The 141,027-nt window shown below is 43.1% G+C and overlaps 7 protein-coding genes, 1 non-coding gene and 1 pseudogene across 14 annotated transcripts; 5 read left to right on the top strand and 4 right to left on the bottom strand.

Annotated features, from left to right (window-relative positions):
* Positions 1 to 3,753: 3,753 nt before the first annotated feature.
* On the top strand, positions 3,754 to 5,615 carry OVOL3 (ovo like zinc finger 3). The gene is made up of 4 exons (XM_049621641.1): positions 3,754 to 3,847; positions 3,924 to 3,988; positions 4,729 to 4,930; positions 5,386 to 5,615. Exons 1-4 carry the CDS (start codon positions 3,754 to 3,756, stop codon positions 5,613 to 5,615), a joined length of 591 nt encoding a protein of 196 aa, XP_049477598.1.
* Positions 5,616 to 5,636: 21 nt separating this feature from the next.
* POLR2I (RNA polymerase II subunit I) lies at positions 5,637 to 6,932 on the bottom strand. Of its 2 annotated transcripts, none has more exons than XM_049621640.1 (6): positions 6,878 to 6,932; positions 6,676 to 6,730; positions 6,275 to 6,348; positions 6,112 to 6,186; positions 5,958 to 6,009; positions 5,637 to 5,744 (listed from the first exon to the last, which is right to left on the bottom strand). In XM_049621640.1, the coding sequence occupies exons 2-6, from the start codon at positions 6,721 to 6,723 to the stop codon at positions 5,682 to 5,684; spliced, it is 312 nt and encodes a 103-aa protein (XP_049477597.1). In that variant the 5' UTR covers positions 6,724 to 6,730; positions 6,878 to 6,932; the 3' UTR covers positions 5,637 to 5,681. The 2 variants fall into 2 exon arrangements, with proteins under 2 accessions (XP_049477597.1, XP_049477596.1); XM_049621639.1 differs by having other exon boundaries at positions 6,809 to 6,927.
* Positions 6,933 to 7,488: 556 nt separating this feature from the next.
* On the top strand, positions 7,489 to 16,416 carry TBCB (tubulin folding cofactor B). Its single transcript, XM_049621637.1, has 6 exons — positions 7,489 to 7,641; positions 8,124 to 8,267; positions 11,640 to 11,736; positions 12,408 to 12,599; positions 15,900 to 15,972; positions 16,145 to 16,416. Exons 1-6 carry the CDS (start codon positions 7,528 to 7,530, stop codon positions 16,257 to 16,259), a joined length of 735 nt encoding a protein of 244 aa, XP_049477594.1. The 5' UTR covers positions 7,489 to 7,527; the 3' UTR covers positions 16,260 to 16,416.
* Positions 16,417 to 30,964: 14,548 nt separating this feature from the next.
* Positions 30,965 to 31,072, bottom strand: LOC125916247 (small nucleolar RNA U13). Its single transcript, XR_007455858.1, has one exon. It is a non-coding gene; the product is annotated as a small nucleolar RNA U13 (small nucleolar RNA).
* Positions 31,073 to 35,019: 3,947 nt separating this feature from the next.
* On the top strand, positions 35,020 to 43,819 carry CAPNS1 (calpain small subunit 1). Of its 2 annotated transcripts, XM_049621602.1 has the most exons (11): positions 35,020 to 35,121; positions 35,999 to 36,213; positions 37,201 to 37,234; positions 37,517 to 37,606; positions 37,760 to 37,817; positions 37,919 to 37,983; positions 39,998 to 40,066; positions 40,167 to 40,245; positions 40,388 to 40,504; positions 43,018 to 43,076; positions 43,258 to 43,819. In XM_049621602.1, the coding sequence occupies exons 2-11, from the start codon at positions 36,017 to 36,019 to the stop codon at positions 43,282 to 43,284; spliced, it is 795 nt and encodes a 264-aa protein (XP_049477559.1). In that variant the 5' UTR covers positions 35,020 to 35,121; positions 35,999 to 36,016; the 3' UTR covers positions 43,285 to 43,819. The 2 variants fall into 2 exon arrangements, with proteins under 2 accessions (XP_049477559.1, XP_049477561.1); XM_049621604.1 differs by lacking the exons at positions 35,020 to 35,121; positions 35,999 to 36,213 and adding an exon at positions 36,317 to 36,638.
* Positions 43,820 to 44,527: 708 nt separating this feature from the next.
* LOC125915667 (cytochrome c oxidase subunit 7A1, mitochondrial) lies at positions 44,528 to 46,254 on the bottom strand. Its single transcript, XM_049621605.1, has 4 exons — positions 46,175 to 46,254; positions 45,359 to 45,445; positions 45,138 to 45,222; positions 44,528 to 44,641 (listed from the first exon to the last, which is right to left on the bottom strand). Exons 1-4 carry the CDS (start codon positions 46,187 to 46,189, stop codon positions 44,586 to 44,588), a joined length of 243 nt encoding a protein of 80 aa, XP_049477562.1. The 5' UTR covers positions 46,190 to 46,254; the 3' UTR covers positions 44,528 to 44,585.
* Positions 46,255 to 68,181: 21,927 nt separating this feature from the next.
* Positions 68,182 to 100,433, bottom strand: ZNF565 (zinc finger protein 565). 4 transcript variants are annotated; one of them, XM_049622137.1, is made up of 8 exons: positions 100,344 to 100,433; positions 90,785 to 90,942; positions 88,435 to 88,521; positions 86,765 to 86,833; positions 84,366 to 84,439; positions 80,226 to 80,352; positions 79,436 to 79,531; positions 68,182 to 70,945 (listed from the first exon to the last, which is right to left on the bottom strand). In XM_049622137.1, exons 5-8 carry the CDS (start codon positions 84,372 to 84,374, stop codon positions 69,675 to 69,677), a joined length of 1,503 nt encoding a protein of 500 aa, XP_049478094.1. In that variant the 5' UTR covers positions 84,375 to 84,439; positions 86,765 to 86,833; positions 88,435 to 88,521; positions 90,785 to 90,942; positions 100,344 to 100,433; the 3' UTR covers positions 68,182 to 69,674. The 4 variants fall into 4 exon arrangements, with proteins under 4 accessions (XP_049478094.1, XP_049478095.1, XP_049478091.1 ...); XM_049622138.1 differs by lacking the exon at positions 86,765 to 86,833; XM_049622134.1 differs by lacking the exons at positions 86,765 to 86,833; positions 88,435 to 88,521.
* A 10,211-nt stretch (positions 100,434 to 110,644) lies between these two features.
* ZNF146 (zinc finger protein 146) lies at positions 110,645 to 125,490 on the top strand. Of its 2 annotated transcripts, XM_049622144.1 has the most exons (3): positions 110,645 to 110,668; positions 111,632 to 111,697; positions 122,464 to 125,490. In XM_049622144.1, exon 3 carries the CDS (start codon positions 123,224 to 123,226, stop codon positions 124,100 to 124,102), a length of 879 nt encoding a protein of 292 aa, XP_049478101.1. In that variant the 5' UTR covers positions 110,645 to 110,668; positions 111,632 to 111,697; positions 122,464 to 123,223; the 3' UTR covers positions 124,103 to 125,490. The 2 variants fall into 2 exon arrangements, with proteins under 2 accessions (XP_049478101.1, XP_049478102.1); XM_049622145.1 differs by lacking the exons at positions 110,645 to 110,668; positions 111,632 to 111,697 and adding an exon at positions 119,385 to 119,473.
* Positions 119,467 to 122,457, top strand: LOC125915999 (60S ribosomal protein L17-like; annotated as a pseudogene).
* Positions 125,491 to 141,027: the final 15,537 nt, after the last annotated feature.

Raw genomic sequence — 141,027 nt, 5'->3', positions numbered from 1 at the left:
GCACTGTCTCCATAAACAATTACACACATCAGAATCAACTGTGCAGTTCAAAAAAATCCTGCCGGGTACCTGTGTTGGTTCTGTGTGTGAGGGGTAGGGTGAGGAGCAAGACAAGATAAGCAAAGCATCTGCCCTCACGGCATTAGCCTTCTAGAGAGCAAAACCGGAATTAAGATGTCACTGTGCTGGCTTGGCTGTTGGGTCAGGGAAGGCCTTTCTGAGGTGACACTTGAGCTGAGGCTTCAGAGAAGGCACGGGTCATGTGGACATCTTGGGGAAGTATCCAGGCAGACAACAGTGGATGCAAATGCCCCATCGGGGGGATGAAATACATATGTAAGGAATGCAGTGAGCCAGGAGAGGAGATGGGAGGAAGAACAGGGCTCCAGGGGGCAGGGCCTTGTTTCACAACATTTAAATCCAAGAAATACAACACAATTTCCCCCCCCCAAATAAGATGCCTGGGCTTGGTATTTGAGATGTCAGGTGTTATTTCTCAAAGCTCCCTCTCCCTGCCCCAGGGAGCCCAGGAGGTCCAGGACTCAGGTGGGCTGGACCTCTGACGGGAGGTTCCCTGACCTGCCCAGCCCCACAGGTTACAGACCACTGGGGCCCACTGTCCTTGCCTCTGCCTAGCTTGGCCACGGTCACCTAAGATCCCTGATGCGAAGCTTGGCATCCAGGCCCCCGGACACCCAGAGGACCGTCTTGAGTCGTGCCCCTCCTGGAATGTACCCCTCCCACCCTGTATCATAATTAAGCCTTCAGCTCCCTAGTAGCAAATCACTGGCTTATGGGGTTCCAAGCTGTAGGGACATTTGCTACTCTTGACTATGTTCCTGCTCCATTAACCCCTGAGTCTTGAGTTCTGCCCTCCAGCTTAGTAGGCTCTCTCATAGCTGCAACATGGCTGCCGTACCAGCCCTCAGCAGTACACCTACCCAGCCAGGAACAAAGGCATGAAGGAAGGCAGCCACCAGCATAGTGAGAACAGTGCTAAGCCTCCCTAGACACCTCCCCTTTCAGAGTGATTGCAGGCAAGAGGAATGGAGATTGCTTTCCTTTTCTTGGACCAGCCGTCTCTCCTGTCCTGGGCATGTGGCTGCTCAAACAAAATTGGGTTCTCTCAGCACAATAGGAGGGTGGGCTGGTAGGGAGGACCCAGGGTGCCTGCCACTCTCCACTTCCCAATGCCAAGCTCTTCAGCCCCAGAAGGACCAGACTTTCTCGCCTCAACAAAACAGCTGGTTAAGAAACCACTGCTGATGAATGTGTGTGAGTGTGGTTTGTGGACTGACAGGGTCCCAGGAGGAAGAGGACAGCATGCTCACATGGGATATTTCAGAGAGTTTAGTAAAGGGATCATTTGCAAAGAAGTGGGCAGGGAACAGGGAAATCATAGGGCTGGTACAGTACCCTGAGCTGGCACCAGAGGTGAGCTGTTCCTCCCACCCTGGCCTTGAGGTGCAAGGGAGCCAAATGGAAACCAGAAGAGCCAATACTGGGGAGAGGGCTGTCCTGGGGAAGCTGTGTCCCTGGCAACTCCATAGGGGGAGAGTTGGAGGAATCCTTTCCCCCATCTTCTGTGGGGCTCCCCACTGTCAAAATCCTGGGAGCCAGGGGGCGCAGGAACCCAGATGATGCGGTCCACCCAGGTCGGTCTCCCAGGACACAGAGCAGGGAGGAAGGGGACAGAAAGGGCCTTAGGGAAAATAAAGACACCCAGCCCCGGATTTCTTCCCTAACGTGTTTTCAATGACACAGGAACCAGTTGCCCTGAAACATGCTGTTGGGCACGGAGAACTGGGCACCTGAAAGAGACAAAATGGCTCCACCTAACCATTTGCCAGCTCATTCTTCAGTGCAACTTGCACCCTGTACTCCACGCTGGACAGATCCCAGATACTGGGCTGCCAGACCTGTGCCGGACACACCAGTCATGGCTGCACGAAATCCAACAATTGTGAGATGGAGACACTGAAAATTCCGTTTTACAGATGGGCTGACTGAAACTCCGATGCTTGCCTAACCACCTCTCAAGACTTCCTAACAACCACCCTGTTTATATGCTGCATGCTAAGCATTCTCCCCACATGATCTACATAGGCCTCTGACACAAACCAGCCAAGGGAGACACATTAGTTCTATCTTCCAGATGAAGAAACCGAGGCTCAGCAAGAAGTGACTTGTCTGGGTCTTGCTGAGGTAAAGTGGAAAAACTCTGCCTCCCTTGCTGCCCCAAATGAATGAGCAGGACTGACTCTCAGGGAATGTGAAGAAATGAAATAATGCTCCTCTCACCACCAAGCCTTTATATAGACTGTTCCCTCTGCCTGGAACACCCTCCCTTTTACCTGAAACCTTATCTTCCTTCAGGGCTCACACCCAGACAGTCATCTCTGAACCTTTAAGCTGGATCGGGAGCCTCTTCTGGGCTCCCATGAGCTCCCTGAGTTTTCTCTATTACAGTTTGGATCACTTTGCCTGTGCATTCCCCATCATAGCCTTGGTCATTCTGGGTTGTCACTGGTGGGTCTGTCTCCTTCACGGACTAAGTTATGTGCTCATTTATAACATTGAGCTACACCTGGCCTATAGCTGGAGTTCAGGAAATTGCTGAGTGGATAAATGAGAGAAAGTAACTGCACAGAGAATATTCAAAATCCTTAACCAGTGGTTAAGGGGTCAGACGATGATCAGTCTAGAACACAGACAAGACAGAGTGTTAGGGTGGGGTTCTGGGAGCCCCTGGCTGTGTCACGTGACCCCCTTTGGTTCCTGGACTGTGGGAGAGTGGGGGAGTGGTGTCCCAGGCAATCACTAGGAGCTGGACTATTAACACACCAATATTTTAATTTTTTTTTTTTTTAACATTTATTCTCGAGACAGAGACAGAGCATGAACGGGGGAGGGGCAGAGAGAGAGGGAGACACAGAATCGGAAGCAGGCTCCAGGCTCTGAGCCATCAGCCCAGAGCCTGACTCGAGGCTCGAACTCACGGACCGCGAAATCGTGACCTGAGCCGAAGTCAGACGCTCAACCGACTGAGCCACCCAGGCGCCCCAACACACCAATATTTCACCAATACATCTGAACAGTGTTTCTGGCTGAACGTCAGTTCTTGGCATCTAATAATCAGAGGTGGAGCTTCCTGCTGGAAGATACACAGCCCGTGTCCTCACTTTGTCCTTACCTACTGGACCCTGCTGTTCCTCCACCCTCTGGAGCAAGCAATCACAGCCACCACCCCCCTCTCCTGCTTCTCAGACAGCTGCTGTGATTTGAATAACCAAGCAAGTTGTTGGATGTCCGGTGGTGACTGATTTGCCTGGCAAACAGACCCCTCAGGTCCTTGGCCCAGCTGCTACTTTGAGAAGACAGCCTTCCTGGAGTCTCTTTTTCTTTTCCCCACATGCAGCAGCTAGCTAGGCTCTAATCTTGCCCTTGCTTGACCTTCTGGCGGGGGGGGGGGGGGGGGTGTCCCAGCACTTGGCTGCCCCTGGTGGCTGGAGAGTGCCCTCAGGAACCTGGTGTAGGAGAAGGGGGAGGAATGGTAGGTCCCATCTGAGGCAGAGGTAACTGGAGCCAGCTAAGTCCCTGGGCTTGTCACAAAATTTGCATGGAGAGAATGCAGGTCCTCTGTGGCTCCCCCTTCCCTTCCCTCTTCCCTCCTAGTCATCCTGGGGCTGAGGTGTGACCACAGGTGGAGGAGGCAGTCGTGCGTGGAGTGCCATCTCACCATTCCGGGAGGTGATGCCCCGTGTCTTCCTGGTCAGGAGTCGGCGTCCACAGCCATCCAACTGGGGCCACTTGCCCGACCAGCTCCGGGGAGATGCCTATGTCCCAGGTGGGCCCCTCACTGGGCCTGGAGGCGAGGGGCAGGTAAGACACAAAGCATCACCGTGTCTGGCTTCTCTCCTCAGACTGCAGCAACCAGCGGGGCCCATCAGCACACCAGTCTTCTGGCCTTGGGGACTCTTGGGCAGCGGTGAGTCTGCAGCTGGACCACAAGACCCTGCTTCGTTTCATCCCTACCCACTCTCAGCCTGCCTCTCACTCCCTTGAGCCCATTTGCTCATGCCCCCTCCACCCCCCCAGCCTCAGGACCTTTCCACCTGTTGTTCTCACTGCTGGAAATGCCTTTGCTTTCTTGGCAGAGATGTTAGGCTTCATCCCAGGCACCCTTTCCCTAAGCTGGGCAGCCACATTTCCTATCCCCAGAGATCTCTCTGTCCAGTGGGAGCAGAACAAGATTCAAGCCAAGTGGATGGTGATTTCCTTTAGGTCAGGATCAGACAAGGTGACAGGAGCAAGGATGGGGGAAGACTAGGGACTCTCAGAAGGGATATTCAGCTGTGCATGCCCTGGAAGTAGGAAAACTCTAGCCAGAAGATAAAGGTGACAGATTATTTCAGTATTTATTGAAAGCCAGGAACTGTTTTAGGCAATTGCTATTTAGCAAGAATAAGACAAAAATTCCTTCCTGGAGCTTATAATCTGTTGGGGGCTTGACAAGAAAACTAGAAAAAGGTCACGTTGGGAGATGTATAAATGGAGAAATAAAGCAAGGTAAAGGCAATGGGGGTCAGGGAAGGCCTCGGAGACAGGGTGGCATTTGCACACACGAATAGCAGGCAGTCTCTGGCCTTCCCAGACCTCCTTGGTTCCTGGTTCTAGTTTTTCCATTTGCTCCAGCCAGGGGGTCTAACTCCCATGTCCCTCCCACAGCCTATGCAGGGCAGTCTGGCCTCCACTCCCAGGGGCCCTGGGACACTTGGCTGCCCACTCTGCCCCAAGGCCTTCCCTTTGCAGCGCATGCTGACACGGCACCTCAAGTGCCACAGCCCTGCACGCCGCCACGTGTGCCGCTGCTGTGGCAAGGGCTTTCACGATGCCTTCGACCTCAAGCGCCACATGAGGACTCACACTGGTGAGGAGTGGCAGGGACAGAGAAGGGCAGCTGGGTCCCGGGAGGGTCTGGGATGAAATGGAGAGAGGTGCCCAGGATATGGAGTTTCCAGTGTTTGTGTATATGGGGTGGAGACTCAGCCATCAGGAGACTGATCCCAGTCGGGTGGGTGTACGGTGACGCGAGGGTAGAGGCGTGAACAACGAAGACAGTAGTGGATACATGGATCTAGATTGAAGGTGCAAGGTAAAGCCTCCTCCTTCGCCCCTGGGGAAGGAATATCCTGATGAGGAGGGTGGGAACACAGGTATCTGGTCCTGTTTGTAGCAGGTGGAGGTAGAAGATGGTGGGACAGACCGAGGAGTCCGGACAACTTGGAGTAGGAATGGGGGAATGCTCATGGAGGTTAAGGTGGGGAGACTTAGCTTGGAGGCCATTGTCCTGTCTGTCCTCTCCCCCTCTGCCCACCTGTGCAGGGATCCGGCCATTCCGCTGTGGAGCTTGCGGGAAAGCATTTACTCAGCGCTGCTCACTTGAAGCTCATCTTGCTAAGGTGCACGGGCAGCCAGCCAGCTACGCTTATCGTGAGCGCCGGGAGAAGCTGCATGTGTGTGAGGACTGTGGCTTCACATGCTCGCGGCCTGACACCTATGTGCAGCATCGTGCCCTGCACTGTGTTGAGACTGTGCACCCACACAACACATGAGAGGCAAATAAATGCAGGAAATGCACGCACAGAACACAGTATTTATTACACGTGGGAAAGGATGATTCACTCGGTCCAGCGGTGGCCACAGTGTGGGGCCGTGCACACATAGTACAAGCGCATGGCGTCCTGGCAGAAAGGTTGCCCGGTTAGGAAGGGTACAACATGGAACCTCCATCCAGCAGAGCCTCACCCCAAGATAACAGGCCAAGGGGCTTTCCCCATTGGTAATGGTCCAGCTCAGTATGCCAGGAAGGGCAGGGTCCCCCCAAATGTCGGCATCCCCACCCCCGGTAAGGACCAAGCCTGGGATACCCAGAAAGCCTTCCTCCTGCCACTCACCTCGGCACGGGCACTATGTGACTGGAAGAACACCGCCTCCTTGTGGCCACACCTGAGAGGGCAGTCAGCCACTCAGCCTACCATCCCCTTCCCTCCTCCCTTCACCCAGTGAGGACGAGCCACTCTCCATCCCCAATATGAACGGCGCGCTCACTTTTGGCACGGGTGGTCCTCGGTCCGCGGCAACGTGGGGTCCTGGGACACGTCAGCGATGATCTGGGTCAGTTCGCTGAGGGAACAGAGAGCGAATAATTATGCCCAGACCAGGTCTCTCAAGCCAACAACCCCTTCCCCAGGCTCTGAGTCCTGCCACTCACTCCACTTCGTGCGTGATTTTGTTGACGTAGATGCAGCTGTTGTCGGCTTCCTGCTGGTAATCACAATTCCGGCACTACGAAAGGGCAAGGGTTGCGGGAAAGGGGTTGCGGGAAAGGGTTTACGGGGAGGTCTCGGAAGGGATTGGAAGGGAAGGCTGGGTCTTCCCCAGAGGGAATTACTATAGCATGGAGTTTCGAAGCTGGAATAATGGGGTATACCGAGAATCACCTCGGGGATGGACAAGACAGTGGGGGTTAACTCGTGGGACAGTCAGGAGGCAAGACCAAAACACGTAAGGGGCGTAAAAAGAAGTAAGGGTCATGTGGAGTAAGATGGGGCCACGCTGGGAACAGGTGGATCCCTCTGGAAAGACCCCAGCGCTCCGTGGGCTCGTGCTCACCGCGTAGAGCAGAATGCGGTTCTCCTTGTCCTCCTTGGGGTAAAGCATGTTGTTACTGTGGGGAGGGAGGAGACAGAGGTCAGTCCTGGGGCCACTACTTGCCCCCCTTACACACTCGCAGCCCCGGCCTCACCATTCCTGGCAGAATCGAATACCCACGAAACCCGGCTCATAGGTCCCGTCCGGTTCCATAGCTACGCACCGCCCGCCAAGCCTTCCGCGCTTGCTCCACCGCGCGACCGGTCGCGGGAAGGATCAAGCCTAGTTGCTTCGCCAAGAGAGGGGCGGAGCTGCGCACATGCTCTGGCTTCAAGCTGCTTTGTGCTTGTCTCTGTGCTCCGAGGTTCGATTAATAACTTGCTTCAGTTTTTTGATATTCTGCAGTAACTGCTTCCAATTTCTGGGCCTTACTTCCCCAGTTTGTAGAACAGTATGGTACGAGAGCCAGGAATACGATGCTTCACGTAATTTGCAAAGCGCCGACCATAAATGAAGCCACGGCTCTTTGCAGGCTGAAGGCCAGTGCACATGCGCGGATGGGGTACCTCCTGCCAGTCCTTCCCCTGGGCTTCACCCTTCTCCCGCCTGGGCCGTTTCCCGGGCTGCTATTGGAAGAACTGCGCACATGGAAGACCTCTCAGGATTGGCTGGGGCTACCCAAGAACACGGGAGATCCCTCTTCCTGGCGTGGAAAAGAGACGGCGGCGATTGGCGGGCCCTGCTTGGGGGAGAGCATGGATTGGCTAGGTCGTGAGCAGGGGGAGGGGCTGATATCCCAGAAGCGGCGGCGGCGGCTGCGGAGCCGGTGTGAGGCGACTAACCTGGCTGCGGACCCCGGCAGGAAGCGGCGAGATGGAGGTGACGGGCTTGTCGGCGCCCACAGTGACCGTTTTCATCAGCAGCTCTCTCAACAGCTTCCGTTCTGAGAAGCGGTACAGTCGCAGCCTCACCATAGCTGAGTTCAAGGTGTGGCCGTGGGGGCGGGGCCCGGGGGCGGGGCAAGGAAGAAACGGAGGGGCTTTCCGAACGCGGGGAGGGGCCAGAGATAAACAGAGGTTGGACAGATTGGGGACGGGACCCGGCTGGGTGGGCCCAGAGGGAGTCTGAGTATTCAGAAATTGGGGACGATGCCAGGAAAATCAGAGGTTGCATAGGGCATGACCAAAGATAACCAGGTGTGTCCTAAATTGTGTCTTAGAGGAGCAAGGATGGGATAATGGTTATTGTCACAACGGGTGGAGCCTCGGGGCTCCTGACTGGTTCAGTTGGTAGAGCCCGCGACTCTTGATCTCGGGTTCGTGAGTTCGAGCCCCGTGTTAGGCTTAGCGTTTACTTAAAAAAAAAAAATTTAATTTGCAAGTACGTACCTTAAAAAGGGGGGGGGGGGTGGAGCCCCAGGGCAGAGGGTGGGATCGCTGACAGCCTTTCACCGACTGCTCTCTGCGCAGTGTAAACTAGAGCTGGTGGTGGGCAGTCCTGCTTCTTGCATGGAACTGGAGCTGTATGGAGCTGATGACAAGTTCTACAGCAAGCTGGATCAGGAGGATGCACTGCTGGGCTCCTACCCCGTAGACGACGGCTGCCGCATCCACGTGAGGCCTCCCCGCCATTTATTTATTTGTTGAACAAATACTTGCTGTACGTTGCCCTGTGTGATAACCAAGATAGGCCCTACTTTCATTGAGCCCCCAGTCCTGCATGGAGAGAGACAGAGCCATCACGGGACAGTGACAGCCAGAGTGGTGTGGGCAAAGCCCAGGGGACTGGGGATGCCCAGCGAGGTGCCTGACTCCTGGAAGTATGAGAAGGGGCTTCTTGAAGGAAGGGACGCCTGAGCTGAGACCTGAAGGATGAGGAAAGGTGACTTAGGGTAAGGGGTGGGAGGGGTATGCCAGGTGGGGGGAACAGTGTACAGAGGTATAGAGTGTGAGGTGGGTCAGGGTGAGTGATGAGACTGGACATGTTGGGAGAAGTTGAGGACCTCTGCATTCATCAATTCACATCATCCTCTCTCCTCCCCTTATTCCTCAGACATCCCAGCATCCCAGGTGGGTTCCACCTCTGGGCCTTTGCAAGTGGTTCTTTTTTTTATGGCTTCACATGGCTCACTCCTCCCTTCCAGTCTTTACTTAAATGTCACCCTCCAAGTGTGAGGCCTTCATTGACCTCAGTATAAAATTTAAATCTCTTCTCTTTTCCATTTTATTTGATTTTTGTCTTTAGCTCCTAGCACCCTGTGACATACTGTGCATTTCCTCCAGCACCTGGAATAATGCCTAGTACTGAGAAGATGCCCAGTGAATCATTGTTGAATACTGAGCTGAGTCCATAAAATAAGACTTGGAAGATGGTGTAATTAACCCCATTTTGCAGAAGACAAAACAGCTTCAGGATGGAATTTACTTTCCTGAGGATGAACTATAGTTAGAATTTTCACCTCAGTCTGCATGACTCTGCAAGTCAGTGTGCTCAGAGAACTGGTCCATAACTCTGTGTTATGCCAGGGGTATAGCTGTGAGCCAAGTCTGAAGAGGCCTCTGTTTTAGTTCTGTACAGTGTGTGAGGTAGATGTTAGCTAAATATTCATAGGAACAAATATGAAATGTCAGAGACATGAAGGCCATATAGGAAGAGATCACAGAGCTGGGAGAGCCGGTACTGGGAGGACTTCCTGGAGAGGGTGATGCCTGAGCAGAGTCCTGAAGAATAGGAAGAATTAACTGAAAAAGGGAAAAGAGCACTCCAGCAAAAGAGCACACCATGTGCAAACACTGAGGTGGAAGGGAGCACAGTTAGGTACAGGCACTGAGGAGTGGCCTCTCCTTTGGCAGGAGGAAGTGAGAGCCAGGGGAGGGCTTTGAGCCAGGAGGGTCCTGGTCTGACCCAGGTGCTCACAGGCTCCCTTTGACTGTGTGTGGGAAGACAGGAAGAGTAGGGAGACCAGGGAGGAGGCTGCTTCCACAGTCCAGGTGGTGTGGTAGGTACTGGATCATAGTGGGAACTGGTCAGGGTAGTGCTGGGCCCACAGGACTGAGACTTTGGGCTGACGCAGGCAGCCTCAGCCTCCAGATGCTAGTGGGTCAGGCATAGGATGGCATAGGGCTATCCTCAAACAGGAGGTTTTCACACATGGGTTCAGGTGTAGACAGGCCTCTAACTTCTGAGGTCATTTAAGAAAGGTTTCCCAGGGGCGCCTGGGTGGCTCAGCTGGTTGAGCATCCGACTTCGGCTCAGGTCATGATCTTGCAGTTTGTGAGTTCGGGCCCCGCGTTGGGCTCTGTGCTGACAGCTCGGAGCCTGCAGCCTGCAGCCTGCTTAGAATTCTGTGTCTCCCTCTCTCTCTGTGCCCCTCCCCTGCTCATACTCTGCCTCTCTCTGTCTCTCAAAAATAAGTAAATGTTTAAAAAAAATTTTTTTTTAAAAGAAAGGTTTCCCACAAGTGGAGCCTCTAGAGAATTTATTTTACACTATTTTCCTCTTTATGAATATTACCTGTATTTGAAATGCCTGGCTGGCTCGGTCGGTAGAGCATATGATTCTTGATTTCAGGGTTGTAAGTTCAAGCCCCACATTGGGCATAAAGTTTACTTAGAAAAAAATTATATGTTTAACATATATGTGTTGTTTAAAATAATAGTAACCTCAAACTTACAAAATCCTTAATACACAAAGTAGAAATTCATAGTGATCCTGACCAGAGATAAGGGCCATTTCTATTTTGCTATGTTAGGCCAATGGCTCAGGCCAAACTACCTTAGAGTCTTTGCTGACCCCTCTGTTTACCTCACACCCACATCCCATCCAACAGCAAATCCTGTGGACTCCACCTACAAAATCTGTCTAGAGTCTACACTCGTCTCCCCCACAACCCCTGCCCTGACCCAGCCTCCATCCTCCCTCTCCTGGACACCACAGCAGCCTGTCCCTGGCCCCGCTCAGTCTGCTACCCACCTGCAGCCAGAGGGAGCCTGTGATGCCCTGAATCAGGTCAGGCCCTCCTGGCCCAGAGCCTCCCCTGGGTAAAATGCCCCATGGCTTTTTCTCATTACTCAAAGCCAGATGCCCCTGGCTTTTACTTATTCTGGGTAAAAGCCAAAGTCTGTAGTGATCTGTTGTGTCTCCACTGTTCCCTGTCTGTCTCCGCTTCAGCCGTGATGGCTTCCATGAAGCCATCCTTCCTGAAAAGGGTTAAGGACATTTCTGCACCCGAGACTTGGTGCCATATGTTCCTTCTTAGCCTTTAGGCCTTGGCTCAGACATCCCCTCCTTTCAGAAGCCTTCTCTGACCACCCTCTCATGCTCCTTAAACCTCTTTGTGGTATTTATCTACATAGGACCTTGTCGTCATCTGGTGTAATGCATGCACGTGTTTGTTTATGGTTGGTGTCCCAGCAGAATGAGCACTCCTTGAGGGCAAGTGTTTATCTGTTTTTGCACTGTGTCCCTAGCACCCAGCACAGAGCCCAGCTGGGTGCTGTGGAAGAGCTTAGCAAGCAATGAGTGCATGAATATTGGGGGTGGTACAGGAAGAGATGCTTCAGAGTCTGGAGGTTGGGGCCAGCTTAGGAGGGTCCCAGAGGCCCAGAGAGGACAGATGTGCTGCCTAAAAGTCTTGTGAGGAAGACCTGAGCTCTGCCCTTCAGTTCCAGTGACTTAGAGATCATCACTGATGGTGGTGGCACCATGTGGGGATTGTCTGGGGGAAGATCCAGCCTCTAAGGAGGGGTGGGGGTGAAGAACGGGAGATGGCCAGTGTGGACACTTGTTCTCATCCTTTCTGCTAGGCTCAGGAGAGGGGAGAAGGTCTGGGTAAAGGTGAGGGTAAAGGAGTAAAGGAATGTGGTTTTTCCAAGACAGAGAGACTTAAATCTAGGGAATACTCCAATGTACAGCCCCCTGCCCCCAGCATCCCAAGCCTCCCAGTCCAGACCTTATCCCCACTGACCTCCCTCCCCTCACTATAGGTCATTGACCACAGTGGTGCCCGCCTTGGGGAGTATGAGGATGTGTCCAAGGTGGAGAAATACCAGATCTCACAAGAAGCCTATGACCAGAGGCAAGGTACAGGCACATAACGATGGATGAGGGCATACGGGGGTCAGAGGGAGTGTGTGCGGGTGGGCAGAGGTTGGGGGGCAGACAGGGACACTGGGAGATGGTCGGTGGTGTGATCAGTGCAGGCACACAGACCTGGGCGAGTAGAGGGCATGGATAAGGTTGGTGTGTGGACAGATGGGGTTTGGGGAACAGCTGTAGGGACACAAGTGTGGGGTATGAATAGGTGCTGGGAGATGTGAGGGAATGTAGGCAGGCAGACGGCCTGAGAGGGAAGTCTGGGAGGGAGGGTTAATGTGGGGGGAGGTAGTGAGTTATCACATGGGGGCATGAGCTGAACAGATCAGAATGTGTAGACACTGGTAAGAATGGTAAGACAAGGAGAGGCTGGGCGGAGGGAATGTAATACTGAAGGGACATGGGAAGAAGGGGTGATACCATGACTGGAAGCAGGCATCTTCCTTTTAGGTTCTGGATTATGGGGAGGCCCCAGGGGTTCTGGGGAGAAGCCAGGGCTATAGTGGGAGATTTGGGGGCTTGGGCAGTAGCCCTCCAACACTCAGAGCAGAAGAGTTTCTCTCTGAATGTTGGTTCTGTGTGGGTGGAAGGTTATCTCATCAGGCCAGGGGCCACACCAGGAAAACCGTGTCTAACCCTGTCCCCCACCCCGCTCTCAGACTCCGTCCGCTCCTTCCTGAAGCGCAGCAAGCTAGGCCGATACAATGAAGAGGAGCGGGCACAGCAAGAGGCGGAGGCCACCCAGCGCCTGAACGAGGAGAAGACCCAGGCCAGTGCCATCTCTGTGGGCAGCCGCTGTGAAGTGCGGGCGCCTGGGCAGCCCCCTCGCCGGGGCACCGTCATGTATGTAGGTACGTGGCCCACTGAGGCCTTCTGCCCTGGCCTGGGATGGACAGTGCTGGGGACCCAGCCCTCGAGGAGATCCCAGTGCAGTGGGGGAGACTGACCCAGCAATGACAGTGACAGCCCAGAGTGTTCATGGCAGGGAAGTGGGAAGCAGAGGCAGAACAATGTGGGTTGTGATGGCGGAGGCAGAGGCCAGAGGGATTAGTTCTGAGGTGAAAGCACGGGGCACAGTGTCAGGGCTGAGATGGGGAAGGCACGGGCCAAAGTGATGAGGGCAGGGATGTGGGAAGCTTGGGGGGGCTGTGTGAGCTGAGAGGCAGTACCAGAACCTTCCTCGAGAGTGATCCAGCAGGCTTCCTAGGGGAAGGATTGTCTGAAGGAAAGGGTGAAAGGGGGAAGAGTGTTCCAGCCAGAGGGCATGGTGAGTGCAAAGGGCATGAGCAAGAATAGGCTGGGCCTGTCTGAGGCAGCATGGCTAGTGGGGAGGAAATGAGGTGAGACGTAATAAGTGAGGTCTGGACATGGGCAAGGCCGGACCATGCAGGGCCTTGAAGACAGTGGAGAGCAGTGTGGGGTTTTTTTTTTTAGAACAGCTTTATTGAGATATAATTCATATACCATAAAACTTATCCCCTTAAAGTACACAATTCATTGGTTTTAAGTGTGTTCACAGACTTGTTCAGCCATCATCCCAGAAAGAAACTCCATAACCATTATTAGCCACTCCCCATTTCTGAAACTCCGATGCCCGCCCCCCCCCCCCCCCCCGCCCAGTCCTAGGCAGATCTTGTCTCTATAGATCTGCCTATTTCGGATGTTTCATATAAATGGAATCATATAATATGTGTAATCCATATAAATGGAATCATGTAAACCATGTAATCCATGGTCTTTTGTGACTGGCTTGTTTCACTTGGCATAATGTTCTCAAAATTCATCTGTGTTGTAGCATGTATCAATGCTTCACTTCTTTTTATAGTCAAATACTACCACATTGATTGGCTATACCACATCTTACATACTTGTTCTTCAGTGGATGGATGTTTGGGTCCTTTCCACTTTTTGTCTATTATGAAAAATACTGCTGTGGACTTTCTTGTATAAGTTTTTGTGTGGACACATATTTTCATGTTTCTACACAAAGGAATGGAATTGTTGGTCCCATGGTAACTCTGTTTAACCTTTTGAGGAACTACCGCATTGTTTTCCACAGCAGCTACACCATGTGTATTCCCACCAGCAGTGTGTGAGGGCTCCAGTTTCTCAAATCCTCACCAACACTTACTGTTTGTCTTTTTAATTATAGCCATTTTAGTGGCTATGACATGGGACAGCATTATGGGCTTGATTTGCATTTCTTTGATGGCTAATGATATTAACCATATTTCTTTTATTTTGAGAACTGTCCAGATCCTTTGCCCATTTTTTAATTGGGTTGTTTGTTTTTAGTTTTTTTTAATAATATTTATTTATTTTTGAGAGAGAGAGGGAGAGAGAGACAGAATGTGAGTGAGTGAGGAACAGAGAGACAGGGAGACACAGAATCCAAAGCAGGTTCCAGGCTCTGAGCTGTCAGCACAGAGCCCGACGCGGGGCTCAAACTCATGAACCCTGAGTTCATGACCTGAGCCAAAATCAGACGCTTAACCTACTGAGCCACCCAGGCGCCCCAAGGATTGTTTAGTTTTTGTTGTTAAGTTGTGTATTAGTTTTCTGGGGCTGCCATAACAAAGTAACCACACACCGGGTGGCTTAAACAACAAAAATTTATGTCTCTCATTTCTGGAGGCTGAAGTCCCAATATCAAGGCGTTGGGAGGTTTGGTTTCTTCCGAGGCCTCTCTGCTTGGCTTGCAGATGGCTGCCTTCTTGCCGTGGCTTCACATAGTCTTCCCTCTGGGTGCGGGCATATCCCTGGTGTCTCTTTGTGTGTCCAAATGTTTCCTCCTCTTACAAAGACACCAATCAGATCAGATTCACTTAATCTTTTTTTTTTTTTTTTTTTAATTTTTTTTTTTTTTAACGTTTATTTATTTTTGAGACAGAGAGAGACAGAGCATGAACAGGGGAGGAGCAGAGAGAGAGGGAGACACAGAATCTGAAACAGGCTCCAGGCTCTGAGCTGTCAGCACAGAGCCCGACGCGGGGCTCGAACTCACGGACTGTGAGATCATGACCTGAGCCGAAGTCAGACGCTTAACCGACCGAGCCACCCAGGCGCCCCAAGATTCACTTAATCTTAATTAACACCTTTTTAAAGGCCCAGTCTCCAAATACAGTCACATTCTGAGGTACTGAAGGTTAGGGTGCCAACAGTGAATTTTGGCACAGTTCAGCCCATAAGTTCTAAGAGTTCTTTACGTATTCTACATACAATTCCCTTATCAAATACATGATTTGCAAATATTTTCTCGCATTCTGGGGGTCTGTTGCCTTTTTACTTTTCTTGATAGTGTCCTTTGAAGCATAACATTTTTTAATTTTTTTGAAGTCCAATTTATTTTTTCTTTTGTCGCTTATGCTTTTGGTATTGTATCTAAGAAACCAGTGCCTAATGTAAGGTCACAAAGGTTTACTCCTGTATTTTCTTCTAGGAGTTTTATAGTGTTATGTTTTACATATAGGTGTTAGGCCCATTTTGAGTTAATTGTATGTAATGTGAGGAGTCCAACTTCCTTCTCTTGCGTGTGGATATCTAGTTGTCCCAGAACTACTTGTTGAAAAGCCTATTCTTTCCTCATTGAATAGTCTTGGCACCCTTGTCAAAAATCATTTGTGGGGCGCCAGAGTGGTTCAGCCAGTTAAGTGTCTGACTTTTGATTTCGGCTCAGGTCATGATCTCATGATTTGTGAGTTTGATCCCCACATCTGGCTCTGTGCTGACAGTCCAGAGCCTCCTTGGGATTCTCTAACTCCCCTCTCTCTCTGTCCCTACCCCTCTTGTTCTCTAAGTTAAATAAATAACTTAAAAAAAAAAAACTTAAAAAAATAGTTTGTTCATAAGCAGTGTGGATTTTATGCTGAGTGGGATGGGCAGCCTTTGAGGAATTTAGGGCAAGATAGCAGTGCTGTTTACTTTAGATTTTTAGAAAGACTCCTCTGACTGGGGGTATTGAGTAAATAGGGGATCCGGGCTAGGAACAGCAAGACCAGTGAAGGGGGCTGCTGTATTAGTTTGGGCAGGAGATGGAGATGGTCCTGGGTGGTAGCAAGGAGTGGTTTTTGCCAGGACAGGTTTTATACTCAGTAGGTAGGCATGCATCTGGAGTGATTCAGAGGTTTTGTTGGAATTTCCTCCCTGGGCAGGACTCACAGATTTCAAGCGTGGCTACTGGATTGGCGTCCGCTATGATGAGCCACTAGGGAAAAACGATGGCAGGTAATGAGTGGTCTGGTTCAGCCATCTGTGTGTGTGTCTGTGCCCGTGTCTGTACATGCGTATGTGTGCTTCTGTGTCTAAGTGCATGTGGTGAGCCTGTCCATCTTAGCATCTGGGGTGGGAGCCGTGTTGGGGCCCCTCTGACAACTGCCTCCCTCATCATGCCCTGCAGCGTGAATGGAAAACGCTACTTCGAATGCCAGGCCAAGTACGGTGCCTTCGTCAAGCCATCGGTTGTGACAGTGGGGGACTTTCCCGAGGAAGACTACGGGTTGGATGAGATGTGACACCCAAGGAAAGACATCCCCCTGCTCCAACTAACTAGACTTCTTATTGCCCTTCCCTGTGTGTGCCCATGGCCCTATTTCCTGAGCCCATTTTTATTTTATTCACCTTGTCATTGACTTTTGAGACTCATGCATTAAATTTGCTGGAAACCGGGAAGTGTTGGAGGACTTGATGATAATAGGAGGGATTGGAGGTGGCTGTCTAGGTGAGGGTGAAATAGGAGGTGGGTAAAGTAGAGGTTGGGCAGGATGAAGCTTTATCCCTTAGCTAGTAGCTGGGGGCCCATGAGACTATTTTTCGTCCTAATAAGTTACTATAATGTTTTGTTGCTATAACAAGGGGGCCCAAAATATAATAGTAGCTTAAACAAGGTAGTTTTGGGTTTTTTTTTTAAATAGGCTCCACACCCATTGAGGTGCTTTAACTCATGACCCTGAGATTAAGACCTGAGCTGAGATCAAGAGTTGGACACTTAACCAACTGAGCCACCCAGGTACTTCTTATTCAAGGTAGTTTATTTCTCCTGTAAAGTCTCATGTAATCACCAGCACTGGTATGGTGATCCTTCTGTGTCAGAGGCCAGTCTCCATCTATATATCTTGTTGCTGTCCCATCTCCTTCTCATGATTCCCACATCATCTGCTATAGGCACCAGGGAGAGGGGAAGGGGAAGGAAGGATACCTCTTGCCTTTAAGGACTACGTGCGACTCAGGGTGCCTGGATGGCTCAGTCAGTTAAGCACCCAATTCTTCATTTCAGCTCAGGTCATGATCTTGTCATTGGTGGGATCGAGCCCCACATTAGGCTTTGTGCTGGTAGTGTAGAGCCTGTTTGGGATTCTCTCTCCCTTTGTCTCTGCCGCTCTGCCTGCTTGTGCACATGCACTTGCTCACTCTCTAAATACACATTAAAAAAAAAAAAAAGGAATATGTGCAACTCAAAACTTGTTTCTATTTCCAGGGCGCTTGGGTGGTTCAATTGGTTAAGCATCTGACTCTGATTTCAGCTCAGGTCCTGATCTCACAGTTGTGAGATTGAGCCCCACATCAGGTTCCACACTGAGTGTGGAGTCTGCTTGAGAGTCTCTCTCAAAATAAATAAATAAATAAATAAATAAATAAATAAATAAATAAATCCAAAAAACTAAAAAGAAAACAAATAACTTGTTTCTATTTCATTGGCCAGAATTTTGTCTAATGGCCACTTGTAGTTGCAAAGGTGACTGGGAAATGTAGTTTTTATTCTGGGCAGCATGTTCCTAGCCAAGTATCAGAAGTTCCTATATTACAGAAGATGGGGAGAAGGGATATTGGGGTCAATAAGTAGTTCTACCACAGTTTGTGGGTGGGAGATCCTAATTACTCACTTAATAATACTTTTATTGTACATGCAGAAGCCCCTTGTTAGCTCCTTGAAGTAATTCCTGGTGGGGTGCCTATCTGGGGGATTCTACTTAATTGTTGCAATTACTTAATTATAGCTTCTAGAGAAAGAGTTGGCAGCAGCAGGCACAACCACAGTGAGAAGAATGAGGTTGAACTGTTTAAGAGTTGAGGGGATCCTCAGAGGAAACTGTTGACATCCACAAACAGCTTGTTATATACATACTTTGATGCCCACCATAATGGACACAGACACTTACATACACAGAACACACACACCTGGACTCACAAACACTGGAGACCTACTCAAAACAGAGACTCACACTCAAACATGAGCGGTTGTAGTGCACACAGATTCTCTCACACGCGGGGAAGCCACACAGGAAACATTGAGACTCACATCAGACACCCACCAGTTATAGATCTGCACCTATACATACACACACATCACTGAAATTGTCAACGTACAAAAAAAAGAACCAAAAAAACAGAAAAAGATCCCAAGGCTTAGGCCCCTATGGTGTCAGGGAATTGTCAGAGTGAGGAGCCTTAGAGGGGGTGTCCCCCAACTTCCCAACCAGTACCTACCAGCTTGAGCTCAGCGAGTCTGTGAACCTTGGTTTCATAAGACCTCAGTTCATTGCAAATGAAAGACAGTAAATATCCAATATTCTACACTTTTTGAGCCTCCACTGTATGTCAGGCCTGATATGGAGAACATATTCATTAATTGGACACAGTCCTTGCTTGGGAGTTAAAGACAGACAGATAATTACAAAGCATTGTCTCTTTTTTTAAACTGTGATACTTAACAATGAATGAGGTTGAAAAAAATAATAATGAATAAGGTTGCTGGCAGTGGGGGAAGGAGAACAAAATCACTAAATCCCCCAGGTGGTGCTGGTATGAGAGAAAGAATGGGGTAGGACATTTGAATAGAAATCACCTGAACAAAAAGGGATTGGGCTTTGTAGGCCTGATATAACCCCTTTGGTGATTCATGCCCATCAGGAACCTGATCACTGTGCTCAACACAAACTTAGGCTGAATGCAACCTTTGTCCTGGAGCTGAGCTACATCAGTAACTGAACATGCCTAATGGCCTGCGGGAGTTGATTCATGTACCAGTTACAAATTTGGATTATTCAGTAGGTTAAGAGAGGTGGTATAACCTTACTGAGGAAGAGCACAGGCTCTGAAGCCAGGAAGCCTGGATTCAAACCCCAGCTCTTTCACGCAGCCACTGGGTGACTGAACAAGTATTCCTCTGTGGGTTTGAGCTTCATTCCTATAAAGTGGGTCTGAATACATTACTTGCCCGAAACGATTGTTGTGAGCATTAAATGAGCTAATATATATTAAGCGCTTAAATCAACTCCAGCCATATAGGTAAATGCTTAGTATTAGCTGTAGATATTATAATAACTACATGCATCCAACATTAGTAATGCTGACTTTATTTAATCCTCAAAGCGGGACCTGCCACTAATTTCTTCACCTTAATTTCCTACCTCACCCCAGCTTTCCACGTCTGGCGTCATCCTCTCTGGAAGGGATTCCCAGAGGTTCCCAGACCCACACTAGCTTCCCAAGTCCCTGCAACCTCAGGCGTCCCTAGCTTCGGCACCATCCCAGACACGGGCAATAACCACTCAGCCGCCACGTGGGGGCAGCAGTGCACCGCTCAGCGAACTTCATTTCCCAGAAAACCATGCGACAACCTTAGCCTCATTTTGCTCCTGTCTGGAAGCGCAAGTCTTGCTCCCTCCCAGCTGCGCGAGGAATTGAGGGGCGAAGGGATTTGGGCTTTTCCGTGGAGGACGATGTTGCGCAGGCGTGGAGGGCTGCAGAGCCCGTCTGAGTTTAATCGCAGAATGGGAACCGATGTCCCGGTGGGGGCGCCAGAGCTGACTTTCTGGCTTCTTGGAAGAACCGAGAACAGGTCACTTTGAGGCTGGGAGTTGGCTGGGCCATCTTCCCTCCTTCCTGCTTTCCTGCATCTCGACCGGTTGGTCATTCACTCTCCAGGCTTGTGGTCGGCAATCAAGCCAGGTGAAGGCGCTCATATCTTAAATGAAACAATATCCCCTTTACCTTCTTTTCTCTCTCCCAAACAGTTAAATCTTTTTCCCCAACATATTAAGGGATTTTAAATTAGAATAGTTAAGGATTTCTCAAGTACCCATCACCCAGCTGTATGTTTGTCAAACATATGGCCGAGTTTTATTTACTCGGCTTTCTCTTCTCCTCTCCCATTATTTTAAAGCAAATCTCACGCAATATATCATCTCATTTGGAAGTGTTTCTGTATGTATCTCTCTAAAAGATAGTTTCAATTACACCAAAATTATCTAATATAATTATTTAATATTGTGTAATATAAATAATTATTTAATATCTAATATAGGTCAGTATTCAGAAGTCCCTGGTTGTTTCATAAATCTTTTTTTTTTAATGTTTATTTATTTTTTATTTTTATTTTTTTTTTTAATTTTTTTTTTCAACGTTTTTTATTTATTTTTGGGACAGAGAGAGACAGAGCATGAACGGGGGAGGGGCAGAGAGAGAGGGAGACACAGAATCTGAAGCAGGCTCCAGGCTCCGAGCCGTCAGCCCAGAGCCTGACGCGGGGCTCGAACTCACGGACCGCGAGATCGTGACCTGGCTGAAGTCGGACGCTTAACCGACTGCGCCACCCAGGCACCCCATTGTTTATTTATTTTTGAGAGAGAGAGAGAGAGAGAGAGAGAGAGACAGGGCATGAGTGGGGGAGGGGCAGAGAGAGGGAGCCACAGAATCCAAAGCAGGCTCCAGGCTCTGAGCTGTCAGTACAGAGACCATCCTGGGGCTAGAACCCATGAAAGGTAAGATTGTGACCTGAGCCAAAGTCCCATGCTTAACCGGCTGAGCCACCTGGTTGCCCCATTCATAAATGTCTTTTTACTGTTGGTTTGTTCAAATCAGAATCCAGACAAGGTTCACACACAGCATTTGATTGACATCTAAGTCTCTTGTTCTATAACATTTCCTCCTCCCTCTCAATCTTCTTGTGGGATTTCTTACAGTCTGATTTGGCTGGTTGTACCTCTTGGTATCCTTCAATATGTTCTTCTATTCCGGTGTGTTCTATAAACTGCTTGGTTTGAAAACTGGGTTAGATGCAGGTTCAATTTTCCAGGTAAATACACTTTCTGGATGGTGTTTGAGTTCTTCCATCAGGAGGTACCTACGTGCCTCTTGAGTTTGCAACTCCTGTTGTGTTGGTCCTAAAATATGTTTACAGGGGTGTCTGGGTGGCTCAGATGGTTAAGCGTCCTACTCTTGATTGCAGCTCAGGTCACAACCTCATGGTTTGTGAGTTTTGGCCCGGCCTCTGGCTCTGCGCTGACATCACAGAGCCTTCTTGGGATTCGCTCTCTCCCTCTCTGTCTGCCTCTCCCCTGTTCACACTCTCTCTCTCTCAAAATAACTAAAGTTTTTTTAAAAAGTTTTTAAAAATCTTAAAGTAAAATATGTTCATAAGTTCTTTGGCACTTCTCTTTTTTTTAATTTTTTTTTAACATTTTTATTTTTTTGTGAGAGACAGAGAGCAGGAGTGGGGTAGGGGCAAAGAGAGAGAGACACACAAAATCCAAAGCAGGTCCAGGCTCTGAGCTGTCAGCACAGGGCCCCACACGGGGCTCAAACTCACAAACAGATCATGACCTGAGCTGAAGTCGGATGCTCAAACGACTGAGCCACCCAGGCGCCCCTTGACACTTCTCTTTTTTTTTTTTTTTTTTTATTTTTTTTTTTCAAATTTTTTTTTTTTTTGGGAAAGAGAGAGACAGAGCATGAACGGGGGAGGGGCAGAGAGAGAGGGAGACACAGAATCGGAAACAGGCTCCAGGCTCCGAGCCATCAGCCCAGAGCCTGACGCGGGGCTCGAACTCACGGACCGCGAGATCGTGACCTGGCTGAAGTCAGACGCCCAACCGACTGCGCCACCAGGCGCCCCGACACTTCTCTTTTTAAGAGCCCTCCCCTTGAGTGTGGATTGGACTTAGTGCCCCACTTCTAAGGAGGAGAGCATGGCAGAAGTAATGGTGTATGACTTTCATGTTTTTTTGGTTTTTGTTTCTTGTTTTTTGAGAGCTAGAGAACAAGCAGGGGAGGGGCAAAGAGAGAGGGAGACAGAGAATCCCAAACAGGTCCCACGCCTGTCAGCGCAGAGCCTGACACCGGGCTTAAACCCAGCAACCAGGAGATCACAACCTGAGCCAAAATCAAGAGTCAGATGCCTAACCTACTGAGCCACCCAGGCATCCCAGTGCATGACTTCTAAGACCAGGTCATAAAAGCCATTGTATCAGGATCACTTGCTTGGGGAGAAGCCAGCTGCCCATAATTGTGATGACACTCATGCAGCCCTATAGGGAAGTCCATGTGGCAAGGAACCGAGGTCTGTGAAGGGTCTGCGAGGAATTGAGGCCCCGTCTTGGAAGCTGATCCTCCACACTAGTCAAGCCAAGAGGTAACTGCAGTGCTGACCAACAACCCAACTGCATCCCATGAGAGATCCCAAGCCAGAATCACCCAGTTATGCCACTCCTGAATTTGTGACCCAAAGAAAATGAGATCATAGGTTGTTTTAAGCTGTTAAATTTTCAGGGTGCCTGGATGACTCAGTTGGAAGAGCCTGCAGCTCTGGATCTCAGGGTTGTGAGTTCAAGCCCCATATTGGGTGAAGAGATTACATATATACATAAGCTTTAAGCCTTTAAATTTTGGTTTTAATTTGTTAGCAGCAATAGGTACTTAATGCACCTGTGTTCTAATTACCTATTGTTGGATTAAGTATTACCTAAACCTCAGCAACTTAAAACAGACATTATGTTTTTCCTACATTTTTGCAGATGACGAATTTAGGAAGGGGGTGCCTTGGTGGCTCAGGAGGTTAAGCATCTTGCTATCGATTTCAGCTCAGGTCATGATCTCGTGACTGGTAGGATTGACCCCCACATCAGGCCCTGCACTGATAGTGCAGAGCCTGCTTGGGATTCTCTCTCTCACTCTCTCTCTCTCTCTCTCTGCCCTTCCCCCATGCACACACGTGCATGCATGCATGCCATGCCTGCATGCTCTCTCTCTCAAAATACATAACATCTAAAAATAAAGAATTGGGGCGCCTGGGTGGCTCAGTCGGTTAAGCGGCTGACTTCAGCTCAGGTCATGATCTCGTGGTCCGTGAGTTCGAGCCCCGCGTCGGGCTCTGTTCTGACTGCTCAGAGCCTGGAGCCTGTTTCAGATTCTGTGTCTCCCTCTCTCTCTGACCCTCCCCCGTTCATGCTCTGTCTCTCTCTGTCTCAAAAATAAAATTAAAAAAACGTTAAAAAAATTTTTTTTTAAATAAAGAATTTATGAGGCACCTGGGTGGCTCAGTCGGTTAGGCATCCAACTTCGGCTTAGGTCATGATCTCACAGTTTGTGGGTTCAAGCCCCGCTTCAGGCTCTGTGCTGACAGCTCGTAGCCTGGAGCCTGTTTCAGATTCTGTGTCTCCTTCTCTCTCTGCCCCTCCCCCACTTGTGCTCTGTCTCTCTCACTCTCAAAAATAAATAAACATTAAAAATTAAAAAAAAAAGAATTTAGGAGGGGCTTGACTTAAGATCTCTCATGTGTTTGAGTCAGAAGTTGGCTGGGATTGAAGTCATCTCAAGGCTTGACTAGGCTGGATGTCCAAAGTGACTCAGCAACTTGACCGACAGTGACACTGGCTGTTGGCAGGGAGCTCAGCAGGAACTAAAAACAGAGCACCTCTATACCAAAGCACCTCTACATGGCCTTCCAGCACTGCAGTCTCAGGGTAGCTGGATTTTTACATGGTAGCTGGCTTTCTTCAGAGTGTTCTAAGAGAACCAGGCAAAGCTGCACGGTCTTTTCTGACCTTAGAAGTCACATAGTGTCACTCTGCTGCTATCTCTTGATCTAAGTGAACACAAACCCACCCAGATTCAAGAGGAAGCCACATAGTTTCCAATTCTTGATGCAAGGAATGTGAAGGCTTTGGCGGTCAAGTTTTTAAAACAGTTTCACCTTGCTATACAGAACTTTTTTTTTTTGGTAATGTCTATACCCAACACGGGGCTGGAACTCACAACCCTGAGATCAAGAGTCACATCCTCTTCTGACTGAGTCAGCCAGGTTCCCCTATAGAAAACATTCTTTAAGGCACTAACTTGGGTCCTTTTCTCTCCTCATTCTACACATTCTTCTCTGATCTATTCTTGTGACTTTGATTGCCATCTACATGCAATTCCCAGGTCTATCTCCAGCCTAGATACTTTCCTGATGTACATAGTGGTTGCCAACAGGACAGCTCCCTGCTCCTGCATTAGATGTTGCTTAGATACCTTAAAGACCAGGCTGTGCCAGTGTAAGTTCCTGAGCCACAGAATCATGAAAAATAACAAAAAAATTATTGTTGCTTTTTTTTTAATGTCTATTTATTTTTGAGAGAGAGAGAGAGCATGAGCAGGGGAAAGGGAGAGAGAGAGGGAGACACAGAATCTGAAGCAGGCTACAGGCTCTGAGCTGTCAGCACAGAGTCCGATGTGGGGCTTGAACTCACGAACTATGAGGTCATGACCTGAGCTGAATTCAGATGCTCAACTGACTGAACCATCCAGGTGCCCCTAAAATTATTGTTGCTTTAAACTACTAATTTTGGGTAATTTGTTATGCAGCAAAGGCTAACTGATACACGATTAAGGAAATGTTTCCTGTCTACCTGTGGGTTTTGCAAAAGGGACTATATGTTTTTCACAACATAAACAATCACAATGCCAGCACAGGGCCTGGCATATTGTATTCATTCACCCATCCATCTACTCATTCAATCATGTATTCATTTATTCATTCATTCAACACATATTTATTGAGATCCTGCCATGTTGCAGGAACCTTACTAGGTACTGTTGCTACGGCAGTACCAAAACAGACAAAGTCCCTGTCCTCATGGAGCTCACATAACTTAAAGCATTTATTTGGGGGAAAATAGCAGTTTGGAATCCCATTTTACATGCTATGACAAAATAGATTCCAATTGGATTTGAGCAATATGTGTGTGGGGTAATTGCATGAAAATGTAAAGGTTTTTAACAGCAAATACTGAATGACCTCCGTATGGAGAAAGATGTTCTGAACTTCAACATAGTGGGGGAACAGACCATCAAGGAAAAGACTGATGAATTTGGCTATACAAAGAGCTGAATATTTTATATGTCCAAAAAAGGCATAGGCAAAATTAAAGTAAATATGCATTAGAGAAGTATATTTGCAACAGAAGTGATAGGCAATTGATTAACACCCTTAATGAATGGAGATATTAACAAAGTAATGTGAAATTAACATGAAAAGCCAATAAATGAAAATGGGCATAGAATATGAAAAGACAATTTGTAAAAGAAATATCAATGGCCAAAAAAATCATGAAAGCCATGTTCACCCAAAAATGTTACTTAAAAATACTGGGACACCTCTTTTTTTTAAAGATTTTATTTTTTTAAGTAATCTGTATACCCAATGTGGGGCTCAAACTTAAAACCCCAAGATCAAGAGTCACATGCTCCACTGACTGAGCTAGCCAGGTGCCCTGAAGGACACCTTCTTTTGTCTGACAAATCAGCAAAGATGCTTAAACTATGGTTCCGCAAGGCTGAAGACAATTCGGGGCAATAAGAAATTCCATCCACCAAGGTTGGGATGTGAGTGGCAACAACCTTTCTGGAGAATGACAGAGATGAATCCAAAGCCTGAAAATATGGACATCTATTGATCCATCACTGACATTCCTAGGAATTTAGCCCCTGAAAATAATGACGGAAGTGGGTAAATATTTTACTGAAAGGATTTTCATGGCACCATATATATATATATATATATATATATATTATTATAAAAAAGAAAGAGGGGCGCATGGATGGCTTAGTCGGTTGAGCATCTGACTTTGGTTTGGGTCATGATCTCACAGTTTGGTTCATGAGTTCAAGCCTCACATTGGGCTCTCTGCTGCCAGCACAGAGCCTGCTCTGGATCCTCTGTCTCCCTCTCTCTCTGCCCCTCCCCAGCTCACACGTTTTTGTTTTTTGTTTTCTCTCTCTCTCAAAAATAAGTAAATATAAAAGAAGGAAGGAAGGAAGGAAGGAAAGAAAGGAAGAAAGAAAGAAAGAAAGAAAGACAGAAAGAAAGAAAAGAAAGAAAGAAAGAAAAAGAAAGAAAGAAAGAAATTCTGTTCAAGCAGAATTTAACAACGTTATAGGAAGTGTTACAAATGCTCAAATATTAAAGGGTTCCTTGATAAAAGAAATGTGGATTTTGCTGGCTTAAACAAAGATGAGCTGCTTTATTATAAGAATTTTCATTAATATGATAGATTCCATGATAATATACAAGAGGAAATATCCTAGGCATTATTTTCTGAATTTATTTGGTCATGGAGCCTGTAACAGTAAGCTACTGCTGTGTAACAAACCACACCCAAATTTCGTGGCTCAAAACAATAACCATTTATTATTCTCACAAGTCTATGCTGAGTGGTTCTGCTGATCTGGGTCTGGCATAGTTGATCTTGGCTGAGCCTTCTTGTCGACCTGTTTTCATGGAGGAGCTAGAATCCAGACAGTGAAAGAGAGGGAAAACATAGGCTTCTTGAGGCCTAGGCTGGGAAGTATTACACTGTTCTTTCACCTCACTCTGTTGGTCAGTGACAAGGCCAGTGTAGCTTCAAGGCGTTGGGAAATAGACTTCAGCCCTTGACATGAGAAGCTACAGAGTCAATTTGTACAAGGTAAGGGGGGAGGGGAGGCGGTGAGGAATGGAAAATAAGGCAGTTTTTGCAGTCTACCACAGAGCCCTTTCTTCATGCACTACATTAATTAAATTCAATAAAGCTAGCTGCTGTTAACTGAAGAACCTCCAAAACTCAGTGGCTTAATAAATTAATTTTTTTAATTCACACCATAGTCCAATGCAAGTCAGTGGGGTCACTCTACTCCACAGAGTCTTTTAGAGACCCAGCCTCTTTCCATCTTTTGTCTTGGCCCCCCTCTAGGTTCTCAGAGTCCTTCCTGTTGAGCCAGTGGGTATTTTTGTTTGTTGTTGTTTTTTTTAATGTTTGCTTATTTTTGAGAGAAAGAGACAGAATGCCAGTGGGTTAGGAGCAGAGAGAGGGAGACACAGAAGCAAAAGCCAGCTCCAGGCTCCGAGCTGTCAGCACAGAGCCTGAAGCAGGGCTCGAACTCACGAGCTGCGAGATCATGACCTGAGCCGAAGTTGGGTGCTCAACCGACTGAGCCACCCAGGCGCCCCTGTTTGTTTGGTTTTTAAGTAGGCTCCACACCCAACATAGGGCTTGAACTCATGACCCTGAGATCAAGGGGCACCTGGGTGGCTCAGTTTGTTGGGTGTCTGACTTCAGCTCAGGTCACAATCTCACAGCTTGTGAGTTTCAGCCCTACATCAGGCTCTGTGCCAACAGCTCAGAGCCTGCATCCTGCTTGGGATTCTTTGGCTCCCTTTCTCTCTGCCCCTCCCCCGCTCACGTTTTGTCTCTCTCCTTCAAAAATAGATAAACATTAAAAAAAATTAAAAAGAAAAAAAGAAGAGTCACATGGTCTAGGTCTCAGCCAGCCGGGAACCACCCCCCACCCCCAATGTGGGAGGTTTTTAAGGTCAGGCCTGGAGATTGAACACCACACATGCCATTGGCTAGAAGTCAGTTATAGGTCCATATAAAATTGCAAGGGACAATAGGAAATATAGTTCAGCTGTGTGTGAAAAAACAAAGGGAAGCAGTTTTGGTGAGCAATTAGCTAACCTCTGCCACACGTTTTGGGACATGCTATATCTGAAAATAAAGATGGGTTATGTTTGTTTCCTTGTTCATTGCCTGTCTCCCTCTATTAGGATATGACCATTACATCCCCATCACTTATCCAGGGGTATGGGCATGGATATAGTAAGCACTCAATGAACATATGTAGAATAAATGAATGAAAAAAATTCTAGTAATTTTCAGATGACGCAATATTTTGGACACACTAAAAATGATATTTTTAGGAACATGGGAATTGCTCAGGGTATAATGGGCACTGTGGATTAGATAGAATTTAATATAAGCCCTCTAACAGAACTCAGTAGGGCAGCAGAGGCTTAAATGAAATTAAGTGTTCTTTCTTTCCCATGGTAGCCTGATGTAAGCAGTCCTGGGCTGATAACAAAGCTTAGTATCAGGTACCCAGACAGCTTCAATCGATGGCCCTGCCATCCCTAGGGGAGTGCCCTGGCCTGCATGGTCCAAGATGGCTCCCACCACATCCACATTCCAGGCAGTGAGAAAGAGAAAGAGGAAATGAAAACTCACTCTGATGCTTCTTCAGAGCACAACCAAGAAATGAAATCCTAGTTTTAGTGTTTAATTTATTCTGCCTTATGGAGTATGACAGTCATCTCCTTGGTTACTTTTCAGGGCAAAAGCTGTTAGAGCTGATGTCTAACAACGAGGTCGGGTCACGGGTGAGCAATCGAAGGGAACATAGCTGCAAGCTCCAGGTTAATACAAGTTGTTTGCAAGTTGATGAGCAGGATGCAAATTGCATATGCAAATTTTTTACATTATTAGAAATATATAAAAATAATTCCAGGACAAAAAATCAAATGAGAAATATAACTACATAGAAGTTGTCTTTTGAGGGGCATCTGGGTGGCTCAGTCGTTAAGCATCTGACTTCAGCTCAGGTCATGATCTCACAGTTCTTGAGCTTGAGTCCTACATCGGGTTGAGCTTCAGCCCCCCTTTGGGTGAGCCTGCTTCTCTCTCTCTCTCTCTCTCTCTCTCTCCCCCCCTTTCTCCCTCTGCCCCTCCTGGGATTCTCTCTCTCTCTCTCTCTCTGCCCCTTGCTCACTTGCAGCCTCCCCTCTCTTAAATAAATAAATAAATAAATAAATAAAACAAAAAAATGTTGTCTTTGAAAAGTGGGTGAATTTTTCCTTTTAATTTTTCTCTTGCTGTATTTTATACATTTTCTACAATGGGCAGACATGACCAGGTATTTTAAATATTTTTAATTATTAAATATAGCACACCTACAGACAGAGAAAAAATAAGGATGCACAGTGTACAGGATCATTTTAACGTGAACACCCAAGTATCAGAGTGATCAGGCTGGATAGGGGTGGAATGCCGGAGAAAGTACCTGCTTTAGCTGGAGCAGGAGGTAGGAGGGAATTACCAAGGAAAGCTTTAGGGAGGGGAGCCATCTGAACCATGAGGAAGCCTCAAAGATGAGGAAGGTTTGTTGTGCAACCATGAAAGCACCTACTCTATTGACTGGTTTTCATTCTAATGAAGAAGTCTGAATTATATAAATAATCCCCCAAAGGATGATGATGATGATGATGATGAATAGCTAAGAATTATTGACCATGTGTCCCATGCCTAGCTTTGAACTGGGTGATGCTGGGGACATAGTGGTCCCTAAGATAGCCCTGCCCTCCATCATAAGGCCTTCAATCCAGTCCAGGAAACAAACATTGATCACTACTGATTTTAATTTGTTATGATGTCTGGGGAAAGAAGTTTGGGGAATCTTAGGAGCATATAACAGGCAACCTGCTCCAGTCTGCAATAGGGGAGGTCAAGAAAGACTTCTTTGATGAAGTGCAATCACCGAAACAACTCCAAAGCAAAAAGGGTAGGAGAGCAGTCCCTGGGTGGCTCAGTTGGTTAAGCATCCAACTCTTGGTTTTGGCTCAGGTCATGATCTCACGGTTTCATAGGTTCAAGCCCTACGTCGAGCTCTGTGCTGGCATTGTGGAGCTTGCTTGGGATCCTCTCTCTCCCTCTCTCTGCCCCTCCCCCACTCACACTGTCTCTGTCTCTCTCAAATAAACAAACAAACAAACTTAAAAAAAGGGGAGGGGTGGTACGAGAAACGTTCCTGCAGGGACACAGCCTATGCAAGAGCCTGGGAGCAGGGAGTCTGGGAAGAAGAGTGGGGATAGAGTGATGGTTAATTTTTTCTGTCTGGCATACAGAGTTCCTCCATATTTGCTGTGTCTGTGAGGGTGTTTCCAAGCAAGATTATCATCTGAATCGGTAGACTGACTAAAGCAAACTGCCCTCCCCAATGCTTGGAGGCATACTCTAAATCTTTGAGGGTCTGAATCCAGAGACTGCTGAAGGAATAAGTTGAGTTCTGCCTGACTGTGGCACTGGAACATTGGTCTTCTGCATTCAGACTGGGATTTATACCATTGGCTCCCCTGGTTTGTGGACCTCCAGACTTGGACCAGGACTTAAACCACTGGCTGTCCTGGGTCTCCAGCTTGTAGACAGCAGACTGTGGGACTTCTCAGCCACCGTAATAGTGTGCCTATTCCTTATAATAAATCTCTTTCTCCTATTCTATATATTCTGTTTCTCTGGAGAATCCTAATACACCATTAAACAAAGGGCAACGGAGGGACATTAGTCTGGATTAGTCATCACATAACTATTTGGCATCAACCATGCTTGGGTTTAGACTCTGCCATCCCCTCAGGCAGGTGACACCACCTCTCTGAACCTACACTTCCTCCTGCTCGTTCCTTCAGCAGAGTTGTGAGCAGCCCTCCAATACCTGCCTGCACAGCAGTTACCCCAGCTGGGTCATCAAGGCCTCAGGAGGTATTAGCTGGGTTATGGCTATTGTCCGTTTATTCACTGGTGGCATTGTAACACGAACATCGTTAAGGCAGCAAATTGTGAGGATTAAAAGCATGAGCTACAGAGCCAGCCTTCCTGAGTTCAGATCTTTTTTTTTTTTTTTAAATAGGCTGTACACCCAGCGAGGCTTGAACTCACAACCCCAAGATCAAGAGTCACATGCTCTACCAACTGAGCCAGACAGGCACCCTGCTGAGTTCAAATCTTGACTCTGGCACTCACTAGCTGTGTGATCTTGGGCAAGTAATCCCATCTCTCCCCTCATTGACATGATATAGTAACACTTCTACCTGCATCAGTCAGAATAGGCTGGAATATGCTGTGGTAAGAAATGAGCCCTAGACCTTAGTGGACTAACTCCTCAAATTTTATTTCTTGCACATAGAAACAGGCATGTCCTCCATGCCATGGCTTAGTGACCCAGTTAGCTTCCTTCATGTGGCACCTCTGTGCTTGCCTGACTCCCAGTGTTGCCTAGGCAGGAGATGAGAGCATAGAGTATCCTGTATTGGCTTTTAGATTTATTTATTTATTATATTATTATTATTATTATTATTATTATTATTATTATTATTTTACATCAGACAGGTAATGTGCCAACATTGTAACAAGGTTTAAGGGTGGCTGGCACATGTCACATAACAGCATGAACATCCAATCATCACACCTATGAACTACAAAAGGATCTAAATGCTACATTTAAAAGTGACATTCCTGGGGCAGCTGGCTGGCTTAGTCTGTAGAGCATGTGAGTCTGTGCTGTTTGATCTCTGGGCCATGAGTACGAGCCCCACACTGGGTACAGAGATTACTTAAAAAATCAAATAAGGGGTGCCTGGCTGGCTTAGTGGGTGGAGCACGTGACTCTTGATCTCAGGGATGTAAATTTAAGCCCCATGTTGGGTATAGAGATTACTTAAAAATAAAATCTTTAAATATTAAATAAAGGCACCTGGGTGGCTCAGTTGGTTAAGCATCCGACTCTTGATTTCGGCTCAGGTTGTAATCTCAAGGTCATGAGATCAGACTCTGCGTTCGGCTCCATGCTAACCATGGAGCCTGCTTGGGATTCTCTCTCTTCCACTCTCTCTGCCCTTCTCCCGCTTGCATTTTTTCTCTCTCTCTAAAAAATAAATACGCATTTAAAGAAAATAAAAATAAATAAAACAAAATTAAAAAATAAGTAAAAGTGACACTCCCAATATTTCCATTCATATTTTATTGGCCAAAACAAGTCACATAACCATGCCTGAGGTCAAAGAAATCTGGAAGATGGTGGAAGACTTTAGTAACGCTTGCTGTACTATCTCATTGATGGTGCTGAAATTCAATGAGAAAACTCACACAAAACATTTCATTCTTCAACAAATATTTACTGAGTACCAAAGACATGCCAGGCACTGTTCTAGGAACCAGGTACACAGCAGTGAGCAAGAGACAGAAATCCTTTGAGGAGCTAATATTCTAGTGGGAGAGAAAGACAAGGAACAGGATAAATAAGTAAACTATACACTATGTTAGCAGATGATAAATGATAAAGGCAGTGGGGGGTGGGATGGGGAGTGTGTGGGGGGGGTGAAATCAGAGATCTGAAAGGACCTTCCTGAGACCACTATGTGTGCAGACTTGAGGCACTGAGAGGTGCAGCTAGAGAGGGCCTTGGTAATGGGGTAGCAGCCCTCAAGTGCACCAGGAAACAGGCTGTTTGGATATGGCTGCACTCACTTGCCGAGCCTCCCTGTCTGTGTTCAGCTGGGAACATCCAGGGTAAGCTGCCAGTAGGGCTTCTCACTTTCTTAAGAGAGGTAACAGGACAGATCACTAGCATGAGGACTTTGACTTTTACCAGGAGAGAGGTACAGCCAGAGGAGGACTCAGTCAGGAGGGCCCAGTCAGGTCAGGGCCTGACTCAGGGTGTCACAGGCTCCGTCTGGCTCTGGGTGGGATGCCCACTGTGAGGGCAGGCATGGAAGCAGGGAGCCTGGGGAGGGGCTACTGTGGTGACCAGGAAGGGGAGAGTGGAGGCCTAGCCAGGGCAGGGGCAGTGCAGGGGAAAAGAGTTTAGATTCTGTTGGTGGAGTCAACAAGGTTTCCTGACAGGTTGGAGTAGGTGTGAAAGAGAGGTCAGGGATGATCTGGGGGTGTCTAGTCTCAGTCACTGGAAGGACAGGGAAGGTGGGGAGGGAGTATATTTGGGAGGAAGTCAGAAGCTTAGTTTAGGATGTGTGCAGTTTGAGACAATTATAAGATAGCACCCATCCCCCCCCCCCCCCCCCCCCCCCCCCACCGAAGGTGAGTAGCATGCAGGTTGTAGGAGCCTGATGTCTGGGTTGAAGACAGAAATTTGGATATTAATAGCCTAGAGATGGATTTAAACCATGCATGTGGGGCAGATCCTCTATGACATGAGTGGGATCCAGAGGAGCAAGGCCTGAGACTTGGAATTTGCCAGGATTAAGAGGTCAGGGAGACAGACCTAGGTGACAACAAATGGGATAAGATGGCAGTGTGTGTTACAAGGAAGTATAAGTTACAAGCAGGTGACAGCAAGCCTCACCTAGTCATGGGTGGGGGTGGAGACTGGGAGTGCTTCCTAGAAGAGGTGACTCCTGAGCCGACACCAAAGCCTGAGTACATACATCACCGGGCAAAAAAGGCAGGAGTGTTCCAAGTAGAGGTCACAGCCCATGCAAAGGCTGGCAGCAAGTGAGCCGCTGGAGAGGGCAGAGAACGGAAGCTTTCCAGTCTGGCAGGGAAGGGTGTGGTGAGAAGGGAATCCGGATTAGTCATCATCAAGTTTTGGCATTAGCCAAGCCCAGGTTCACACCTGGTCCTGCCATCCTCTGTGACCCGAGGCAAGTGACCCGGCCTCTATGTTCTCTCCAAGTTCCTGCCTCATAGGCAAGTCTTGTATAGCAATTCTTTGGCTTGGCTGCAACTGCATTTTTGTCTGTTGTGATCTTGTTATCTGAGATATTATCCTATTAATTACATTATTTATTTTATTTTTTTTTAGTAATCTCTACACCCAGTGTGGGGCTCAAACTCATGACCCCGAGATCAAGAGTTACAGGCTCTTCCAACTCAGCCAGCTAGGCGCCCCAATATTAATTATATTACAGAAGAGTCAAATACATTAAGGTAGTGGTTAAGGTTACAGGCTAGGGAGTTTATGCTCAGTTTATTTCTTTGTAAAATGGAAATACTGAATTCACCCATTCCATAGGACTGTTATGAAGGCATATGAAGATATACATAAAGTGCTTAGGAGAGTGCTTGGCCTGTATTTTTATCAGTGTTGTCTAAAGATGAGTCAGTCAACCACCTGAGGAATCCAGGTGGGCTACAGGAGGGAACAGCATGGGTACAGACACACAAAATTACTCTTTACTAAGCGTTTAGCCACTTAATTCCGAAGGGAGCTTGGGAACACTTTTACTCATTTTAAAGATTAAAGATTTTTGGGGCGCCTGGGTGGCGTAGTCGGTTAAGCGTCCGACTTCAGCCAGGTCACGATCTCGCGGTCCGTGAGTTCGAGCCCCGCGTCAGGCTCTGGGCTGATGGCTCGGAGCCTGGAGCCTGTTTCCGATTCTGTGTCTCCCTCTCTCTCTGCCCCTCCCCTGTTCATGCTCTGTCTCTCTCTGTCCCAAAAATAAATAAAAAAAAAAAAAAAAAAAAAAAAAAAAAAAAAAAAAAAAAAAAATTAAAAATTTTAAAGATTAAAAAAATCCTTAAAAAAAATAAAATCCTTGCTCAGAGCCCAAAGGATCCATTAGGAAATGGCAGAGTCAGGATTCAAACTCAAGCTAAGCCAGACTCCAGGGGAGATTCTAAACGCTAGACTTGGGATTAAACTCCATCTGAGTAGCCCTGAAATTTGGAGGTTGGAGCCTGAGAAAGGTCACCAAAGGAGACTTCAGTCGCTATTTTCCCGGCCAGCTTCTGCATTCCCCCCACCTCTCACTCTTAACCCGCTCTTGGGAACATCTAGCCTCAAAAGCCAAGACGTGGCCAGAGGGACTCTTCCTGTGCCCGGGCCCCTCTTTAGAGATGGGAAGAATGAGGCGACACTTGGTGACCCTGACTCGGGATAAGAGGGTGCGGGGTCGGAGGAGGCAGAGGCAGCTTTTGCAGGCGGCAAAGTCCTACCCGCACGACTGACCGCCATCCGGGCTGCTGCAGGGTCCCGGGCGAGCCTTAGCCCCTACCCCAAATGCGGGCGCTTGTCCCCGGGCTGTGGGCCATACAAAATTCAGGGTCTCCGGATGTTTTGTCGCGACAAGGCTAGGAGCCGAGTGCTAGAGTCCCTTTTCCAGCGGACCGAAAATCGCACCCGTGGCAGCGTGGAGGCTGGCTTTGGGGCGAAAACTCACACTGCAACACTAGGGTGTGATCTCGGGCACGGTGACTGCAATCCCCCCGGATTTCTTCAACAGAGCCGGAGACTAGGGTAAGACCTCAGCTGTGAAGCCAGGGCGGGGACGGAACCCACCGTCCTGGAAACCAGCAGGGCGGAGCTGTGGCCGCCGCCTCTCGTTACGTGAGGCGGATCCGGATCACGCACGCGCAGCTTCAATGCCGGCGCTAGGACCGCGCGGATGCATGCTTGGCCACGCCGCAGTGCTTAACCCGGTCCAGGCCGCCTGAGTCACGAGCCCCGCCCTACGGAGCCGGACGCGGCCGGAGGCCCGGGAGCAGCACAGGCGAACGGACCCGCGGACGTGTGAGCTAGGCGGTGAGCGCCCGATTTGGATTATCCCTGTGCTCTGTAATCCCGGCCCTTGCGGCCCCAGATTCCACGAGACCCTTAAATCTCGGCCTCAGGGGTCTCCCAGACCCATGATCTCAAACTTGAAGCCCCAGTCTGTCCGATCCCTATCCCGCCCCGGGGACTTTTCCACCCTCAGTTTTAGGATCTAAAATACGAGCCCTTGGATTTGAGAGGTACCCCACAAATTCTGATCAGGGTGGGATCTCCAGAACCACGATCCTTACTTAGATCCGTGCTCCCAATTCTAATGGGAACCCTGTTATCCCGGGCCCCGGGATTCACATCCACAATTTTGACCCGAGCCCACAGAACCAGCGGTGACACTGTAATCCCTCTCCTGGGAATACCTAAACCCTCAAGGCCACATTCTGGATTTCCTAAACCCTGACCCGGAAGCCTCCGGGTCGGGAATCTCTGATCCGCGCCCCTGACCCGCCCAAGATCCCGAAGTCCAGTTCTGAGGCTCAAGTCTCAGATTCGAGTGGCCAGACACGTCAAACTTGTGGCCCTCATCTTGAGAACCCCACCAGAACCGGGACCTCTACCCTTAATGATGCCTATGCATAGACTCAGTCCAGGGTCCTTCAAGCCAGACAGAGATCCTTTAGACCCCAGGGGATTTCAAGATCCTCCTTCCCTATCCCACTCCTCCGAGAACTACCTTCCTCCGGAAGCCCAGACCCCATCCCAAATGGACCTTCAAGTCCCAGCGGGAGGATAAGTTCCCGCCCGGAGGCCTCATATTACTACCCCAAGTGCAGCTGCCAGAAATGCCTATTTTTATGGGGAGGGAGCGGGCTCAATGGCGATGCGGCCTTTTGACCCCTTTTTTCTCCCTCAGGAATCTAAATTCGCAGCCATGTTCCTGGTTAACTCGTTCTTGAAGGGAGGCGGCGGCGGGGGAGGTGGGGGCCTGGGCGGAGGCCTGGGGAATGTGATCGGAGGCCTGATCAGCGGGGCCGGAGGAGGAGGCGGCGGCGGCGGCGGCGGAGGCGGAGGCGGAGGCGGTGGCGGAACTGCCATGCGCATCCTGGGCGGGGTTATTAGTGCCATCAGGTAAGGGGGGGGCCTGAGGAGGGGAGGGGCCTGGCGGAGGAGCATGTCCCACCGGCCTAGATTGAGGTAGTCTGGAGACTGATCTGCATCCTTAATTAGGCTGGGCGGGGCCTGGGCTGGGGTTAGAGGAGGGCCCCTCCCGAGGGGGCGGGCCGTAGTGAGGCTAATGGCAGTTCAGGAGGCGGGGCTTGGCATGGGCGGAGTCTGACAGTTGAGGGGATACTGTGATGGGACGCGGCTGGGTTTTGGGAGGTGGGGCTTAGTGGGTCTGGGCGAGGCCCGCTTCCCGCTAGCCTGGAAACGAACGTTAAGAGGGTGGAGCCAATGAGGCTGGGAGTGGCTTCATGGGGGCAAGGCTTGTCTTAGGGTTGAGGCAAGGCCGTCGTAGGTGTGTCAGTGAGGAAGTAGACGCAGAAGAAGCTGAGGTCTGATGGGATAGGGGAAATGTTCTTGAAGGGGCCGGGTCCGTCTGGGAACTGGCTGGATTAAAACAGAAATACGTCCTGGTGGAGGTAGAGCAGGTTGTCGTTAGGTACCATTAGGCCCCTAACCTTGGCCACCCCTCGAAGGGGTGGGAACTCGTGGAGCTGGGGTGGGATGTTGGGAAGACACGGGGTTTTAGGAAGCCAGGGGATGGAGTAGGTTCCTAGACAGAAAGGACCTGAGGAGGTTGGCTAACCCGGGAAGCTGGGTCAGCGCTTCTATGAAGCAGCCCTCAAAGGGGCTGGGTCTATTGAGGTATCTGCTATAGGGCAGTGTGCTCTGGCAGGAGCAGGACCTACTGTGGGGGGCGGGCCTGTAGGTTTCCTGCCAGGTGCAACCAGGGTAGCAAAGATAGGGGTAGATGAAGACAAGGACAGATGAGGCAGGCAGAGGGGGCAGGTATGGAGAGTGGTGGTAGGGAGGTTGAAGGGTTGGGGCGTGGGGTCTGGCACTGTCTGTGGAGGCCCCGCCCCCTGGTGCTAACTCCCTTACTCCTCTCTCCAGTGAGGCAGCTGCACAATACAACCCAGAGCCTCCGGTAAGCCACCCTCCACAATCAAAGACCTTGCTTCTCACTCCAAGGCCTTTTTCATCACCCATCCTTGTCCCCTTTGTCTTATAAAATTCTTCTCATTTAGTTTCTCCCTTGTTGTGTCCCCGAATTTAGTCATGGGTCTTAGCTATATCCACTCCCTCTTCACTGACCACCTCTCATTCCTTTGATCATCCAGTCACCCAGCCCACTCTGACTTTCCCACCTAGGGCTGTTCTGGCCAGGGCACCCCTCCCCCACTTGCTCTGAGATCTCCTCCCTCTACAGCCTCCACGCACCCATTACTCCAACATTGAGGCCAATGAGAGTGAGGAGGTCCGGCAGTTCCGGAGGCTCTTTGCCCAGCTGGCTGGAGATGTAAGTAACCCTGGGCTCCCATCCTTGTCCTAACTTCCATGCCTTCCTTTGGGCTGCCCTTGCATGCACACTCAACAACTGCAATATCCAAAGAATCCCCATTCTGCCTCATGACACTCTTCCCTTTTAACCATCCCCGGCTTCTCCCTACAGGACATGGAGGTCAGTGCTACAGAACTCATGAACATTCTCAACAAGGTCGTAACCCGACGTGAGTGATTGGGGTCAACACACAGGGCAGGTTTAAAGTCATGGGTGCTGGCTGGGGTAGCTGTGTCCTCTGGCCTCTGACTTTCAACCTGTCTCCCACAGACCCTGATCTGAAAACTGATGGTTTTGGCATTGACACATGTCGCAGCATGGTGGCCGTGATGGATGTATCCTTGGGGCAATCTAGAGGAAGTTTTGGATGAAGAAGGAGTTTTGTGGGAGCACAGTTGGGACAGTCAGGGTGTAGCTTTCATACCCACAATGTGGACATGCATATATATCAGAACACACATCCACTACCACACATCCAGACATGTGGCAATAAATAGTAACATCACCTGTCACAGCTGGCACTTCACAGCCATCCTGTTAAACAGGCAGAATTGTTATAGTCCATTTTATAGATGAAGAAACTGAGACTCAGAGAGAGGCAATCATTTGTCTGAAGTTATAACTAAAGGGTAAGTGCCAGGATAGGAATTTGGACTCAGGTCTTTTAGGCTTGAGGACCCAAGCTTATTTCTTGCCTTCCTGCCTTCCTTCCTTTTTTCATTTTTATTTATTTTAGAGAGAGAGAGAGCAGGGGAGATGGGCAGAGGGAGAGAGAAAATCCCAAGCAGACTCTGCACTCAGTGCATAGCCTGGGATTGTGGCCTGAGCCAAAACCAAGAGTCAGACGTTCAACTGATTGAGCCACCCAGGCGCCCCTCTTTTTTTTTTTTTTTTTTTTTGAAGTAAGCACTATACCCAGTGTGGGGCTTGAACTCATGACTCTGAGATCAAGAGTAGCATGCTCTACCGACTGAGCCAGCCAGGTGTCCCAAGAACCCAAGCTTATAACTGTTATAGTTGTGCCCATATACATGTACATGTATACAAGGGCATACCCGTATACATGAAGATATGTGAAGGCATGGTCACAGGAACACATGCATGTTTACACATGGGCCAGTCATTAGCTGATCTTGGATATGTGCACGCTCAGCACATAGGGAAAATGTAGACACACATCTTGTCATGTGATCACATACATGTGTTGCACAGTTACATAATCTTGGCTGTGCCATTTAACAAGGTTACTGAGCCTCTCTGTGCCTCAGTCTGCTTGTCTATAAAATGAGGTAAATGATTATGGTGACACCTGATTTGGAGCGCCACCCAAAGGTTTAGCACACTGCATAGCACTTAGTACTAAATGGTCTGTACACATTAGCTGCTACTGTGATCTTCTGTAGATTTTCATCTCTGAATCTGTTTCTTTCTCTGTGACTGGGGAATAATACTGGTAGGCCAGTGTCTTAAGAATTTAGTGAGAAAAGTAATGTTCCTGAGAAGCTTAGCACTGCCTGGCATGTGTTAGGTAACTTGATAAAGTCTTGGCTGTCATTGTTATTGAGAGTTTATCAAATACTAGCCTCTGAGCTAAGGGCTTTATCTCATTCTGTTTTTATCACAAACCCAGCGGGTGTTTATTATCACCTTTCCTTAGAATTGTAAGACCCTTGTTTTTCACATGTCCTGACATTTATGAAATTGAATTGCTATTACGAATTTTATAAATGAGGAGTTAGCAACTATTTTCAGGTAAGGAATTTATAGTTTAGAGAAGTTCAATATAATTCCCCATGGTTATGTTTAAATTAGAAATAGAGGGGCACCTGGCTAGATCAGTTAGTGGAGCATGTGACTTTTGATCTTGGGGTTGTAAATTCGAGCCCCATGTTAGGTGTAGAGATGACTTAAAAGTAAAATCTTGAGGCACCTGGGTGGCTCAGTTGGTTAAGTGTCTGACTTGCTCAGATCATGATCTCACAATTTGTGAGTTCGAGCCCCATGTCGGGCTCTGTGCTAACAGCTCAGAGCCTGGAGCCTTCTTCAGATTCTGTGTCTCCCTCCCTCTGCCCCTCCCCCACTCACATTCTGTTTCTGTCTCTCTCTCTCTCTCTCTCTCTCTCTCAAAAAATAAACATTAAAAAAATAAAAAATAAAATCTTAAAAAATATATGAACTAAACTACGTATGGATAAAAAGAAAAGTAAAACCATATCCAGGGTGACATGACTGGGGTGGGATGGGAGCTAGGGTTTTAGCCCAGGTCCCCCTGCTTGGTCATTATTCCACTGCATACAGTGCATGCCTCTGGGTACAACCATCACACTATTCTTAACACCCTTCTACCAGAGTGACACCACAGGCAAGCTGGGCTTCCAGGAATTCAAGTACTTGTGGAACAACATCAAAAAGTGGCAGGTGCGTGGTAACCTCACACTCCTAGCATAGAGACCCTCAAGCCATGAAGATGCCATGCCCCACGATGTTCAGTTGACTTCTTCCCTCCCTGTCCCCACAGGCCATATATAAACAGTTTGATGTTGACCGTTCAGGTACCATTGGCAGCAGTGAACTCCCAGCAGCCTTTGAGGCAGCAGGTATGGCTGGCAGGGACATGGTTGGACTGGGTGGGGGGATGGGTAAGACAGCCCCTAGTGCGCTGGTCTGAGGGTGAGTCCCAGGGGTGGGAGTGGGTTGGGCCTTGTGGGCCTCACACCTGAGAAATGAAACCATTCTCAGGGTTCCACCTGAATGAACATCTCTACAACATGATCATCCGGCGCTACTCAGATGAAGGAGGGAACATGGATTTTGACAACTTCATCAGCTGCCTGGTCAGGCTGGATGCTATGTTCCGTGAGTGATATACCCCAGCTCTCTTCCTGGGTGGGGATTTGTTCTACCTCCTATGGGCGAGGTCTTCTCTGAGTCTGGCCCTGAGGCAAGCAGCTCCAGTGAGCAAAACACCCCCAGTTCCCACCCTCACGTCACTCACAGTCCACTGGAGGAGAGGCAAATCACCAGACAGTGACAGCTCAGAATGGTTACATTTGGGGTAGGGAAGCTCAGGGCAGAGTGATCGAGCGTGAGAGGAGAAGCTCAGGGCCAAGTGGGTTTAGATTTATGAATGGGGAAGCCCAGTGGACTATTTGAACCTAGGAGGTACCCGATGCAGACTAAGGGATCAAGAGAGCTTCTTGGAGGAAGACACATGTGAATTGGGGCCTGAGGAATGAGGAATAACTCTAGGGGTAGAGGGGAGACAAGTGTTGCTCTTGGAATAACTCATGCGAAGGCCAACAAGGGAAGGTGCTTTTGGTGTTTTTTGTTGAATTCCATTCTCAATGCTGGAAAGGGGGTAGGGTGCAGAGACAAAGGCTGGGAGGGGTTAGCAGGGGCTAGATTGTGAGGGCTCTTATGACCATGATTGCATTGAATCCTTAAGACTACCCTGAGAAATGGGAGTTACTGGCCCCATTTTCTGGAGGAGGAACCTGGGGTTCAAGGAGGCAAAACTGCTTGCTCACAGCCACTCAGCTAGGAAGTTGCAAAGCCAGAACTTGAACTTGGATCTGAGAGAACTGAGTGAAAGGAAGTAGAGCAGTGGGCATGGTCAGGCCACGCAGGGCTGTGAGTGTCACGTTCAGGGGGTGTTCAGACGTTACTGGGGGGCATTGGAGAGCTATAACAGGTTCTAGACAGAGGAAGGACAGGGCCAGATTTGGTTTTAGGAAGATCCTCTAGCCTCATGGGAGCCCAGGAAGGGCAAAGCATTAAAACCTTGGGCAGAGAAAAAGGGGCAGGTATGTCAGGGACATGAAGGGGAAGGTGGGAATGGACAATGAGGGCAGATGATTCCAAAAGTCACATATGAGAAGGCTTAAGAAATGGCTATTGGCAATAGTAACTGTAGTGAGTGCAGTGTCTGGGATACTACGTGTGTGGACACCTGAGGGTATCACTGAGTGGTGAACGAGAGAGGGAGCACAGACAGTGTAGGCTCAGGATTGCTTAGGTTTGGCTATGGGTGGGGAACATGAGTCAGGTTTCAGGGCAGGAGTGGGGACCATACCAGACTGTAAGAGCAGGAAGAGGAGGAGAGCTAGGCCCTTAGAGGTTTATGCAAGGCTGGGGCTTGGGCAGAGGTGGGGCACAGGTCATATGGAGGCCATTATTGAGGGGGCTCACCGCCTGGGTTCCAATCCTGATGTTCCTAGGGTGCATTACTTCACATCTCTGGCCCTGTTTGAAAATGACAATCTGGGCGCCTGGGTGGTTCAGTCAGTTGGGCATCTGACTTTGGCTCATCATGATCTCTGGGTTGGTGACTTTGAGCCCCACATCAGGCTCTCTGCTGTCAGCCTGTCAGTGCAGAGCCTGCTTTTGAATCCTCTGTCCTTCCTCCACTCATGCTCTTTCTCTCAAAAAATAAATAAAACATAAAAAAAAAGACACCTCACAAAATTTAATTAAATGAATTAATACATGGAAAGCACTTTATGCAGTGCTTGACACAGAGTAAGAACTCAATAAGTGCTTGCCATTATTTTTTTCATGTGTGTGTGTGTGTGTGTGTGTGTGTGTGTGTGTGTGTGTGTGTGTATTATTGAGTAAATGACATCCAGTGTGGGGGCTTGAACTCATGCCCCTGAAATGCTGCAGTCAGGAGTCAAATGCTCCACCAACTGAACCAGCCAGGTGCCCCAAGTGCTAGTATCATCTCCTATATTAGTATATTTTTATCCTTTTTTTAAAGATTTTGTTATTTTTCTAATGTTTATTTACTTTTTGAGAGAGAGAGAGAGAAAGAGAGCATGCAAGTGGGGAAGGGGCAGAGAGAGAAGGAGACAGATAATCTGAAGTAGGCTCCGCACTTATCAGCGCAGAGCCTGACTCAGGGCTCCAGCTCACGAGCCGTGAGAGCATGACCCGAGCCAAACACAACTGACTGAGCCACCCAGCCACTCCTAAGATTTTATTTTTTACTTATTTATTTATTTTTTAAATTTTTTTCTTAATGTTTTTATTTATTTTTGAGACAGAGAGAGACAGAGCATGAGCAGGGAAGGGGCAGAGAGAGAGGGAGACACAGAATCGGAAGCAGGCTCCAGGCTCTGAGCCATCAGCACAGGGCTCGATATGGGGCTCGAACTCACAGACTGTGAGATCATGACCTGAGCCGAAGTCGGACGCTCAACTGACTGAGCCACCCAGGCGCCCCACCTAAGATTTTATTTTTAAGTTATCTCCACACCCAACATGGGGCTCAAACTCAGAATGCCAAGATCAAGAGTCGCATGCTCTACTGACCGACCCAGGCTATATATTTTTATCCTAAAAGCCAAATCCCCATCCCTTTCCTTCTCTAGGTGCCTTCAAATCTCTTGACAAGGATGGCACTGGACAAATTCAAGTGAACATCCAGGAGGTAAGAACCTCCATTCTGGGATGTGGCTGTCTGGCAGGGGACTCCCTCCTCTCAACCCCATGTACCAGCTCTGAGCTTGGACTCCCGCCCTCCTATTTTCCCAACAACCCCAGGGTCAAAGCAGAGAATGTGTCTGCTAGTATTCCGTTCTCTGCTCCTCACTCTGCCTTTCTCTCCCCAGTGGCTGCAGCTGACGATGTATTCCTGAATGAGAACCCCAGACCTGCCCCCTCATTGCCTTGCTATAGGAGTCCCCTTGGATTCTTCCGTCTCTCCCAGGGCTGAGCCAGTCTGCAGTGTCGCCTTCATGGGTCCTACTGGCCCACAGGTCTTTCGGTTCCCCCAGCCCTTGGCACTCGGCTTTTCAGTCAACAGCCAGGGCCCGACATGCCCCGACGTGCCATGCCCTGAGTTACCCCTGGCTCTGAGACACTCTAACACACCCTGCTCCAAGGGTTACCCCACGCCCAGCACACCCATCCCACACCCACTCCATAACCCCTCTCATGTACATGTGCCAAACCCAACAGTTATGTTGCTTCCACACCCCAAGGGCCCTTCCCTCAGTTCTGGGAGGCTCCCTCCAGTCCCTACACACTCTGGCACACCTGTTCACAGTTACTACCCCGGCCGAACTCCAGGCCATAATAGGCCCAGGAGCCCCTGTGCCTTTGTCTCTACTCTGCTCTCAGCCTGCCAGGCCCAGGAGGAAATAAAAGCACCCCAGTTGCTGCTGTCTCTGAGATCTGCCTCCTGTTTTGAGAGTTGAGTGGTGGCTCTGTCTCTATCAGGGGCAGAGGGAAGTCTAGGTCCTAGGAGGCAGGGGTGGTTTTGTCTGTCTCCCATGTCTGTCCCCAGGCCTGGATCTGCATGTTTCCTAGTCTTTTCTTATCTATGTCTTTTTTCTCATACTGGATTCTAGTTGAGTCGGAGCCTCATTCTTGCTGAGATCTCTCACAGATCCTGTGGAGACTGAGACTGGGACCCATAAGCCTGGGCAATCTCTGCTTCTGCTGCAAGAGCCAGGCTCTTGGGAGGTCTCAGTACCACCCCTGGCTCTGTCCCCCAAGGCCATGTTTGCCCCCTCTGCTCTGTCCTGAGTGAGTCTGCCCTCAGTTGCCTCTGCCTCTGTTGTGTCATGGGCCAAACTCAGTATCTTCCTTCCCACCCTCAAGCCTCTGCAGGGAGAGGGACTGCCATCCCAGAGTCCAGAGGCCCTGTCGAACAGGGGACACAACCCCAGACTCCCAGGTCCGGAGAGGCAGCCCAGGGGTGCTGTTTGGGGTCCCCAACCCCTCAGGAGGGCTGAGAGACAGCGACATCATAGGAGTAGGCTTGTAGTAGCAGTAATCCTCTAGCTGGGACAATGTGCTGTCCATAGTGTAGAGATTCCTTGCTGGTGGGAAAATGGGTATGGGGGGCATACAAACAGAGGCCACGGTTGGGCTGGGTTCCCCAAGAAGCCAGCACATTTATTGATGCTTGTTCAGGTCCTGCAGGCTTCTTGTCTCACTTGTTGTGAGGGAAGGAGGCCCAGCCAAGGCAGTACAGGCTATAGACGGTGCCTAGAGAGGGAGTATGGTGACAAAGAGTGAGATCCTAATTGCTTCCCTGAACCCCATCTCAGGCTTTGAAGGCCCTGTGTAGGCTCCTTATCACCAGCCTGGATCCTATCCCCAGATCAGGCTCCAGCTCCCTTCCTAAACTGCACTTCAGGTACAGAATCCCCTAGCCTTGATCCAGACCAGGCTTCCAGCTTTCTCCACAATTCCTGCCTTGGCCCCCCCCCCCCCCCACCCGCTCCTGGGACAGGAGCCCAAGCTCTAGGTGCTACCTTCCTATATGCCAGCGTGGACTCCTGGACAATCCCCAAACCTGGCCAGCCCAGAACCCAATCCCCCTCCCTAAGACCCTGCCCAGTCACTAGCCCTCTCCCCAGACCTCAGCCCAGAAACCAGCCCGTTTCTCACTCCAGCTCGAGCCCCGAGCCACCACCACCACCCCCCCCCCCCCCCCCCATCCCTCCTTGCGCAGTTCAGGCCCACAAGGCCCTGCACTCACCCCCTAGACACAGGCCCATGGTCAGTCGATACAGGATGTTGTCTGTTGCCCCGCCCTTCAAGTGTACTGGGAGGTCATTGTCCGCCTGGGTGGTGGGAGCGACCAATGAGAAAGGGGTGCACGTTGCTCTGTGGACTGTATTCCCCGTCTGCCCCTACTCGGCTCAAGGACCGAGCTTGGGGGTCAGGGTTCTTCCCTTCGCCCGCCCCCGCTCCGCCTACCTGGAAGACTTTCTGTTTCTCAGCCACTCGGTTCTCAAAGCGGTTCCGGGCGGTTGAGCTGAAAGAGCGAACCAGTGCTTGGGAGACCTGGCAGGGGAGGGAGTGGATGGGTATTGGAAACACCTGAAAGGGCGCCCCGAAGGGGTCCAGCTGTTGGGGGGTGGGGTGAAGAGTCGGGCTTTCAAGAGGCCCGACACTGGGACGGCTCTATTCCTTGCGAGAGTCTCAAAAGCTAGATCCGAACCGCCAGCACGAGGAAAGGAAGGGGTCCCGTCAAGAAAGCCCAGAAAAAAGGGCTCGCGCCTAGAGGGTCTGACTGAGAGGTTTCCGGATTGTTTAGAGGGTCCTGGAAGAGGGGGGAGGGGGGCAGATGGGAGACTTGTATTGCGTGTCCAAGTCCGGGGGTGTTTTTGGGGGCGAGGGTTTCCTGGATTAATGGGAGGAGCCCAGGTCCCAGGAATGATCCACTCCTGGATCTGGGTGCCTAGTGGGGATTCCATACTGCCTAAGAAGTGAGGGGGAGGGGAAGCGGTGTTAAGTTCCCAGGGCCTAGGTCCGAGATGTTAAAGGAAGCCTAGATGAAGGAAAGAAGCTCAAACGGGGGCATTGGGCCATGTTGGGGGTTCCCGGTTGTCTCCGAACCCCTTGGATTAGAAGGGGGGGGGTTGAGGGTCCCAGACTGTTTAGGAGGTAGTCCCAAAATCTGAAGGGGGCTCACGTTCCAAGGCCCCAGATCCCGGGATGTTCAGTGAGTCTCGTTATAGGGGCGAGGGCTTCCGGGTTGGGGTCCCCGGCCCAGCTCTTGGGGGCCCTCACCCGCAGGGCCCTCATTTTGCGTCCTCCTCTTCGGCCGGAGTCACCTCCCCTCTCAGCCCAAGGACACACAGGGCCCTCCCCTCCCCGGGAATTGCAGGCCACGCCCTCGGCACGCCGCGGGACAGCTGGTCCCGGGGTCAGAGGTGGCAGGCGGGGTGTGGGAGAAGTCGAACAAATCCGGCAGCCAGATTCGAATTTGTCCAACAGACGGTCGGAGAAGAGGCTCCAATCCCGCCCCGTACCAAAATGTTTAAAGCATTCTCTGTTCCTTGGAATTTCTACTGGTCCAAGTGGAGAGGAAAACGGAATGTGTTTTTGGTTTGTTTCTTCGGAGATACTCGTCCAGGGCAAGTGCAATTCCTTCCCCAGGGTCTCTCAGATCCATCCTAAGTGGGTGATGGCACCTCAGAGCCTTACTTAGCGTATCTGTAAAATGGGGACTAAGTCTGGATCTTCCTCAAAGGTTTGTCAAGATCATTAAATGAACTCCTAGAACAGCGTAACTGAGCTAACAGTTATAATTGAGGTAATAACTTGCAAAATTATTGCATAACTGGACTAATAACTATTGCACAGAAACAAATAAGACCTTACTCTTACTGTTTTCTAGCGGTAAACTTGTTAAAAAATTTAACCTTGTAAATTTGAAGATCTGAAAGACTTTCATTAAACGATTCATGAATTGGGCAGCATCCTAACAGGTTTATGTATCAAATATTTTTATACTTAGCTAATTTTCATTTTACCATGGAAAATTTCAAACAGAAAAAAGCAGAGAGAAAGGTACAATGAACCTCCATCTTGGACCCATCACCTGCTTCAACAATTACCACCATTATGTTTTTCTTGTATTTGCCCCATTCACCTCCTTTTTTTCCTTTCTTGAAGTATTTTAAAGCAAATTTCAAGATTCAAGATCATATTTCATATTTACATATGCATCTCTAGAGAACAGCTAAGGGCTTGAAAAAAAGGAAAAACCTGACAATCCACAATTTATGGGTTGAATGTTGGATTAGGAAAAATCATTTAAATTGTTTTCTTTTTATTTGTGGGACTGTGGGTAAATTTTCAAAAAGGTCTGTGGATTAGACAATAATATTGTGTCAGTGTTAATTTCCTGATTTTGATAATTGTGCAGCAGTTATAGGATGTCCTTGTTTTTAGGAAATACATGCTGAAGTATTTGGGAGTAAAGGGTTTCATATCTAACTTATTACCCTAAGATGGTTAAGAAGCAAATTATATGTCTATATTCATATCTATTTGACCCTGATGTGCTGCCAGAGTTAAGTACAGTTGCCCTAATGGTTTTAGTCATTGATGAAGTTTTGGGGTGATGGTGGGGTGGTCCAGAGCCAACGACCAACAAAGAATTCTTGAAGACATCTTTCCTGCCAAAAAAGGTGATCGTAATAAAGCATGGGGACAGGACCCATAGGTAGGAAGAGCTGAACTGGGGTTGTGACAGGTAAGTCATTATATACCCTCAGGTTGGGAGGGGGTCAGAGATAGAGTAAGTTTCTAAGGAATTTTGGAAGCAAGGTTTCCAGGACCTTGAGGGACTAGCTGTTGCTAGGGAAACACCATTTATTACTGTTTAATAAAACTTCAGTCATGAGACCCTTTAGATGCATGGGGAGGGACATAAATTTGGAGTATGATTGCCAGCATGTATCTTGGGGCAATTGAGATGAAGGAAGTAGGCTTACAGGATCCTCAAGGTTGGGATAATGTTAAGCCAAGGTTCTCTTTTGCCCCCAGCAAAGTGTCATCCTTGAGGCAGCTGAGCTCCTAGAGGGAGGTCACTCTGCTGGTCTCAAGGACTTGTCAGTGGGCAGTAAAGGAATTTAATTTTTCATTTGCCTTTGTTTCCCACATCACCATGGCAAGCTCTTAAAAACCCTTTCCTTTGTTTTTGGCTAACCAGGGGTGTGTGAGGATTATTGCACGTATTCCACTTGGGGCGTGCACGTGTGCTCTTGTTCCAGCCTATAATTTGCCCTCAGCTTGCCCGGAGCTCCCTCATCAGTCATGATTGTGGTATAGTCTAAAAGGGTTTAACAACCTCTTTTAAAGAACACTTTTACAACAATTAAATTCCCTTAACATTTTCAAACTAGGCTTGTAAATTTAATACGTTAGATCTTTCCATTTAAGAGCCACAGTAGGCTAATTTACCAGATGAAGCTTTGCTCTATACTTAATATAAGTTTTATGACTTTAGAATTATAAACTTATAAATGTGTTAAATATTATATTCCATTAATCATTCCAATAGTGTATGTAAACAGTAAGGTTTCAACTAAAAGTTAGTCTTAGACATTAACTGGATTCCATATTTTAAGTTGGAATTATAAAGCTGACCTGTTATTTGAATAGGCCAATTTATCTTAGTATTATAAATACTTAAAATATTAAACATTAACAGATTACCTAAAACAAAACAATTTAATACCATGGTTTTGACTGTCTTCAATATTTCTTTTTTTTAAGTGTTTCTTAAAGTAACATTTATTTATTTATTTAAAGTTTATTTATTTTTGAGAGAGAGAGGGAAATAGGGAGAGAGAAGGGGAGGGGCAGAGAGAGCAGGGGAGGGAGAGAGAGAGAGAGAGAAAGAGAGAGAGAGAGAGAGAGAATCCTTAGCAGTCTCCTGACAGTGTGGAGCCTGATGCAGGGCTTGAACTCACGAACCTCGAGATCTTGACCTGAGCTGAAATCAAGAATTGGAGGTTTAACCAACTGAGGCACCAGGTGCCCTAAAAGTAACACTTAAAAAAAAAAAAAAAAAGCTGGGGTACCTGGTGGCTCAGTTGGTTAAGTGTCTGACTTTGGCTCAGGTCATGATCTCACAGTTTGTGAGTTTGAGCCCCACATCAAGCTCTGTGCTGACAGCTCAGAGCCTGGAACCTGATTGAGATTCTGTGTCTCCCTCTCTTTCTCCCTCTCTCTCCCCTGCTCACACTCTGTCTCTCTCTGTCTCCCAATAACAAACATTTAAAAAAATTTTTTAAAAAGCATATTTATTTATTGAGGGAAAGAGCACAGGGGAGGGGCCAAGAGAAAGGGAGAGAGAATCTCAAGCAGGCTCCATGCTGTCAGCACAGAGCCCAATTTGGGGCTTGATTTCCTAAACTGTGTGATCATGACCAGAGCAGAGATCAAGAGTTGGACACTTAACCGACTGAGCTACCCAGGCACTCCATTAAATATTTCTTTACATAATATTTCTATACCTATTTCTTATTAATTCAAAATCTTCCCAAGGTTAGACAATGCTTACCTACATTATGAGATGCTTGATATCACACTATCATGCATCATAAGGGAAATGCAAATTAAAGTTTATTTATTTTGAAAGAGAGAGTGTGAGCAGGGGAGGGGCAGGGAGAGAGAGGATCCTAAGCAGATTCTGTGCTGCTAGCACAGACCCCAACACAGGCTCGAACCTAGGAACCGTGAGATCATGACGTAAGCCAAAGCCAAGAGTCAGACGCTCAACTGACTGAACCACCCAGGTGCCCTGGGAAATGCAAATTAAAACCACAATGGGATACCACCACATACCTACTGGATGGCCAAGATGAAAAAGACTGATCATACCAAATGCTAATGAGGATGTGGAACAATTTTAATTCTCATACGTTGCTGTCCATTCAGGACATTAATTCACTAGGTTAAAAAGGGAAATTTAATATAAAGAATTATTGGGGCGCCTGAGTGGCTCAGTTGAGCATCTGACTTTGGCTCAGGTCATGATCTCATGGTTTGTGAGTTCGAGCCCCACATTGGGCTCTCTGCTGTCAATGAAGAACCCGCTTCAGATCCTCTGTCTCCCTCTTTCTCTGCCCCTCTCTCACTCATGCTCTCTCTCTCAAAAATAAATAAACATTAAAAAAAATTTTTAAAGAATTATTAACTATGATAAAAGAGTATATGATCTAAGGAAACCCTATACGGTACCCTAGAAATGGAGGAAGAGTAACCAAAGAAAGAGAAAGTCAGAAGGAGAAGTCTTGTGGGAGAAGGCATGATTTGGCCATGGGATGGTGGAGAAGTTTGCCAGCTCATATCTAAGGAGTGGTTGGCTGGCTCAGTAGAGCACAAGACTCTTAATCTCAGGGTTGTGAGTTTAAGCCCTGAGGTTAAGGTTGGGCATGGAACCTACTTAAAATAAAATAACTCATATCTAAAAGTATTTTTAAAAGGGAGGGGGGTGGTGTCTGGGTGGCTCAGTCAGTTTGTCTTAGGTCATGATCCCAGGGTGTGGGATCGAGCCCCACATCTGGCTCCTCACTGAGTGTGGAGCCTATGTAAGATTCTCTCTCTTTCCCTCTGCCCCCTCTCCCTGATCCGATCTCTCTTCCTCTAAAAAAAAATTAAAAGGGAGGGGAGCAGAAGAAGAGAATGGTTAGAATAAAAACCTTCATGTCACACGTGTAGAGGAAATATGCAAAGTTTTCCTTTCTGTAGTTGGTCAGATGATGAGAGTTGATGTCCAAAGCTTTCTTCTTTTATTTTAAATGTTTATTTATTTGTTTTTGAGAGAGAGAGAGAGAGAGAAGGGAAGGGGCAGAGGGAGAGGGAGAGAGAATCCCACCGGCCTTGAACCCATGAACTGTGAGACTATGACCTGAGCCAAAACGAAGAGTCAGATGCTTAACCAACTGAGCCACCCAGGTGCCCCTCAAAACTTTTTTCTTTACTTATCCTTTCCATCTTTCCCTGGCCCTGAGCAACAACCTCAACTGCTCTGGGTTCTTTAAAAAATTTTTTTTAACCTTTTATTTTATTTTTTAAGAGACAGAGAGGGACAGAGCATGAGTAGGGGAGGGGCAGAGAGAGAGGGAGACACAGATTCCAAAGCAGGCTCCAGGCTCTGAGACGTCAGCACAGAGCCCGATGCGGGGCTGGAACCCACTAACTGTGAGTGTTACCTGAGCCAAAGTCAGATGCTCAACTGACTGAGCGACCCAGGCGCCTCAGTCAACTGCTCTGGGTTCTTTACATGGTAGAGCTGAAGTTGACCCAAACTTTCATTCCCAAAGGATTTGAGCATCCTGTGTTTTTTCAGTTGTAATTTTACATTAACCTTTACTATTGGGCATGGAGGTATTAAGAGGCCCCAGAGAATCCCCTGGAATCCAGACATAGTCTTCCTTGCCTCCGTCGTGTAGAAGAAGCCCAGTTTCACCTGGGTAATTGGGATCAATCATTCCAGCCAATAGATTAGCCACCTTCCTCTCTTTTGTTTTTGCCCACTGGTTCAGTGGCACAGGGTCCCACGATGTCCAGGTGGAAGTCTTATCTTCTAACTCAGTGAATCCACTGCAGGCACAGCATGACTCCCTGTGGGGACTAAGATCTCCAAACTAGCAGAGCTTGAAGTTGTAGAGGAGAGAAGCAAACATTCTTCTCTTCAAGTGAGTTCTTAGTTACCATTGTGAGAGGAGCCTTTCCAAGTCACTTCCTCCACTTGATTCCCAGACCCATAGATTCTGGCTGTGGGACAAACAGCACCATGCGGCGGTCTCTTATTCAAAGCATGCAGTGCTTCCTGTAAGACGGACAGGGTAGTGTTTCCCACTTGGCTCTGTCGCTGAGTCATTAAGTCATTCCACTTTTCTTTTTTGTTTTTAAGTTTATTTATTTTGAGAGAGAGGGAGAGGGAGAGGGAGAGGGAGAGGGAGAGGGAGAGAAGCACACATGACCCGGGAGGGGCAGAGAGAAAGGGAGAAAGAGAATCCCAAGCAAATCCCACAAACTGGGATCCTGACCCAAGCTGAAATCAAGAGTCAGATGCTCAATTGACTGAGCCACCCAGGGGCCCCAAATCATTGTACTTTTCAGTTAGGCAAGTTGCAACTGGGAGTAGGGGTATATATAAGACCAGTTTATTCCATGGGCATGAGCCTGTTGCTGCATTTCCTTCATTTTTTTAAAAGTTTATTTATTTATTTATTTTGAGAGAGAACCAGTGAGGAAAGGACAGAGAGAGAGAGGGGGACAGAGGATCCAAAGCAGGCTCGTATTCTGAGAAGTCCATCCATACGCTTCATCCCCAAACTTCCTTGTCCCTAATCTTTCAATCTTGTCCCTTCTAAGTTCTGACCATCCATCCAAACCATTGGTAAATGCCCATAAATTAGTACACATCCATAATCCTGGCCACTTCTCATTCTGGACAATGAACAAGCAAATGTACTCTTTCACGTTTTGCCCTCTGTCCTTCAGGTTCATCCCTGAGTGAGCCTAGCCTGCTGCAGCTGTCCCCTTTCCGGTGGTACCAGCATATTGTGAAGACAGTAAACCAGGTTCACATTTGTTCCTCAGTTAGCTGGTCACCAGGGACACACCAGAGGACAAGGCTTGGGTTCAGGAAGAGGAGGCAATGCAATAGGAGTTAGTGTTGAAGTAATAGAACAATTTGTACTACATACTGTTGACAACAGAGCGGGGAGAGGGGCACAGGGAGAAAGAGAGAGAATCTTTTTTTTTTAATTTTATTTTTAACATTTATTCGTTTTTGAGAGTGAGAGAGACAGACCATGAGCGGGGGAGGGGCAGAGAGAGAGGGAGACACAGAATCCGAAGCAGGCTCCAGGCTCTGAGCTCTCAGCACAGAGCCCAATGCGGTACTTGAGTAGTTGACAACATAGTGCTTTGACAATGCTATACACTGCTTGATGCTCACCTTTTTTTTTTTTTTCCCCCTCAGAGCTGGGGGAGGCATAGAAGGAGAGACAGAGAATGTTGTTGTTGTTGTTTTTTTAATGTTTATTTTATTTTTGAACAAGCACGGGAGAGGCAGCGAGGGAGGCAGAATATGAAGCAGGCTCCACACCTGAGCTGTCAGCACAGAGCCCGACGCGGGGCTCAAATTTACAAACCATGAGATCATGACTTGAGCCCGAAGTCAGGTGCTTAACCGAATGAACCACCCAGGTGCATGCATTTCCACCTCACTGAAGTCCCCACCAGCCCCTTATGCCTATTTCACTTGTTCATATTCCTTGCCCTGTCCTCATAGGTATGTGAATTTGCCCCTCAGGGGATAGGGCTTGGCGTGGCTGCTTCCAACTTTAGGGTTGCTTCCTGCTTCTCCATTCATAATTCCTGAGGAGGAATCCTGGGTCTCCCTTCCATCCACCTCTTTTCCCCAGCACCTTCACCTTGGTCCAGGCCACCATGTCATCTCCCTCCTGGTTCATTGCACCGGTCTCCCGGCATTGATCTGTAGGCACAGAGCTGCCTCCTTCTCATTTTTAAGCAGAGAAAAATTTTTCTTTGTCTCTTGCCCATGGGCTGTCCAGCTGCTCCCATAGGACAACTGACCTGGTTTCATCACATCACCCTAAGAGTAAGGACTAGGGCAAAGGGAGCTGATGTACTTATTTACTTTGAGGTATTTAATAAGAAACCTATCTCTGACCCATCATACTCACATGCACATTCACAATAAAATTAATAAAGATGAATATTAAAAACCCAACAATGTGATTCAGTCACATTCTACATTATCTGCTTCTTTCTGTCCTGAAACCAACAAGGTCTGCTTATTTCTCATTTCTGCTGTCCTCTAATGTTGGCTTGCAATTATCTCTTTAGTGACCCTTGTGGCATGATCTGTTAAGTTTCAGATTATAATAGTCTACTGACCAGCCTTTCCTACAGTTTTTGTTCAAAATGCTGAGAGAGAGGACTTGATTGTTTCAGACCATCTTTCTGTGTGAGGCCTTGTCATTGGTCTCCAGCAGCCTAGGAATGGCTAACTCCAGTCAGCACTGACAGGATGTCTCAACTACAAGGCAGCAGGAAAGGTGGGAGTGGGGATGGGGTGCAAAGCAAGCAATGATTGGCTCCTTTAGCACAGTGGAGTCTCCTTTTACCTGGATTTGTTCACATCAGTGCCTGAGGTGAAAATAGTGTATAGTTAAAACTTCCTTGAAAATATCTAGGGACACCTGGGTGGCACGGCTGGTTGAGTGTCCAACTCTTGATCTCAGCTCAGGTCATGATCCCAGGGGTTGTGGAATCCAGAGCCCCATCGGGCTCTCCGGTGAGCGTGGAGTCTGCGTAAGATTCTCTCTCTTTTGGGGTGCTGGGTGGCTCATTCAGTTGAGTATCCAACTTCGGCTCAGGTCACGATCTCACAGTTTGTGGATTTAAGTGCCATGTCAGGCTCTGTGCTGACAGTTCAGAGCCTGGAGCCTGCTTCGGATTCTGTGTCTCCCTCTCTCTCTGCTGCTCACCTGCTCACACTTTGTCTTTCTCTCTCTCTCTCTCTCAAAAATAAAACATTAAAAAAAAAAGATTCTCTCTCTTTATCCCTGTGCCTCTCTCCCCGGCTCGTGTTTTCTCTCTAAAATAATTTAAGAATCGGGGCGCCTGGGTGGCTCCGTTGGTTAAGCGTCCGACTTCAGCTCAGGTCACCATCTCGCAGTCCATGAGTTCGAGCCCCTCGTCGGGCTCTGGGCGGATGGCTCAGAGCCTGAAGCCTGCTTCTGATTGTGTGTCTCCCTCTCTCTCTGCCCCTCCCCCGTTCATGCTCTGTCTCTCTCTGTCTCAAAAATAAATAAAAACATTAAAAAAAATAATGGAGCCTGGGTGGCTCCGTCGGTTGGGCGTCTGACTTCGGCTTAGGTCATGATCTTGCAGTTTGTGAGTTCGAGCCCCGTATCGGGCTCTGTGCTGACAGACAGCTCGGAGCCTGGAGTCTGCTTCGGATTCTGTGTCTCTCCTCTCAGTCCCTCCCCTGCTCATGCTCTGTGTCTTTCTCTCAATAATGAATAAACATTAAAAAAAATTTTTTTTTAATAAAATAAAATAATTTAAGAATAAAATAAAAATTTTTAAAAGAAAGAAAGAAAATACCTTAAGATAACACCACATTGGGGTGCCTGGGTGGCTTAGTCGGTTAAGCGTTCAACTTCGGCTCAGGTCATGATCTCACAGTTCGTGGGTTTGAGGCCCTGCATCGGGCTCTGTGCTGACAGCTCAGAGCCTGGAGCCTGCTTCAGATTCTGTGTCTCCCTCTCTCTCTGCCCCTCCCCCACTTGCACTCTGTCTCTCAAAAATAAATAAACGTTAAAAAAAAAAGAAAAAAAATATGATACCATATTGGAAGGTAAGATACCATTTTTATTGTGTCAAGCACAGTCCTTTTTTTATTGTGTCAAGCAACATGGGAGGCCATGGTGAAACAGATTGCTGTGACTTTGGCTAACCATCAGTGTCAGGTTTGGATTTAGGGACCATGTTGTATGAAAAATATACTCAACTCACACTCATCCAGGTGAGATATGGGAACCAAGGAAACAGTAGATTACGTCCATATCTTCTACTCACTCGGGAGTATATGCTGTTCACTCATTGACTGGAATGGAGGTCAGCATAATTTTTCTTGTTTAATTGGGTATTCTTTTTTTTTTTTTTTTTACATTTATTTTTGAGAAACAGAGTGAGACAAAGCGTGAGTGGTGGAGGGGCAGAGAGAGAAGGAGACACAGAATCTGAAGCCGGCTCTAGGCTCCAAGCTGTCAGCACAGAGCCCGACGTGGGGCTCGAACCCACAAACCGTGAGATCATGACCTGAGCTGAAGTTGGGTGCTCAACCGACTAAGCCACCCAGGCGCCCCTAAACGGGTATTCTTTTATGATTTTTTGGTTTATTGTGAATCCATATTGTTGACCCCACACTAGTCAAACATGCATACAAAATTACTCAGCTTCATAGCAACTGTCTTTGCTGCTTCCTATCTTACCCCCCGTCTTCTATTTATCTATCTGTTGACTTTAGACTCCGTTGCATCCCCAGCATCTGGCACATGGGTGAACTTGGTAAATATTTGTTGAAGGAAATATAATCCAAATGTTCTCTAATTTGATCACTCCCACCCATTCAATAAAGAAGGCCCTCTCTGCCTCTCTTTCAGCTGTCTCCTAGATATTCCTGGGTGTCCCCAGGGAGTGGCCACATTTGTGCCACTCACCCAGCTGTCCACTGTCATCTGCAGCTGTAGTGTCAGTGTTCAGGAAAGAAAATAGAAATCGATGTAGGGTTGGGGCGCCTGGGTGGCTCAGTTGGTTGTGTGTCTGACTTCGGCTGAGGTCATGATCTCTTGATTCTTGAGTTCGAGCCCTGAGTTGGGCTCTGTGCTGACAGCTCAGAGCCTGGAGCCTGCTTCAGATTCTGTGTCTCCCTCTCTCTCTGCCCCTCCGCTGCTCATGCTCTGTCTCTCTCTCTCTCTCAAAAATAAATACATGTTTAAAAAAATTAAAAAAAAAAAATTGATGTAGGGGCTGAGTACCAGAAAGGTTGGATACACTGAGGAGTGTCTTCTACTCAGGATTCCTGCCTAATTTGTAGAGACTCTGCAAAATGAAAATATGGGACCCTTTGAAACAGCAGGAAGAAATTAAAATACTAATAATATTTTAGTATTAAAATAAAAATATTAAAATACCATTAAAAATACTAATACATAGGGGCGCCTGGGTGGCTCAGTCGGTTGAGTGTCAGACTCTTAATTTTGGCTCAGGTTATAATCTTGTGGTCATGTGGTTGTGGGATTGAGTCCCATGTTGGGCTCTGCGCAGACAGCATGGAGCCTGCTTGGGATTCTGTCTCCCTCTCTCTGCCTCTCCCCTGCTCATTCTCTCTCTCTCTTAAAAATAAACATTTAAAAAATAGTAATATATAAAGCTTTTTTCTTTCTTCCATGATCTCTGTCAACCTGTGGTGGTCTTTTAAATTTGCTATTTAGGGGCGCCTGGGTGACTCAGTCAGTTGCGCGTCTGACTTTGACTCAGGTCATGATCTTACAGTTCATGAGTTCACGTCCCGCATCGGGCTCTATGCTGACAGCTCGGAGACTGCTTTGGATTCTGTGTCTTCCTCTCTCTGCCCTACCCCGGCTTGTGCGTGCACGTGCTCTTTGTCTCTCTCTCTCAAAAATAAAATAAAATAAAATAAAAATCAACAGGGAAGTAAATAAATAGTAACTAAGTAAGTAAGTAAATTTGCTACTTAATGCTGTGGTCCATAGGGCAGTGGATACTCCTGGGGTGAGCACAAACACAGGCATCTGGGGCACCTGCCGTGCAGCTTTGTGTATGCCTACAAATGTGCCTAATGACAGCATTTGTCATTAACCAGACTGCCCACTGGCTTCTGGCTTCCCTCCTCCCCACCAGCCACTGGACCAGCTCCTTGTGGACTTGGCCAGAGATGAAGTCGAACCAGGCATCTCTCCTTCCCATGGGCTTGCTGTCCAGGGTAATGCAACTTGTGTGCCAAGAAGAGCCAAGGATCAAGGTGGACAAAACATCCTTTCCTGCTGGGTTACCTGCTGAATGTGTGCCATGGCATGCTGACTGCAGAGAGGGGAGCTGTCACCCTGCCCTGCCCTCAAAGGTTATAGACAATGGATGGTATTGGACCTTGATTTTCCCTATGTCCTTGCATGGGCCCTCAGGCCCCCGGGCCCAGGGAGGCAGAACAGGCCAAGAGCCTGACTCAGGGAGAGTGGTGGGAGGAGAGCACGCACAGGAGTCAGGCCCCAGGTCCCCGGTGCAGGCTCTACGGTCCCATCAGATTTCACTTACAAACATATTTAAAGATATCATTATTCAGAACTTCAAAACAGCAACTGCAGAGCATTAACCCCCCAAGCACGGAGCCCTTCTGAGTGTGGGGCCCTGTGCAACTGCCCCGAACACGTCTTGTTTCCAGGCTAGCGACCTGGGAATGACTCGACATCTAAAAGCTGACCTTGGAAAGCTGCTGCTGTAAAGTGGCCCCTGCAGGGATGAGGTTGAGAACACACCCCTGTAGCCCTCACCTGGAGTCAGGAAGTCCAGATCAAGAAGCTGTCACTGCTGCCCTTGCTCAGATCTCCTTCAGGAATGGTTTTGTCAACTTGAAGTCCAACTCCTGGTTTTGGCTCAGGTCATGATCTCACAGTTCATGAGTTCAAGCCCCCATTCAGGCTCTTCTGGTGGGGAGCCTGCTTGGGATTCTCTCCTCCCTCTCTGCCCCTCCGCCCACCCTCTTAAATAAACTTAAAAAAAAAAAGGGGGGGGTGCTCAAACTCTGGATAAAGAGCCAGCTGGGGATATAAACTATGCTGCCCTGTATTAGCTAGCATGAAGACTTCGTTGCTAAAACAAAAAGGCAACAAAATACTGTGGTTTAAAGAACGCAACTTAATATACCAGCCAAACTCCGTATGTAAACCTTATTTGGATCTTGATATGAACAAACAGTAAAAGAAAATATTGTGACATTTTTGAGACAATTGGAAACTTGAACAATGATTGACTTTTCCCTCAACATTTTATTACCCAAAATTCCAAAGATACAGAAAAGGTGAGGCATCTTAGAGTGAACACTCATATACTTACCACCTAGATTCTACAACAAACATTTTGCTACATTTGCTTTATCATACAACTAGCCATCTATACCTCTATCAATCCATAGCTTTTTTGATGTATTTCAAAGTAGATTGCAGATATCAGTATTCTTTCCCCAAATACTTCAGCGTGTGTCACCAACTGGACTGCCTGGATATTTCATCATAGAAATAATTTGAAATTTTTATATGTGTTAGGGTTACTGTGGTTATGTTTTTTAAAAAGTCTGTATTTTAGAAATATATACTCCGGGGTGCCTGGCTGGCTCTATTAGTGGAGCATGTGAGTCTTGGTCTCCAGGTTGTGAGTTTGAGCCCCGCATTGGGTGTAGAGATGACTTAAAAAAATAAAAATCTTAAAAAAAAAATACTGAAATATTTTTTGGTACCCCAAAATGTAGCAGCTTCAAACAACACTTATTATCTTACAGTTTTTATGGATCAGGAATCTGGGGATGGTTTAGCCAAGCCATAGTCAACTGCTCAGGGTAAAGATGGGCCAGGAACCCACCAGGATTTGCCAGTTGTGGGTGGGGAGGGAGACTGACCCACACTTTCCAGTGTCCAGAAACAATCTTTGGTGTCATTCTGCTGCCATCTTGTGGCAGACCTGGAACCATCGCCCCTCCCTTCTAGACCTTCCCACACTAATCCTGTTGGATGCAGTTTTAGGACTTGATTCTTGAAACCTGTAACTTTTAGGTGCGCCTGGCTGGCTCGGTTGGTAGAGCATGTGGCTCTTGATCTCGGGATTGTGAGCTCAAGCCCCCCATTGGGTGTAGAGATTACGTAAAAATAAAACCTTTCAGGGGGCACTTGGGTGGCTCAATCGTTAAACATCAGACTCTCGGTTTCGGCTCAGGTCATGATCTCAGTTTTGTGAATTCGAGCCCCACATGAGGTTCTGCGCTGGCAGCGTGGAGCCTGCTTGGGATTCTCTTTCTCTACCCCTCCTTCACTTGCACTGTCTTTCTCAAAATAAATACACTTAAAAAAATAATATCTTTAGGGGCACCTTGGTGGCTCAGTCAGTTGAGTGTTGGACTCCTGATTTTGGCTCAAGTCATGATCTCGCAGTTAGGAGACTGAGCCCCACGTTGGGCTCTGTGCTGACAGTGTGGAGCCTGCTTGGGATTCTCTCTCTCTCCATCTCTTCTCTGCCCCTCACATAGGCACACTCTCTCCCCAAATAGATAAATTTTAAAAAATCTTTTAAGGGGCACCTGGGTGTCTCGGTTGTGCGTCTGACTTCGGCTCAGGTCACGATCTCATGGTTTGTGAGTTGGAGCCCCGCATCAGGCTCTGTGCTGACAGCTCAGAGCCTGGAGCCTACTTCAGATTCTGTGTCTCCCCCTCTCTGCCTCTCCCCCACTCACTCTCTGTCTCTCCCAAAAATAAACAAACATTTATTTTTTTTAATTTTTATCCCCCCCCAAAATAAACAAACATTTAAAAAAATCTTTTAAAAAATAAAAATAAATCTTTAGAAAAAAACACTTTTAACTTTTATTTACCCAATTGCTGAATAGATCATAAATTCACATGGCTTAAAATTCATAAGGGTGAATAGGGAGAGAAATATTTTTCTCCTGAGAACTCCTGAGTTCCTCTCCAGGTGGACAATTCCATGTTATTTGTATCTCGTATCTCCTCCCAGGGAAATTGTATGTGTATATGAAAAACAGAAGCAAAAAAAAAAAAAAATCCAGCACCCCCCGAAAACACAATAACGACACCCCCAAAATATACTCAGCCTTCCCAAGCATAAAAGAATACTTCATTCCTAAAATCAGCAGATTCATTCAACAATATTAGTGCTGATTTGAACAAACAATATGCATATGTTTTCAACTAACAAAAAACAGAAAAATACATGTGATCCGATGAGGAAATGTGAACATTGCCTGGATATTTTATTGTATTAACAAATTAATGTTAATCGTTTAGGTGCGATAGGGAGTTATCGCTTAAAGATGCAATCTGAAGTACTTATGGATGAAATGGTATGATGTCTTGGTTTGATCTGAAACCCATCATGGGGGAAAAGTGAGTGGGAGTGTAGATGAAGCAAGTTTGCTGAGGCTGGGTAATAGAAATGGGGAAGGGGTGTTCATTATTCTGTTTGCTCTAGGTTTGTGTATGTTTGAAATTTTCCATGATGAAAAATTGAAGTATATTTCCTGAGTGCCTACTGTGTGCTGGGCACTGTTGTAGACACAGCAGTGAAGAAAACAGAAAAAAACCCCATCATTCACGTAGCTTACATTCTGGTGGGATAATGATAGCTAACATTCATTGAGGACTTACCAAACGCTAGACTGTTATAAACTTGTTGGAGTACCTATCAGTACATAAATACCTTCCTCACTCCCGGTGTTGCTTTACAAGGTGCCTTGTATTCAGTGTATGGATCCTCCACAATTCATTTTGCTAAGATTAAGTGGACAGACAGGATTTTAAACAATATTTGCTGTTGTATTTCATTCAAACTACCTTAACATTGTTCTTTTCCATATATTGCAATAAAGCTGGTGATTGCTGTTGTTTTGCTTGTCATAATAATTTCCTTCGGAGTCCTTGACTGTATTGCACATGTTGAAACATATCATTTCCCCTTGTACTTTCAGTGCAATCCATTAAGAATGCCAAGAGTAGGGGTGCCTGGGTGGCTCAGTCAGTTAAGCCTCCGACTCTTGATTTCGGCTCAGGTCATGACCTCAGGGTTCATGAGTTCCAGCCCTGCATCAGGCTCTCTGCTGTCAGCACAGAGACTGCTTCAGATCCTCTGTCCCTCTTTCTCTGCCTGTCCCCTCCTCTTTCTCTCTTTCTCCCTCTCAAAAATAAACTTTAAAAAAAAATGCCAAGAGTAACAGTTAAATGTGTCAATTTTGTTTGCCAAACAGCAGCTTTGAAAATATTTGTCAAATGAAATTACTTTAAAAAAAATTTTTTTTAACATTTATTCATATTTTGAGAGACAGAGTGTGAGTGGGGAAGGGGCAGAGAGAGAGGGAGGCAGAATCCAAAGAAGGCTCCAGGCTCTGAACTGACAGCACAGAGCCCGACGCAGGGCTCGAACTCACAGACTGTGAGATCATGACCTGAGCTGAAGTTGGACTCTTAACCGACTGAGCCACCCAGGGGCCCCATGAAATTACTCTTCAAGTAGGAAAATGTGTAACTCATTACTGAGTTCAGTTCACCTACTTTGTATTGTCCCTCATGACAATTATATTCAGGAGGGTGGTAGCTCCAAACTTTGAACAAAATACATTATTTCAAAAATTCAGCTCTTTGATGAGCTTTATTTGAGCAATTCTTGCTGAATTTTCAAAGCCATTAATGAGATTCAATAGAATCTCTTTGGGTGCCAAAGCCTTGTTATATGAAGAATTGAGACTACAATTCTTCCAACAATTTAATACTTCCACCGTGTTTTCTGGTTATGCTTGTAGGTCCATCCCTTGTAATTCTTTTACAAATTTGCCAGTTTAATGTATACTGATTAACAATGTCTTTTCTAATCCTATTTAAGTATATTCAGTCTTGTGAATATGAGGTTAAATTTAAATACAATTAAACTTCCATCAAATTTATCTTGCCTGATATGTTACATTAGTGGAAGGTATTGTGAAGTGTGGAGTGTTAGTGCTCTAAGGAGACTCTAAGTGTTCTAAGACTATCAAATCAGACTAAGACTATCAGACTTCATTGCCTAAAAAGAATTGTGTATATTCACAAGAATTGGGATGCTGGCTTATTATCAAATGGTAGCCTAGAGATGATAGATACAGTCATCGCTGAGAGGTAGAGTTTTATCAGTTGATTTATCACTGAAAAATTATACACATCATTAAATATACCAAAATCGGGGTGCCCGAGTGGCTCAGTTAGTTAAGCGTACATCTGACTTCGACTCAGGTCGTGATCTCACGGTTTGTGAATTCAAGCCCCACATCGGGCTCTCTGCTGTCGGCACGGAGCCCGCTTCAGATCCTCTGTCCACTTCTCTCTTTGCTCCTCCCCCACTCATGCTCTCACTCTCTCAAAATAAATAAACTTTATTAAGGGCTTTAAAAGTAAATAAATGAATAAACAAACAAACAAGCCAAAATAGAGTATAAATACTGACTGGTAATAAATAAATATTGACTGGTATCTTGCCATGCCAAATGCAAATAAATACAATAAAAACAAGACTTTTTTCATTAACAGTCATAACACAATTAAAATATTGAGCTTAGGGGCACCTGGGTGGCTCAGTTGGGTTAAGCATCTGACTCTTCATTTCTGCTCAGGTCATGGTCTCACGGTTTGTGAGTTTGAGCCCCACCCACACCGGGCTCTGTGCTGGCAGTGTGGAGGCTGCTTGGGATTCTCTCTCTCCCCACCTCTCTCTCTCTCTCTCAAAATAAATACATAGCTTTTTAAAAAATTAAAAAATAAAATTAAAAAAATTGAGCTGAGAACGTTGATCTTTTTCTTCCTCTGAAAATATTATTGGAAAGGCTCATGGTCCACAGAAAGCAGACTTTAAGAGGTCTACATTCAGGATGTTTGACAGGTAGTGCCACAGAATCGGCATCTGTTGGGAGAATGAAGGCAACAGAATAGGTGGGGGCAGAAGTCCAGTTGCAATGCAACAGCCACAAGGCCTTAGTAACCCCCCACAAGTCTCCGTGGAACTGGGACGGGATGGCCCTGCAGAGCTGCCCATGGGCAGTAGGGCTGAGCCTTTACATCTGTACCCATGGGATGAGGGCCATTATTGCAGTAAGGGCTAAGTGGAAGTTCCTACAACTTCTATTCCCTTCCAAGACAGTAAATGGCAAGCAATACTGCACCCTTGAGGGAATTATAGAAAGTAATCCTGCAATTAAAGACCTGAGAGAATGGGTCGCCTAGGTGGCTCAGTCGTTGGGCATCTGTTTTCAATTCAGGTCATGATCTCACAGTTGGTGAGTTCCAGCCCCATGTCAGGCTCTGTGCTGACAGCTCAGAGCCTGGAGCCTGCTACAGATTCTGTGTCTCCCTCTCTTTCTGCCCCTCCCCCACTCACCCTCTGTCTCTCTCTCTCTCTCTCTCTCTCTCTCTCAAAAGTTAAATAAATGTTAAGAAAATTAAAAAAATCAAAAAGACCTGAGAGAAGCAAGGGTGGTGATACCTATCACATCTTCATTTAATTCACCAGTTTGGCTGCATTGTCAACTTAACCTGATGGTGGCTCCAACGGTAGCTCCTGGCCCACACGCAGTATTTTTACTAGAAAAAAAAAATCAACATATCCCCAGGTACTTGGGCTGCAGCTATTGACCTGGCTAATGCCTTTTTCTCTATACCTATTTGGAAGAACTACCAGAAGCAATTTTCTTTTACCTTTATAATACCTTCACAGCGTTGCCTCAGGGTTATGTCAACTCTCCTGCTCTTTGACATAAAATAGTTTGCAGAACTTGATCATCCTGACATTCCACAAAAGATCATCCAGGTGCCCTCCATAGTAACTTTTTAGTCAGTCAGTATTTATTTATTTATTTATTTATGTCAGTTAGTAATTTTTTAAGTAGACTTCATGCCCAGTGCAGAGTCCAATGCAGGGCTTGAATTCAGGACCCTGAGGTCAAGACTTGAGCTGAGATCAAGAGTTGGATGCTCAACTAACTGAGCCACCCAGGTGCCCCAATGTATAGTAACTTCCAAGTGTGGAATTTTATATCTGTAACTAGCTTAAAAATTGTGGGGGGTTTGGTAAAGTGAAGGTTTCCCACCTGGATATTCCCACAAAAATATTCTATCATTTGCTTAATTTATTAATTCAAATTTTCTACCTATTATTACTTATTATTATTTGTTCAACAAATATCTGACTGCCTCTTAGGAGCAAAGTAGCAGATACAATTCTCAACACATCAATGATTTAGAATTATGGTAAGAGTTGTGCGAATTCAGTCAACTTTTAAAAAACACAAACAGGGGCACCTGGGTGGCTCAGTCGACTTCGGCTTGGGTCATGATCTTGCGGTTTGTGAGTTCGAGCCCTGCTTTGGGCTCTGTGCTGACAGCTCAGAGCCTGGAGCCTGCTTTGGATTCTGTCTTCCTCTCTTTGTCCCTCCCCCATTCACACTGTGTCTGTCTCTCTCTCAAAAATAAACATTAAAAAAAAATTTTTTTTTAACTTATAAGCTAAGAGGAAACATGCAAAAATGATAACATTCATGTTTGAGTGAAGGTACTAAAAATGTTTTCTCCTTATAGTTTTCTATACTCTCTGTATTCTTCTATTGAGCATTTTTACTTTTTATAAGGACACGACAAAAAATTGTTTTAAAGATTCCTATTAAGAAAAAAAAACGATTCTTAAAACCTTTCATACTTTTGTTCCTAGCATTGCCACTTTTTGTGTTAGGACCATGCATTTTACAGATTACCTGAAAAAACACGATTTTTCCTTTTCACAGCCACACATTTGTGAAGTTGTACGTGCACATGAAACTCTGCCCTATCTTGCCCTTGTAATTTAGGATTCTTCATTTATGAGGCCTTGGACAAGCTACTTAATTTCTTTGACTCTCAATTTCTTTATCTTTTAAAGTAGGGGGGGGGGGAAAGAAGTGAAGCCAGAGACATAAATGACAATGTATGCAAATAACAAGGCAGGGAACACTTGGTGAATTTCAGGCACTGTGCTAGGAACTTTACACACATTTGTTCATCTCAAAAATAGCTCTTTTAAGTAAGAAGAATATGGCCAGTCCATTATTAAATGAACAAAGGATATGAACATACAATTTATTTATTTAATTAACAAATATTTATTGAGCAGCTACTATGTTTCAGGCACCATGCTAAAAGCAATACTAATGGTCAGTAAATACATGAACAAATGGTCATCTGTCTTAATCATAGTGAAAGGAATACAAGTGAAAACCAAGGTAACTTCCATTTTTCACCCATCAAATGGTCTACACATTTAAAATAAAATGTTTTCTCCAGGATTAGATGAATGTGGTGTTTTGGGATCTCTGCTACTGTGGGCAGATGCATGGAGGCATAATTTTCTTGAAGGCACTTAAGCAATGTGTCTAAACCAGCTGTCTAAAAATGTCCAACCAGAGAATGAAGCACTCCCAGTCATTTGTGGCTTCTGTATATCACTTGGGAATGTACCAAAACAAAAACAAAACAAAACAAAACAAAATAACAACAACAACACAAAAATGACTCCTTGGAAAATGGCTACTTCAAGGTGGGAGGTAGGGTATGAACAAGGTGAGCCTGGAACATTTGTAGCAGACTGCAAGCAAGTGATCAAAGACTACTGCGGTCATATCAAAAGGACAGAGGAGCCAGGGGAAGGCGCTCCCACATTCCAAACATGGAACAATTTGAGTATCAATGAGAGTACAACCTAATTGTATTTAAATATATTAAATATGCTACACACACAGACCTAAACTCATAGGTTATCATGGCAGAATGCTAGGGAACCAACTCATTATTTTGAAACCAGTAAAGAGAAAGAAAAAGCGTTTATCTCGCCTTTACTTACGGTAATAGGGAAAATCACGTAGCAGTTAAAGGGGAGTTTTTCTTCATAAAAATATCCTGGCTAATAAAAGAAGAAATAGGATACCATTCTGTAATCCTTAGTGGATTAATAGATCAATTGAACAATGGTTGCTAACATCATAAAAAGACACCTCAATGTTGTGTCTCAATACTAACCACCTGTAAATAGTCTTAGCCAAACACCACAGAACACCTCTTCAATCTGATCAAGCCTCTAGATACCAACTACCAATTTATAGGCAATACCAATAATAGAGGAGCATGTTAAACTACACCAGGGATTCAGTCAGCAAAAACTAGGCTCTGCGAAAATCTACAAGGCAAATGATCTAGTTTCTTCATAAAATAAATTACCAGGGGGGTAAAAAAGGATAAGAATGCACTGACAGAGACTTAAGAGATGTAACAACTGCAATTTGTAGACATAATTTGGATCTCAATTAACTTAAAAAATTTTTGTTTTTACATTTATTTATTTTCGAGAGACAGAGACAGAACGTGAGCAGGGGAGGGGTAGAGAGAAAAGGAGATGCAGAATCTGAAGCAGGCTCCAGGCTCTGAGCAAGCTGTCAGCACAGAACCTGACGTGGGGCTCAAACCCACGAACTGTGAGATCATGACCTGAGCCGAAGTTGAACACTTGACTGACTGAGCCACCCAGGTGCCCCTCAATTAACTTTAAAAAAAAATTGACATTTGTGAAACAATTAGAAATGGGAACACTGACCATCATCATATGTGTAATGACAGTATTGCCATTTTTTTTAAGGAGTGAAAATCGTCTCTCAAGTCGTGATATACTGTAGATACGTACTGAAATATTTATAGATTAAATGATGTTGCCGAATTTACTTCAAAACTAACATGAGGGTGGAGGAGTGGGTGGAGATACAGACACAACAAGATGGGCCATGGGCTAATAATTACTGAAGCTGGTGATGGGGGCACTGGAGGTACATTATAAGATTTTGTGTAAACAGAGAGTTTTAAAAATGTATATACATTTTGATCGAGCACTTCCACTTTCAGGAATGTATCTTAAAGAGGTATCACACATATAGAAAATAATTTATGTGCAAGGATATTTATTATACAATTGTTTGAAAGCAAAAATAATGGAAAAAACTAAATTGACAGGATAAATTATGAAACACATATACGATGCAGCTGTTAAGGAAGAATAAGGCAGCTATATATGTATCAATATGATCCAATTTCAAGGTGTATGGATAAGCAAAAATAACAAGTATAGAAATTTGCTACCATTTATGTAAAAATCTTTTTTATAAAGAGTGTTATATGTATGTCTACACTTAGGCAAACATAAAAATCAGGCAGTACACACAAGAACTTGACAGCAGTGATAGGTACATAGAGTAACAGCAGAGGTGGAGTAGAGATTATATACCAAATTGTAACTTTAAGATATTTATCCTATGAGTGTGCTGTTACTATTCAAAGCGACACTTTTTAATGTCATAGCTTTGAACTCCTCCAAATGTACACTGTAATCGTTAAACCACTTAAAGTAAAATGACATACAGAACACTACTTCCTAATCCTGTGTAGGCAGTGACACACGCAGAAAATACAGGTGCTTTAGTCAACAGTCTGGATGACTGAGAAGATGGATGGCATCGGGACACAACAGGCCCTGTGCCCCAGCCACTGCCTGGACTGAGGGGATGTTTCCTTAAGATTCCCCAGATTCATTCACAGGCTCTGATCCGTATATCACTAGGGTTGGATCAGGGCTCTCTCCCCTACCATTGTCATCTCCTGGAGTTATATCAAAATTCTGAAAACATAATTAATCCACGACAGGTGAAATTCTAGACATTCTATTTAAAATTAGCTTCTAACTTTAGCCCCATGTCAGGCTCTGTGCTGACAGCTCAGATCCTGGAGCCGGCTTCAGATTCTCCCTCCCTCTCTGTCCCTTCTCCACTCGCACTCTTTCTCAAAAATAAACATTAAAAATAATTTTTTAAATTAGCTTCTAACTTTGAAGAGATTGGATTCAATTAGCAGCAATTTTATTTATATTTATTTTCACAAATGATGATCATCTACAATTTGTTTCTTGGGAGCTATCCTTTTTTTTTTTTTTTTTATCATAGTTTTATTTAGCCTTGGAAATGAACTGGCAAGCTTCTCTCAGGGATTATCTATCTGTTCCTTGAAGTTTTAGTAGGCTAAACTGTTTTTAAAGGGAAGAGCTTTGATGTCTTTTTATGTCCTTCTACAATCATTCAGGTATTCCACGTCTTCTTAAACCAGTTTTGATACTTTTGTAAAAATCCATTCTCTTTAAATTTCCAAATACATTAAAGCCAGGCATAGTAGCTATTTAAAAGAAATACCCACCCCTTCCTTATTCATAAGGCTAAATGTTTTTCTTCTAGTTCAGAGTTGTCTTCCATCTTATAATATTGTTAAATAAACAACCTTCAGATTCAGCCTACTGTTGTTTTTTACTTTTTATTTTTAATTATCATTCTTACTATTGATACGGGTTTATGTGGTAATTTCCCTCTAATTTTTAGAGTTGACCATTCATCCATTCAATAGGCTTAGTATGTGACTGGCAATGAGTAAGTGCTGGAGATCTACATTTGGAGAACAAAGCCCTTACCTTCAATCCTGGGGTGACAGGAACATAGCTTTGGCTGTACGGAACTGGTTTTGATGTATAGAATTTTTTGACTGCTCTTGAGTTATACTTGGAAGTGGCTTTAGATTTCTAAGTGGGTCGATTTCTTTTGGCTACTCTTCTGTTAATTTCTAATCTTGTGACTTCCTAGCTTTCAATATCATGAAGACCTTCTTATGCTAATTATACTTTACTACTGTTTTCCAGAATGAATTATTGTTAACAAGTGGTTATGAAGGCTTTTTGTTATTTGGCACATTCATAAGGCCCTTCTCTCACATGAACTCCTTAACGGTAATACTGTTATAAATTAACAACAATAACTAATATTTATTGAACTATATATAGGGTTTATAAAAAATATCTGATAGTCCTCAGGAGAACTCTATCAGGTAAGTATAATGATTACTGCTTAAAAATAAGTAAACTGAGCAACAGGAAGATTGCATAATTTGTTCAATGCTATACAGTCGGTAACTGGTGGAACTGAGATAATACTAAATAATATGTATATCATGGTAAAAGGCACATTCAGAAAATACCTTAATAGGGTCATTTTCTCTTAGGAATTCTCAGAAGTTTAACACATTTTGTGTGGTAACAGGAAGGTTTTCTATAGTCACATTAATATTTTTTTCAGCATAAGTTTTCTGATGCTTAGTAAGCAGTGAGTGTGAGGCAAAAAGAATTCCTGCATTTATTGAATTTTCTTCTGGTAGGAATAATCCCACGTTCCGTAATGGAAATGACAAGTGAGGGTTTTCTGACATTAATCACATTACATTACACATTACCTAATATTGAGTCAGGTGTGAAATCCATGTAAAGGCTTTCCTATACCCTTAACATTCAAGGCTTTCTAACCAGTATGGATCCTGTAGTGTTCGATGAGCTGCGAGCCAAGAACAAAGGCCTGCCCACATTCTCTACATTCATAAGGTTTGATACCAGGATGAATTCTCTGATGTTCAGTAAGTTGTGAACTACGAATAAAGGCCATTCCACATTCCCTACATTGATAGGGTTTCTCACAAGTATGAATTCGTTGATGATGAGTCAGTTGTGAAACACGGATAAAGGCTTTCCCACATTCCTTACATTCATAGGGTTTGTCACCTGTATGAATTCTTTGATGTTGAATAAGGTATGAACTACGACTAAAGGCCTTCCCACAGTCCTTACATTCATAGGGTCGGTCACCAGTATGAACCCTCTGATGTCGTGTAAGCTGTGCATGTTGTCTAAAAGCCTTCCCACATTCCTTACATTCGTAGGGTTTCTCCCCAGAATGAATTCTCTGATGTCGAGTAACTTCTGAGCTATGAATAAAGCCCTTCCCACATTCCTTACACTCATAGGGTTTCTCACCAGTATGAATCCTCTGGTGGACAGTAAGCTGTGAATGCTGTCTGAAGGCTTTCCCACATTCTTTACACTGATAGGGTCTTGCACCCGTATGAATTCTCCGATGAACAGTAAGTTGTGAGCCACGAATAAAAGCCTTCCCACAGTCTTTACACACATAGGGTTTCTCACCCGTGTGAGTTCTTTGATGCAGAATAAGTTGTGAATGCTGTCTAAAGGTCTTTCCACATTCTTTACATTCATAGGGTTTGACACCAGTATGAAGTCTTTGATGTAGAATAAGTTCTGAAGTACGACCAAAGGCCTTCCCACATTCCTTACAATCATAAGGTTTCTCACCTGTATGAATTCTCTGATGTTGAACAAGGTGTGAGGCACGACTAAAGGCCTTCCCACATTCCTTACAGTCAAATGGTTTTTCACCAGTATGAGTTTTCTGATGCTGAATAAGGTGTGAGCCACGGCTAAATGCTTTCCCACACTCATTACATTCGATCAGTTTCTCACCAATCTCATTGTTCTGATGTAAAGGGAGGGATGTGTGATGCTCAAAAGTGGGCATGTTTTCATATGTGATTTTTACTTGCTTGAAACAGCATTCCTGAGTTACTCGTTGTCTTTCAAATTGGCCTTTGCATTCCCAGTCATCTCCAAAACTGGAGCCCTCAAAATCACAGCATTTAAGGCTTTCCATGATCTCCCAATTGAATGACTCTACTTCAAAAATCTCTTTTTGTGGAAATTTCTCACACCTGGACTCCAGCTCTGAAAAAGAAAAAAAGAAAGAAAGAAAAGAAAAGAAAAGAAAAAAAAAGAAAAGAAAATACAAGCAAGCTTCATTAAGAGAAACAAAAAATTTTATAGCTGACTAGAGAGACAAAATGAAAATAACCTTAAAAAGTGAATGGCTTATGTAAGTCTCAAATATTGCTGTGCAATTTCCAAAGAGTACATGAAAGCACAAATATGATGAGGTGTCAGAAGGGAGCAAAAGAAATTAAGCTGGGTGTTCTTAATTTTTATATAGGTCTCTCTTCCACATCTTGCACCTGCCTTCATAATACTTTTATCAGTTGTAATTAGATTTTCATTTACTTATTCATCTGTTGATCTTTTTGTTTTGTTCCTCCTAAATATCCCCAAAGGTAAAAATACAGCCTTTCTCACTAGCTTTTGTAACCAAACCCTAGTATATAATAAACTTTTAACAATGGGTTGTTTGATGAACAAATACTGCATTCTAGAGACAGATAAGTAGAACACAATAGAAAGCCAGAAAGAGACTGGAGTTTATATGGAAATTGAATTTATTATAAAGGTGGTATTTCAAAGGGGAAAAGGATAATTTTTGTAATAAATAAAGTTGGACAACAGGATACTCATTTGGAAAAAGATAAAAGTGTATCCATCACCAAAAACCATAAAATACCTAAGAATAAACCTAACCAAAGAGGTGAAAAATCTATACACTGAAAACTATAGAAAGCTTATGAAAGAAATTGAAGAAGACACACACAAAAAAGGAAAAACATTCCATGCTCATGGGTGGGAAGAACAAATATTGTTAAAATGCCAATACAAAGCAAACTACATATCCAATGCAATCCCTATCAAAATAACACCAGCATTCTTCACAGAGCTAGAATAGACATCCTAAAATTTGCATGGAATCAGAAAATACCCCGAATAGCCAAAGCGATCCTGAAAAAGAAAACCAAATCTGGAGGCATCACAATCCCGGACTTCAAGCTGTATTACAAAGCTTGACAAGTACCATCAAGTACCATCAAGACAGTATGGTACTGGCACAAGAACAGACACATAGACCAATGAAGTACATAGATCTCTACAGAACAGAGAACCCAGAAATGGACCCACAAACATTTGGCCAACTAATCTTTGACAAAGCAGGGAAGAATATCCAATGGAAAAGAGACACTCTCTTCAGCAAATGGTGTTGGGAAAACTGGAGAGCAACATGCAGAAGAATGAACAAGGGCCACTTTCTTACACCATACACAAAAATAAACTCAAAATGGAGGAAAGACCTAAACATAAGACAGGAAGCCATCAAAATCCTAGAGGAGAAAACAGGCAACAACCTGTTTGACCTCAGCCACAGCAACTTCTTATGTGACATGTCTACAGAGACGAGGGAAATGAAAGCAAAAATGAACTGTTGGGGCCTCATCAAGACAAAAAGCTTCTGCACAGTGAAGGAAACAATCAGCAAAACTAAAAGGCAAACAATGGAATGGGAGAAGATATTTGCAAATGACATATCAAATAAAGAGTTATTATCCAAAATCTATAAAGAATTTATCAAACTCAACACCCAAAAAACAAATAATCCAGTAAAGAAATAGGCAAAAGACATGAATAGACACTTTTTCCAAAGAAGACATCCAGAGGGCTAATAGACACATTAAAAGATGCTCAACATCACTCATCATCAGGGAAATAAAAATCAAAACCACAATTAGATATCACCTCACACCTGTCAGAATGGCCAAAATTAACAACTCAGGCAACAACAGATATTGGTGAGGATACAGAGAAAAAGGAACCCTTTTGCACTGCTGGTGGGGATGCAAACTGGTGCAGCCACTTTGGAAAACAGTATGGAGGTTCCTCAAAAAATTAAAAATAGAACTACCCTATGACCCAGCAATTACACTACTAGGTGCTTATCCAAAGGATACAGGAGTGCTGTTCCAAAGGGGCACATGCACCATCGACAATAGCCAAAGTATGGAAAGAACCCAAATGTCCACTGACTGATGAATGGATAAAGAAGATGTGGTGTGTATACACAATGGAATATTACTCGGCAATCAAAAAAAAAAAAAAAAAAAAGAAATCTTGCCATTTGCAACAATGTGGATGGAGCTAGAGTGTATTTTAAAAAAAACTTTTTTTTTAACATTTATTTATTATTGAGAAACAGAGAGAGACAGAGCATGAGTATGGGAGGGGCAGAGAGAAGGGGAGACAGAATCTGAAGCAGGCTCCAAGCTCTGAGCTGTCAGCACAGAGCCTGACGCGGAGCTTGAACTCACGAACTGCGAGATCATGACCTGAGCTGAAGTCAGATACTTAACTGACTGAGCCACCCAGGTGCCCTAGAGTATATTATGTTAAGCAAAATAAGTCAGTTAGAGAAAGACAAATATCATATGATTTCACTCATATGTGGAATTTAAGATATAAAACAGATGAACATAAAGGAAGGGAAGCAAAAATAATATAAAAACAGGAGAGAGACAAACCATAAGAGACAAATGCAGAGAACAAACTGAGGGTTGCTAGAGGGGTTTTGGGTGGGGGGATGGGCTAAATGGGCTAAGGAGGATGTTTGTTAGGATGAGAACTGGGTGTTATATGTAAGTGATGAGTCACTAAATTCTATTCCTGAAATCATTATTACACTATAAGTTAACTTGGATGTAAATTTAAAAAAATAAAAATAAATAAATTAGATACAAATTTGTCATTTAAAAAAAAATGTATCCATATGTTATGCCACCATATACCAGAACAAACTCCAAGTAGAGTTTTAATGTTAAAAGAAAATGGAAACCATACAAATACTAGGAGGAAACAAAGTAGATACTTTATAACCTAGGTATGGGGAAACCTAACAATGAAACAATGACTCAAAATTCAAAAGGAACCAAAGCAAAGACTAGTAAATTCCATATGTAAAGGTGAAAAACAAAAGAAAACAAAACTTGCACATGAACAAAAAACACCAAAAGTAAAATCAAAAAACAAGTGACAGGAAAATACTTAAAACTTAAAAAAAATTTTTTTTTAAATGTTTATTTATTTTTGAGAGATAGAGTGAAGTAGAGGAGGGGCAGAGAGAGAGGGAGACACAGAATCTGAAGCAGGCTCTAGGCTCTGAGCTGTCAGCACAGAGCCCAACATGGGGCTCGAACCCATGAACCATGAGATCATGACCTGAGCCAAAGTCGGACGCTCAACCAACTGAGCTATCCAGGTACCCCCTTAAACTTATATGGCAGGTAATGGGATAATCTTTATGATTTATGAAAAGTTCTTTAAAAATTGAGAAAATATTCCCAAAAAAGTTAATCATACAATTATCATCTGATCCAACAATCCCACTCTTAGGTATATACCCAAAAGAAGTGAAAACAGGCACTTAAATACTTGTATATCCATGGTCACAGGAACATTATTCACAATAGCCAAAAGGTGGAAAGAACCCAAGCATCCATCAACAGACAAATGGATAAACAGAATGTGGTATATACACACAATGGAAAACACTCAGCTTTTCTAAAAATTCTGGTAAGTGCTACAACATGGATGAACCTTGAAAACATTATGCTACATGAAATACATGAGATAACCTAGAATAGTCACATTTATAAAGACAGGAAGTAGAACAGAGGTAACTAGGGGCTGGGAGAAAGGGAAAATAGACAGTCATTGTTTCATGGATAGAGTTTTTATTTGGGATAATGAGTAAGTTCTGGGGTAGTGGTGATGGGTGCCCAACACTGGGAATGTAATTAATGCTACTGGATTGTATACTTAAAAATGGCTAGGGAAGCCTGGGTGGCTCAGTTGGTTAAGCATCTGACTCTTTGATTTCGTCTCAGGTCATGATCTTATGGTTTGTGGGTTCAAGCCTCATGCTGGGCTCTGCGCTGTCAGCATGGAGCTTGCTTGGGATTCTCTCTCCCTCTCTCTCTGCCCCTCCCCTGCTTGTGCATGTGCATGCTCTCTCTGTCTCTCTCTCAAAATAAATAAATAAATAGGGGTGCCTGGGTGCCTCAGCTGGTTAAACATCTGACTTCGGCTCAGGTCATGATCTCACGGTTCCTGGGTTTGAGCCCCGAATCAGGCTCTGTGCTGACAGCTCAGAGCCTGGAGCCTGCTGTGGATTCTTGGTCTCCCTCTCTCTCTGCTCCCACCAGGTTCTCCCTCTCCTTCCCTCCCTCCCTCCCTCTCTCTCTCTCTCTCTCTCTCTCTCTGAAAAATAAAAAATAAAACATTAAAAAAAAATAATAAATTTATGAAATATAAGAACAACAATAGTATGAAACTAGAATTCCAGATCATTAAAACAAAATCAGAATGGGGTGAGGGTGAGGATGAATCTAGGCAAGGGCCAACAAACTTTTTCTGGAAAGGACCAGATAGTAAATGTTTTAGGCCTTGTGGACCACATAAGGTGTCTGTAGCATATGCATGCATGCATGTGTGTGTGTGTCCCTCTGTCTGTCTATCTTTAAGCCCTATCTATCTATCTATCTATCTATCTATCTACCTACCTACCTACCTACCTACCTACCTTTAAGCCCTTTCAAAATGTAGAAACTATTCTTAGTTTGTAGGTGGTACAAGAAGTGGCCACGGGTTGGATCTGACCCACTGATTGTAGTCTGCCAAACCCTGGTAAGGCACAGGGAAGTAAAATATGGTAAAAGTCTTACTTTGCTCAGAAAAGACATTCAAAGATGCTATTTCATACCATTCTCCAATAAAAGAAACCAGGGCTTCTTTGAGGAATGGCTGGGGCAGGAAAAATACAAGATAAACCTGAAACATGCTGTGGTAAAATAAGGAAGTCCTCAAAACAGAATGAGGACATGTCAAGAGAACCCAGGAACAACCTGAAGGTGTTCCCAATGGCCAAAGCTTGAATAATTTGAACAACAAAATAAATAATGTATTTATTTTGTTCAATTGTACTGGGCTACAACCCATAGAATAAATACCCATGAGCCCATATTAATAAAAATAAATCACTGAATAAATAAATGAATGGGAGAGGGAGAAGGGACAGCTTTTTCTTACAGGAGAATTCCAATTAATAAATTTAGAAGGAATAAGGTACAAAGAAAATCAACACGAGGCAACGCTATTGTAATGACTGCTACAGAGAAGATCCACCAATGGATGCTAAAATCAGTAGGCAAAATGTATATTCTCAAAGTATCTCCCCCCAAGATAATTACCAATTATAGATGGAAAAATAGTAACTTTATAGGGACAAACACGAGAGACACTACCTTAACCAAGTGATCAAGTTTAACACTACCAGTATTAAATCATGTTAACACCAAGTACTCTCCACAATAGTACTCATCAAAAGTATCAAGGTCACGAAAGACTGAAGAACTATCACAGATTAGAAGATGCTAAGGAGACACAATAACTAAATGTTACAGGGGATCTGGGACTGGATCCTAGGACAGAAAGAGAACATTAGGGGAAAATCTGACAAAATTCTAATAACATCTATATTGGTTAATACTACTGTACCAATGGTAATTTCCTAGTTTTGATAACTGTACTATGGTTATGTAAAATGTTAACATTCGTGGAAGCTGGGGGAAAGGCATATGGGAATTCTAACAATTTTGCTAGTTTTCTATAAGCCCAAAAATTATTCAAAATAAAAAAGTTAAACACTTTACTAAAGAGAAAAAAATTCTATTTCAGTCTTGAGGTAGGTAAAGAAACACAGTTTTAAGTACATTTTAAATTTATTATTATTTATTTATTTATTTAGTGAGCGCTCATACATGCAAGTGGGGCAGGGGCAGAGAGAGAGGGAGAGCAAGAACCCCAAGCAGGCTCTACACACAGCAAGGAGCCCTAAGCAGGGCTCAATCTCACTACTGGGATGTCACGGCCTGAGACAGTATCAAGAGTCAGATGCTTAACCTACGGAACCACCAAGGTACCCCAATTTTTAAAAGTCCTATTAAAGACTATTCTTTCAAAGCAATACGAAGTACAACTTTAAAATCATTTGAGGGTAGAAAGAGGGATAATCAAAGGTGAGCAGAATGGAAATAGCCAGAAATAGAAGTGAAGAACAGAACATATGAAATAAAATGACAGGAATAAGAATAGACACATTAGTCATTACAATAATGAGAATAGATTGAATCCCCTTATTAAAGTGCAAGAACCTTGGATTGATTCAAAGAAGAAACTCTAACAGAATCTTGAGTACATGGACACACTTCAAGCGGCTGTGACTTTTTAAAAAAAGGATACGCAAAGATATGTCATAATTTTTAGACCAAAAAAAGAGGGCATTTGATGGAATATCAGAAAAAATATAATTCAAGTTTTATACAAAAATGTAAAATACAATAACATTACATATAATACAAGAAACAGTTCTTAGAACTTCATAGCACAGTACAGAGAAAGTTAAAAGGACATGCAGATTTGAGCGCCTAAGTGGCTCAGTTGGTTAAGTGTCTGACTTTGGCTCAGGTCATTATCTCACAGTTTGTGGGTTCAAGCCCTGCATTAGGCTCTCTGCTGTCAGCACAGAGCCCTCTTTGAATCCTCTTCACCCTCCCTTTGTACCCTTCCCCAGCATAAATAAACATTAAAAAAAAAAAAAAAAAAGGACATGCAGATTCTAAATCATATAATCAAAACGATGAGAGATAAACAGAGAGGCATTTCCTTTCCAAGTAACACTAGTTTTAAATATATGTAGGGGTGCCTGGGTGGCTCAGTTGGTGAAGCGTCTGACTTCGGCTTAGTTCACGACCTTGCAGCTCGTGAGTTCGAGTCCTGCGTCGGGCTCTGTGCTGACACCTCAGAGCCTGGAGCCTGCTTCCAATTCTGTGTCTCCCTCTCTCACTACCCCTCCCCCACTCTCTTACTCTCTTTCAAAAATAAATAAACATTAAAAATTAAAAAAATAAATAAATATATGTAGAGAACATTTTCCAAAATTGGAACAACTTGACCTAGTGATGACATTGGAAGAGAAAAGTCAGTGGTAGGATTTCTTCTTTGGAAAATTCCTGCTAACACATTAATTCCATTCTCATTTAAAATATCCTACTGGCTGGTTCAGTCAGTATAGCATGGGAATCTTGATCTCAGGGTTGTGATTCCAGCCCTATGTTGAGGGTAGAGATTACTTAAAAATTAAATCTTTAAAATGAAACAAATAAATATATAAAATATCCTATGAGAAAGAAGGTAAAGACCTTTTTGTTTTGTTTTGTTTTGTTTTGAGGGAGAGTATGAACACAAGTGAGGAGGGGCAGAGAGACAGGGAGAGAGAAAAAATCTGTGCTGTCACAACAAAGCCTAATGTGGGGCTTGATCCCACAAACTGTGAGATCATGACCAGAATTGAGATCAAGAGTCAGACACTTAACCCACTGAACCACCCAGTCTCCCCAAAGACATTTTCATATGGTCAAAAACAGAATTTATGGAACAGACCTACACAAAAGGAAATTTTTAGGTGTTCTTTAGATAGAGAAAAAAATAATCCCAATGAAAATAAATAAATAATAACAACAACAGAGGAGTTGGGGGGGTAACTGGTAAGTATTCAAAGATACCAGTATTGCCCAGCAAGTGCCAATTAATAATACTTGATAACTTTTATTTAATGGTCATTACTGCCTGGCATTGTTCTGGGAATTTCACATTATTAACTCCTATAACAACCATAATAATTACACGAAGGGGGCTCTATTTTTATCTCATTTGCAAAGGAGAAAACTGAAGCACAGAGATTTTAAGCAATTTACCTAAACTCACAGATCCAGTAATTGGCAGAGCTAAGATTTGAACTCAATCTGATTCCCAAGTCAGTCCCTTAGCCATTACATGACCTTATCTCTCAAACATTTAGAGAATGAATTGCTGAATTGGGTAAAATGAGCTGTTTTAAGAAAATAAGTATTTTTAAAAAATTTTTAATGTTTCTTTTTGAAAGAAAGAGAATGAGAGTGGGGAGGGGCAGAGAGGGAGACACAGAATCTGAAGCAGGTTCCAGGCTCTGAGCTGTCAGCACAGATCCCAACCCTGAGCTCAAAACCACAAACTGGGAGATCATGACCTGAGCTGAAGTTGGACGCTTAGCCGACTGAGCCACCCAGGCGCCCCGAAAGTATTTTTTAAGGGATGAAGATGCTTTCAGGAAAAAGAATCCAAAGTACAGGTAAAAGTGGAGCAAAAGGGGAAAAAGGGAGCATGTTCTTTTTGAAGTGGGAGGAAAATATGCAAGAAGAAAGGATAATGGGGGTAAGGGCAAGGTTCCCTTGGGAGCTGAGGCTGACACAATCTCTGCTCTTTGTGTCTTCATGTCTCAGGCTGTTCTACAGTTTTCAGGACACCTTGGAGGGGAGCCTCTCAGTAATGACTTAAGTTACTGCTGTCAGTTGACTCACCTACTGGCTATTATCATTCCCAATGACCTCCCCCACTAGATCACCCCTCACTCACCTGGACACCATGGTCCTGTCATATCATTTGCAATCATCCAGGGTTCTCTCCCTTGCTCCAGTAAGGAAATGAGGTCAGGCTTAGAAATGGAAAGTCCTGTTAATAGGAAAAGAAATGGAGCATAATTGTCCTGTTCCAAAATTCAAACACAGTCCCTTGGTCACCAAGGAAAGAGACAATTATGAAGGAAGGAATGAAGGAAGGTGTAAAGTTTGTCCAAAGGACAGGAAGACAGAGGTGCTAATGGAACTACCCCTTTGCACATCCATAAACCACAAAGAATTCCCTTGGAAACAGAGAGCAGAAATTTAGCCAGAAACCTATAGGTCTCCCTAGAAATTCACTGTGAAGAAACCAGAAATTCCAGAAGGCTAGTCCTGAGTTATTTAGAGTAGATAGCTATGGTGGTCATTCTCCATTTGCCCTCTCCTCCCCACTCAATCCATTCCTTGCTCTGTGCCCCACACAGCTTACCTGGAGGGACTGTACTATCCTGGCTCTGTGGTTTCTCCTTGGGTTTGGCATATGGAAGCATCAGCAGAAGGCCAGTGGGTAGGATGAGAGAGCTCAGGGTATTTATCCTTCTCCCTCTCTCCTCTCACCCAGGAGTTTTGGAGGCAGCTACAGTTGCTGCCAGGCAGGCCCTTCTCCATGACTCTAGCTCTCACCATTGTCCAGGGGCAGTTTCCTCTCTTTACCTTTTCCTGCCAGAGGTGATAACAACCTACCACTGTTACAGTCCCTGGAAGCTTCGTTTCCTGTCTGGCCCTAGATTATATAACATCCTTACCTAGTGACACCAAGTTACTGAAGTTCTCCAGAGTCACATCCCTGTACAAGTTTCTCTGGGCAGGTTCCAGGCACTTCCATTCTTCCTGAGAAAACTCTATGGCCACATCCCTGAATGTTACCAACCCCTGAAATAATAAACCCATGCATTACTAGTAAATGAGAGGGCTTTTATTTTTTACATTTATTACAAAATTTTTCAAAAAATATACCAAAGTATACAGAGTAGTATGACCCCCATGAATCCATTGCTCTGCTTCAACAATTAGTAAGACTTTGCAAGACTTTTCAAATCTTGTTTTATTTCCTTTTTTTTTTTAACCCCTCGTGTATTTTGAGGCAGATCTTACATACCAAATACCAAACATCATAGTATTTTATCCATAAATACTTTAGTACCTAGCAGATTAGCCCTTTTTTTAAAAAAAGTATAACCAGAATATCATTATTATACTTAATAAAATTAACAATAACTTCCTAACAACCAGATCAAGTTTCAAATTGCCCCAATCTTCTCAAAAGTAATTTTTTACAGTTGGTTTGTTCAAATCAAGATTCAAATTAAATCCACACATTGCATTTAGTGAGTAGGTTTCCTTAAGTCTCTAGAATCTATAAGAGCCCCTCGAAACCCTTCAAATATTTTTATTGCTATTTATTTATTAATTAAAGAAACATTTGAATCAGTAGAATCTCCCACATTCTTGGCTGATTGCATCTTCATGGAACAGTTTAAAATGTTGCTTTACTTCCATACTTTCTGTGAAAAGGTAGTTAGATCTGGAGGCCTGATTCACATTGTTTTTTGGAGGGGCAGGAATATGTCAGAGGTGGTGCTGGGTACTTCCTATAGCTTCCATCAGGAGGCACATAATAACTGTACCATTTTTAATGAGGTTAAAATTGATGAGTAGGTTCAGGTATTGACAACCTGACTCATCCAGGAAAACGTCTGTAGGATAGAGAAGATATGGAGAAGGGCACTGTAGGAAGCAGGTGATCAAACAACCAAGCTATGGAGGAGTGCCTATGCCATGAAGGTAGTATAATAAGCACATTTATTTGGCTAGAGGCCTACATTCATTTCAATATTCCTGTAACTGGAACTAAAACCTCTTTCATACAGTAGGACTCTTCTATAGTCTACAAGGGCCTGGGAACGAACAAAATCTAGCTAAGTGGGATCTTACAAATAAACAAAATAGCATATACAAAATACACAGCAAACAAAAGCCTTGTCAATAATAAAGGCTTTTAAAAATGAATCCTTTACCCTTTCTCCATGGAGAGAGAGAAAAAAAAAAAGATAGGATCCAAAATGTCTTATAAATCTCTATCTTAAAATATAGGACTGGGATGCAGATTACTTAAAAAAAAAAAAAAAAGTAAAAATCCAAACCACAAAATTGGGAGAAAATATTTACAAATCTTATAACTGATAAGGATCCAGTATATATAAAGAAGTCTTACAATTCAACAATAAAAAAAAATTAAAAACTAAGCAAAGAATTTGATTTCTCCAAAGAAGATAATACAGATGGCCAATAAGCATATGAAAAGAGATGTTCAATACCACTAATCATTAGGGAAATGAAAATCAAAATAACAATAAGATGCCACTTCATGTCCTTTAGGATGGCTATTACCAAAAAAGACAAAATAACACATGTTGGTGAGGATGTGGAGAAATCAGAACACATTGCTGACAGGTATGTAAAATGCAGCAGCCACTTTGGAAAAGTTTTGGCAGTTTCTCAAAATGTTAAACATAGAATTATGTAGGTATAGAGAAATGAAAATGTTATGTCCACCCCAAAACCCTGGTATACACCAATGTTCACAGCAGCATTATTCATGATAGCCAAAAAGCAGAAATAACCCAAATGTCCATAAACTGATGAACTAAAGAAAAAAGTAAACTAAATAAACTAAAGAATAAAATTTGGTATAAAAATGAATGAAGTACTGATAAATGTTACAACATGGATGAAGCTTGAAAACATACTACATGAAAAAAGCCAGACACAAAAGAGCAAATACTGTAAGATTCTACTCAGAGGAAATCTCCCGAATAGGCAAATCCATAGAGATTTGTAGAAAAGTAAATAGAATAGAAAAGAAAATTAAATTAGAAAAGTAGAAAAGCAAATTAGCAGTTGCCAGTGGATGAGGAGGAGTGGTTGAGAGGGACTAATGCAAATGGGATTTCTTTTGGGGGTAATAAAAATGTTCTAAAATGGATTGTGCTGATGGTTGTAGAACTCTATAAATACACTAAACAGCACAGAACTTTACACTTACATGGGTGAATTTCCTTGTACAAAATTATATATACAATAAATAAAACTGTTAGGGGCAGAGAAAGAGGGAGAGAGAGAGAATCCTAAGCAGACTCTGTGCTGACAGCAGGGCTCAAGCCAATGAACTGTGAGATCATGACCTGTGAGATCATGACCTGAGCTGATACCAAGAGTCGGATGTTTAACCGCCTGAGGCACCCAGGGACCCCTCAGAGAACTCTGTTAATGCTGGCTATATTTATCGATAATTACCAGGTTAGAAATTAAAAGTGAGAAATTTAAAAATATTAATTTATTAATTTATTTAAGTAACCAATAATAAACCTGTTACATGTTAACATAACATACAATTTATGAAAAAAATTATTGTCAAAAAAACTTAATAGCTTTGTTTTACATTTTTGCAATCTCTTTAATGACTGGCTGAATAAAAGACACTTGGATTTTCACATCTACTTCTGCATTCAGTCTGTTGGGATAACATATATCATATAGCTTCTAAGAAACTCCATTGTACAGTAATTGGAGAGTATGAGTCAGAAAGGCAAATAACATGTTGGTATTATCTCTTGAGAGGGTGTCAGAGTCCTCCTGGACCATGCTTGGAGAACTGCTAATCTAGTGCTACACAATTTAACATGAATGATTTGAAAGCACATTGTGTTGAATGAAAAAAATCTGGTCAAAAATATAGAGTAAGATAACTTCACAAAAATTTGAAAACAGAACACTCAACAGTATATTGCTTAGTATGCATTCATATATGGTAAAACTATTATAAAAATCAAAGGACTGGGGGCGCCTGGGTGGCTCGGTCGGTTAACTGTCCGACTTCGGCTCAGGTCATGATCTCGCGGTCCGTGAGTTCGAGCCCCGCGTCGGACTCTGTGCTGACAGCTCAGAGCCTGGAGCCTGCTTCCGGTTCTGTGTCTCCCTCTCTCTCTGACCCTCCCCCGTTCATGCTCTGTCTCTCTCTGTCTCAAAAATAAATAAACGTTAAAAAAAAATTAAAAAAAAAAAAGGACTGATAAACACAAAATCGAAGGCAAGCATAACCATTGGTAGGAACAGTAATGCAGTGTGGAAAGGAATATGATCTGGGAAGGGAATATGGGATGCTTAGATAGTACATTAGTCTAAGTAATGAGTACATCAATACTTTTTTATTACTTTTAAAGTTTATCTATTTTGAGAGAGAGAGAGAGTGCATTAGCAAGTGGGGGAGGGACAGAAAGAGGAGGAGAGAGAGAGGATCCCAAGCAGGCTCTGTGCTGACAGGGCTCGAACCCACAAGCTGGGAGATCACAACCTGAGCCAAAGATGGATGCTTAATCAACTGAGCTACCCAGGCACCCCAATACTTTATTATTTTTTATTATTTTTTACCCCATATACATGTTATAGATATGTTTTTATATATATTCTTTGGTAGTATGAAATATCTATGATATTTATTTATTTATTTTTATGATTTTTAAAGATGTAAAATTTAAAAATAAAGGAAACCACCTAGATTAATGGAAGAGATCAAGGTTATCTCATCTTTGGTCCCACTCAACCAGGGTTCTGATAAAGGGGGCTCTCACATTTCTTATAAGACAATATATTTCTGCTCCACTGTTGCTCTGGTAAGAGCCATGTGTCAGTATGTCTACACTGTTGGAGAAGAGAGAGCCACTAAGGGAAGTGGAACACCATCACCCATCCCTGGAATGGAGGAACTGGGAACAAGAATGGGGCTCAGTGAGATAGGGAAGTTTCAGGATAAAGAACACAAATCATGTTCACATGATTTGAAAGGAAGAGAGATTATTTCAAGGATAGAGGAAATTTCAGCTTACCTGTGCCATGGCTTTCAGAACTACCTGGGCTGCTCTGATTTCTTTAGATTCTTCTCTTGGACAAGTGCAGAGTCCTGAAAAAGCAGCGTAGGGGGGAAAAAGGGGAAATCTCTCATAAACTGAGCTTGCCTGAGCACTCCTAAATAGACGACCTTAACACAACTGTACTTCCAATGTCCTGCTCTGCTTCCCTTGTCCTCCCCCTTGTCCCACCACACAACACTAATATCAAGAACTACAGAGTTGGGGCGCCTGGGTGGCGCAGTCGGTTAAGCGTCCGACTTCAGCCAGGTCACGATCTCGCGGTCCGTGAGTTCGAGCCCCGCGTCAGGCTCTGGGCCGATGGCTCGGAGCCTGGAGCCTGTTTCCGATTCTGTGTCTCCCTCTCTCTCTGCCCCTCCCCCGTTCATGCTCTGTCTCTCTCTGTCCCAAAAATAAATAAAAAAGCGTTGAAAAAAAATTAAAAAAAAAAAAAAAAAAAAAAAGAACTACAGAGTTAACAAAACCCAGCCCCTCTCTAAACTCCGGGGAAACTAAAAAATGGATTCAAAGAAGGTACGCTCCAGCACTCACATAGAATCCAACCACCTCAGCAGGAGGGATTCCAGCCTGAACATTCCCCCATCTTGCTGATGCTAATCTATACCCTACACGGGGACTAGTTGGCTCCCACCTGTTCCAGGCTGATCTTCCTCTACAGCTGCTGCAAAGAGTGTCAAGACTCAGAATTGCTTACTTTATCCTCTAAAGATGAGGACAGTACCCACAGGTTACAAACATAGCATACCTGTGCAGGCCAAACCTTGAGAAAAAGATATCCCTAAAACTAAGTCTTCCCACTTCTCTGAGCTCAACAGGCAAAACCTCTTGGGTACTCCTTTGGCTCTACTTCCTCCTTCTAAGTCTAGAAAGGAACACCACCTACACCAGAGGCCTCATCAAAGACTCCAGCCCTGCCTAGACTCACCAGACAGGAGCAAGAAAATCATAGTAAACAGGGATCTGACAAGCACACCTGCATAGCCAGAGTATTGACCTGAATGGGAGCTCAATTTATAGAAGCCTCTTGGGCCAGCACTCCTAATCTTCCATCTAAGCCTTCCCTACTGCTTTCCTGCAGAATATCACCTCTAGTATTTGTTAAGGGTGGAGTTCTATGGAAAATGGCCTGTACCTCAAAGTAATGAGAACTCAGGTGTTTTTTTTTAAGTTTATTTATTTTGAGAGACAGAGAGAGAGAGAGAGAGAGCGAGCGCATGCGTGCAAGCGAGCACGGGGGAGGGGCAGAGAGACGGGAAGAGAGAGAGGATCTTAAGCAGGTTCCAAGTTGTTAGTGCAGAGCTGGATATGGGGCTCGATCTCGCAAACTGTGACATCATGACCTGAACTGAGATCGAGTTGGACACTTAACCAACTGAATCTCCCAGGTACCCTGAGAACTCAGGGGTTTTAAGGAGGATAGTAATGCTGGTTCTAATCAGAGGTGCAAGAAGCTTCCCATGGTTTGTGGGTGGGGTGGGTGAGAAGGAAGACTAATTTTCTCAATGCAGTGGGGTCAAGGAAAATGTCCTCTACATTGTAGAATGTGAATTGGGACTTCAAAATCAGAGAATTTTAATAGGCAGAAGAGGTACAGAAGAGTATTCTGATCTATGAATAAAAGTGACAAAAATAGTGGACCAAAAGTATATGGTGTATTTGGGGAGCAGAGAATAATTTGGAATGACTTGTGTAGTTTGGGGAAAGGTCTAGACTAGTGCTGTCCACCAAATCTTTCTGTGATGATGGAAATCTTCACATCTGTACCCTCAATAATTTGGCATTAGCCACATGCACTAAGTATGTAAAAAGTGTCTAGTAGGACTGAGGAACTGGATTTTTCTCTAAATTTTTAATTATATTTAAATTTAATTAGTTTTAGAATCTAGAGGAAGTTTATGCTGGAGATGACATCAGGGGTTGGAAAATGAAGGCGAATGAGTGAAATAAAATAACAATGAGGACAAAGACCAGGCATCTTCATCACTGTGACTGGCACCTGCCATGCTGTCTGGAGGAGAAGGGTCCAATGACTACTAACTGAATATATAAATGTTTGTTTTTCACCCATTAATGAATGGAAGACCACTGAAGAATTTAAAGAGGGAAATGATAGGGTCAATATGGCCAGAATATTTTATTGGAGAGGAGTAAAACTGGAGACAGAGAGATCAACTGAGAGGTGCTTATACTTTTGCAAGCAAACAAAGGACCTGATGAAGGATAATGGCAGTGAAGATAAAAAGGAAGGTATAATTTCAAGGTGTACAGAAGTAAAATCAACAAGCTCTGGCATCTGATTAGATATGGAGATGGAGAAAGAGGAGTCAAAAATTCTTTCAGATTTACTGAGCTCCTACCTCAATTGGCATGGTTCTAGGTGTGAGGAAGATAATAAATCCAGTCCCTGTCCCAGTGGATCTCACATTCTAATGGAAAGAGACAATAACAAATATTGATATACTGACGTTGATACTCCTATTTATGTCAGGTGGCCCAAATTCTATGTAAAAAAATTAAGAAGCGTTAGAGGATAGGGAGCTTTGGGGAAATGAAAGGTGGCCTGAGAAGGCTTTTCACTGAGAAGGTGATATGTAAGCACCAAGTGAGTGGAGTGATAAATGCAGGTATCTAAGAGTACAGGGAACAGTAACTGCAAAGGCCTCAAGGCAGGAGCAGACTTTCTTTGATTAATAAAGGGGATTAGGGTGGCTGGAATGGAGTGTGCAAGAGAAAGTCAGCAGCTCATTTGGGTGACAGAGGTGTCTGGAAGCTGATCACATGGGGCTTGTGGGCCACTGTAAGAACTTTGCTTTTTATTCTTGAATAAGACAGGAAGCCATTAAAGATTTAAGACAAGGAATGGCATACTCTGATTTACATTTAAAGGGATCATGCAAAGAAAGTGAAGGAAGAAGACAAGGGGAGGGAAGCAGGGGGACCAGTGAGAAGGTAGGTAACTGCAGTAATCCAGGCAAGGGGTGAGGGTGGCTTGCATTAGGGATGGTGGTGGTGGGGGGAGTGATGAGACCTGATCAGATTAGACATTCTCTGAAGGTAGAGCTGATGGGATTTGTTGATTTTAGGTATAAAAGGGGGAAAAAAAAAAAAAAAGGAGGAAGAAGCCATAATGATGCTAAGGTATTTGGCTTGAGGAAATGGAAGTATGAAGTTGTCATTTTTTAACACAAAGAACCCTGAGAGGAGCAGGTCTGAATAAACCAATTATGAGTTCTGTTTCAGACTCTAATACTTGAGATTATTATAACATATCACAGACACAGTGGGCTCTAGCTGTGTAAACTTCCAACAAGGCAATGTTAACAGAAATTAAACTATGTGTGTCCTCTGATGAAGCAATTCCACAGCTGAGACTATCCAAAAGATGTGTGTGGGCTACATGATGGAGACACTGCTGACACTGGAAACAACTTGGAAAAGAACTTAAAAAGGAGGATTGGTTAAATAAATAAGTTACAATATATCCACACAGTGGAACAGCCACACACTGTTGCCATAAAATGAACACATATATTTGTTGGTGTTAAGATGTTAAACAATGCTGGACAAAAAAGGTAGTTAATGAAGTAGTATGTGTAGTGTAATCCTATTTTTATAGGAAAAATATACATATGTTCTATATATGCATGTGTGTGTGCACAGAAGATGGACGGAAAGAATTTTCAATTACGTTCTTACATTTGTCTCTGTGTGTATAATTACAGGGGGAATCTTGGTTTTTTTCTATATTTTCAAGTTTTCCCTTAAGCATATGTATTATAATCATAAATAATTTATACCTTCCTCTTTGTTCAGGGGGGTGAATTATAAAAGGAAATATGAATGGAATGATTCATGAGTGACAGTGAGGTGTTTTTGGGGAACTTATATGCTGAAGGAGATTGATTTTCTCTATAGTTCTACAGCCTTTTAGGGGCTTGTTCTCAAACAATAACTTAAAGCTCCTGACTGCCCACAGAAGTGAGCTTTCATATGAAAGCCTTCCATTTTTGTTAGTCTGCTCACTCACCTGTGCACAGACCTCTTGTCAACCCTCAATCCAGGATATCCTCCTTGCTCCAAAGAGAAATCACATTTAATTTACAGAAGCAACTTCCTACACACACAAAAAGAAATGGGTCTTAGCCAGTGTGGCAGACATTAATTTAATTACTATTATTTCCCCATTATTCAGTTTTCCTCTCCTTCTGGGTACATAGATGACATGTTCCAGACTCTTGCAGTTAGGCAAGGCCAATAACTGGTTTTGGCCAATGGAATCTGAGCTGCGGTGATGTGTGTCACTTCAATCTGAGGCACTGACAGGACTGCATAATTCTCTAGTTTTTCTATTCCCTGATGTGTGGCCAGGGGGACCATGTGTTTCAGATAGTATAGCTATAGATTGGTGGAATCTACTTTGGTCTGGGACTCTGCCTACATGGATGCGTGTGGACATCCATGGGGACGCCTGAGTGGCTCAGTCAGTTAGGTGTCCAACTTTGGCTCAGGTCATGATCTCACAGTTCATAGGTTTGAGCCCCGCATTGGGCTCTGTGCTGACAGCCCAGATCCTGGAGCCTGCTTCAGATTCTGTGTTTCCCCCTCTCTCTGCCCCTCCCTCGCTTATGCTCTGTCTCTCTCTCAAAAGTAAATAAACGTTACAAAAAAAAAAAAAAAAAAAAAAAGTCAGAGGAAACTTCAGAAATAACAGAGCAGAGCTGTTAATTTCCAACTCCATACACCTCAAAGGGATTTTTCACAAACATACAATGTGAAACACAAGGCCCCAAAGAGAGAGATTATGAGTTATAGGCTAAGTTGATCTTGACCTAGCAAAACCATGCTTCTCCAGATCCTACCATCAAATCTTTGTACAATTCTTCTGAGCAAAGTTTAGCCATCCATATACCACTTGGTGAAGCTTGAAGCTACATCTCTGGATTTTCTCTATCTAAATTGATAGACATTCTTATTCTTTAGGGGCCAGAGGTCCCACATCACACAGGGACTGGGAGAAGTTGCCAGGTCATGAGAATTAGACATATAGAGGTATCTCCACCTTAACATTAGTAATCTATTCCTAAAAAGCAATCATTCTGTGCAAGAACTCTAACCAGAGCCTTTTTCCCACTATTTAAAATGTGAAAAATATAATGCATCACATTTTAACACAAAGCACCCAAATAATTTCCTAAAACATAATTGAACACACAAAAAAATCTACATATAATAAAGTATTGTATTAGGGGCGCCTGGGTGGCTCAGTCGGTTAAGCGTCCAACTTCAGCTCAGGTCATGATCTTGGGGTCTGTGAGTTCGAGCCCCACATTAGTCTCTGTGCTGACAGCTCAGAGCCTGGAGCCTGCTTCAGATTCTGTGTCTCCCTGTCTCTCTGCCCCTCCCTGGCTCAACTCTGTCTCTCTCTCTCTCAAAAATAAATAAACATTAAAAAAATTAAAAAAAAATATTGTATTAGATTGTAATTTTCTTAAAACATTACTTCTTGATCACCAATTATTAACAACTAGTTGCTCTGAGCATCATGAACATCAGCATATCCCTTTTGTTAACACACCAATATATGTACCTGTCAAAATATTTGCATGATTGATGTTTTATTAATTGTATTTCTTTTTTTCTTTAATGTTTATTTTATTTTTGAGAGAGAGAGAGAGAGCATGAGTAGGGGAGGGATAGAGAGAGAGAGAGGGACAGAATCCCAAGCAGGCTCCAGGTTCTGAGCTGTTAGCACAGAGCCTGACACAGGGCTCTAACCCACGAACTGCAAGATTGTGACCTGAGCTGAAGTCAAACGTCCAACTGATCGAGCTGCCCAGGCACACCCTTATATGCTATATTTTAAATGATGTATTGAATTTTATTGATGTAAACATACATTTCCCCAGTATAAACATCAACCAAAAATCATGACAATGAGATGTATACATTTTCAGGCAATATTCAGTTTTCTGAGTAAGACAAGAGCAGGGAGTTTAACTAAATGAAAGATTTCTATGAAACAGTAATTCTAAGTACTCACAAATTTAGTAGTAATATAATAGCTAATAACAACATAAAAATGTTGCAGGTATGGTTAAATGGAAAAAAAAAGGTTACAAATGTGCTCATGTGCTCCTATCTGTAAAATACACAGATACATCAATACAGAAAATATAGACAGACAAATTACATGAAAAATGTCTAGGAAGTTTTGTCTTTAAAGATTACTTTGGTTATTTCGGGCTGTGATCTTCAATGTTCTTCATTTTACTAAAGTGTATGTTTTTTCAATAATTATGTATTAGTTTTTAAATTATTTTTAAGTTCTGTTAAATGTAAGCTATCCCTAAGTAGCAGATAAAAAAGAAAATACTTACCTTTTTTTTTAAGCAATCTTCCCTTGAACATAAAATAATAGCTTAGGATATTCTAAAAATAGTTGTATTTTCACAGAATCGCTTTTGTTTTTGCTTTGTCAGCTCCCAGTAGTTGCAAACTTCTTGATTTGGTAACTATATTCATGTATGCTGTAGTCCTGCGTGGAAAAGAATGAAAAGTCATTAGTATATTACATATATATATATTATGTATAATGGTATATAACAGTGTGTAACAGTGCTTCCTTTCAGCTCTTCTTGCCAGATGAGTCTATTATGCTTCTGTACCTGCCCCACTGTTCTCTAAACAGCTACAAACTTAGCTTGCCCCATTGGTCATACTTTGGATTTCTGATGATTAGAATGATGAAAACTACAAGTCTTGGGGTGCCTGGGTGGCTCAGTTGGTGAAGTGTCTGACTTCGGCTCAGGTCATGATCTCATGGCTTGTGGGTTTGAGCCCTGCATTGGGCTCTGCACCGACAGAATGAAAAGCTTGCTTTGGATCCTCTCTCTCCCTTTCTCTCTGCCCCTCCCCTGCTCACTCATGCTTGTTCTCTCTCTCTCTCTCAAAATAAATATTAAAAAAAATATAAAATTTAAATAAAAAAACTGCACGTCTTGTATAGGACTCAAGAAAACTAATTTACCTCCACAGAGCTCTTACGAGATCAGTTTGACTTAGACATGGTTAATATGACAATGGTCAATAATATGGTCATGGTCATGGTCAATAAGACAATGACTGTTCTGGTCACACAAGTTATCTCCCTCTTATGAATTATCACAGCATTACTATCAGGATAAAATAGTGCTCTTTATCATCCTTTACTTTGAATATCTGTATACTACTTTTGTCTCACCTATTATGTTATTTGCACTTTAAAAGTAAATAAAGACTATAACTTTTATTTTTTCCCTTAAGTAATCTCCACACCCAACATGGTGCTCGAACTCACAGCCCTGAGATCAAGAGTCGAATGCTCCACCAACTAAGCTAGCCAGGCACACAGAGACTATGACTTAAAAAAAAAAAAAAAAAAATTTTTTTTTAAGTTTATTTATTTTGAGAGAGTGAGAGAGTGAGAGAGAGAGAGAGTGGTGTCTGGGAGAGGCAGAGAGAGAAGCCCAAGTAGGCTTCATGCTGTTGGTGAGGAGCCCAACACAGGATTGCAACTCTCAAACCATGAGAGTATGACCTGAGCCGAAATCAAGAGTCAGATGCTTAACCAACTGAGCCACCCAGGAGCCCCGAGACTATAACTTTTAAAAAGCAATTTGTCTCCCTGAGTTCTAGATTAGGATTTTGCACCTTTGAAAATTCTTAATAAATTTCTAATGTCCCAAAGGAATCCATTATAAAAATATGTGAGTGGTAGGGGCACCTGGGTGGCTCAGTTGGTTGAGCGTCCTACTTGCTCAGGTCATGATCTCGTGGTCCGTGAGTTTGAGCCCCGCATTGGGCTCTGTGCTGACAGCTCAGAGCCTGGGGCCTGCTTCAGAATCTGTGTCTCCCTCTCTCTGCCCCTCCCTCACTCATGCTCTGTCTCTCTGTGAAAAAAAAATAAACTTGAAAACTATGTGAGTGGCATGCACAAAAACACTTTTGGGAATAGCTCATAACTAAATCATAGAAATACAAATTCTCTTTAGTAGGCAAAAATGAAAAAATTAGGGTTATCTTGATAATGAAATACTAACGTTTATTTACTTTTGAGAGACAGAGCTCAAGCGGGGAGGGGGAGAGAGAGGGAGACACAGAATCTGAAGCAGGCTCCAGGTTCTGAGCTGTCAGCACATGGCCCGACGTGGGGCTCAAACTCAGACTGTGAGATCATGACCTGAGCCGAAGTTGGACACTTAACCGACTGAGCCACCCAGGTTCCCCCATGTAATGAAATACTACATAGTGACTATAAAATACAACATTACCATGTAATACATTATTAAATAATAAAGGCAGGTTACAGAATTTATACACAAGTGATACCCCTCTATAAAAACCCACAGAAAAATATTTGAAGTATATCCACCAAAATATTAAGAATATTTATTTCTGGATGAAGGAATTTTTAGCAAATTTCTATTTTTACATTCACCTTATATTTTTCACAAGAAAAATCATAAAAATATTGTTTCCATTTAAAAATAAATAACCAGGGGCACCTGGGTGGCTCAGCCACTTAAGCTTCAGACACTTGATTTCGGCTCAAGTCATGATCTCACAGTTTTGAGACTGAGCTCTGTGTGGGGCCCCTGCATTGAGCTCTGGCACTGGGTACAGAGCATGTTTAAGATTCTCCTTCTCCCTCCGCCCTTCCCCACCGTGTCTGTCTCTCTCTCTCTCTCTCTCTCTCTTAAAAAAAAAACAAAAAACAAAAAACCCCACCAAACCAAACCAAAAATAAATAACCATAGTTGTAGATAGTATTTATTTTCCTGGTAGTAGAAAAAATTAGGAAATATTGAGACAACGTTTATGACATGAATGGGATCAAGAAAAGAAATTAGTGTGATTGAAACCAATAACAACTAAAAGTTCTTTAACAGTCCTTTAAATGTTGATTCATATTTCTTGATACATTGGTATAGCTTCATTATCAAAAATATTCTGTGAATGACCAATTTTCAAGAAAGTTCAAATTAAATAAAACAGCATATGTAAAGTAGAAAGAATGGTGCCAGACACACAGCGAGCTTCTCCATTCAATCACTAATTAGAAGATTTTTGGGTAGGATCTTTGCAAAACCTGAGCACTTTGTAATTTATCATTTTGTTTATGACATCCTTTTCATTGTTCTCATTAAAGCTTTGTAAGCACATTGTTTATTAGCTGGATGAATATAATAGATGATGGAACATTCCTCTTCTCTTTCCCTACTGTTGGGTGCAAATTTGAGACATCTCAAAGACTATTATCAGGTATTATTATCCTTGGTTTTAAATTTTCAGGGGTCATGAGTATCTTTGAAAATCTTCTGGAATATGGCACCTAGGTGGTTCAGTTGTGGGCGTCCAATTCTTGATTTCGGCTCAGGTCATGATCTCAGGGTTATGGGATTGAGCCCCTCATTGGGTTCCATGCTGAGTGTGGAGCCTGCCTAAGATTTCCCCCTCCCCACCAGAATTGGGTCGTCCACCCCCAATTCATGTGTTGAAGTCCTAACCCCTAATGTCACTGTATTCGAAGACAGGGCCATTGTGGAAGACACACCAGAGCTTGTTTTTTCTCTCTCTCTGTGAAGATACAGCAAGATGGTGGACAACTGTAAGCCAAAAAGAGAGCCCAACTAGAAACTATCTATGCTGACATCCTGATCTCAGAATTCCAGCTTCCATAACTGTGAACAGTCTCAGCTGATCAAGATAGATGTCAATATTGGGGCGCTTGGGTGGCTCAGTTGGTTAAGCGTCGGGCTTCAGCTCAGGTCACGATCTCGGGGTCCGTGAGTTCGAGCCCCGCGTCGGGCTCTGGGCTGATGGCTCAGAGCCTGGAGCCTGCTTCTGGTTCTGTGTCTCCCTCTCTCTCTGCCCCTCCCCCGTTCATGCTCTGTCTCTCTCTGTCTCAAAAATAAATAAACGTTAAAAAAAAAAAAACATTAAAAAAAAAAAGATAGATGTCAATATTGCCTAACGTGATACACAGAGTCAATGGAATCCTTATCAAAACCCAATGATATTATTTTTTGCAGAAATAGAAAAATTCATCATAAAATACACACAGAATCTGAAGGAGCAGTCTTTTTTGGTTTTGTTTTTGAGAAAGAGTGGGCGCAAATGAACGAGAGGCAGAGAAAGAGGGAGAGAGAGAGAGAGAGAATCCCATGAGGGGCTGAGAGAGAATCCCACGCTGACAGCACAGAGCCTGAAGTGAGGCTCCTTCGAGCTTACCCAAAGTGGGGCTCCTCTGAGCCCACCTGAAGTGGGGCTTGAACTCACGAACTGTGAGATCATGACCTGATCCAAAGTTGGATACTTAATGGACTGAGCCACCTATATGCCCTTGAAGGTACAGTCTTGAAAAACAACAAAGTTGGAGGTCTCTCAATTCCTGATTTCAAAACTTATTACAAAGCTATGGTATTCAAAACAGTGTGGTACTGCCACGAAGTCAGATACCTAGACCAGTGACATAGAATGGAAACCCTCACATATATGGTCAAATAGTTTTCAACAAGAAGACCCAAGACCATTCAATGGGAAAAAGGACAGTCTTTTCAACAAATAGTATTGGGAAAACTGGATATCCGTATGCAAAAGAATGAAGTTGGATCCCTACCTAATACCATATACAAAAACTAACTCAAAATGTATAACAGTTCCAAACATAAGAACTAAAACTATAAAACTCTTTGAAGAAACATAAGGAAAAATTTTCACAATATTGGATTTAATTAATTAATTTAATGATTTATTGGGTATGACAAAGAAAGCACAGACAACAAAAGAAAAAATAGATATATTGTGGACTTTATCAAAATTAAAAAACTTCTGTGCATCAAAGGACACTATTAAGAGTAAAAAGGCAATCCATGGACTGGGAACAAAAGTCTATAAGTCATGTATCTAAAAAGGGATTGATACTTATAATTGATACTTACTTACAAAACTCCTACAATGTAGCAAGGAAATACAATCTGATTACAATTAAATCTTTCTCCAAAGATATTCAAATGGCCGATAAACACATAAAAAGATCCCCAACATCATCAATTGTTAGGAAAAGGCACATCAAAACCACAGTGAGGGGGGTACCTGGGTGGCTCAGTTGGTTAAGCCTCAGAGTTCCACTCAGGTCATGATCTCACTGTGGAGTTTGAGTGCTGAGTCTGGCTGTGTGCTGACAGCCCCGAGCCTGGAGCTCACTTCTGATTCTCTGTCTCTCTCTCTCAAAAATAAATAAAAATTAAAAAACAAAAAACACTGCAATGATGGGTGACTGGCTGGCCTAGTCACAGAGCACGGGACTCTTGATCTTAGGATTGTGAGTTTGAGCCCCACACTGGGTGTAGAGACAGTTAAAAAAAAAATAAGTGACTGTAAGCCAACTGAGTGACTGTGTAGATCTTTTGTCTAATTATGGCTTTTAGAACCATGGTAATGTTTCATGCACTCAAAAAATAATTACAATCAACCAGGATGTGTGTGTGTGTGTGTAAATCCAAAATAAAATACAAAAAGTAACAAATGGATTTATCTATGTTATGAATGAGTAACATCACCATGCAGAAAGGTGTAGGGAAAGGTGTCCTTTTACCATATACTGTAAGACTAAAAATAAAAAGAGGTATATGAGGTGTGGGAGTATAGATTAGCAATTTTTAAAAAATGTTTTATATACTTTTGAGTGTGCACGAGAGAGAGAGAGAGAGAGAGAGAGAGAGCGCACACAAGCAGGCCAGGGGCAGAGAGAGAGGGGAACAGAGGATCCAAAGCAGACTCCATGCTGACAGGAGACAGCCTGACGTGGGGCTCAAACTCATGAACTGTGAAATCATGATCTGAGCTGAAATCAAGAGTAGGATGCTAAACCAACTAAGCCATCCAGGCACCCCTCTAAATATGATTTTCTAATAAAAGGAGCCAGTTTTCTCTGGGAAATGTGCATGTTCCAGAACTGGGGCTGGGACAGCGTAAGCAGAAAGAGTTAGGGGTCCCTGGGGAAAAAAGAGACAGACATAGCTTTTTTGCTATAAGAAAAGTCATTTCAGGCTCCTGGCCATCTTGTGAAAGAAAGAACAGCCACTATCAGGCCAGGAGATAACTTAATCATATCAGGGACAACAAATTGGCTGGTAAAACTAACAGTGCTGATTCAAAAGTGAAGAAAACTAACTTGATGTATACATTCTTGGGTTATATTTTTAGGATTTAAACCCTTTTGAGAACTCAGATACCAGACCAATTGATGATGCCGTCCTTTGCCAGCCCTCACGACTTTGACCTACACTCTTTGTTTTTAATGCTTGTTTATTTTTGAGACAGAGAGAGACATACAGACAGAGTGGGAGCACAGGAGGGCCAGAGAGAGAGGGACACAGAATCCAAAGCAGGCTCTAGGCTCTGAGCTGTCAGCAGAGCCTAACGTAGGGCTCGAACTCACAAACCGGGATTCATGACCTGAGCCAATCAGATGCTCACCCGACCGAACCACCCAGGTGCCCCTGGACTCAGTCATTTTAAGATGACTTTTACCCCAATTCCATGCTATATTCCCCATTGTACAAGGCCCTTAAGATGTATGCACCCTTAGTGTAAAAATTCCCCTGGGGGACACTGCTTTGGGGAAGATCCCTGGTGTTCTCCCTTACTTAGCAGAAGTAAAACTCTTCCCTCTCCTATTTTTTGGTTGGTTGTGTGTTTTGGCTTGACACCCACCAAGAGGTAAACCCAGTTTCGGATAACAAAATAGCCTGCAACATCTTGTGGTACCAGAAAATATGGCAGTACTAAAAAAAACAATAAAGGGAACACACTGAAAGGACACACTAAAAAGTCAACTTGAAGGAGCTCCCAGTGGCCAAATCTCGAGTTATTTAAGGAATAAAATAGTGATAGTAATGAAATGCAACCTACGGAATTAAAAAAAAAAATCCAATCTATACTTACATAAATAATTTAGTAAATAAATGAGTCAGGGAGAAGGAATATCTCCTTCTGACAGTAGTATTCTACTTGGCAAATGTAGAAGGAAGGATGGAAATTTGGGGGGCACCTGGGTGGCTCAGTCGGTTAAGCATCTGACTTTGGCTCAGGTTTGTGGGTTTGAGTACCACAACAGGCTCTGTGCTGACAGCTTAGAGCCTGTCTTGGATTCTGTGTCTCCCTCTCTCTGCCCCACTCCCGCTCATGCGCTCTCTCTCTCTCTCTCAAAAATAAACATTAAAAATTTTTTTCTTAATTTTTTTTTGGTGTTTATTTATTTTTGAGACAGAGACAGAGCACAAGCAGGGGAGGGGCAGAGAGAGAGGGAGACATAGAATCTGAAGCAGGCTCCAGGCTGAGCTGTCAGCACAGAGCCCGACGTGGGGCTTGAACTCACAAGCCCACAAGATCATGACGTGACCCGAAGCCAGATGCTTAACTGACTGAGCCACCCAGGCACCCCTAAAAAATTTTTTAAGTCACCATTTGGCAAATAGCCGGTAATGACATTTTCAGGGGAAAATTATCAATGAGTGTTAAGATTTGCAGGTGGAAGTAGGATGAGAAACAGGATATTTATATAGGCTTAAGGTATTTCTCAAGACACATATTAATTATAATGGGGAAAATGGCAACTTTGCAGTGGAGAAATCAGACAGAAACCACTTTAACCAAGTGATTAAAGTTACCACTAGTAATGAGGCAAATTGATCTCTTAGGTGTCCCAAGAGGATGTCTTGAGAACACATCACTTTTGGGGTATGCTTGTCCCAAAAGCATACCCTGAATTTAATTACAAGGAAGCATGTGACAACCTCAAATAGGGGAACATTCTCCGTTGCATAATTTATAAAACAAATGGCCAATACCTTTTAAAAGTGTCAAGGTCAAGTGAGACAAAGACTGAGGAACTGTGCCAGAACAAAGAAGACTAAGAAGACTTATCAACTAGCTGCAACATATGATCCTGGATTGGATCCTTGTGCAGAAAAAGGACACTAAGGGACACTGATGAAATTTGAATAAAGTTTGTAGATGAGTTAGTAGTAATGTATCAATGTTAATCTCCTGGTTTTTATCATGTATTGTGATTATGTAAAATGGTAATGATGTAGAGAACAAAGGCAAAAGAAATGTAGATAAAATTAAATTTCCTTATAACTTGCAGCCCATTGACAAATACCTGAGGCGGGTGGGTATAACATTCCTCCAGGAAACTCCTGATCTTAATGTTAATGCCTTGCTGGAGAGAAAAACCACCTTAGTTTGACAATAGTCAGGTCTCCATGATCCTGTAAGTCTTAACATATGAAAATCCTTTCGGAAACTTCCTTTGTCTTTACCTTCCCCAACTCCACAGTGTATAATCAATTGCTCCTCACAATCCCAGTGCAGCTCTTTCTACCCATGGGTCCTATCTATCTCTGTGCTATAATAAAGCCACCTTTTTGTACTTCATGTTTCAAGAATTCTTTCTCGACCATTCCCTCATGAACCCCCTTCAAATGGAGAAGTAGGTTAAGAGTATGTGGGAATTCTATTTTTGCAACAGTTTTAAGTCTAAAACTAATTCAAAATGAAAAGTTAAAAAAAATGTTTAATGAACATTAGGTGTGCAGGGAATAGGGGGTATATGAACCTTTCAGTTCATTTCGAGGGCTCCCAATAATTTACTCCAATGGCATATACTGGAGACCAGGTCACTTTGCGGGGGAGGGGAAGTTAGGCAAGAAGTTTCAGAACAAAAAAAGAATGTCATGAAAAACAAGGGTCTCAGGGAAAGAAGAACACCTAATGCACCTTGAACTTCGCTTTTGGATGTTCAATAGCAATTTTTTCCTTTTCCTCTCAACATCTCTCTTGGAGAAGGCTTAGAAAAAAAAGGGGGGGATAATGAGTAAGCAGGACATTTTGACCTCCACACAAGAGACAGAAGTCGGGTAAGACTGGATAACATGTCCAATACCAATGTCACTGGGAGAGGCTGAGGCAATCACTGTCCAGGGCCACAATCTGTTCTAACTTCACAGGTTCTGCAAGGGTCAGAACGCTGGAGTTACAGGCACCTCCTGCCAGCACATTTGGTGCTACACAAATGGTGTCACACAAACACACATCCACTCTTGAAACATACAAGACACAACCACACAATCACAGACATCTCCATGCCCTTATACTCACCCACTAAAAAGACACACACAGTCACACAATCTATTAACCACCATGACACACAAAGTCACTCATATAGTCACAGCTTGCCCACACCATTACTCGCAAATGTCTCACACAATCACATACCCCCTTGGGGGATATGCATAATCACTGGCACTCCGGCCCAACCAACGTCATAATTGAACATTCACTCCGGAGACACAGTCACATTCACACAGGCAAACACACGTTACCCCCAAACACACAGCACCACACACTGCCACCGTTTCACAGACACACTCCATGGGACACAAGAGGGATACACACACGCGTTGTCACCACACAGTCACAGACACACAACTACACAAACTACCACACGTGGCTACAATATCATGCAACCAACACCATACGATCACCTTGGAGACATATAATCATAACCGCACAGACGCCTTCACCTGTCTCAGTCACAACCACACTCACATGCCCCCAAGAACAAGGCGTACAGTCACAAGCAGATATCACCCCCCACAGTCGCAAGGACCCCACACCCCAACACACAGTATCACACATGGTTACACAAACACCAGACTTACACCCTGGAGACAGGCGGCCACAGCCACACACTCACAGTCACCCACCCCTGGTCACGCAGCCCCAAGGACTCATTCTCAATCCGGCATTCTCAACCCGCTCCCGCCAGCGCGCACAGACCAGAGGCTCTGGACACGCCCCGTCCCCGCCCCGGACTCCCAGACCCCTCACCTTCTGCCTCCCCTTGGTCGCGTCCGGGTCCCTGCGGAGCTAACGATCTCGCCACGACGTCAAGGAAAGCGTAACGTCGGCCGCTTTGGACTCTGGGAAACGCAGTCCAAAGCCAGACCAGACACATGCAAGATGGTGTCCTCATACCTCAGGGCCTGAGTTTGGCCCGTTTGATACTGCGCTCGCGGAGCTTCAAAGACGGACTCCCTCCTCCAAACCTCCCACCAGGCTTGAACTGATTTTTTTCCAAAGCGGGACTACTCACCCCGCGAACCCCATAATCACAGGAAAAGGCAGCCAAGTTCATGTGGGACAGAGTGCTGACCAGCAAAGCCTTAAGGGAAATGTAGTTCAAGGCCGGAAAAGCGGCCTTGCTGTTAACAGAAGGTAATCAAATACCAGCCTGGGCCAGGCCGCGGTGACCGTGTGGGCCGCGTCGCGGAGACTTCTGGGAGCTCTTGCTCGCCATCGGAGTGCGCAGGCGCAGCGCGCCGAGTGGACATTTTGGTCTTTGTCCGCGGGTCAGTCCGGCCCCTGGGTCCACGTGGCGCGAAAGTAGGAGGTGGGATGTGGGCGTCTTGGGCCGGTCGGGTCGGGGAGGTTGAAGGGGAGGTTTCTGAATCTATTGGGGCGCGGCGCGGGGATGGGGAGTGGGTTTTAGAGCTTCTGGCCTACATGTGGGGTGGGGGTGGGGGTCTCTGAGGAGGGTTCGAGCGTGTGTGACCCTGAGTTTGTCCGCAAGTTTGACTGGATGTTGGGATTATTGAGAAACTGTGGGTGCAGGATTGTATATGGCTGCATCTGAGGGGGAGATATAGACCAACATTGAGGTAATACTGAGTCGCACTTCCCTTGTCGAAAGTGCTGGTAAATACGGTGCCATCTTCGCGGAGTATGTTTATTTGAATGTTTAAAGGGGGAAAAAAACTAAGTGGTAAATTAAAAGTGAGTTTTTACATAAAAAGGCATTTACTTTTAATAGGAGCAGAATGTAGATCACCGTGATTTCTTATTTTTTAAGCAAACAAGAATATTTCAAAGGCACTTTTTGTTGTGAGGGAGCTGCAGGCGATCTCAAATCCTCTGATCTTCAGGTTATTTTAATAGGGCTACTATTAAGTACTAGACTAAATATCGACGTTACACTTTGAGCAGCAGTGTCGTATGATACAGAAAGCCTAGGATTAGAGTCAAGGGTTTGGAGTTCTAGGCTAGGCACAGTTATCCCCATTCTTTGAGGAAAATTTAGTTGTTGCAATGTTTATCCGTTAGTCTGACCTAGATTCGAAGTGTCCTAACTCCTAAATGAATCGAGGTGTTCCCAGATTGAGTGGATTCTGTAAAGAAATAAAGACAATTCGATCTGCAAAGATGCTTTTTCTAAGGAATCCCCACGGTCCTCCTTAGCGTAATAATAAATGAGATTTAAAGTTATTGGGCACCAATTTAATATCTACAAATCGATAGTATTCAAATAGACAACGGCCAGTTAGAAGACCTAATAGAAGAAAACTATTTACAATAGCAATAAAAAAATTGAGAAATAATGTGCAAAGCTATTAGAACTCTAAAAAGTGCTAAGAGGCATAACATGAGATGTTATTTAATAGATACGTCGTGTGTTTCAACAGGAAGATGTCCTAAAGAAGCGTGTGTAGATTGAAGTGAATGTATTAATTCAGTGTGATCCTAATAATGGTATCTATGGCTTTTTGGGGGGTGGGGGAGAACTAGATAAGCTGATTCTGTACTTCACATGGAAAAATAAAGTAGAATAGAGAGTAAAACTCTGAAAAAGAAAAGCAGGGTGTGGGGAGGCAGGAGTCCAGTGCTAATGTATTTTTATTTTTAATTCCAGTATAGTTAACATACAGTGTTACATGTTTCAGGTGTACAATATAGTGATTCAGTAATTCTGTGTATTACTCAGTGCTCATCAAGATAAGTGTACTCTTAATCCCTTTCAGTTATTTCACCCATCCCCCACCCACCCACCTCCCCTCTGGTAACCATCTGTTTGTTCTCTATAGTTAAGAATCTGTTTTTTGGTTTGTCTCTTTTTTTCCCCTTTGTTCCTTTGTTTTGTTTCTTAAATTCCACAGATAAGTGAAATCATATGGTATTTGTCTTTCTCTGACTTATTTGGCTTAGCATTATACTCTCAAAATCCATCCATCTAATGGTAATGTATTTTAAGATATAAATCCTCAGAAATTAAAATCGTGTTGGTGTTAGCATGAAGCAGGCCGATGAAGGGAAATTCGGCAACATCTATACTAACTACAAATGTATTTTCTTTTTGACGTGTCTATTTCACATCTGGAAATTAATCCTACAAGTATACATACCTGCATTTGCTTAAAATGATACGGGTACAATCTTGCTCATTGCTGCAGTGTTTGGTATAGGAAAAGATGAGCGAGCCATCACTAAGAGATTGGTTTGAAAAATTAGATCCACCTATACATAGAATAATACACAGGTATACGAAAGAATAAGGAGGAAGCTTTCTGTATACTGACACTGAAGTAACTAAGATGCCTGATGTATGGTATGCTTCATTTGAAGTAAGAAGGGCAGAAATAAGAATATATATTTGTATTTGTTTCCATTAGAAAACTCAAAAGATACACAAGAAACTAATAAATGGCTATCTCTGTTTGGGGTAGTAGTACTGGGATAGGTGGGGCAAGGGCAAATACCCTTTTATGTTTGTTTTCTAAGTATATGAGTTTAGTATTTAAAAGTTAAAGTCTTTCTTTTTTTTTCCTTTAAAGGAGGACATAGGCTGTAGAGCCAGACTGTTAGTTCTTTCCTGTGCCACTTTGCACCTCGGTTTACTTAAGCCTGTGCCTGTTTGTCATTTGATAATATAGAGAAAAATGATAGTATCTGATTCACAGGGTGGTTGGTTGTGCAGATTGAGGAGTTCTGAGTGCCTGGTGTGTAGTAAGCAATGGCTAAGGGTTAAATAGCAGTATTATTACTATCCGCAAAATAATAGTTCCTTAGAAATAGTACAGCCACTTGTACTATTTCTGGTAGGAATTTCTTAAAGATTCAGATATATAGATGTTCTTTTTTTATTTCCATGTTAATTTTATTTAAAAAAATTTTTTTAATGTTTATTCATTTTTGAGAGAGACACACCACTGCAAGTGGGGGAGGGGCAGAGGGAGAAGGAGACATAAAATCGAAGCAGGCTCCAGGCTCTGAGCTGTCAGCACAGAACCCAACATGGGGCCTGAGTCGAACCTGAACCCACGAGGCACGAGCTGAAGTCGGATGCTCAAACTGACTGAGGCACCTCAGGGGCCCTTTATTTTTTAAATGTTTATTTTTGAGAGTGAGAGCTCATGCGAAAGAGTGTGGGGGAGGGGCACGGAGAGAGAGGGACAGAGGATCCCCTGTGATCTGTGCTGACGGCAGACAGCTCGATAGGGGCTGGAACTCAAGAACTGTGAGATCATGACCGAAGTTGGATCCTTAACCTACTGAGCCACTCAGGTGCCCCTGTTTTATTTTTTTAATGTTTATTTTTGAGAGAGAGAGAGAGGGAGACAGAATCTGATGCAGGCTCCAGGCTCCCTATCACCTTGGCTGGAACTCACGAATTTAGAGATCATGACCTGAACCAAAGTCGACCGCTTAACTGACTGAGCTACCCGGGAGCCCCTATTTCCGTGTTTAAACTTTTTTTTTTTTTTTAACATTTCAATTTATAACTGGAATGAAGAAGTTAGATTTCTGTGTTCAAGTTATATTCATCTGTAGAAAACCATCATTATCTTTTTCATGAGAATGTTCTTTGATTTCTGTGATGGTTACTTTCTCATGGTTCTAATTCAGAACCTCTGATGATATTTATTAAAAATCGCAATTGTGACATTTTTGGCCAGAGTGTATCAGAGATGATCTTCAAATTGCATAACATCAGGAGAGACATAGGATATGACGACTGGTCCATCATTAGTGATTGCATTTTCCCCAAAATGTAATCTGTATGGATTTACTTTGGTACCATACTAATGTTCATTTCCCATCAATTTAGTAGATAGGTTTTACTCTGATAAATAATCCTTGGTTAAATCAGTTTCTTCAGGGGTTGAAAAGTGATGATTTTCTAGTTTTTTTGTTTTTTTTTTAAATTTTTTTTTCAACGTTTTTTATTTATTTTTGGGACAGAGAGAGACAGAGCATGAACGGGGGAGGGGCAGAGAGAGAGGGAGACACAGAATCGGAAACAGGCTCCAGGCTCCGAGCCATCAGCCCAGAGCCTGACGCGGGGCTCGAACTCAAAGACCACGAGATCGTGACCTGGCTGAAGTCGGACGCTTAACCGACTGCGCCACCCAGGCGCCCCTGATTTTCTAGTTTTTTAAAATTTCTTTTCCATTTATTTGCTGACCTCAAATTGTTTCAAATTTTTCTGACCTTTAAGCATCATTACAAAGTGTTCTAGTAACTGCAACGAATTTTCATTCTGATACTCCTATTACCACAGTTTTAGCTGATGGGCGGTCCTCCAAGCTCCTGCTGGTTCATTTTGACTTGTTGCTGTTTAACTTTGAAACTTTTATGCACTCCAAGCCCACTTTGTACCTTCCCTGTTACATTTGGAATTGGCCATTTCTCACAAGGAGCTCTGGTTCCCTTTATTAGAGGATGGTATCAGAGATGTTCTCATTTCTGCAGGGGTAATGTTCCAAGGCATTTCAGTGATAGAGCTAGAAAATCCATTTTTAAAAATACAGGTTTGTATAAGTTTCTAATTCAAGTTAAATTGTATGATATTTTTACCTAATAATTAGCTCCTAATTGTATTGTATAATAAAAATTTTGAAACATGTTAACATAATTTCTTATTTTCTTTGTTTTATCTTGCAGTATAAGAAACATGGTTTCAAAATAACATTACTGGTAGTAGTAGTAACCATGAACAACATACTTCATCACATGAAAAATTTCTTTGTAGCTATTTTTGTCCCTAGACTGTATTCCACTAAAGATGTATAGTTACTTTTTTGTTCTAAAGCCTTTTGAAATAAATTCTTTGAGGAACTATTTTACCAAGTTAATGTATAGTTGGGTTCATTTGTTTCAATTTGCCTTCCTGTTCAGGGACTGCTTTTTATTTATTTTTTTAAGTTTAATTTTTTTTTAATGTTTATTCATTTTTGAGAGAGAGAGACAGTGCGAGCAGGGGAGGGGCAGAGAGAGGGAGACACAGAACTTGAAGCAGGCTCCAGGTTCTGCCCTGTCAGCACAGAGCCCAACATGGGGCTCGAACTCAGGAACCGTGAGATTATGACCCGAGCTAAATAAAGTCGGATGTTTAACCCACTGAGCCACCCAGGCACCCCCAGGGACTGCCTTTTAAAAAATGGATTTATTTTAAAAAGTAACTAATGGCTAAAGCCAGTAACTACCTGGCTGGCTCAGTAGAGCATGTGACCCTTGATCTTGGAATTGTGAGTATGAACCCTACTCTGGGTGTAGAGATTACATTTTTTAAAATCTTAAATAAATAAAAACTAAAAATAAAAAGAAACTAATGTGTTTCTGTGATTCAACAAAAAAATAAATCTCACAGAGATACCTCATCTATTCTGCCCTCCCCCATCACATTCTTCTTTGTCTCATTCAAGTATAGTTTCTTGTTTATCCTTTAAGTGGATTTTTTGTTTGTTGAGCCACTAGTTCCCTCCTACCCTCACCCTCCTTTCATAAAAGATAGCATACTATATGCATCTTACTCCTCACTTAACCACATGTCTTGGAGATCTTTCTTAATCATGTGGTTTCTTTGTGTTTTTGTTTTTTCATTTTAACTGCTATATAAATAAGATACCATTTGTGTATTTACCATGGTTAATTCAGTTGTTGGACATCTGTTCAACATTTGGGTTGTTTTCAATCTTTTGCTGTTACTAACTGCAATAATGAATAATTTTGCTGTGTCATTTTGTACTTAATGCAGGAGTATCTCTAAACTAGATTGCTGTTAAGTGGAATACCATATAGCTAGGTATTTACACTGCCACTAGCAATGTACAAGAGCACCTTGTCTGCTAGAACCTTACCATTGGAGTGTAGTGTTGAATACTTTTTGCCAAAGGCCTAACTGAAAATTGGTATCTCAGTATAGGTCTTATTATATCCTTTATGAGGGAGGCTGAATATCTTCCATATGCTTAATAAGGGTTTCATGTATTTTTCTGGGAAGTGTCTGTTCATATCCTTTTCCTCATTTTTCTGTGGGGGTCCCATTTTCTTCTAGTAGCTGTACATTAGATAGGTTAGCCCTATGTTGAATGAGTTGTAATTTTCAAGTTAAATTTGTTTTGACATTGTTCATTTATTTTTTAAAAGATTTTATTTTTTTAATGTTTATTCATTTATTTTTGAGAGAGAGAGCACAAGCGGGGGAGGGACAGAGAGAGAGACACAGAATGTGAAGTAGGCTCCAGGCTCTGAGCTGAGCCAGGAACCATGAGATCATGACCTGAGTGGAAGTCAGACACTGAGCCACCCAGGTGCACTTTAAAGATTTTATTTTTAAGTAATCTCTACACCCAATGTGGGGCTCAAACTCACAACTCTGAAATCAAGAGTTGTGTACTCTACTGACTGATCCCGCCAGGTGCCCCAAGATGTCCATTCTTAATTCTGCTTTCTTTTCATTCCCTCCTTTTGAGTGACCTTTTCGTTACTCAGTGTCTCTTTTAATTGTTATTTTCTTTTTTTAAATTTTTTGTAATTTCAAGATATTATTTAAATTCCAGACTTCACCACTTTAATATATAACATCCAGTGCTCATCACAATAAGTGCCCACCTTAATAGCCATCACCCATTTAACCCATTCCCCCTCTCCCCCCCCCCCAGCAACCTTCACTTTGTTCTCTATAGTTAAGAGTTTTTTTTTTTTTTTTTAATGTTTATTTTTGAGAGAGAGAAAGTGCACATGGGAGGGGCCGGGGGGGGCACAGAATCCAAAGTGGGCTCTGCGCTGACAGTGGTGAGCCCGATGTGGGATTTGAACTCAAAAACCATGAGATCATGACCTGAGCCGAAGTCGAATGCTTAACCGACCGAACCGCCCAGGCGCCCCAAGAGTCTGTTTTTGTTGTTGTGTTCTTTATATAGCTTTGTTAGCTTATTTTATTTTATTTTATTTTATTTTATTTTAGAGAGAGTGTGAGCAGGGAAGAGTGGCAGAGATAGAGAATATTAAGTGGGCTCCATGCTCAGTGTGTAGCCCAACATGGGGCTCAGTCCCATGACCCTGGATCATGACCTGAGCCAAAATCAAGAGTCGGACGCCCAACTGACTGAGCCACCCAGGTGGCCCAGCTTTGCTTCCTTTTTAAAGTTTTTGTCTTTTGGAAAAATTCATTTTGTTTTCATTTCTTAATTGCTTTGTGGCAGTTATTTTTCAGGTGAGTTTGCTCAACTGTTGGAAATTGTGCTGTTTGTTTTCCCTCTTTTTGTTATAGTATCCTTATATGGATACAAACAATTATTTTGTTTACTTATGTTTGTGAGAAATTTTCTGAGACCAGTACCAGGAAAAAGGAAGCATAGGAGCATTTTATGCTTCAGAGCTCACCTGCCTCTTAGTGTTAAAAACAAAGGAGTTCCTTACCTCCTCTGGCTCAATGACCCTAACCTGGTTGAAGCCAACTTCTGTCTCTATCTGCCTCTTTCCCATAATTCTTCACAGTACTTGCCTTCTAGGATGATATATTCACCTTTAGACGTTGCTAAATCTGGGGATGCCCTACTCCCAAGTATTTTTTAAGCTTACTCCTTTCCCCACAGTCGTTTTCTGTTTAATCTAGGTCTTGCTTTCATCAGTTTCCTTTAGGGTGAGGCCTTACTCATTCAGTAAAGAATTACTAGCTGAAGATTTCTGAGCTTTTTAAGTTCTTGGAATCCCCTGAAGAATTCCCAGTTTTTCCTAGGCTTCTTTGCAACTTCCTATGTAAGCTTCTTTTTTGGTTCTACATGGAATTGCGAGGGGTTTTTTGGTCCCTGGTTTTGTTGTTCATTGTTAGACTGAGTTGTAACAGTTCTCACTGCCATTCTGAGAATGAGTATTTGCTAATTATTTCTGAGATCTTTTCTCTCAAAGATTTCTTACCATTGTGTAGTCTTTTTTGCTGTACCTACCATGGTGTTGTAGTTCCTGTACCATATTTGTTATTTTGGGTGTTTGGGGCTACACATATATAATTTGGAGTGAAGAGATTCTACTAGTTTTACAGCCCCATTATTCTTGATATATTGTATGGTTTTCAGGAGAAGCACTTGAACGACTCAAAACTAATCAGCTACCATGCTCTTTGAAAACCTTTCCTTGCCTCCTCCATTGTTGGTGTTCATAGGATTCTGTCCTTGACTATCTTTTTCATATACCGTGTATATTCTCTAAGCAGTCACAGTCACATTCTACCTCTGTCTTCAGCAGCACTGGTATTCTGACAGCTGATAAATTGCCATTTCCTTCCTCAGCCTATCTGAGCTCCTTATGTATGTGTGCAGTTGCCTAATGGATATACCTGCCTGCATGTTGCTTAGAAACCTGACACTCTGGATGTCCAGAATATCAAACTTGATCTCCTTTCTCCTGCAAGGTTGTCTTCAGCCAACTCACCTTCTCCTATTTCTCTCTGTGTACATTAATGTTTAAATCACTTTCTTAGCCTTCCATCTCTGCCACAACCCAGCACAAATTGGTGACCAAGCCTTTTCAACATACATAGTAATAGTGTGTATGTGTGTAAGTAGTAACTTACGTTTTTTAGGATTTTGTCTTTTTAAAAAATGTTTATTTATTTTGAGAGAGAGAGCAGGGGAGGGGCAGAGAGAGGGGGGGAGAGAGAATCCTAAGCAAGCTGTGCAGTGTCTGCGCAGAGCCTGACTCGGGGCTTGAATCCATGAACCGTGAGATCATGACCTGAGCTGAAAGCAAGAGTCTGACGCTTAACTAAGTCACCCAGGTGCCCCTGCCTTTTTTTTTTTTTTTTAACTTATTTTGAGAGACAGTGCATGAGTGGGGGGAGAAGAGGAGAGAGAGAGAGAGAGAGAGAGAGAGAGAGAGAGAGAGAGAATCCCAAGCGGGCTCCAGGCTCTGTGTGAAGCTCGATGTGGGGCTAGATCCCATAACTGTGAGATCACGACCTGAGCCAACATCAAGAGTTGGCTCCTTATCCAACTGAGCCACCCAGGTGCTTCAGGATTTTGCTTTTTTTTTAATATGATTTCAACTCTATAGAAAAGTTGGATTAGTTCAGAAAGTCCCATATACTCTCCCCAGATTTACCATTCACTTTTCAGTTTTTTGCTTTATTTGTCCTTCTCTCTCAAAATATGTGTGTATAATTTTTTTAACCATTTGAGACTAAATTGCACACGTGCTTCCTTTGTAAGTACTTCAGCAAGAATTTGCTAAGACCAAGGACATTGTTTTTCGTAACCACGGTGTAGTAACCAAAATTAGAAAATTTTAACATAGACACATTGCTATTACTTAATCCAAAGTCCATATTCAAATTTTGCCAGTTGTCTTAATGTTCTTAAAAATGTTTTTTTGAATGAATGGATGAACATCTATAGGACATTTCTAATATATGGTTTTACTCAGATTATAACACAAAGTAAATATTAGGACTCTAGGAAAACTTTCTGCAACTTTATTCTTGAATAGCGTAAGAACAATTTCCTACATATTGTATCCTGATGACTTAGTTCTAATAGGCATTCGCTGCTGTTGTCATAGAGATGAGTATTAAATTCATGCAGGAATAAGGGCCGTGGTTAAAATCCACTCAGGAGCCCATGTGGGAATGTGGTGCAACAGAACAATAGCAACCAGTCATATAAAGTGTGAACAGCTTTTCTTTGTAAGTAAAATTCTGAGAAATAATTCTGTCTTTTGTGTCCCATTTCTGGATGTGTGGAAACTGAAATGGTTTAATGAGTATCGCTTTGAAATTCAGGATTCAAATAGTCTTAGTCCCTTTGCTTATATAATCGTGTGCGCTTTAATCTCTAAGGCAAAAGGTCATTACTTTGTTCTTTTTCACAGGGCCGCTTCCTTGTGCATCCCTGGAGACTGCACCTTTTTCATCATTCAGAAGGCCTGGAGGCCCCAGGGCTGAGTTCTAGGATGGTACTTTGGCCCCCAGCATTAATATTCTAGTGCTGTGTCATTTCCCCAATAGCAGGTTATAAACCAACTACACCGTATGTGATCCTTTGTTGGAACAAGAAGACAAACTCTGGATGGTGGAGAACAAAGTGGAAAGGAAATTTGTTCAGGTGAGTGAATGACAAGGCAGGTCACAGTTGTTCAGGCAGCACTGACACCTCTGAAATACTCTTAAGATGTTTTCTTACAGGCCCTAGACTTTAAGTATTTACTTGGTATGAATTCTTTAGAGACCTGAGTTACATTTACAGTCATCATTTTTTTTTGCTTCAGTACTCTATTTAATTAGATTCTAAAGGGCCAGATGCCCCGCTTATCTCTATTCTGGATGTCAGCACTTCATACTTTATTTGTACTGCGTCTGTGATCTCTCTTTCATTGATACCCTCAGTTTCATACCTCCTAATGTGTATAGACTCCTTTCCTCATGCAGTGTCTTTTATAGGTCCTAAGTCTTTATGTATTGTCTGACATTTAGGTTCCTTTTTCTTATTTCCCATCTTCTTTCATTCTTTCAGTGGTTAAGTGCCTCCAAATTATATTTTACATCTGTAGTCATGCTTCCTATTGTCTTCTTTTCCACTTCCCCCGTTATGTATCAACAAACTCCCGCCTCCCTTTCTTCTGCCCCCATATACCTCTTTCAGAAGTTGTTGCCTTAGAAATCACTTCTTTTCGGCTGTGTGTATGTGTGCATATGAATGTGATGAGTCTGTTTTTAATGTAATACATGAGCTTTCAAAATTTTTGAACATCCGGGTATACAATGGAAAGGTCGTCTCTTACCTTTGACCTTCAGTCTTAAGTTTTTTTTCAAAGATGCAGTTACTTTTAAGAGTTTCACATGTATCCTTCTTGAGGTAATCTATGAATAAACTAGCATGTATTATATATCTGTGCTGTAAATATGAATATATATGTATATAAGCCCTTAGTTTTCCTTTTCATACAAATGGTGGTATGTATTCTATTGTGTCCATAGTTTTGTTTTGTTTTGTTTTGTTTTGTTTTTTCTGGGAGAGATTCTCTATCAACACATTTATTTAACCTGTCTCCTATTTATGGACATTTAGGTCGTTTCCAGGCTTATGCTTTTGAACACACAAGTGTTCCTGAGGAAGGAAGAGGAAGACAGACTTGTGAGTAAATAAGTAAAAATATATATTCTATTAGATGGTGGTGAGTGCTTGGAGAAAATTAAAGTAAGGAAAACCAGCATAGACGAGGCTAGTTGGCCATTATAATTTTAAATCTATTGGTCAGGGAAAGGTCTCTAAGAGGGTGACATTTGAAAAAAAGATCTGGAGAATGTGCAAAGGGGGCATGCAGTATTTGATGGGAAAGCATTCATCCAGAAAGAATCAAAAGTGTTAAAAGCACTGAGGCTGGAGCTTGCTATTCAAGAAATTGACCAGGGCAGAGTACCTGGCACAGAGTGAGCAAAAGGGAAAAGGAATATGTTTGGTTAAGTAACAGGCTAAGTCTTAGACTTTGGCTTTTATTTTGAGTGATTTGGGAGACCATCAAAGGGTCTTGAGCAGAGGAGTAATAGGATCAGAATTATATTTTGGCTGCTGTATAGAGAAAATAAGGTATAGGGGGGCCAAGGCTAGGAGATTAATCAGAGACTATTGCAGAAATCTAGCTAGGAAAATACTAGTAGTTGAGCTAGTGACAAGTCAGATTCTTGAGATACTTTAAAGAAAGAGCTGACAGGATTGGCTGATAAAGTGTGTTGGTTATAAGAGGAAGAGGAATCACTGATAACTCCCAAGGTTTTATCTAGAAGAGAATGAGTTAACATTTACTGAGATAGGAAGACTTCAGGAATTTTGGCAGATCAAGAGGTTTCTTGTTGATTTTGACGTGTCTTCTAATCATCTAAGTCCATATTCATATAGGCAGTTAGATACACAAGTCAGGAATTTAGGGACATAGAAAGTTGTGACCTGTTTTGCTGTACTAATAAGCTACTTTATTCACTGATGGTATCTCTGTATTGTCCTGCTGAGTCCTACTTTTCCTACCATTTTTTGATGCTGGTGCGTCCACCAAATCTTCTGCATTCAGCCTATGTTCCTGGATTCTGTTAAAAACAAGGTGATGATTTGCCCTTGAGGCTGTTCCTTATGTTTTCAGAGATACATAAGTATCTCTTGTACAAGAGAGCTCTTCCTAAAAACAGCAATGGCAGCTGCCTGCTAACATCCTTTCTCATAAGACATTAGAATTATACCTGTTTCCTACTCTTATCAACAATGCAGTTTCCCCCTTTTTTCCTGTTTTTCTTTATCCTTCACAGATGTCAAAAGTGGGCAGAAATGTTCTTATTTTACCATTTAGAAGAAAGGATCTATTTATGCCATGTTTGAGTCACCCTTGTAGGAATTCTCTCCTACTTCTTGATTGGTACTGTGATGACCTGAGATACTACTTTATCTAAGTGTTTTTCTTGTCTTTGCTTTTTTTTTTTTTCCCTCTTACTGGAGGTGGCTCCTAGAACACAGCATTCTGCTTTTCCTCCTCCTCTCTTTTTTTGTTTTTTAAAGTTTATTTTATTTTTGAGAGAGAGAGCGTGCACCCACGTGCGGGCAGAGAGAGGAAGACAGAGGATCCAAAGTGGGCTCTGCACTGGCAGCAGAGAGTCAATTGTGGGGCTTGAACTCACAAACCGTGAGATCATGACCTGAGCCAGAGTCCGAAGCTTAACCGACTGAGCCATCAGGTGCCCCTAAAGTTTATTTTGAGACAGAGATAGAGCCGGGAAGGGGCAGAGAGAGGGTAAGAGAGAGACACTCAAACAGGCTTCCCACTGTCAGTGCAGAGCCCCATGTGGGGCTCAACCCCATGAACTGTGAGATCACATGACCTGAGCTGAAATCAAGAATTGGACACTTAACCTACTGAGCCACCCAGGCGCCCCTCAGGGCTCCTCCTCTTTATAAATTAAATCCCAGTGAAGACTCATTCTGAAGTTAGAAGTAGCTCTATAGTATCAGTTTTTATTTTGGCACCTCCAGCCTTTTTGTCTTTCCCACCGTAATTTTACCTATTTATCGGATAAACAACTGTCTAACTTGCTTCATTCTTTTTGTGTCAGACAGTGAATTCATTAATATAATACCCAAATTGGAGATTTCAATTCATTATTTTCAGGTCCAAATATTACCTAAAACCAATTTCATAAAATGTCTTGATTGTTTCTTTGCTCATGGTCCTTGAGATAGGGTCAGCCAAGACTTTAAAAAGATACACTTCAATATAATCAAGAGAGGACATATTAACTAACCGTAAATGTAAATGTGAACACATTTTCTCCTCTTTATAAAATGCTTTGAATCTTGGCTTTTGATTATGAAATGTTTTACCTCTTCAGGTCTTACTTATCATTTAAACATGTTCCCCTTTTATTGATCTTCCCTTTGTCCATCCTATCTCACATTTTCATGGAAATTCAAAAGTCCTGAGTAAATTCTTAGATATTTTTATATTTTGATGTCTGGAGTCTGTATTATAAACGTGTCGAGGGGTGCCTGGGTGGCTCAGTCAGTTAAGTGTCCACTTAATCAGGTCATGATCTCGCGGTTCATGAGTTTGAGCCCCATGTCAGGATCTGTGCTGACAGCTTGGTGCCTGGAGCCTGCTTCGGATTCTGTGACTTCTCTCTCTCTGCCCCTCCCTTGCTCACACTCTGTCTCTGTCTCTCAAAAAATAAATAAACGTTAAAAAAAATGTTTTTAAATGTGTTGAAAGGAAGGCCCATGTTCTTTCTGTTTCCAGTTTTGATTAAATATGAGATACTTGTTAAATCTGTGAATTGTGGGAGGGTTGTTACTATTTATCAATTCTTTTTCAGTTTGTCTTAATAAATATTTTCAAATATTAAAAACTTTTAAAGAGGAGTTTATCATTCTCTTATATACCCACTATGTAGATTCAGTAATTATTTTGCCATGTCTGTTGTATATGTGTGTCTATATTCCTATGTATGCATATTTACATATGCTGAAACATATGACCCTTCACCTCTAAAAAATTATGTATTTTCTAAAAAGAATGTTATCTGTCTACATAACCAAAATATCATTACTCCTTAGATGGATTAACCATAATGCCCTAATGTTATATAATAATCAGTCCATATTTAGATTTCCCCAGGATCTCTAAAATACTTTTTGTTTGTTTATTTTTTGAGAGGGAGAGGGAGAGAGAGACAGACAGAATGTGAGCAGGGGAGGGGCAGAAAAAGGAGTCACAGAATCTGAAGCAGGTTCCAGGCTCTGAGCTGTCAGCACAGAGCCCCTTCCACTCTGTGAGATCGTGACCTGAGCTAAAAGTTGGCTGCCAATTGAACCACCCAAGAGCTCCTGAGGCCATTCTATTTAAAATTGAAACTCAGGGCGCCTGGGTGGCTCAGTCAGTTGAGCATCCGACTTCGGCTCAGGTCATGATCTCATGGTCCGTGCATTTGAGTCCCGTGTTGGGCTCTGTGCTGACAGCTCAGAGCCTGAAGCCTGCTTCCGATTCTGTGTCTCCCTCTCTCTCTGACCCTCCCCCGTTCATGCTCTGTCTCTCTGTGTCTCAAAAATAAATAAAACATTAAAAAAAATTTTTTTTTTGTAAATTGAAACTCTACCCTGTTCCCTGATTTTTTTTTTCTCCCTAGCACTTAAAGCTTTTTAACAAACCAACTCCTTTATCTGTCCACTAGAATGTAATCTTGATGAGGATAGCAAATTTTTTCAGTTTTGGTCAGTACTGTTTATCCCTAAAGCTTAGTAATGGGCCAGAAAGAAAAAGGTATTTGTCGAATGAGTAACGAGAAATGTTTGGAGTAGCAGTTCTCAAAATTCCACTTTTTTTAAAATAACAGCTTATTTACATAAAATTCACATAATACAAAATCCATCCTTTTTCAGAGTGTACAATTCAGTGGTTTTAAGTAATATTTGTAAATTGTACAGTCATCACTACTAATTCCAGAACATTTTCATCCCTACAGAAGGAATCCTGCTACCCATTAGTAGTCACCTTTACACTCTTACAACTTGAGGACCACCTGAATCTTAAAAGTTCTCATAGCAAGAAAAAGATCTATGTATGCGTATGGTGACAGAGGTTAACTAGACTTATTGTGATCATTTTGCAATATATACAAATATCTAATCATGTTGTACATCTGAACCTAATGTTATGTCAATTATACCTCAGTTTTAAAAATTAAAAAAAAGGTTAGTAGTAAATTTTATGTCATGTGAGTTTTGCCACAATTGGAATAATAAATAGACTTGAGGACCTTATGGTTTATGAAGATTTTAGTGATATTTACCTTATTTAAAAGTAAAATTGGGAGGCAAAGCTGGTTAAGTGCCCAACTTTGGCTCAGGTCATGTTTCCGGGCTCATGAGTTTGAGCCCTGTGTTGGGCTCTGTGCTCACAGCTCAGAGCCTGAAGCCTGCTTCAGATTCTATGTCTCTCTCTCTCTTTCTGCCCCTCCCTCATTCATGCTCTGTCTCTCTCTCTCTCTCAAAAATAAACATTTAAAAAAACAGTAAAATTGAGAAGCTTTAAAAAAATGTATTTATTTAAAAATAATCTCATTACATATAAACCTAAATTATATTTCTTAATAAAAATAATTTTCCAAAGTGAAAAAAGTTGAGTGAGAAGAGTGACAGATGTTTTTCATATCTGTAAGTATCTTTAATGTCTGGTTTATAGAAGATAGCTAGATTCTCATTTCTGCTCTTATAACATGTTATTTTGGTTAAAGTGTACAACAGGATTGTGGCTTCACACAAATGAAGTTAGAAAGGAAGAAATACTTCAGTAGGCATCTTTTCAAATAATTGTGGATATTCTTTGGTACTATGCCAATATGTGACAAATAATTTTTCAAGATTAGCTACAATATGGAATTTGAAACTCTATATTTTTTTGTTCTCTTAGATAGTCTTTTGGTCTGTGTTAAAATTTGAGTGGATCTCTTACCCTTGCATGACTTCTGTAACATCATGCATTTGTCAATTGAGTTATACAGATCTTTGAAATATTTGATCAATTATCTTATCGAATATTTGATATATGGTGTCTCACCATATAATATCAAAACATATTTGTTAACATCACCACCAGTTTCATTAGAAAAGTCTTTTAAATATTGGGAAGCTATCGATCTCATGGTGGAGAATACAGGTTTTCCAAAATTCTAATGAAAAAAATGTTTATTTTTGAGAGAGAGAGAGAGAGTAGGAACAGGGGAGACAGGCAGAGAGGGGAGGACAGAGGATCCAAAGCAGGCTCTGTGCTGACAGCAGAGAGCCCGATGCAGGGCTCGAATTCACAAACAGTAAGATCATGACCCGAGCTGAAATCAGACGTTTAACTGAGCCACCCAGGCTTTACAAATTTCTCATTTTGGTTGAAAATTCAAATTTTGTTGTGCTGTCAGTTGTTTTCCTTGAAATGGTTGTCTCAATTGGTTCTGTCTCAAGAAAGTACCTGCTGAATAATACCCAAGTCTGAATAACCGTAATTTGTAAGGCAGTCATTAATTTATTAAAGTTAATTAATGGTGCTCTATGAAAAAAGTGCCCCGTGAAATAAAGTAAAAATGGTGCTCCATGAAACAAGTGCCTAGTTTACTCATAACTTAAATAACTTTAAGACATCACCTTCAGGGGCGCCTGGGTGGCTCAGTCAATTAAGTGTCTGACTTTGGCTCAGGTCAAGCCCCGTGCTGGGCTCTGTGCTGACAGCTTGGAGCCTGGAGCCTGCTTCATATTCTGTCTACATCTCTCTGCCCCTCCCCTGCCTGTGCACTGTCTCACTCTCTCTCAAATATAAATAAACATTAAAAAAATTTTTTTAAAGACATCATCCTGAGACCACTATCATCCTTTCATGTACAGCAGAAGTATATGTGCACATGTATAGAATGTTATTTATCATTATACTTTGTTTCTTTTCATGGAATTTATATTTGTCATACTTTTGTTTGCTTGGTTTTCTGTACTTAGCACAGACTCTTTTGGAGACCTTAGAATAGTTAAAAAGCCTTCTAAAACCTAGTTTCCACATGGCCAAATGCATGGAGAAATTTCTTTCCATTTTTTTCCCATGGAGATTTACTTGTAGAATTTTTGTCCTCCTTCTCGAGGCTGAACTGGCTGTACTTTGACCTGATAGCTCTTATCTTGTTTTTCGTCACCATTATCAAAGACCTTTTTTCATTGTTTTTCCCGTATTATAACTCCTCTTTTATAGATTCTGTATCTATTGCCTTCCGTGTGTACTTTTAGTGGAGCACATCTAGTAAGATCCTCAGGAAAGGTGCATTGAGGTAAAATTTTTTAACATTTGCATATCTGAAAAAATGCCTTTTCCCCTTTAGATTGGTAGACTAAGCTTAGAATTTTCCTTCAGAATTTTGTCTTGTAGCTTCTTGTGTTTCTGTTGAGATATTTGGTGCCGTTCTATTCGTGTTCCTTTGGGTGATAATATATGTGTGTGTAGTTGGGTGATATGTGTACCTATATATTGTAGTTTGGTTTCTTTTAATTTATGTTCCCTTTTTCTTTTGAAAAGTCTTGGTGCTATGTCTAGGTATATGCATCTTTTATTATTCATCATGCAAGATACTACGTGTGTCCTTTATTTTTTATTTACTTAAAAAAATTTTTTTTAATGTTTATTTTCAAGAGAGAGAGAGAGAGAGAGAGAGCGAGGGAGGGGCAGAGAGAGGGAGACACAGAATCTGAAGCAGGCTCCAGGCTCTGAGCTGTATGCACAGAGCCTGACACGGGGCTCAAACCCACAAACTGTGAGATCATGACCTGAGCCAAAGTTGGACGTTTAACCGACTGAGCCACCCAAGCGCCCATAAGTGTGCCCTTTAAGTCTAGAGATTCATGACTTAGAAGAGAGGAAGTTTTTTTGTTGTTTTTTTTAATGTTTCCCTCTAATCAGTTTTCTCCTTTTTTTTTTTCTGGAACTTACTTCACTCAGCTAATATATTGCCTTGGTTTACGCTCTGAATTTGTCTTTTTAAAAAAAATTTCTTAAAGTGTAATTGGCATACATTATATTAGTTTTAGGTGTATAACGATAATTTGATATTCGTATATACTATGAAATGACCATCAGAGTAAGTTTAAGCCATACAGTAGTTCCCATGCTGTACATTACATTCTCATGACTTATTTTATAACTGAAAATTGTACTTTTGACCTTTTTCACCTATTTTGCCCACCCCATCTCTGGCAACCATCAGTCTGTTCTCTGTCTATGATCTTGTTTTGTTGTTTGTTGGTTTGTTTAAGAATCCACATATAAATGAGATCATACATTATTTGTCTTTCTCTGACTGACTTCTTTCACTTACCATAATGCCCTCAAGTTCCATCCAGGCTGTTGCAAATGGCAAGACTTCATTCTTTTTTTTTTTTTTTTTATGGCTGAATAATACTCCATTGTATATAGGTACCATATTTGTCTATTTGTTCATCTATTGATGGACATTTAGATTGTTTCCATATCTCAGGTATTGTAAATAATGCTGCAGTGAACATGGGAGTGCATATTTTTCTTAGTGTTTTCATTTTTGGAGATATTCCCAGAAGTGAAATTGCTGGATCATACGGTTCTGTTTTTAATTTTTTGAGTAACTGGCATTGAGTTTGTCATCTTTTTTTTTTTTTTAAGACATTGAATTTGTCATCTTTTTTTTTTTTTTTTTTTTTTTAAGATTATTTTTAAGTAATCTCTACACACAACGTGGGGCTCGAACTCACAACCCAGAGATCAGGAGTTGCATACCCACTGACTGAACCAGCCAGATGCCCCCAAATTTGTCTTCTTAAAGCTTCTACCAGGAAATACTTACCATTGTGCTTATATTTCATTGGCCAAACAAGGTAGGTGGCCATGCTTGAGTTTACTAGGGTGAAGCAACATAATCCTTCTGCATTAAGATGACCCTGTTATTAGTGAATAATACAATCTACCTTCCCACTCTCCATCTTAAGATAAAAGGAACTTTTTGTTTCTTACTGACAGAACCTTGTTATTGTTTCACTGATAAAATATCTTCTATCTGATTGGCTTTAGGTTTTGTTGCTGTGTGCTGTGCCTTGCCTTATTTCCTCAAACTTTCTTTATTTTTCTTCTTCTTTTTTTAATGTTTTAAGTTTACTTATATTTGAGAGAGAAAGAAAAAATGTGAGTGGGGAGAGGGAGAGAGAGAATCCCAAGTGGGGTCTGTAGTGTCAGCATAGAGCCTGACGTGGGGCTTGATCCCACAAACCATGAGATCATGACTTGAGCCGAGACCAAGAGTCAGATGCTAAACCAACTGAGCCACCCAGGCGCCCTTCTTTTTCTTTTGATGTTGATCTGTCTTATTAGTAGGGGTTCCTCAAATGTGTGGAATATTGGCTGTACAGTCATATTTAAGACTGATTCATTAAGATTATCATAAGCTCTTTAATGCCTGGGTGCTTTTAGTCATCTGGTAGGTTTCAGTGAAACAAAAGTAAAATGCAACTGTTCCTTAAGCAGCCTGAGGTGATCTCCAAAAATGGTTTGTTATTCACTTGACCCAGAAGACCCTACAAAATCATGCAAATCAAGAGGTTCAAACCTTTGTGTTCACTTTAAGAACACCTGTGAAACTGCTGAGGCCATCAAGGGTATGCATATCAGAAAAGCCACCAAGTGTCTGAAAGAGGTCACTTTGCAGAAGCAATGTGTGTCATTCTGTCGCTACAATGGTAGAGTTGGTAGGTGTGCCCAGGCCAACCAGTGGGGCTGACACAGGGTCAGTGGCCCAAAAAGAGTGCTGAATTTTTACTACATAAGCTTAAAAATGCAGAGAACAATATTGAACTTAAAGGTTTAGATGTAGATTCTCTGGTCATTTAGCACATCTAGGTGAACAAAGCCCCAAGATGCAACATAGAACTTACAGGGCTCATGGTTGGATTAACCTGTGTATGAGCTCTCCCTGCCATATTGAGATGATCCCTACTGAAAAAGAGCAGATTGTTCCTAATCCAGAAGAGGAGGTTGCACAGAAGGAAAAGATATCCTAGGGGTGTCTAGGTGGCTCAGTTAGTTGAGCATCCAGCTCTTGATTTCTACTCAGATCGTGATCCCATGGTTCGTGAGATTGAGGCTCACATTGACATTGCTTGGGATTCTCTCTCTGCCCTTCACCTGCTCATTCTCTCTTTCTCAAAATAAATAAACTTAAAAAAAAAAAAAAAAGTAAGTAAGTAAAAGATACCCCAGAAGAAACTGAAGAAACAAAAACTTAATGGCTGGGGAGTAAATTCTGCATAAAATAATGCAAATAAAAGTTAAAAAAAAAAAAAATGTTGGGCTTCTGGATGGCTCAGTCGGTTAAGCATCCGACTTTGGCTCAGATCATGATCTCATGGCTTGTGAGTTTAAGCCCCATGTCGGGCTCTGTGCTGACAGCTCAGAGCCTGGAGCCTGCTTTGGATTCTGTCTCCCTCTCTCCCTGCCCTCCCCTGCTCTCTGTCTCTCAAAATAAATGTTTAAAAAAAAATTCAGAATTCACTACTCTATATAAAAGAAAAAAAATAAAATGCCACAAGGTGCCTGGCTGGCTTTGTTGATGGGCGTGCGACTCTTGATCTTAGGGTTGTGACTTTGAGCTTCATATTCGGTGTAGAGATTACTTAAAAATAAAATCTTAAAAAAAAAAAAAAAAAAAAAAGGTAAAATGCCTTATGGACCCAGGATCCCTGAATGATTATACTGCTTTACACAAACCCTGCTGGCCAGGTCCTTTGTTTTAGCTTAAACAAACAAAAAAATGACTACAAATGACAACCATCTTGGAAGGGTATCCTACTGAGGTTTTTCATGTGCCTTTCAGGTTCTCCTGGTATATTTACCTGGTTGACAGCATTTTTTGGCATTAGCTGCAGAATATCTTGGGACGTTCCACCATATTATGTATAGATTTAATCCCATTGATTTCTGTGTAGCACCTTTCCCTTGTCCTCTCATTTGCTGGGTGTCCTGGGTTCTGGAGCTTCTCTGAATAAATTTCTGCATCGAATAATTTCCATTCATACAAAGGAGTGGTCCTTTGTCTTCCTGACAGGAAAAGTAGTGCTCCAATGGCAACTTACATGATCTTTTTTTCAGCTACCATCCTTTATTCCTTCTTTTGAGGTACTTGATTCCCTCCATTTCCGGAGTCTTTCTGATATTTTGTGGCATAAATTGGCTTACTTGACATCGGCATCTTCTTCTGCAGCACCTTTACATACTTGAACTTCCTCAGCTCTGCTGCGTTGAAAATTTTCTGTGTGCTTTTGTTATTGGAAAATTTGTTGATGTCTGTGTATACTGATGTCTCTGATCATACCTTTTTTTCTTGTGAGCTTGTACCCTTGTCTGTTTAATGAGATTTTGGAAGGAAGCAGTTATTGGTTAATTCCTTCCCTTTTCTTAGGTATCCTGGGAGACTTTCTCAATTTTATGTCATCTTTTTATCCTACTTGTTAATTCTTCATTGTTTGTGACATTCAATTTGCTGAGCTAATTAATGGGAAAGATTATTTTTCAAGAGTAATCCTTAAGCTTTGTGTGTTACTTTGAACGTTAATTTTCTATGAAGATACCTCCACAAAGGTTTTCTTCTCAAAAGTTACTTGGTGACATTGGTCATGAGGCTTTTTTCTTACTGTGAGATGGGCTTCCAAAGTTCATCCCACAGCACAATCCATAATTTTATTACTAGTAATGGGAAAATTTATAAATAATGATAACGTAAAGCTAACATTATTGAGTGCTTATCATTTGCAGCCACAGGACTAAGCATTTTATACATTAACTCCATTGAATGATGATTCTTTGTACTCCGTTTTAGAAGAAGCCTGAGAAGATGATGAGCAGATAGAGAGGCAACAAGATTTGGGAGGCAAGTTGCATCCATCTCCAGTAAAGTACAGACTGAGGAAAAAAAGCAGTGAACTAAGAAAATTGGAAGGATACTTCTTCTGATCGCAGACCTTATATCTTTAAGGAAACACCTTTTTCAACTTACCTGGAAAGAGTGTGAAACAAAATTTAGACTTAATTGTGAGGGAAGTTGTGTAGGGGAGAATCATTAATTTAACTAGGAAATCCTGCCTCTGCTTGCTCCTTATGCTAATAACCCCCTTTAAATGTAAATCAGTGTGGAAATGTCTTCAGTTAAAACCATTTGAACTCCATAGAAAAACCCTATGAAATTACTGAATGTGGCAAAACTTTCACTCACATGTCACACCTCATTAAATGTAGAAGTCAGGCTTAAGGGAAACCTTGTTCTAAGGAATACTGAAGAGCCTTTAGCTAGATGATAGATCTCTGAGCAGAAGAAAATTTTTTACTGGAGAGAAACCAGTGAATATAACAAAACTTCGTTGATCATTAGAAAATTTGGACAGAAAGCTTTTAAATGTACTGAGTATGATATAGTCTTCTCTCAAACTTTATCCCTTCCTCTATATTTGAAAGGTCATACACAGAGAATCCTTACAAATGTAAGAAATATGGAAATTCCTTCAGCCAAAAGTAAACCCTAATTCATCAAAAAAATTCATACTGGAGAGAAACCTTGTGAATGTGGGAAAGCTTCCATTCAGATGTCACACCTCAGTCAGCAGAAAATTTGTAGTGGGGAAAACCCCTTTGCCTGTAAGGTATGTGGGAAAGTCTTCAGCCACAAATCAAATCTTACTGAGCATGAACATTTTCATAATAGAGAGAAACCTTTTGAATGTAACGAATGTGGAAAAGCCTTTAGCCAGAAGCAATATGTTATTAAACATCAGAACACCCATACCGGAGAGAAGCTTTTTGAATGTAATGAGTGTGGAAAATCCTTCAGCCAGAAGGAAAACCTTCTCACCCATCAGAAAATTCACACTGGAGAGAAACCTTTTGAGTGTAAGGATTGTGGGAAAGCTTTCATTCAGAAGTCAAACCTCATCAGACACCAGAGAACTCACACAGGAGAGAAGCCTTTTGTATGTAAGGAATGTGGAAAAACCTTCAGTGGCAAATCTAACCTTACCGAGCATGAGAAAATTCATATTGGGGAGAAACCCTTTAAATGTAATGAGTGTGGAACAGCTTTTGGCCAGAAGAAGTACCTCATAAAACATCAAAACATTCACACTGGAGAGAAACCCTATGAATGTAATGAATGTGGAAAAGCCTTCTCTCAAAGAACATCACTTATCGTACATGTGAGAATTCATTCAGGTGATAAACCTTACGAATGCAATGTATGTGGAAAAGCCTTCTCTCAAAGTTCATCTCTTACTGTGCATGTGAGAAGCCATACAGGTGAGAAACCCTATGGTTGTAATGAATGTGGGAAAGCTTTCTCTCAATTCTCAACCCTTGCTCTGCATCTGAGAATACACACAGGTAAGAAGCCTTATCAATGTAGTGAATGTGGGAAAGCTTTTAGCCAGAAGTCACACCATATTAGACACCAGAAAATTCATACTCATTAAAAAACCCTGTAAATATCATAAAAATTGGAAAGTGTTCATCAGGAATTTAAACCTCATAGCACATCAGAAATGATCATACTGAAAGAATATATATCACAAATGAGGAAAACAAAAGCTAAAAAGTTACTGGACACCATGGAATTTATACTGAAGAGAAAGACATTTATATGATAAAAATCCTGGGCCCCCAGAAAAGCTGATGGCCTAGGTAATGCTGAAACTTTAGACGCATTTCCACCAAACATGCTTCTTATTGCTGTCTGCATTTATCTGGAGATCTTCACCAATGTAATCAAAATATAAGTTTTAAGTATTGGCAAGGAAGAGACTTTTGTGGTATTGATTTAGTAGAACAGAAGAGATTCTGGAAACACCTATGCATCTATTAAAATTTAGAATATGATAGAAATGGCAATAGGAGGTGAGAAGATAATGGGACTATGTAAAAAGTGATTTGGAGGTAATTTGTTCTCCAAGGAAAAAACAGACCATGAACTATAAACAGAGGTAAGAACCAAGAGGATAAGAACAAGAATATAAGCTGTATACCGAAATGGTTATGACCTTGGGAGTAGGGAGACATTCCTTATAATAAGCTCAAAAATTCTCTGAATTTCTATGCTTAGGAAATATGTACCAGTCTGCTTACTGTGGCATGATTTGTAGTTAGCCATAAGTTGGAAACACCTTAAATGCCCATTGGGAGCAAAACGGAAAATACTTATGATGGAATACTGTATATCTGTAAAATTGAGCAAATGAGATCTATATTACAGAGAAAGATCTCAAAAATCATGTTGAAGGGGGAAAATGAAGTTGCAGAATAACATATATTACAATGCATTTTGTAAATTTTAACTAAAACTTTACTCACAAAATTCAGTACTATGTATTGGTAATGGATAAATATATGTATGTATGTTTTTAAAATGTTTTTGAAATGGATTGGAAGGATACAGACCAAACTCTTGATAGTGGTTGCTTGTGAAGAGTGGAGCAGGGAAGGGGATGAGTGTGGGAGGGATGGGATGGGGACTGTTTAAAGGGGGGGTTTCATTTTTATATATAAATATCCATTTCTCTTAAAAACTAAAGACTGCAAGTAAATATATCAAAATACTGGATAATTCTGATTGTGGTATATGGATATCTTGTCTTATTTTTTGTACTTTTCTGTATTTTTAAATTTTCTCAAAATTAATAAGAATGGGGGTGAGGATGGGAACACTGTACCTATAGAAATCATGTTCTAATGGATTCATTCCCAATCAAGTACTAAACTTTTTATAGAAAATATTTCTAAAATTTTATCAATGATGAGTGGATGGACTTGCTCTCTATGTAATATGAAATTATCTATTTTATTAAAATTAAAAATGATCACATAATCCAAATCTGCTTTGTTTTTACATGTTAATGGCGTACACTGTATGGTCTGTCTGTACATTTCTAACATTTTACAACATCATTTGAGCTTAGAAATGTTTAAGAACTTTTAGTTAAGGGTACATGCACATACTTTTTATAACATGTCTTTTTCAGGTAAGCTGATCTTAGAATATCAGTTTTCCTGTCCTGTACATTTCCAGAAGAACAGCATATGCATCAAAATTTAAGGTTTTGGGGATGCCTGAGTGGTTCAGTCGGTTAAGTGTCCGACTCTTGATTTCGACTCCAGTCATGATCTCACTGTTCCTGAGATCAAGGCCCAGAGCAGGCTCTGCACTGACTGTGGAGCCTGCTTGGGATTCTTTCTCTCTCTCTCTCTCTCTCTCTCTCTCTCTCTCTCTCTCTCTCTCAAAACGAATAAATGTAAAAATATATGTAAAGTTTTTTGGGGCACCTGGCTGGCTCAGTCAGTAGGTCATGCAACTCTTGATCTCAGGATTGTGAGTTTAAGCCCCATGTAGGGTGTAGGGCTTACTTTAAAAAATAATTTAAAAAATTGTTTTTGATTGTTCCATTTTTTTATGTTTATTTTTTTAAGAGAGAAAACATGAGTGGGGGAGGGGCAGAGAGAGACATAGAGCATCAGAAGCAGGCTCTGTGCCGTCAGTGCAGAGCCCCTGCTGCAGGGCTCAAAGTCCCAAACCAGAAGACCATGACCTGAGCTGAAGTCAGACACTTAACCAGCTAAACCATGTAGGTGTCCCTGATTGTTCTATTTTTAAAAAAACCATTCAACTTCCCGAACTTTTACTTGGGGTATGTTAGATTTGAAAAGCTTGCTTGACACCACTAAGGGGAAATCAGAGGTGACAACTCACTTTGGAACCCTAAGCCTTCAGATAGTATTAATGATAGTGTAGGATAAGATTACTCGGGGAAAGCATATGTTTAGAGAAAACAAGCTTAGTTTGCAGATTTGGCACTCCAACGTTTAGAAGGCATGGAGAGGAATGAAAAGTAGCCAATCTGCTATACTGATGAGAAAGGCAAATATCAGGATGCCTGGGTGGCTCAGTTGGTTAAGCGTCCAACTTGGTTTCAGCTCAGGTCATGATCTGATTCATGGGTTCTAGCCCCGCATCAGGCTCCATGCTGGCAGTGTGGAGCCTGCTTGTGATTTTCTCTGTTTGTCCCTCCCCCCACTCATGCTCTCTATCCCTCTATCAAAATAAATATTTTAATTTTTTTTTTAACGTTTATTTATTTTTGAGACAGAGAGCATGAACAGGGGAGGGTCAGAGAGAGGGAGACACAGAATCTGAAACAGGCTCCAGGCTCTGAGCTGTCAGCACAGAGCCCGACGTGGGGCTTGAACTCATGGACCGTGAGATCATGACCTGAGCTGAAGTCGGCCGCTTAACCGACTGAGCCACCCAGGCGCCCCTATCAAAATAAACATTTTTTTTAAAAAAAGGATATCTAGTCTAGAGTTTGGTGTCTCAGAAGCCAGGATGTCTAAGTGTGTGAATATAGTCATTCTGTTGATTGCTTCTACAAAAGTGAATAGGACGAGCACAATGTCCTTTAGATTTGGCAATATGTAGGTCATTGTAGACCTTTTGAAAAGCCTTTCTGGTTGACTGCTTGGGTCCTAAACCAGACTGGAGCAGCATAGGATAAATTGGCAAGAGTATGGCTCTGCTATCTGCCTAATTTTAAAATCTGGTCCTGCCACTTTTTTGAGGCTTTCTGCAAGTTTTGTAACAGTTGTGCCTCAGTTGCCTTATGTCTGGTGCATCATCTTCTACAGTTGTGATTAAGTAATAATTGACATTAAAGGAAATCTTAGTAATCTATACATAATAAATGCTCAAATTAGACTCAGTGAACAAAGATAGGAAGAGGTGACAGCAAGTATAGACCACTCAAAATGTCTTGCTGGAAGCCCAGAGTCCAGCTTGAGGCAGATTTGAGATTAAGGAAGGGATTATTGGTTTGTTACTAAAGATAGAATATATAGTGTATATTTGTAAACTGATGAAAATGACCCAGTAAGATAACTTCAGGACAAAAGTATCTGAAATTAGAAGACAAACTTGCATAGATGACCGAATTAGTGGTTGATAGGAACTGGCTTACTTTAGCTGAACAGGAGGGAAGAGAGAATAAAAGCATCGGTGCAAGCAGATCTGAAAATTTGGTGGTGGGGAAAATAAAAAATGTTCTTATCTGATTAATTATATTTTCTCAACGAACTATCAGATAAAGTTGTTTAGTTAGAATGAAAGCCAGAATGTGAGATTCAAGGAGTAAGAGGAGGCATGTGGTTCTTAAGAGTTGAAGCATGCTCCTAAGTCCCCAGTAAAATGAAGCCTCTGAAATTTTTCACTAAAAATCCCCTTTTCCTTGTCAGGCAAACTTTATTTCAGACATCCCTAAGATGTGTCCAGTTTGAACTTAATTGCCCTGGGGGTTTTATGGAGTTGACCAAGAACAAACATGGTGGCTTCTCTCCAGTGAATTGAGATGTTACTACATTTGAGAAGCTTAGTCAGATACTCTGCTAAGTGAGAGGGAATTATGAGAGTTGTTACTGAATGAAAGTTCTATACAATGAGATTATCATCCTACAGAACTAAATATAAAATGCAGATGTTTGGAGGATTGAATGCTAGGGCAATCAGCATTAACTGGGTAGAATTAATTAACATGAAGCTATGTTACATCAGGAATCTTGTAGAAAATAGGTTGATATGTGAAACAAATACTGGAGACCAGACAAAATATACCAAGGGTTAAATATTTATGGAAAAAAATTTATGGGATGCCTGGGTGACTCAGTCAGTTGAGTGTCCAACTCTTGATTTTGGCTCAGGTCATGATCCCAGGGTCATGGGATCTAGCCACTATGCCGGGCTCTGCATGGAGTGTGGAGCCTGCTCAGGATTTTCTCTCCCTCTCCCTGTCCCCCCCTCCCCCCCGCCCCGTCTCTCTCTCTTCCCTCCACCTCCTTCTCCTCTCTCTCTCCCCCTCCCTCCCTCCACCCCTCTCCCCTGCTCATGCTTAAACTCTTCTCTCTCAAAAAAAATAAATGTCTTAAGGAATAGTGACTATACAACAATAATAATGTCCACTTTGTGTAGTTAAGGAAAGAACTAAAGTTTTGAGAAGCAGGGGTACCTGGCTGGGTCAGTCAGTAGAGCATGTGACTCTTGATCTCAGGATCAGGAGTTTGAGCCGCACATTGGGCATAGAGTTTACTTAAATGTAAAATTAATTTTATTTTTTAATTTTTTTTAATGTTTATTTTTGACAGAGAGAGAGGCAGAGTGTGAGTGGGTGAGGGGCAGAGAGAGAGGGAGACACAGAATTCAAAGCAGGCTCCAGGCTCTGCTCTGAGAGCTCAGAGCCTGATGCGGGGCTCGAACTCACGAGTTGTGAGATCATGACCTGAGTTGAAGTTGGATGCCCAACCAACTGAGCCACCGAGGAACCCCTAATTAATTTTAAATTTAATTTTAATTTTAAAATTAATTTTTAATTTAAATTAAATTAAATTAATTAAATTTAATTTAATTTTAAAATTAATTTTAAAAAGTAAAGTTTTGAGAAGCAAACTTCTGTGAGCAAGGTATTTGGTTTAAGGTCCTTTTATTACAAGAGGGTGGCAGACACACGGACTTAAGTGTGCCTATTAAAATAACCAGGGCAAGCCACTAAGAGAGGGAGGGAGGGGCAGCAGGGAAAGAGAACTTCTGAACTAGAAGGAAATGTAGTGAGAAGAAAATACAGGTGCACATGGCTGGCTCAGAAGAGCGTGTGACTCTTGATCTTGGGGTTGTTGAGTTTGGGCCCCATGTTGGGTCTAGAGATTACTAAAAAAATAAACTTAAAAAAAGGCAAGAAGGTGAAAAACAGTAAATGAAATAACTAGAAACCACAATGAATAGTTGAAATGAATCTAAATGCATCATTAATCGCAGTAAATGTAAATAGGCTCAACTTGTCAATTAGAAGCAAAGATTTTGAAATGATGGGCTTTGTTTTGTTTTTTTTGTTTTGTTTTAAAACAGCTATAAACAGCTATATTTACCAGGGTCACATCTAAAAAGATAAGTACACAGGTGAAAAATACAGAAAAAGATATACTGGGCAGATAGTATACAATAAAAAGTTGTTTCAGTACCAGATGAAATAGTCTTTAAGGCAAACACTGCTAGAGATAAAGTCACTAGAGAGTGGTAAAATTTTGAATTCACTAGTAAAGTTAAAAGATTCTAAACTTTTAAGTTTTTTAAGTAAAAGGAACTACCTATAGAAACTGACAAATTCACCAGATATTTTAAAATTGCCTGGAGCAGTCGGTTAAGCGACTGACTCTTGATATTGGCTCAGGTCATGATCTCATGGTTCTTGAGTTCAAGCCCCGCTTCAGGCTTCATGCTGTCAGCACAGGATTCTCTCTCTCTCTGCCCCTCCCCTGCTCTCACTTGCTCTCTCTCTCTCCCAAAATAAACATTTAAAAAAAAAAAAATTGGAGCAAAGCCAATTCAGTGTAAATTCATGATTTTTATCATCTTAAAATTCCTTAAGCGTCTACAAAGAGAGGAGATGGAGGTCTTTGGAAGAGATGGGAGCTGGGTCCCAAATTGTGTCATGGCACTGACCTTGCTTTTTTTACTCTATTTCCTCACCCATCAATTATGGATGACCTTTCAGGTCTGGCCTTCTAATTGGGCTATGTGTAAGTTGGAAGAGTTGCACCCTTTTTGAGAACACTTTCTCCTAGTGTACCTTCAAGCAGAAACCTTTCTGTTTCTTCTGATTCTGGGGAGTGATAAGCATGAATAGAGAGGGGAGGGAAAGTTACATGCACATACTTTTTATTACTCTCAGGTCACTTATTCCACTGCTTTTACATGTTTTTACAGTGCAATAAAATGGGCAATTTCCTAGGGTATGGTTGGGGAAGCCAGTGACACAAGATGTAAAATAACCATTTCTATACAAGGTACCACCCTTTCTGTGCACATTCAGAATAAAATAAGGAAGGATGGTTAGCAAATGCTAAGAGTGATAATCCTGAATAGCTGGGATTATATATGAGGTGTTTTTTTTTTTTAATTCCCCGCCCCCCATCTTTAAAAAAATGTACATGTAAGGGCTCCTGTCTGGCTCAATCAGTTGAGTGTCCAACTCTTGGTTTTGGCTTAGGTTGTGATCTCACGGTTTGTGAGTTTGAGCCCTGCATTGGGTTCTGCGCTGACAGGACAGAGTCTGCTTGGGATTCTCTCTCTCCCTCTCTCTCTCTGCCCCTCCCCAGCTTGCTATGTCTCTCTCTCTCTCTCTCTCTCTCTCTCTCAAAATAAACTTTTTTTTTTAACTACATGTGTTGTGTAATAAAAGTGTACAAAAGTCCATTTATTGAATTGCTTGTTGAATTCTTGCTTGGCCAACTTGGAGTCCTATTGGAATAGGTTTGATAGTTTTTAAAGCTTTCAAATCTGGCTGCATAAGTGAAACTGATATATACTTTCCCTTAAAAAAATTTTTTTTTAGGATTATTTATTTTGAGAGCACAAGCAGGGGAGGGGCAGAGAAAGAGAGAGAATCCCAAGCAGACTCTGCACTATCAACACAGCCCAATGCTGGGCTTGAACCCATGAAGCATGAGATCATGACCTGAACCAGAATCAAGAGTCAGATGCTTAACTAACTGAACCACTCAGGTGCCTCTATACTTTCCTTTTTTAACTTCAGTTTGTAATACACATATGTTGGCATTCATCACTGATTTTACCACTGTGAGAATGAGAGAAGAGGACTGGCCAGCTGGGTTAAGTTTTCCATGCAGATGATGATGAGCTAAAGACAGAGAAAATTAAAAAACTAATAATGTTTTTGGTGAATGAGGAGTGGTTTGTATTCTAGGGCTGCCATAGAAAAATACCACAAAACTTAAAACAAGCCATCAAGTATTTGGTTTGGGGTTCCGCACACACCCCCCCCCCCCAACTCCCTGTCAAGTATTTTGTTAGTGAGCTACCACATTGTTGCTGTTCTCTCACCATTGTGGAAATAGAGGTCCAAAACCAGTTAGTGTGATGAGGACCATGCTCCCTTCTGAGGCTGTGGGGAAGAATGCTTCCTTGCTTCTTATGGCCCCAGGCGTTCCTTGTTTTGTGATTGCATCACTCCATTTTCTTCACATGGTCCCCTTCCCCTTGTCTCCTCTCTGCCTGCAAACCTCCCTCTCTTTATAAGGACATGAGTTATTGGATTTAGGGCTTACCTCGACTTTATTACATCTGCAAAGACCCTGTTACCAAATAAAGTCACATTCATGGCTACTAGGGTTAGGGCCTAAAATATCTTTTGGGGGACATAATACAACCCACAACCTGGAAATCAATAAACCTAACTGGAACAGCACTTTTTGTGAAAATAAGCTTAGACACATAGGTCCTTAAAATTGCCAGCACGAGGGGCGCCTGGGTGGCTCAGTCAGTTGAGCATCCGACTTCGGTCCAGGTCATGATCTCACAGCTTGTGAGTTCAAGCCCCATGTCGGGCTCTGTGCTGACAGCTCAGAGCCTGGAGCCTGCTTTGGATTCTGTGTCTCCCTCTGTCTCTGCCCCTAACCCACTCGCATCTTGTCTCTGTCTCTCTCAAAAATAAATAAACATTAAAAAAATTTTTTTAATTGCCAGCATGAGTTTGAGCAAATCTACCTGGAATGCAACCAGTTTCTTTTTAAATGTTTACATCCATGAGTTTTTCTCAAATCTAAATTCCCAGAATGAGTTTTGAACACGTTACAGTAGTTCAAAGTATAGGAAGGGGTATTAACATACAACATAGCTCCCAGCTCCCAGTCCCTGAGGGACTTTCATATGAGGATAAGGAATACAAATGTGTAGGCAACAAAGAATAATGACATCTGGGATCCATGGGAGATGAGGCATGGGGAATGAGCCACATCAACTCTAGTGGACTATAGGAGAAGAGAAATCCTTAGAAAAAGTTTGGCTAAGGTAAGGCAGAAAGTGGAGGTAGAACTTTTATAGTGTTGAGGTTTAGCACATTTGCAGTGTTTGTGATATGGTTGGCATTTTCAAAGGCAACGTGAAATGATAGGCCCAGACAGTAGTAGAGGGGAACTGTGAGTTGGGATGGTTGACTGCAGTGGTTGTGCTGACATGTCTGAAAAGTGGGGCTGCAGAGGCCTCACAGTTCTGTTTGGCTTTCTTGTGTAAGGTCTCTGGACCATTGCAGACAGTCACATCCATCTTTTTCACCTGTAACTAGAACCAGTTTTAATTTTTTCTAACTTCATTTAAGTGGAAATAGTTAAATGTCTGGTTGCCTAGGCTACTGAGATAATTGAAAGATTCCCCTCAGGTACATATTCCAGGAAGGAAATGGCAGGAGAAACAAAGTTTTTAAGATGATAGAGTCATATAGAATGTGGTCATTGGATAAACATGCTATCTCCATTTATCGCTGGAGAAATCTGAAAGATGGCTTTGGTTATCTCATTGCCATACAAAGAATAAATGTCTATCATTCTTCATTCCTTGTAAAGAATAATCAGACCTCCTTATATCAACGTTCAAGGTCTTTCATGTGTTGTTCACTTTCTGCTTTTCTAGTTTTACCTATCACTAATTTAAAGCATGTGTTTTATGCATTAACTAAAAATAATTGCTTGATGTCCCACATCTTGCTTTGCACTTTTCCACATTAGCAACATTTCTTATTCCTTTTCCTCTGCTTGGAATGTCCGTCCACCATAATTCTTTTTTTTTTTTTTTTTTTTTTTTAGGGTTTATTTATTTATTTTGAGAAAGAGTGTGTGTTTGCAGGGGTGAGGGGCAGAGAGAGAGAAGGAGAGAGAGAATCCCAAGTAGGCTCCATGCTGTCAGTGCAGAGCCCAAAAAGGGGTTCGAATTCATGAACTGTGAGATCATGACCTGAGCCAAAATCAAGAATCCGATGCTTAACAGACTGAGCCACCCAGGTGCCCCCATCCACTATAATTCTTAGTTACCATCTATCAAAATGTGTTCATCATCAAATGTAGAGTTCAGCTGTTACTCTTCCATTGAGCCCTTCCTATTCTTGCCTTTGTACACTTGGAGATCATAGGTTTCTGAATAGTAACTACCAGTAATTAAGTCTTTGATATTTGCCAAACACTGTTTTGAAAACTTACAATGTGGGGGCGCCTGGGTGGCGCAGTCGGTTAAGCGTCCGACTTCAGCCAGGTCACGATCTCGCGGTCCGTGAGTTCGAGCCCCGCGTCAGGCTCTGGGCTGATGGCTCGGAGCCTGGAGCCTGTTTCCGATTCTGTGTCTCCCTCTCTCTCTGCCCCTCCCCCGTTCATGCTCTGTCTCTCTCTGTCCCAAAAATAAAATAAAAAACGTTGAAAAAAAAAAATTAAAAAAAAAAAAAAAGAAAACTTACAATGTGTCAAGTCTATGAAGTGTAGTCACTCATTTCGTTTTACAGATGAGGAAATAGAAATTTGCATAGCTAGCAATTAATTACTAGTTCTTAAACCATTATTATAATAGAGCATATTTAGAGATGAAAAGGAAGCTCAAGACTCTTCCAACCCCTTTTATTTTATTTTATTTTATTTTATTTTATTTTATTTTATTTTATTTTTCCAACCCCTTTATTTTATAAGGGAACAAACTGAAGCCAATAAAATGAAGCAATCTGACTGAAGAACTAAAATTAGCATAATGGGTAGGCAGAGTAACAAATCAGTCAATCTTAACAGCTTGGTAAGTTATCACAGGACCAAGAAAAATGACAGCTTGAAATAATGAAAGGGGGAAATATAAAAACATCTAGAGGGGCGCCTGGGTGGCTCAGTCAGTTAAGTGTCTAACATTAAAAATATTAAAAACTAACATTAAAAAATAAATAAAAATAGATCTGGAATATCCTCTATATGCACAATAGACATTTAAATTAAAAAATGTTTTTAATGTTTATTTATTTTTGAAAGAGAGAGAGACAGAGTGTGAGCAGGGGAAGGGAAGAGAGAGAGAGAGACACAGAATCCGAAGCAGGCTCCAGGCTCCAAGCTGTCAGCACAGAGCCTGATGTGGGGCTCGAACTCAAGAACCCTGAGATCATGACCCTAGCCGAAGTCGGACGCTTAACCAACCCAGGCACCCCTACAACAGACATTTAAAAGGGCAAGAAGAAGACAGATGTACAAGGTGAAAGTAATATTTTTTTTTAAATGGAGGATTTCCTGCCTCAGGATTGAGTAGAGGTACTTTCTCCCCTATTTCTCCTACTAATTACAAATAAAAACCCTGGATGTTTATAGAAAACAAACATAAGATTTTGAAAGTGGAAAGAAGGCGGCAGGCAGGGTTGAGACCATGGGTCCAGTGGAATAAGACAGTGGTGATATCCTTGGGTTTTTTTGTTTGTTTGTTTTGGTTTGGGTTTTGGGTTTTTTATTATTATTATTTTTTATTTTTTTGCCCTACATATCCCTCATTTGGAGCTGAAGAAGCTGGCAACCCTGAAATACCAACTGGTGTTGACAAGAGCGGGGAAAAGCCCAGCAAAAGCCTGCTCTGTAACCAAAGAACAGGGAAACAGACAGCTTAGTAAGACAGGAAACTTTTACACAGTAACTGTTCTACTCCAGGCAAACACCACAGAAAAAAAAAAAAATGGTTTTGCCCAGACCCGCAAGGACTGCATGGGGAGCCTAGATTTCCACAATTGCCAGGCGCTCCAACTTTACCTGCGCTTCATAGAGGTATGGTCAGAAAAGAATACCACCCACTGGGTGTGAGACAGTACCCCTCCCTTCATGGTGTCAATGTAAACCGTTTAGGGAGGTGAGATTTCTACCCCCACTCAGCAGTAATGAGGTACCCATACCCTTCAGAGAGGGGCCTCGTGTGAGACAGGCCTACAGGGAAGTCAGGAGTTTCACCACTGCCCAGTGTTAATGAGGTCACACACACTCCTATATTGTCAGAATAGACCACCTGGGAAACAGTAATAATACATTCCAATTTGTCCCTGCCAGGGAGGTTACCAGTGGATGCCTAATGAATGGAGAGCTGGAACTTTTATCCCTGTTCGGCAATAACTAGGAGGCTTTGTCCTTCTCAGGTATCAAAGAATCCTGAGTAGGGAACCTAGACTTCTACCCACATTTGGCAGAGACAAGGTGGTATCTCTGATCTCTCAGCCATAACAATGTCAGAGGAAGCCAGCTAAAACTGCAGGTTTATAATTTTTTTTTAAAGCTGGGGGCTGAGGAGCAGAGAGAGAAGGGGAGAGAGAGAATTGCAAGCAGGCTGTCTGCCATCAGCGCAGAGCCCGATGCAGGTCTCAGTCTCACGAACTGTAGATCGTGACTTACGCCGAAACCAAGAGTCAGACATTCAACCAACTGAGCCACCTGGGAAAGAACATGAGCTAAGGAGAGGGGCAGAGAGAGAGAGAAAGAGAGACAGAGAGAATCTCGAGCAGGCTCCACACTCAGTGTGGGGCTCGATCCCACAACCCTAGGATCATAACCTTAGCCGAAATCAAGAGTTGAATACTCAACTGACTTAGCCACCCAGGTGCCCCAAAACTGAAGGTTTAAATAAGATCTAATACCCTAAATGTCCACATTTATTTTAAAAATAAAATATCAAAACCAGGAAAATCTCAACTTGAATAAAAAATCAATAGATATTTTGTCATGAGCCTAGAACTGCTCTAAAAAATAGTCTATTAAAAAGATAAATAAATAAAAAGATAAATAGATGCCAACACCAGATGACAGAGATCTTAGAATTATCTGACAAATATTTAAAGCAACCATCATAAATATGCTTTAATTAGCAATTACAAAAACATTTGAAACAAATGAAAAGTACAAAGCAAGTTTCAGCAAGAAATAGAAGACAGAAAGAGAACTAAATTGAAATTTTGGAATAGAAATATACAGTAACTGAAATGGAAAAAAAAGAAAAGAAAACTCAGTGGATGGGCTGAACAGCAATATGGAAGGTACAGAGGAGATTCATTAAATTTGAAGAGAAACAATAGAAATTATTGTCTGACAGCAGAGAGAAACTAGACTGAAAGCAAAAACAGAGCCTCAGGTAAACAAACCAACCAACCAACCAAACAGAGCCTTAGAGACCTGTGAAATTAAAAGAAAAAAAATATATTTGTGACACAGGAGTCCCACAGGAGGGGAAAAGGAGGGCAGGGCTAAATAAGTAGTTGAGGAAATAATGGCTGAAAATGTCCCAAATATGGCAAAAGAAATACACCTACAACCTACAGATTTAAGAAGCTGAGCCAAACAGGGTGAAAAACCAAAGAAATCCAAGCCAACACACATTATAATCAAATTTCTGAGAACTATAAAGAAAAAAATCTTGAAGGCAGTGACAGAAATGAAACCTCTCTTTCTTTTTTTAATGTTTACTTATTTTTGAGAGAGAGAGAGAGAGAGAGAGAGAGAGACTGTGAGTGGGGGAGGGGCAGAGAGAGAGGGAGACACAGAATCTGAAGCAGGCTCCAAGCTGTCAGCACAAAGCTAGATGCGGGGCTCAAACTCACGAACCGAGAGATCATGACCTGAGCCAAAGTCCGGACGCTTACCAACTGAGCCACCCAGGCGCCTCACAATGACACCTTTCTTAAAGAAGGAAAACAATTTGAAAGACAGCAGATTTCTCATCGGACGTCATGGAGTCATGGAGGCACAACAGTTTTCAAATTAAAGAAAACTGTTCAACCCAGCATTTCCCCATCTAGGTAGATTTTAGCAGCAGTGAGCCACAGATCCCAGTTGGCCACACAATCATGAGGGTAAACAACCAATACACTTAGAACCATTCTGTTTTTCATTTTCAGTACAGTAATCAACAAAATATGAGACATTCAGCACTTTGTTATAAAATGGCTTGTTAGATGATTTTGCCCAACTGGAGGCTAATGTGAGTGTTCTGAGCATGTTTAAGGTAGGCTGGGCTGAGCTATGATGTTTAGTCATTTAAGTGTATGAAATGCATTTTTGCCTTATGATGTTTTCATAAGTTTCAAAGTTTGGATGACTCCCCCTCCCCCAAGCTGTCACACAACTCTTTTGTGGCGAAATGTCAGAAGTAGAGAAAAAAAAATATATAGACTCCCTTTGGATCCTATGGGCCTCTCTTCTTGGCTCTGTTGACACTACTGTAGTGGCAATGCAGCCTCATGACCAGTACTGGTGTTGGGGCAAAGTCAGTAGAGAAAAAAGGAGATAAGGGGGGAAGGAAGAAGGGAAATTTCACACCCCCTCCCATTCAGGAGCCTCTTTTTCTAGCTCTCTGGCTAGAAATAAGTGATTTCTTTCATAGCTTTTGTGGTTTGCACCAATTGCACAGTTCTGGGACATGCCCTCCTTCCAGTCATAGCCAAGAGATAAAGAAAAATAACCCAGTAAACATACCTCTGTATTGTTCACTCTTAAGTTATATTAAATGCAATTGATTATTTTTAAGTTTTATTTTTATTTTTTAATTTGAGAGAGAGAGAGAGAGCATATGCAGGGGAGGGGCAGAGGGGGAGAGAAAGAGAGAGAGAGAGAGAGAGAGAGAGAGAGAGAGAATATCTTAAGCAAGCTCCACACTCAGCACAGAGCCTGAGGCAGGGCTCAATCCCACCACTCTGGGATCATGACCTGAGCTGAAATCAAGAGTCAGATGCTCAACAGACTGAGCCACCCAGGTGATTCTCTCTCTCTCTCTCTCTCTCTCTCTCTCTCTCTCTTTTTTAAAAATAAGCCCTCCTTCCAAGGTGGGGCTTGAACTCAGAACCCTGTGATCAAGAGTCACATGTGCTACCACCAAGCCAGCAGGGAAGCTTCATCTTGTTCATTCTTCCATGTTTTTATCTGCCCCACTTCCACTTGCTTACATTTCTGAGTTCTTGGGTAGTTGCTTTTCGTATCTGGTCCAGAGTGTTAAATTGTTATTAGTGGGAGATAATGGTTTTACTCCATGTTGGCTAGTAGAAGTCAGCCATCCCTGATACTTTGATACTGTCTTATTACATGCCTTAGAATGGATCTTTTTCATTCACCCATGCTTGGTACTTCATGTACTTTCATCTTATTGACTCGTGTCTGTCAATTATTTTCTTGTAGTGATATTTTTCACTATTTTATTTCCTCTGTTCTCTCTTTTCAAATTCCCGTTATCCTGTTCAGTGGCTAGAAAACTTCTGAAATTCTACTTCTCTTATCTGAAGTCCTGGTTTATTTCTTTTTAAAAATTAAGATATTATTTTTAAGTAATCTCTAAACCCAACGTGGGGCTTGAGCTCATATTCTCTATTTAGATCAAGAGTCTAACGCTACACTGAGCCAGCCAGGCGCCCCCGTTTTCTCTCTTTTTGAGTTTCTGACTCACAGTCTGCTATGGAGCCTTCCTCGTCGCCCCTTACAGGCGTAATGTATCAGTATTTACACAGACTCCTGGGGTCTGTCGCTAAGGATCCCATACTCCCCTTTGAATCCCTCCGGCCGCTGACTCCCTCCACTCTTCCTGCCAGTTTAGAGCAGCACGGGTTTCCCCCTCCCCTGGGACTACCACACAGCCCAGCTGCGCCCTGATTCTGGCCTAGGGGGCGTGAAGCGATCCCAGCCTACGCAAGAGGCCCAGTTCTGGGCGGAGGGGCCCGCTCTGCGCCTGGACAGCCACGGCAAGGTGGCAAGTCGTGGGGAGAGGAGCTCTGGCCAGGCGGGCGAGGCTGGCGCTAGTCGCGACATTTCACGCGGTTCACCGCGCCTCTAGGTGACATCTAGCCCCACATTTCCTGGGACCTTCTCCTCCCTGAGGCCACCACCTGCCCCAGTTCGTGCTTTGGTTAAAATCGCTGGTGCCCAGGGTGAGTGAAACTCAGGGTCTCCTCAGGCCCCGCAGTTCAGGGCGCCTCGAGTCGCCGGGATGAATCTCCGCCCACCTTGGCGCGGTAAGAGGCTTGCGAGGCTCTGGGCTGCATTACCTAGAAGCCTCTGTGCCCAAGGGTGCTCTCCGTCCCAGTTCCTTCGCCTAGGAGCCGGGCTGTGGGCCTGGCGGCTGCGGTGGTCCAACGTCAGCGGGGTGCGGGGGAGCTACGCTCGTGCAATTTGAAGCGGGCTAAACCAACCGCCGAGAGGAGGTGGGTGAGGAAGCCGGGAGCCCGGGGCCAGAATCTCAAGGCTGCGGGTGCCCAAGCCCGCGAAGGGGAGGCGCGCGCGCGCGTGGTTGTGTGCGCGCGCCGAGGAGCCGGGGCGGGGAGGAGGATACTGGCTGGCTGTATGACTCTTGCCTGATCGTGACCGCGTGTGGCAGTGTGAACCGCGTTTACGTGGCTGTGTGTGTCTCTTGTCTGTGTTATTGACTGCGTTTTGGAGGTCGTCGGGATATCTGTATTGTCCAGCTAATGAGAGTGTAGTGGTAGGGCTGTGTGAATGTGATTATGTCACTGCATGTGCCCGTTTATGTTATTTTTTCTGGTGAGAGTTTGGCGGTGAAGGGAGGTGGAGATGGCATAAGCATATCTCCATACCTGGTTGTTTTTGTTTTTGTTTTAAGATTTTATTTTTAAAGAATCTCTATACCCTAAGGAAGGCTGGAACTCACAATCCGGAAACCAAAAGTCACATGCTCTACCAACTGAGCCAGCCCAGCACCCTTTTTAAAAAAAAGTAAGATCTAGAGTCACCTCCCCCCCCCCTTTTTTTTTGAGAGAGAGAGACAGTATGAGTGGGGGAGGAGCAGAGAGAGAGGGAAAGTGAGAATCCCAAGCAGGCTCTGTGCTCTCAGCACAGAGCCCAATGTGGGGCTCAATCCCACCAACTGTAAGATCATGACCTGAGCTGAGATCAAGAGTCCCTTGCTTAACCAACTGATACACCCGGGTGCCCCCCTCCCCATTAGAAAAAAAAAAAAAAGATATTATTCTTATATATCTCCATACTCTGTCTCTGGGATTTATATGATAGTGTGATAGTGCTTTTGTGGATCTTGAGAATGTGTGCACCATTTTTGAGGCTCTGGGTTTCGGCTCAGGTCATGATCTCACAGTTTCGTGGGTTTGAGCCCCGAGTTGGGCTCTGCGCTGATGGTGCGGAGCCTGCTTGGGATTCTCTCTCTCTCTCTCTCTCTCTCTCTCTCTCTCTCTGCCCTTCCCCTGCTCATTCTGTCTCTATCTCTCTCAAAATAAATAAGTAAACTTAGAGGAAAAAAAAAGACATTTACAGCTTAAAACAGAACATAGCCATAACTAATTTTTGCAAAGTAGATGTTTACAGAAGATATAATGAGATAGTTGAAAGTTGAAGCTAAGGATGTAGATATGGGAGAGTGCTAGGAGAAGATGTTTTGTGTCTGCTCCGAGGAGGTAGAGGTGGCACAGGGTCTGAGGATACGTGGAGGGCAGTGTCATGTGAGAGAAGACCTGGATGTCCAGGTAAAAGTGGTCAATATAAATGACTCGCATGGAATGGACGGATGCAAAAT

Source organism: Panthera uncia, assembly GCF_023721935.1.
Source record: "Panthera uncia isolate 11264 chromosome E2 unlocalized genomic scaffold, Puncia_PCG_1.0 HiC_scaffold_19, whole genome shotgun sequence".
In the NCBI taxonomy this organism is placed as follows: domain Eukaryota; kingdom Metazoa; phylum Chordata; class Mammalia; order Carnivora; family Felidae; genus Panthera; species Panthera uncia.
The sequence above is the reverse complement of the archived record's forward strand: the minus strand, read 5'-3'. Positions and strand labels throughout refer to the sequence as shown.

Coding starts and splice junctions, on each gene's coding strand:
- OVOL3 (XM_049621641.1), top strand. CDS start 3,754: ATGCCCCGTGTCTTCCTGGTCAGGAGTCGGCGTCCACAGCCATCCAAC. Junction 3,848..3,923: donor GGGAGATGCCTATGTCCCAG/GTGGGCCCCTCA, acceptor TTCTCTCCTCAG/ACTGCAGCAACCAGCGGGGC. Junction 4,931..5,385: donor CCACATGAGGACTCACACTG/GTGAGGAGTGGC, acceptor CCACCTGTGCAG/GGATCCGGCCATTCCGCTGT.
- POLR2I (XM_049621639.1), bottom strand. CDS start 6,867: ATGGAACCGGACGGGACCTATGAGCCGGGTTTCGTGGGTATTCGATTC. Junction 6,731..6,808: donor ATTCGATTCTGCCAGGAATG/GTGAGGCCGGGG, acceptor CCCTCCCCACAG/TAACAACATGCTTTACCCCA. Junction 5,745..5,957: donor CACATAGTGCCCGTGCCGAG/GTGAGTGGCAGG, acceptor CCTTTCTGCCAG/GACGCCATGCGCTTGTACTA.
- TBCB (XM_049621637.1), top strand. CDS start 7,528: ATGGAGGTGACGGGCTTGTCGGCGCCCACAGTGACCGTTTTCATCAGC. Junction 7,642..8,123: donor TCACCATAGCTGAGTTCAAG/GTGTGGCCGTGG, acceptor CTCTCTGCGCAG/TGTAAACTAGAGCTGGTGGT. Junction 8,268..11,639: donor ACGACGGCTGCCGCATCCAC/GTGAGGCCTCCC, acceptor CCCTCACTATAG/GTCATTGACCACAGTGGTGC.
- CAPNS1 (XM_049621602.1), top strand. CDS start 36,017: ATGTTCCTGGTTAACTCGTTCTTGAAGGGAGGCGGCGGCGGGGGAGGT. Junction 40,505..43,017: donor CAGGCTGGATGCTATGTTCC/GTGAGTGATATA, acceptor TTCCTTCTCTAG/GTGCCTTCAAATCTCTTGAC. Junction 43,077..43,257: donor TTCAAGTGAACATCCAGGAG/GTAAGAACCTCC, acceptor TTCTCTCCCCAG/TGGCTGCAGCTGACGATGTA.
- LOC125915667 (XM_049621605.1), bottom strand. Junction 45,223..45,358: donor AGAAACAGAAAGTCTTCCAG/GTAGGCGGAGCG, acceptor CCCACCACCCAG/GCGGACAATGACCTCCCAGT. Junction 44,642..45,137: donor CATGGGCCTGTGTCTAGGGG/GTGAGTGCAGGG, acceptor CTCCCTCTCTAG/GCACCGTCTATAGCCTGTAC.
- ZNF565 (XM_049622134.1), bottom strand. CDS start 90,815: ATGTTCAAGGGAAGATTGCTTAAAAAAAAAG. Junction 84,440..90,784: donor AAGATTGCTTAAAAAAAAAG/GTAAGTATTTTC, acceptor CTGCTTTTTCAG/GACTCTGCACTTGTCCAAGA. Junction 70,946..79,435: donor GACAGGACCATGGTGTCCAG/GTGAGTGAGGGG, acceptor TTTCTTTTTCAG/AGCTGGAGTCCAGGTGTGAG.
- ZNF146 (XM_049622144.1), top strand. CDS start 123,224: ATGTCACACCTCAGTCAGCAGAAAATTTGTAGTGGGGAAAACCCCTTT.